General features: G+C 45.7%; 3 protein-coding genes and 1 non-coding gene across 16 annotated transcripts in view; 3 read left to right on the top strand and 1 right to left on the bottom strand.

Moving 5' to 3' along the window:
- Positions 1-1,148: 1,148 nt before the first annotated feature.
- Dhodh (dihydroorotate dehydrogenase (quinone)) lies at positions 1,149-14,782 on the bottom strand. 2 transcript variants are annotated; one of them, XR_007974794.1, is made up of 10 exons: positions 14,678-14,782; positions 12,761-12,973; positions 10,452-10,651; positions 8,499-8,581; positions 3,551-3,738; positions 3,123-3,236; positions 2,367-2,520; positions 2,020-2,179; positions 1,751-1,923; positions 1,149-1,540 (listed from the first exon to the last, which is right to left on the bottom strand). XR_007974794.1 is itself a non-coding variant. In XM_052166845.1 (9 exons), the coding sequence occupies exons 1-9, from the start codon at positions 14,696-14,698 to the stop codon at positions 1,486-1,488; spliced, it is 1,188 nt and encodes a 395-aa protein (XP_052022805.1). In that variant the 5' UTR covers positions 14,699-14,781; the 3' UTR covers positions 1,149-1,485. The 2 variants fall into 2 exon arrangements, 1 of the variants encoding a protein (XP_052022805.1); XM_052166845.1 differs by lacking the exon at positions 1,751-1,923 and having other exon boundaries at positions 14,678-14,781.
- Positions 14,783-22,109: 7,327 nt separating this feature from the next.
- Pkd1l3 (polycystin 1 like 3, transient receptor potential channel interacting) lies at positions 22,110-74,221 on the top strand. The gene is made up of 33 exons (XM_052166357.1): positions 22,110-22,416; positions 24,265-24,387; positions 28,134-28,235; positions 29,569-29,618; positions 30,963-32,153; positions 34,507-34,641; positions 36,100-36,276; positions 38,560-38,687; positions 38,777-38,903; positions 39,522-39,650; positions 40,111-40,342; positions 42,084-42,277; positions 42,886-43,116; positions 44,547-44,648; positions 44,914-45,092; positions 47,017-47,163; positions 49,880-50,076; positions 50,362-50,561; positions 51,024-51,204; positions 51,814-52,006; positions 52,098-52,332; positions 54,141-54,240; positions 56,853-56,990; positions 57,601-57,786; positions 61,943-62,252; positions 63,729-63,862; positions 65,584-65,708; positions 67,225-67,385; positions 68,638-68,848; positions 69,203-69,304; positions 71,056-71,187; positions 72,039-72,142; positions 74,051-74,221. The coding sequence occupies exons 1-33, from the start codon at positions 22,110-22,112 to the stop codon at positions 74,175-74,177; spliced, it is 6,390 nt and encodes a 2,129-aa protein (XP_052022317.1). The 3' UTR covers positions 74,178-74,221.
- Positions 74,222-101,849: 27,628 nt separating this feature from the next.
- On the top strand, positions 101,850-101,956 carry LOC127672218 (U6 spliceosomal RNA). The gene has a single exon (XR_007974876.1). It is a non-coding gene; the product is annotated as a U6 spliceosomal RNA (small nuclear RNA).
- A 5,989-nt stretch (positions 101,957-107,945) lies between these two features.
- The window catches only part of Znf821 (zinc finger protein 821), an 18,797-nt gene continuing 9,399 nt past the window's right edge, over positions 107,946-117,343 (top strand). For 2 of the 12 annotated variants that reach the window (XM_052166480.1, XM_052166469.1), the window contains exons 1-4: positions 108,896-108,991; positions 109,478-109,540; positions 111,059-111,175; positions 112,381-112,497. In XM_052166480.1, coding sequence (XP_052022440.1) covers positions 112,458-112,497 — 40 coding nt within the window. In that variant the 5' untranslated portion in view covers positions 108,896-108,991; positions 109,478-109,540; positions 111,059-111,175; positions 112,381-112,457. Of the gene's footprint in view, positions 108,045-108,470; positions 108,696-108,895; positions 108,992-109,477; positions 109,541-111,058; positions 111,176-112,380; positions 112,498-117,214 lie in introns of those variants that run through there. The other 10 variants (XM_052166471.1, XM_052166474.1, XM_052166470.1 and 7 more) reach the window with 10 other exon arrangements.

Here is a 117,343-nt window from a genome sequence, read left to right as displayed (position 1 = left end):
GCATCTTTTAAAAGTTGCTCAGGTATTTTTAATCCAAAGCAGTACTAATAGAGAAACCGAGCTGCAGTGCCCTGAAGTAACTCTTTCCAGGCTAGCTCATCGCCACTCTCCCCTCCCCCACCTCAGTGACACAGCTGGGTGCCCCCCACCCTGCCACAGCTGGGTGAGCCCTTCAGATGTACCTATTAGTGCCCTCTGGGGTGGACCTAGACTGGAAACCTAAATTTGCATGTGGCCCATAAGCCAGTTCCAGAGATTAGTTCATCAGCTTATATTGTACAAAGTGGAGATGCCACATCAGATGTGAAGATTTCAGCCTTCTCTTACGAAGTCAGACGGCTGGGCGGAAGGCCCAGAGCTAGAGGGCAAGGTCCTCTTCCAGCCGAGCTTCTGGCTGACCAGTCTCTCCACTAAGAGCAGAGCCCAAAGAGCTCACACTTGACAGCCCTGTCACAAGGCTCACAACGTCACCACCAGTGACCTGCTGAGCTCTCCAGACTAGATACCCAAACTGCTACCCACCCTGCCCAGCTCCCACTTTTCTATGAGGATGGCATGTTCTCCTGTTCAGGTCTTCATGGGCAACTGGACAAAGAAGTACTGGGCACAGAGCCCACCCCAGAAGCAGACCATCGGGAAGTCAACAGGTGAGCCAGCTGCCTTTGTCCAAGTGTAACTCACCAGGGCTGGCCAGTCATGACAGCTCTCATCACACATGGGGAAGCCGTGCTGCCACTGCCTCGGAGAGGTTTCGGCCAGTTGCCAGGCATGGTGGCATATGCTGTGGTGAGCTCCAGGTCATCCTGGTCTACAAAGCAAGTTCCGGGACAGCCAAGGTTGTTACATAAAGAAACCCTGTCTCGAAAGAAAAAAAAAATGTTTTAGCAGTAACAGGATATGCTAGCGTTCTATGCGGATGTGTTTATATGCAGAGAAAGAGAGGAATAGAAGCCACTTGACAGACAGTGACCCCTGGTGGATCAGATGAAGAACACACAGACTGCGCTGACTATTCCTAATAGTCTCAAAGTCAGAAACTTAAAATAAGTCAACTGAAAGGCAGAGTTTTGGGGAGCCCCTACAGACCAGGGAGCGGAGGCTTAGGAGGACCTTCTGGGCAGAGACGTAGCCCCCAAGAATGGATGGGATTTAAAACAGGTTTAAATGGTTTTATTTTCTCCATGATTTTTCCTCCCAAGAAACCAATGTCCTTATGATACAGAGCGATTCCCAGGATTTAGACCTAGAGATTTAGGATTAAATTAATCATTTAATCAATGAAATTTAGATCTTGATGAGACAAGTCTCATCAAGTGCCTACAGAAATCCTTCATTGGCTAGTGATGCCCACGACTGGCTTGTGCAGTCCATCCAGGCCACAGGGCAAGGCACATGGCTTGAGACAGCTCTTCCCCTCACGGTGCAGTCACACAGCTTGCTTGAGTTGGTAGGCATGTTCTGCATAGGGCTTCCGGGCAGGTACCATTACCTCCGATGATCCGCTCCAATGGCGTCCGTGACTGTGTTAAAGCCCCGTTCTCTGGAAAGAAAAGCAGCAGTCTGTTACTGCAAGGAGCCCAGCTCACACGAGCACACTGCCTACTACGCTGTCCCACCCACTACACCTGTGACCTCTGCTCTATCCTCATCCACACGGCTGCACAAGTGTCCACCCTGGCCTTCCTGGCAGGAAAGGAAGTAACTTTATACCCTGCAGCTCCGGGACACTGAGTCAATGTAAATTCATTACCTGCTTTGCTCTGCTAGGATTCCTCCATCCCCAGGGGCCCGAGAAAGTGGCAAGCCTTCCTGGTAACCAGCACTGCCTCAGACTCATTCTGAACTCTCTTGGCACTGTTGGTCCTTGGTCAAAGGTGCAGCAAAGAGATCTTCCCACCCTGCCATCAGCGGTTCCCTCCAGCCCTTCAGGGGTGCACAACAGACCAACGACAAGCATCACTTTCTAGTTTAACCTCTCTGTCCAACTTCCCTGCCTCGAGCTGCATCCAACACACTCACTTCAGAAGGGCCTCCAGCTCACGCTTCACCCTGACCACGACTGGCGGCCCCAGGAAGGTGAGGGCCGTGTACAGCTGCACCAGGGAGGCCCCTGCCTGGATCTTCTCCAAGGCATCCTGTCCGCTGCTCACACCTCCAACCCCGATAATGGGGATCCTGCCTGCAGAGAACACATAGCAGCAGCAGGAAGGAAGGAAGGAAGGAAGGAAGGAAGGAAGGAAGGAAGGAAGGAAGGAAGGGAGGGAGGGTAAGGACCCAGGGCTCCATCAGGCTCCAGTCCCCAGTCCCAGCAAACACAGAGGATGCAGGAAGAACCCAGGCTCCACACACGTCCAAAGACGCCTTGCCTTGGGTGAGGGCGTACATCTCCCGGATGGTCTGGGTCGACAGATCTCGGAGTGGCTTCCCACTCAGTCCTCCTGTCTCAGAGCGCAGAGCACCCTGGAGGCCAATAGGGCGACTCACTGTGGTGTTTGTGATAATCAGTCCATCGATGCCCAGCTACAGCGTGAGACAGAGAAACAGCCTTAAGCCATGGACCTGAGGGACTCAAAGAAACCAAGACTCTCACAGGCCTCACCTACATCTTGACTGGAGAAGCTGACAGAACGAGCCTCTCAGTGTGACAGGGCAGCTGTCTCATACTGAGCCCATCACACAGTGCCTAAGGGGGGTTGGCGCCTTAGAGCAAGCTGTCGGGAGAACCAATCGTGTCTGAGCCTCAGGCAGAGCAAAGGAGAACCAGGATTTAAGTCCAGGACTGCTGGGCCCATGTGTTCCCACTTCTCTCCTTAGTCAGAGGCCTGGTGCTCAGAATAGCTAGAGAGGGGGACAGACAATGATCTAGTCCCAGCTGAGACTGGCAGAAAGGCTAGCACATCCTTTCTGGGTGACTGTAGATCAGGAACAAGAAATAGACTCATCAGACATGTTTTCAGACTCACTGTTTGCCACCAAATGAACTACATGATGACAGACAGGCAGGCAGACAGCCTTCCACATCACAGAAAGGAAGTCACCAACCAGGCCACTCTGGGTTATCCCAGCAGGCAACAGACAATGAAGGCTGCCCCTGCCCCGCCCTGCCCCACCCTGACTCAAACCTCTCTCGCCACGCTGGCAATGTCCTCCTTGTCCTGAGCCGTGAGATCAGGGGCGATCTTCACCAGCACTGCTGGCTTCTGTGCTCCCTTCAAGGCGTCCCTCTCGTGCAGCACCTAGGTTGACAAGCCAGAGACAGGGACTTCAGAGCACAGCCCAGCAGTGCAGATCAGGATTTTACATACTGTCAAGTAAAGAACCAACAATTATCCCAAGGAGAGCCGTGCCTGCTCTGGCTGACCTGTGGTTATAGCAGTCAACTGCCTATTGCCTAGGACTGGGGATGCAAGAGATGGGAGAGTGCTTGGGGATGGTGTGGTGAGGGTTCCTAGGCCAGGCGTGGAGAACAGCTTAGCTTCTCCTTAGTGGTCCTGAAAAGGAATGAGGAGGCCAGGCCGGGAAAGGAGCATGCGGTGGTGTAATGACATACCTTGGACAGCAGGCGGCGCAGCTCAGTCTTTCCCTGTAGGCTTCTCAGACCAGCAGTGTTGGGACTGGACACGTTTACCACCAGGTAGTCAGCCAAGGGGCCCAGGATGCGAACACCCTCTACATAGTCTGCAGCAGCATCCACCGAAGTCTTATTCTTGCCCAGGTTTATCCCCAGAGGCAGCCCATCTGTAAATACCAAGTTTGTCCTCACAGGTTAGCAGGAAAAGTCCTCTTGAAGCAGAAGACAGAGATGGCGAACCACTCATGCCTGGTGTAGCTAGCTGCCTGCTGCCTGAGGAGGAGCTTGTCAACGCTGTGTGGTTATCAGGGGTGTGAGCACACTGAGCCTTTTCTCTTGTGAAATTTAAGTGGAGAAAATAGAAGGCCTAAATACTAGAAACAACATAAAAACTATAGGAAGCTAGGCAAAGTGGGCCCTTGTGATCTCAGTTCATAGGAGATATAGGCATGGAAGTCAGGAGTTCAAAGTCATCCTCAGCGACTTAGCAAGTTCAAAGCCAACAGGGGCTACATGAGAGCCAGTCTCAGACAGACGGACAAATGCAGGGTCATGGAGCTATCATCTGTGTTGGAGCACATGCTTGGCTCACACAAGGCCCCTAACATCAATCCCCAAACCAAAAGCAGCTTCAGAAACTCAGTAAAGCCCCACTCCCAGTAGATCCCACAGTCTCCCCCAGGCTCCCTCCCCCACCCCCATCCCCTCAGCTCCAGGAGGCACTGGAAAGCCTCCAAGCCCAAGTGGTCAGGGGATCAGGTAGGCAGTCTTCTCCCTCTTGTCCTCCAGGCTTTGTGGCCTCCCCTTCCTCTCTGTCCCCATCCCCACACGGACCCCAGGCGTGCACCCAGCTCTCCGTCCTCCTGTGGACCTTCTCAGCACCACTTTCTAGGTTAAGCTCACTCCTTAATGTCTGCTCCCAATGCTGGGACTCCCAGCGGCCACACTGGCAGGATCTCAGAAGCATTCCCTACTAGGCAACCAACCCACAGCCAACACACTCTCCTAGGGGGCAAGAAAAGCCAAGGAACAGAACCCCAGCCACACAAAGCAAGATCAGAGATCGGCACCTAGTATTACAGTGTCTCAAACCCAGATGCCTAGATGCCAGCATAAAAACACAGTAACAGCATCTCTTCTAGAGCCCAGCAACCAAACCACAGTAGGCCCTGAGAGCCACAATACAGGGGAGTGCAAGACAAGGCTATCAGAATAGCTGTTCGGAATCGGCTCAAGGTCCTCAATAAAAGCTATGGAACACAAATGGGTGAAATGAAGAAAACAGCTCAAGACACAAAAGAGGAAATGGAGTCACGAAAGAAAACCCAAACTGAGGGAATGTCGGAAATCAAAAACATAGGAACTGGAACTGAAACTTCAGAAGCAAGCCTCACAGATGTAATATAAGAGATGGAAGAGAGAATCTCAAGCATTGAAGACCAGAGAGGAGACAGAAACCTTTAGTCAAACAAAATGTTAAATCTAAAAAAACATACCAGGCACAAAACAGCCAAGAAATCTGGGAAACCACAAAAAGGCCAACTCTATGAATAATAGGGCTAGCAAAAGAAGAAGAAACCCAGGTCAAAGGTATAGAAAATATTCTCAACAGAACCATAGAAGAAAATTTACCTTGCTTGTCATTGTATAAGAAGCAAGTAGACTAGACCAGAAAATAAGTTCCATGCTATCCATAATAATCAAAAAACAAAATGTAAAGAACAAAGAAAGAATAGCAAAAACTGTAAGAGAAAGACTGATAACATATAAAGCAGATAGTCCTACTAGACTAGCACCTGACTTGTCAATAGCGACTCTAAAATCCAGAGGGGCCTGGGTGGATGTTCTATAAACTAGGAGACAACAGATGCAAACCCAGACTACTATACCCTGCAAAACTTTTAATCACAATAGATGGAGAAGCAAAGGTGTTCCGTGTTACGCAGTGGTTATATATAAATCCAGTTCTATAGACACAAGAAGGACAATGGCAACCAGAAGAGGTTAACTACACCTGAGAAAACACGTGAATAAACAATATCAGACCAGCAAATCAAAAGAAGGAGGGGAACTCACACTGCACCAACAAAACAACAGAAGGCAGCAAACACTGACTATTGATACCTCTCAACATCAATGGCCTTAATTTCCTTAGTAAAAAGACACAGACTAGCAGACTGAATTAAGAAACAAGATCCAACCTTCTGCTGCATCCAAGAAATACACTTTAACATCCAGGATAGACATCACCTCAGAGTAAAAGTATGGAAAAAAGGTATTCCAAGCAGATAGGCCAAGGAAGCAAGCAGGTGTAGACATGACAAAATAGACTTTAAAACAAAATAATCAAAACAGGTAGGGAAGGACACCACATATTTACCAAAGGAAAGATTCACCAGGAGAACATGGAAGTTCTTACACCTGTGCACCAAACACAAGGGCACCCAAGTTCATAAAAGAAACTCTGCTACAGCTCTAACCACATATTGACCCCTCACACACTTATAGTGGGAGACATTAATACCCCACTCTTGCCAAGAGGCAGATCATCCAGACCAAAACTAAAAAGAAAAATGTTGGAACTGATAGTGTAAAACCAAATGGACACACCAGATATCTACAGAGCATCTCATCCAAGAGAAAGAACACACCTTCTTCTCAGCAACTCATAGAACTTTCTCTAAAATTGATCACATACTTGGACACAAAGCAAGTCTCTTAACAAGACAATTGAAATAACCCCCTATATCCTATCAGACCACCCTAGATTAAAGTTGATATCAACATCAGAAACAAAAGAAAGCCTACAAAACCATGGGAACTCAAAACAACTCTCTACTAAATGAAAAATGAGTCAAGATAAAAATTTAAAACATCTTAGAATTGAATGGAAAAAAAAAAAAACCACAACAGCCTGGCAGTGGTGGTGCATGCCTTTAATCCCAGCTCTTGGGAAGCAGAGGCAGGCAAATTTCTGAGTTCAAGGCCAGCCTGGTCTACAGAGTGAGTTTTAGGACAGCCAGGGATACACAGAGAAACCCTGTCTCAAAAAAAAGAAAGAAAACCAACATAGTCAAACTTATGGGACACAATGAAGGAGGTTCTAAGAGGCAAGTTAATAGCACAAAGTGCCTACATTAAAAATAAAAAAATGGAGATCTCATACTTAACAGCACACCTGAAAGCTCTAGAACAAAAAGAAGTCACACCCAGAAGCAATAATCAAACTCAGGGCTGAAATCAATGAAATAGAAACAAACAAAAACAATACAAAGACTCAGTGAGACAAAGCGTTGGTTCGTTGAGAAAAATCACAGTACTGACAAACCTTTGCCCAAACTAACTAAAAGAGAGAATATCCAAATTAACAAAATTGAGATGAAAATTGACACCTTCCCACAGCCCTTCACCTTCCTGGTCATCAGCTTCAATGTAAGATTTGTGTAACTCATTTCCTAAGTGGGCTGGGATTAGACTAAGTCATACAGAACAAGGTCTTGAAGTTTCTCAAGTCTAGTAGCCAGCAAGCCAGGATCACTTGTAAGCTTTAGCCTGAGTAAACTGGCTTAAGAGTATGGCTTCGGGCTGGAGAGATAGCTCAGCGGTTAGGAGCACAGACTTCTATTCCAGAGGTCATGAGTTCAATTCCCAGCAACCACATGGTGGCTCACAACCATCTGTAATGCTGTAATGGGATCTGATGCCCTCTTCTGGTGTGTCTGAGGACAGTGAATAAAATCACTTATAGAAAAAAAAAAAAAAAGAGTATACCTCTCATGAGGTAACTAGACCTTTCTCTGGTGGTCACTTGTCCACACTGACAGGATGTCAGGAAAGGCGGAACTACACAGAGCACTGCCTCTTCCCTTCAACCTGTCCTGTTCCCACGCATGATGCTGGTAAAGGCTTCTAGAGGCTGCTAGCTGCCAGCAATGGGCAGGGCAGAGCACGGGCACAGGACTTGGCCTCATTCCAGTGAATATGTGAAGATACAGACTGAGGGTGAAGGGTAGACATGGAGAAATGGACGGTAAAGCTAGCACACGCAGCCCTGGGGGCACGCGCAGCCCTGGGGGCACACACAGCCCTGCAGGCACTGAGAAGAAAAAACAGAAAGCAGGAGGCAGAAGTGGACAGACCATGACGGACATCATGTTAAGACCTCCGAGGTTCTGCGGAGCTGGCAGGATCTGATTTTGTCAGTGCCAGGGGGTTAAACACTGTCATTTCCTGTAACCGGAACTTGGCCAAAGGCTTCAGCCCCTTCTCCCTTGGTTCCTCAAAGAACTGCAGAAGTCCTGGCTTCGTCATCGCGTTACAAGAACATCAACTGATACTAAGATCTCCTGAAAGATTCCAGAGGCAAAGGAGAAAGCCTCCATGGGTTACAGAGGACGCCAGGGGAGCCATGGGCAGGCTGCCGCCACCCAGGACCTTCACCTCAAAATGCACCTCAGGGAACAAAGCAGACCACAAAGAACAAACTAGAGCATCCCCACGAAAAGCCATCAGAAGTGCAGGTTGCCTGGAAAGTGAGTCCTGAGGACGGCTGGTCCCGAGTGGGTGGAGTGTGACAACCTTACATCCCGCTTTAGCTCTCTGGGAATGCACACTGTTAACGTGGTAGACGAAAGGATAGCAGGGTAGGATGTGGGAAGGCGGCGCGTTGGTCCTGCTTACATCTTACCTCACACGTGCTCTCTGCTCACCTAAGACCCCAGGTGAGGACACAACCCAAGTTCTCCTGACCTGTGACATTCACTTTGAGGCTGTGGTGGAAGTTGGACAATCCCCCAAATGGGAGGAGGCTGCATTGCTTTGTGTGGTCTTCCCCCCACCCCACTGCTGAATCAGGTGCCATTCCCATGTTTTCCCCATTTTTCTTTAAATTAAGGAAGAAAGACCCTCCCCCAACCCCTGACCTCACCTGCAGTGAGCTGGGTCTGCTTCTGCTGTCTGGCCCGTAGCCGGTGTGCCACCACTGAGAGCCCATGGCTGTTGAATCCATACCTGGTGCACATAAATCCACAGCGGAAGGGTGGGGTTAGAGGGTGACGATGTAGAAAAGGCATAGAGACCATCCCCTGCTGTCACCACTGGTAATTCTTTTTTTTTTTTGTTTTTTTTTCTTGTTTTGTTTGTTTTTTTGAGACAGGGTTTCTCTGTGTAGCCCTGGCTGTCTGGAACTCACTCTATAGACCAGGCTGGCCTCGAACTCAGAAATCTGACTGCCTCTGCCTCCCAAGTGCTGGGATTACAGGCGTGCGCCACCGCGCCTGGCTACTACTGGTAATTATTTACTGCCAACTGGATGTGATTCAGGATTACCATGGAAACACACCTGGCTTGTCTGAGACCGTTTCCGGAAAGTTTAATGGTGCTGGAAGTCCCACCATGAACGTGGGCACACCACCCCACGGGCTCACATCCCAAACTGAGTAAGGAGAAAGTGACTCAAGAACCAGCGTTCTTCACTCTTCGTCCTCTCCGTTGGTGCAAAGCGACGCGCCGCCTCAGGCTCCCCACCATGAGGCTTGTACCCTCGAACTGTGAGCCACATAAACCCTCACTTCCTTAAGCTCTTCTTATTGGTGTTTTGTCCCAGAAACAAGACTAATTAATAATTAACAGGGTCTCGACACATGCCTTTGTTGCTTACAGCCAGAAAACAGCATAGACAGTGGCATGGTGATCTGCTGACGTAGTAAATACTCCCCCATCCCTTCAGCATGTCCACTCCGATCACATATCACGTACACAAGCAAGATGGTACTGTGTACAAGTGCCTGCGAACACAGGCGCCCACCCCTCGCCAATCCCTGTCCCAAGACTCTACTAAGTACCACTACCCTGAGACCTAAGTCACCTGTAACGGCCAATCAGAAACACATGTATATTGCCCGGCCATTCCCAAAGACATCGGTCCCTGCCTGTAATGCAGCAGTAAGATCGGTCGGTGGCTTGTAGGGAAGCTTCTGAAAATAAGTAGGAAGCACAGCTACAGCCAGCCAAAATCCCCACAAGGAGGCTCTCCAAAATTCACTTAGCGAAAAGTAGAAAGTTCCTCCCTCTGTGATCTTACTAAGTGCACAGAACAGCAGAGGCAAGTTTTTATACAGCTAGCAGGAATCTTCCTCCCAAGAGCAGCTGTACACTCTAAACACTACGACCTGGTTCACTGAAAGCAAGGGAGACCTGTGCAGTACCAGGGCTGCTGACAGCATGTGCCCACCAGACCCAGGTACTGGAGAACCATAAGCCGAAAGAAAAAGAAAAAAGAAAAAAAAAGGAGAATCGTTAACCAATGATTTTTACATTGACTGCATGTTAAAATGACTTTAGAACAAACTGTTTATAATTAAATTGTAATGATTATAAGTATATTACTGAGTTCATTTCCTTTTCCAGTTTTTTAATGTAGTCATTAGATTAGTTTAAATTACATGTGTAATTATTATATTTCTATATGCCAGCACCAGACAGAGTCAACAGAGCAACAGTGCTTTACACACTGTAAAGTCTGCTGGCCTATGTCTTCCCAAGCCATTCTCCCTGAGCAGCACCAACCAACCCTCAGAGCACCTGGGAAAACCATTATCTCTGTTTCCCAAGGTTAGGCTGAGATCTCTGCCTGGTACACAGCAGATGTTCAAAAGACTCCTGAATATTTAGTGACAAAATGACCATCTAGCACAGTTATTCTTAACCTGTGTGTCACAACCCCTTCCACAGTGGTCCCATAACTGTATATCAGATATTCACATTACAATTCACAACAGTAGCAAAACTACAGTTATGAAACAGCAACAAAAATAACTTTATGGTTGGGGGAGAAGGGTCACCAGAACATGAGGAACTGTATTAGAGGGTTGCAACATACCTGTTAATGACAGCTTGGTCCTCAGGGAGACGGAATACTCTGGGCCTGGGGTTTCCTTCCTGAGGCTGGGGAGTCACACTTCCTACCTCCACAAAACCAAAGCCCAGCTTGTAGAGTCCGTCCACAGCTTCCCCATGCTTGTCAAATCCTGCAGCAATCCCTACTGGATTTCGGAATTTACGGCCCAGGACTCTCACTTCCTGGGAAGGAGACAAAGTCAGAGGTATACAAGGCTACACCGAGTGGTCTCACCACAAGGTTCCCAGCATCTGGTACCAGAATTCCCCTGGAGATTGCTAAGCATCGCTGGTCCCCCAGAATAGGGACCTTCTGGAGGAAGGACACCCTGAGGGGCTCTGCAGGTGTTCTGGTACCTGCTGGAGTCTGACACCATGAGGTCTCAAGGCTACGGGAGAGGCAGTGTCCCACCACAAGTAAACAAGAGACAGGAGCTATCTTGTACAATTACAGAGTATCTTCTTATCTGTTCAACCTGGGTTAGGAGAAGGGATCGTTGGTGACAGCCTTTGGGTCAAGTTACTCTGACACCAATGGGTACCACGCAGCAAAGCTATAACCAGCCTTCTATGCAAGCCCCAGTTGACCCTTCCTCCACAAGTGCCAAAAGCCAGCCCATGGGCACCAGAGAGAGTTGGAAAGAAGACATCAGCAGACGCTCGTGCTGGCTCCAGGGAGCTCTTAAAGGTGAGGTAATTGTTTTTAAGGGAGAAGCCACATGGCTCTGGAAGCAGGAGATGAGAACGACCACAAGGAAAAGTAAGTGTGCACACAGCACTTCAGAACCACGAGGCAGGAAGTGCAGCAATAACCGGCCCTCCCTGAGGGTAGCGTTCTCAACCCTAGCTGCGTGACTGAGCCTTTCTGAAACTGGTTAAACTGGTCAAGCAGGAGGTCAGGGCAGCAGAGCGTTTCCAAAGCCCCCGCACCTTCCCAGCAGAGTCTACTCGGGAAAGTGAACTGAGGACTTCTGAAGAAACAAGGAACTAGAGAGGTAGGTAGAGTGGGCTAAGAGGATCAGCCGGCCGTGCTGTGGAAGTGTAACTCAAACTCAGAAATCCGCCTGCCTCTGCCTCCTGAGTGCTGCCTGGATATATATATATAATGTATGTGAGCACACTGTAGCTGTCTTCAGACACACCAAAAGAGGGCATCAGATCTCATCACAGATGGTTGTGAGCCACCATGTGGTTTCTGGGATTTGAACTCAGGGCCTGTAGAAGAGCAGCCAGTGCTCTTAACCACTGAGTCATCTCTCCGGGCCAAGAGATGTTCTTTCTGATCCTACAAAGTCCCCTTAGTGTTTACTGTACAGCTGCAGGAGACTGTCTGCTGTGGGATGAGAAGAACCCTCAGGGATGGAAAGGAAACATGCAGAGCAAAGGGCCCTAGATTCTCAGCAGTAACTCTTCCCCCAGAGAGGTCTGCAGGCATTTGACTGGGTTCCCATGTTCAAATCACTGCCGTCTCCCATTTAGTGAGAAGTGCCTTAGAATTGCCAAATGAATATAGGAAGCAGACACTGGGAGGGGGTGTGCTTTCCCTGAAGTCTCCTGACAGCCTGGGGGGGGGGATATGGGGGGGGGGGGGACAGACACAAGGCAAAAACAGTGCCAGGTGGGCCAGAGGAATGAGTCGTGGCTGAAGGTGGCTGGGGCAGGTGGCTGCCTAGGACTTAAGTCCTCCCCCCCCTCCCCCAACCCCATGATGATACAACATACAGGACCTGACTCTGACCCAGCAGGCCAGGCTCCAGCACCCTCCCTCCCTTCACACACACCTAGGTGGACGACATAATATCTACAAGTGACAAGTGACAGCCCTTCCCTGCTAACACTGTCCCCTGCATCCATTAGCTGTCTAATGACTCCAGAAGATGTCCTGCTCAGCCCTGGGATCTCAGCAAGGCTGGACAGTGGCCAAGGTGGGACACTGCAGTTAGACTCCATGGGTTTGAATCCTGGTCCTGCCACATACTAACTGTGTGACTTCAGGCAAGTCACTTAGTCTGTACAATGGTTTCCTGATCTGTAGATTGAAACTAGAATAGGACCTATCTCAAAGAACAGTTGTGAGGAATAAAGACCTATACGTAAGTGCTGTTTTATACATACAGGATGTCACATAATAGAAGATGCCTTCTCGGTCTAGGCTCCAGATTCTGGCTGCTTTTGAACCTGTAGCTCCGGTTTTCAAAAGCACAGTCGCAGCAGAGATGTATACAAGTGCTGAAGACTGCGACCTCCCCCGGGGCACCTAAATGTAACCCAGGATGACCCAGGGGCACCCACCAGCATGTCGGAGTCCTGAAATGTGGCTCTAGGAAGGAGCCCCAGGGAGGTGACTCGAACAGCCAGCCGGTGGGCTGACTCTGGATCGAGCAGCCTCTGCAGAGCTGGCATCAGGTATTCAGCATAGAAGTGGTCATCCCCCGTGGCTGTCAGGTAAGAGGTGAAGAGAAGTCCTCCACCCCCAAGGATGATGGCTGCATCCAGAGCCCGCTTCTAGTAGGGGAAAAGAAAGGACAGTGGAGACCCCCATCAGGACAGGACGCAGCACCCTTCCTGGCCCTTCACACCTACCCAGAGGACATAACATCTACACGAAATGACAGCCCTTTTCTGCTCACACTGATCCCTTCTCTTCCTATCCACTCACACACCAGTCTTTGTAGAGGCTGTATCTAGCCCTGAATATATTCGAGGGATCAGCCAGGGGATTTTCAAGGCAGGCAGTGCTGCCCCCTAGGGGCCATATGGGGGAAAATTTACTAGTTAACAAGGTGTACAGAAATCAGCGTAAAGTCGACAGACTAATTTCCCTGTGTACTGTACGATGTTTGAACTTTCCTACTGATGTTTATGTAGGCTAAAAAAATCCCTTCCTATTATTTGAGCCAAGGGACAAGCCATAGTTCACCACAAACACCAGCTGCCTCCCACATGATCTTACTTATACACAGAGAGCTTTCCAGGAATACTGGTGCCTTGTAATTGAAGGACATTTGTACAACTTACACAAAACATTGCCAAGAATAAGTCATCACTTCTATAACCTCACCAGAAAGGGTATGATGATCTGCTTGTAAACCAGTGCACACCTGAGGCAATCATTTCTAAGCAGAGGCTTAAACACGTGACCATCCATATTGGTGAGTGGTGTTCTGACCTCTACATTCTAAAATACATGTTCTCCTTTCTCCTTCATATTGTCGAAAGGACATGGTGTTTGTTTATACTTTTTTTTTTGTTTTGTTTTTTGTTTTTTGTTTTTTGAGCCAGGGTTTCTCTGTATAGCCCTGGCTGTCCTAGAACTCACTCTGTAAACCAGGCTGGCCTTGAACTCCACCTGCCTCAGCCTCCCAGAGTGCTGGGATTACAGGCATGCACCACCTCCGGCCGGCATGGAAGGATCTTGAGAAAGCAAATTAAAGCTGACTTTCAAAGGTTAGACCCAAGCTAAAGAGGAGGTAGCAGCTAGCTAGGTGGGTGGAGCCAGTGAGAGGGGCCCAGGGACGGGGACAGGGGGGCAGCGGCTTGGAACTAAAATGGAAGCATTGCTTTAAATGAGGCAGGAGAAATGAGAGAGGTGTCTGGCCAAAATTTGGTTAACAGATTTGGTTAAGTGCACTTGCTGCTCTGCCAGAGGTAGAGTTCGGTTCCAGCTCCCATGTCAGGAGGCTCACAACCCGAGCTTTAGTGGATCCAAAACATCTGGTCTCAGGATGTACCTGCACTCACGTGCACACATGTACGCACGCGCGCGCCTACACTTTTTTTTTTCTAAGTGGGATAAGTAGCGGATATGATCAAATTTGTCTGCAACACAAACCCTCGGGGATTCTGCAGAAATGCCGCAAGAGTCAAGCACCAGTATCTGAGCACTTTTTCCAAAACGGCGACACAACTAAGGGCGCTTCACCCGAAACTCCCATTCTGATCACACTTAATCTAGAAGGGTGGCCTTGGAGCATAGGCGATCGTGTTCTCACAAAGGCCCGATACTAGCTCAACTTAAAAAAATGCCCGCGATCGCTCACGCTCAGCCTAGCCTCTGCCCACACACGCTTGCTTTTTGCATGCCCCTAGCTACGCACGTGCAGGCCACACTTCAAGGGCCCCAGCCTTTCAGTTTCCCGGCCTCATCCCCTCCCCGCCAGTGTGCTCCGTTATCCAGACCACCAGTGAGCTTCCCGGCGCCGGACTCACTCTCAGCTGTCTCCACGCCATGCTCCTTCTGCCACTAGGCCCGCCTCTGCCTGTGTTCCATTGGAGAAGGTGGGTTCGCCTCCACCTATCTCTCAAGCCCCGCCTGTCGGCCTGGCCCCGCCCCTAGATGTTGATTGGACGGATGAACGCGTGCGCTCTGCCGACCCAGGCTCCGTGGCGGGACGTGCTTAAGTTCTGTTTTGCCGCTGTCACGCCTTCCTAAGGAAAGCGGCTCTGAAATCGCACACCCTTCCTTCCGTGCATCAGTGAGAAGGAGGCTTCCGGAAGCGTCGAGTGGTGAGCAGACTCCTCCGAAGTCTGCAGACCAACCCCAGCGCCCGCCACTGCGCACTACCCTAATGCTTCCGCGTCCTTGGGAAGGAAACAAAGAACTATGCCGTCGGAAGGTTCCGCGTGGTTGTCTTTATGCCAGCGCTGCCGTATGGCTTTCACACACCCCTTTCTAAAACAGAAATTATAAGAATTCTGTTTTATCAGGGAAGTGGTAGCGCCGGCCTTTAATCCCAGCACTCGGCAGGCAGAGGCAAACCTGGTCAACAGAACGAGTTCCAGGAGAGCCAGAGCTACACGAAGAAACCCTATCTCTATACTGAGAAGAAAAAACAAAGTACTGTTTTACTGAGCACACTCAGCCATCACATTATAAACTACAAACACACAAAAGTTTACCTTATGATTTAAAAAGTAAGCTCTGCTGTGCTGATACGTTGGATTTTTTGTTTTTGTTTTTCGAGACAGGGTCTTTCTGTGTAGCCCTGGCTGACCTGGAACTCACTCTGTAGACCAGGCTGGCCTCGAACTCAGAAATCCGCCTGCCTCAGCCTCCCAAGTGCTGGGATTAAAGGCGTGCACCACCACTGCCCGGCTGATGGTTTTATTTTTGAGATAATCTTGTGGTGTAAGCCAAGTTTCTCTAAATAAACTTGTCTAATTCTCTAAAATAAACAATCCTCCTGCCTCGGCACCCAAGTGCCTCTGTGTCAAATGTCCACAGAGGCCAGAGGAGGGCATTGAATCCCCTGGAACTGGAATTATGGTCCCAGGTGGTTGGACCCACGCCCTCAGAGAAGTCACTCTCAACTGCTGAGCCCTCTCTCAACCACCACTCTGACCCTTAACCTTATGTTTGTCTCCTATTTGTCCCCCTTCCCACTGGTCCCATTTTCTGAACTAATACTCCCCCACTTTAGGTCATAATTTGGGGGCAGGTTGCAGGAGGCTGGAGAGATAGCTCAACTGTTAATACTTGATGTTCTTGGAGAGGACCCAAGTTCCCTTTCCAGCACCCAAATCAGGTAGCTCACAACTGCCTGTAACTCCAGGATCACATTCTTTTTTACATACCCATAGGCAGAGGCAGGTGTGTGTGTGTGTGTGTGTGTGTGTGTGTGTGTGTGTGTACATAAATTACAAAAATCCTTTTAAGTTCTGTATTCTGCATATGAGAAAAAAACATATTTGGAGGTCTGAGATTGGTTTGCATCATGTAACATGATCTCTGGCCCCATGCATTTTCCTGCAAATTAACTCATTCCTTTTAATGTCTAAATATTATTCTATACTATATATATATAATTATCCTTATCTGTTTGTTACTGATTCCATATGTTGGCTGTTGTGAATAGTGCTCAAAAAAAAAATAGGTGTACAGGTACCTCTGTCATATGCCAACTTGGATTCCTTAGGGACTATATCTAGAAGTTTGGCTTGGTGATTGAATGTTTCTTTTAAATTTGTGTTCTGTGTGAGAGAGGGTTCAGGCAGCAACCTGCTTTGGCAGACACATGTAGGCCAGGCGATTCAATGGCCTCCCCCTGCCTCTGTGGACATTTGACACACAATTCCAGAGTCAGTTTTTGCTTTCTACTTCGTAGAGGCAGGGCCTCTCTTGTTTCCAGACTTCTAGCTTCCAGATATTCTGTCTGTGTCTCCGATCTTCCAGTAGACGTTCTGAGATTGCAGGTGCTTGCCACTGTATCCTGTGAGTTCTGGGGTTCGAACTCAGGTTACCAGGCTTTCGTATGTAATGGCGGTGTCAGTTTATATCCACACAGTGTCTTAGTAATGGTTTCTATAGCTGTGAAAAGGCACAATGCCCACAGCAACTCTTATAAAGGACAACATCCAACTGGGGCTGGCTTACAGTTTGAGAGGTTTAGTCCATTATCATTGACTTAGTCAGGGTTTCTATTCCTGCACAAACATCATGAGTTTATAGGTTATTGGCGTCCCAGTCATAAAGTCTTTGCCTATGTCTATATCTTGAAGGGTTTTTCCCTATATTTTCTTCTATTAGAATCAAAACTGCAGGTCTTTGATCAGTTTTTTCAGTTGTTTTGGGCAGAGTGAGAGGTGGATATAGTTTCATTCTTCTACATGTGGGTATCCAGTTTTCCCAGCGCCATTTGTTAAATGTTTGGGCATCTTTGTCAAGAATCAGGCAGCTGTAGCTGCATGGGTTGATTTCTGGGTTCTCTGCTATGTTGTGTGGGTCTTTGAGTCTGCCTTTATGCCAGAACCATGCAGTTAGTTGCTGTGGCTCTATAATACACCTCAGTCCGAGTTGTGACACTTCCAGCATTGCTCAGGATTCTTTTGTGTCCCCAGTATACATTAGGATTGGTTTTATATTTCTGTAAAGAATGTCAATGGAGTTGTTCTGACAATTGGATTGGGGCAGTAGATCATTTTCAGTAGAGTAGCCATTTCTACAATATCCTGCCAGTCCATGAACATGGGATGTCTGCCTTCTAGCACAGCCTCCAATTTCTTCTTCAGTGGTTTAGAGTTTTCACTAAGGAGGTTCTTTATTGCCACAGTTAGGTTTATTCCTGGGGACGTTTTGTTTGCCTTGTGTTATTTGTTGTTAATGAAATTTTCTCCCAGAAATAGTTCTCTACATGCTATCTACTAAACACACATCAGAAAAAGAAAGAAAGCTAATGGTATTTTGTAGCTGGTTTGGTTTTAAATTTACATTTGTGTGTGTGTGTGTGTGTGTGTGTGTGTGTGTGTGTAGCATGGCACATGTATGGAGATTGGGGCACAACTTGTAGGAATCAGTCCTGTCTTCATCGGGTGCATTCTGGAAATAGCACTCAGAACTCAGGCTGTCAGGCTTGGCCACAAACACCTTTACCCACTGTGCTGTCTCGCTAGGTTTGTTACGTTGTTACATTGGTTTTGTTTTTGATTTTGATTTTGGGTTTGTTTGTTTGTTTGTTTGTTTGTTTGTTTTTGAGACAGGGTATCTCTATATAGCCCTAACTGTACTCCAGGCTGGCCTCAAACTCAGAAATGCCCCTGCCTTTGGCTGCCTAATGTTGGGATCAAAGATGTGTATCACCATGGTATATTTATTTTGTATCATGCTATTTTCCTGAAAGTTTTTTATTGTCCATACGAGTTTTCTGATGGAATTCTCAATGCCTTTCAAGTATAGGCTCATATGGTCTGCAAGTAAGGATAATTTGAGTTTGTAGCTCCTCTATTTCTTTCTCTTGCCTCATTTGCTCTCCAGCGAATAATTCCAGTGCTGTACTGAATAAAGCTGGAGAGCGGGCACCTTTACTCACTGCTGATTTTAGAGGAAATGCTTTCAGTTTTCTCCCTTGGTATAACATAGGATAACCGTTTGTCATAGACAGCCTTGGTTTGTTTGTTTGTGGTTTTTAAAAAGTCACAGACGTTTCTGGAATCCCTTCCATTACCTTCTAGAGTGCTGGTTCTATGGCTGTAAATGGTTTAAGTGCACTTGTCCTACAAGGTCTTCACAGCTCCGTTAGCACCAGCAGATGACATTGTTGGGTCCAGTCATCTTGGCTGGCACACCTTTGCTCTAGGGATTGTATTATATCCCTGCCTTTCTGGTTAATAGGCTCTCTTTGAGTAGTCTGGGAATTGTGACAGGTTTGTTTTTGTAAATGAGATAGCCTTTCACTCCGGGTTCAACTCAAATACATTACTCATCTGAACCGTCTTCCTCTCAAGCTGTCCCTCTATGGTGATAATTTTTCCTCTTATTATTAACAATTTCTTCCCTTTTTTTTGTTTTGTTTTGTTTTGGGTTTTTTGGTTTTTTGTGCCCCCCCCCCCCCCCCCCCCCCGCACTCCTCCCAGACAGGGTTTATCTGTGTAACCCTGGCTGACCTGGAACTCACTCTGTAGATCAGGCTGGCCTCGAACTCAGAAATCTGCCTGCCTCTGCCTCCCAAGTACTGGGATTAAAGGCCTGTGCCACCACACCCAGCTTCATTTCTTCCCTTACTAGACCTTTGCAGAGTATGGGCCATGCTATGCCCTTCAATAGAATTCTGCAATATCTTAAAACTAAGGGGGTATGTCCTCAGATTCTGCTCTTTTGAGGACTTTAATTTTGACAGCTGCTTCTGCATTGGTTTTCAACGGGCACAAAGGCATTAAGAGATGAGAGCGTCACTCAGTAGTAGAGTTCATGCTCAGAGCCCTGAATTCAGTCACCATAACATACTCAGCAAACACAGGTGGAGAGAAAATAGGGATTAATTGTGCTGGTTAGATGACCATCTTAACCCTGAAAGCTGCCAAGCGTTTTCAGTACTACATCTGCTTACATTTATGGTAGAAAAGAAGAGAGCCAGCTGCATAGCCCAGAGAAGGGCACACAACAGGGGAAGACCAGCGGCAAGCTCTCTAAACAAAGGGTTTTCAGCAAAACAATGACCAGAACCAGGGTCGAGAACTGAAGCTTCACAACGCTTGAAGTACTGTGCCTGCCACAGTCAAAGGAGGCTGTGTGGTCAGAGGCCAGAAGCACACGGGTCTGCCGTGAGGTTCAGCCAAGCTTGGGATTTGTTGGTTTCTGGCATTGTCTGTATTTAATTCGTGCCCATTTCTTCATCTCTTGTTTATCTGGGTTTTTTTTGGGGGGGCGGGGGGGGGGGGAGGTTTTTTTTTTTGGTTTTTTTTTTTTTTTTTTTAATGACTGGCTAGGAGCTTCAAGATACAGTTCACATGCAGTTTTGGTATCATGCAGGTAAGAAACAGAATATAGCCATCTGAGCCAACCCCAGTGGCAGCAAATATGGAGGACACACAAGCCTAGAGATTTATCGGCAGTCGTCTTTATGGTCTCATGCAGTAGAATCCTGCTGGGAGCGGGGGTTCCTGCTGCATGAGTAAATCTCAACTGCCCGGTCACAAAGGCATTTTCAGAGGTGACCCTGAGATGACAGACATGTTAATGTACTTCACTACATCATATTAGCTAGTGTGTCCGGAAACACACTATATGCTTTATACAATGTGTATTACAATGTGCATGTTCTTATATAATGTATATTATAATATATATGTTCTTTACATAATGTGTACTGTAACAATACACATTCCTATTCTATCAAAGAGCTTCCCTGTAGTGTTTCCAGACATGAAAGAATCCTGTTTCAGTCGGGTTCATACTCCTGACTAAGCTATCTTACCCTCTCTTTCTCTTCCCTCTCCCTAGTTCCCTGAGCTTCCCATAGTGTTTCCTCTACTCGTTCCAGACTGCCTTTAAATTCTAGCCTCTGCAGATGGGAGAAAACATGACATAATTGTTCGTCTGCATCCGATTTATTTTTGCTTAACACGAAAACTTCCAGTTCCATCCATTTTCTGACAAATGGCATGATCACATTCTCTCTAGCTAAATAAAACCCTGATAACACACACACACACACACACCACACACACATTTCTTTATTTAATCATCTGTCATCTGTTGACAGGCACCTGAGCCTCTGCTGTAGCTTGGCTGTGGTTAACAGTACTGAGATCAATACGGACACGCAGGCTGTCTTCTGTATGCTGGCTTCATTCCCTGCGGGTATACACCTAGTGTTCCTATATCTGAGTCACATAGCAGTTCCTTGTACTTTGTTTTTTAGGAACCTCCCTATAGTTTGCCACAGGTTACACATGTTTACACTCCCGCCAACAATATACAAGGGTAACTTTGCTCAATTTTGATGAGGGCCATTCTGCGGGACATGAAATGAAATCCTGCTGTAGCTTTGGGCTGTATCCTCCTGGTGGCTAAGGATGAAGGGTTAATGGCCTATGAGCACCAGCTGGACAGAGAGACTCTGGGCAGGAAAGCTGATTGACAGATGACACCCCTAGAAGGTCCTGATCAGGAGATCCGCACAAACCCACTGGTAGCTACACTTCCTGACTACAGGGGTACTGACTGACCTGCAAATAGACTGGGCTCTTCTGTCTCCAAAGTCCTATAAAACCCTCAGCCCCTGACTCCACATGTCCATGGTCCCTGTTCCTGTGGAGAGACCATCATCCTTCCTTACGCTAAGGAAAGAAAAAAGCGCTCCCATGGAAGGCCAGGTTACTCTTGTATTTCTGTGGCAACTCATTCAATCCTTATCTAACAAATGGTGTTTAGCGCGCACACACACACCATATTTATCAGCCATTAGCGTCTGAGAAGTGTCAGCTCAGATCACTTGCCAGTTATTGATTGGCTAACTTTTCTGAGTTCCTTATACGTCCTGGATGTAATCCTTTGCCAGAATACTGGGCTGACAAAGATAATATTTGAAAAAAATCTCAATCGTAGGGGGCTAACGAGACGGCTCAGTGGTTAAAAGCACTTGTTCTTGCAGAGGACCCAGGTTCAATTCCCAGCAGTACCCGCGTGCTGGATCCAGCCTTCTTCTGGCCTTGAAGGTATCAGGCCTGTACACGGTATATACAGACATACAGGTAAAACATACATAAAATAAAAATAAATATTTTTTTAACTTTTAAATCAATTACAGGGCTCAGTGAGAATAGTTTTCTCCTCTGGGCATAGTGATGCGTGCTTTTAATACCAACACTCAAGAGGCTGAGGCAAGTCCAGCCTGGTCTATATAGTGAGTTCCAGGACAGCTAGGGATACATAGTGAGACCCTGTCTTGAAAATAACAACGACAACAACAACAGAATAGTTTTCTTTTTCATAAAAAAGTGTTTGTTTTTCTGGACACACGCCCCAGTGCTTGTACAGCGAGCACAAGGTTCTGTGTTGGAGCCTCATGCTGCAAAATCTAAGCTCACCAAGTCTAGTAACAGTGGCTTAGCGATCCACCAACCTCTCCCTGCTTGCAGGTAGCCTTGGCTTCATAACGGATCTTTATTTGCTAAAGATACATCTGGGCTTGTGGACACAGATGGAGACGTTTGTGCCCCGGCTGTAAAGTCCCATTGCTATTCATTTGCAGCCGGCAAGAACTCCATCTGGGCTCTCTAAACAAAACAAAATCTCCTTGGCAGGTTGTTCCCAACCCACAAAAGAACAATTCGAACGATTCTGACAAACTCACTGGGTTCTATTTAAAAGCCCAGACAGCTGCCGAGCCTCCGAATAGCTTCTCTCACTCGGTTCAGAGAGAAAATGCCCTTGCAGAGACGGTCCTGGGTCTGGCTGTACATTAGAATGGGCGCCATTCTGGGTGTCTTGCTGGGACGTGAACCAAGCATCCCGGGGCAACATGGGAGAAACAGCTGCTATCAGCTTAACAGACTTTACTGCAACTTCCAGGAAGCAGAATCGTACTGCCACACCCAGGGAGGACGCCTAGCCTACACTTGGAACCCAAAGCTTCAGGATCTTCTTCAAAGCTCCCCGAAAAAAGAAACAGTGTGGTGGGTCGGGGAAAACCTAAAGCTGCCCAGAAAGCATCCAGGGGTAACCCAGACAGGTAGGGCTCTGGCGTCGTGTGCTGAGGGAAAAGCTTCCTTGTACCGTGTTCTAGGGTGAAAGAAAGTTATCTTTGGTCTTTCCACTTTATTTTATTTTCATTTATTTCAAATTACATTTTAAGATTTTTTTTTCCTTTTTGAGGTTTATTTTATCTATGAGTGCTTTATCTGCACATACACCTGATTGCCAGAAGAGGGCGTCAGATCCATTACGGATGGTTGTGAGTGTCCATGTGGTTGCTGAGAATTGAACTCAGGACCTCTGGAAGAGCAGCCAGAGCTTTTAACTGCTGAGCCATCTCTCCAGCCCCTTTTCAGCTTTTATATCCGAAAGAGGGTTTGCTTGGGCATCATCTCTCTCTGAAGGCGTCCCACTTTTGTGCCTCGGCCAACATTTGTCTCCATAGCAACGGCAATGTGTGTGTGTGTGTGTGTGGTGTGTGTGTGTGTGTGTGTGTGTGTTTCCTAAGACAGGGTCTCTATGTGTAGCCCCGGCTCTCCTAGAATGTACTCTGTAGACCACGGTCCTGGCCTTGAACTCACAGAGATCCTCCTGCCTGTGCCTCCTGAGTGCTGGGATTAAAGGTGTGCACCATCACTGACCAGTGGCAATGGGTTTTTTTTTGTCAGAACCTGTCTAAAATTTAGTTTCTCAGTCTTCATGTATGATGTTATTTTGCTTTATTTGATTTGGGGTATTTGGGACTTTTTGTTCAGTGTTGTTTTACATTTGAGACAGTTTTGCTTTATAGTGCACAGTGTCCTGAAACTTGGTATTCAGCCCAGACTGGTCTCAAACTCTCAATCTCCCCTTCTCAGCCTCTTGAATGTTGGCTTTCCAGGGATATAAATAACTGCTAATATGTAAGATTCTAAAGAGAAAATATCTTTTTACGGTGACTTTCTTTATTATCTTTGCCTTCAGATTTCCTAAAACAGAAGCTAGGAGAGAAATTACTTATTTATTGCCTTTCTTATAAAATCTGGTACCATAATCTTGCAGTTTTAGCAAAAAAGAAATCCAAGAAATTATTATCTCATCATTTCTCATTAATGTCTACATAATTAATTCTAAGATCTATGATTTAAAAATTATCTAAATAGGGTCCTCAATGGAGGAGCTAGAGAAAGGACCCAAGGAGCTGAAGGGGTTTGCAGCCCCAGAGGAGGAACAACAAATATGAACCAACCAGTAACCCCCAGAGCTCCCAGGGACTAAACCACCAACCAAAGAGTACACATGGAGGGACCCATGGCTCCAGCTGCATATGTAGCAGAGGATGGCCTTGTCGGACATCAGTGAGAGGAGAGGCCCTTGGTCCTGAGGAAGCCCCACGCCCCAGTGTAGGGGATGCAAGGGCAGGGAAGTGAGAGTGGGTGGGTTGGTGAGCAGGAGCAGGGGGGATGGGATAGGCGTTTTCAGAGGGGAAACCAGGAAAGGGAATAACATTTGAAATGTAAATAAGGAAAATATCTAATAAAAAAGAAATGAAAAAATATCTAAATATTGAAGAGCAATCTATAATACGCAGGGAGAAGTTGTTAACTTTACATTTGCTGGAAGCCAGAGAAATTGGGCATGTGTGGGCTTTAGTGCCTGAAGGCCAGGTATCAACTCAGCGGTTTCACCTCACCTTCCACCTTGTTTGGGGCAAGGTCTCTTTTGTTGTCTGCCACAGTGCACCCCAGGGCCCACAGGTCTCTGAGAGTCCCCTTCCTCCATACCCCATCTCACCTAAGAGCACTGGGATTACAGACATGGGCTGCCATGCCTGGCCCTACATGGGCTCCAGGGATTTGGGGTCCTCACACTTGCCCAACAAGTGTCTGGCGCCCCTCTCCTCCAGGAGGTGTTGCCGCCTCAAGGAACCAAAAGCCTGAAGAGTGCACTTCCATGGTCACACACGCGGATGCTTTCTTCTCAGGACGGGACCAGTGCGCAAAAAAGCACCATTTTGTTTGCCAGGCTGGTGAGTAACCAAACTACATCAATTTTAGTTTCAAAACTGATTTTACAGAAGGAATGCACAAGAGACGATTTCTTTTAAATAATCTGTAATCCGCCACAGGACAGATATAAGAATTTCTATTTTTAGTTTGTTTTTTTTTTTTACATGTCTTGTTTACCTGTGGGAGATGGGAGTTGGGGGTTGGCGCATGTGCAGCAGGACACATATGGAGGTCAGAGGTCAAGTTGTGGGAATCAGTTCTCTCCTACCTGGTGGGTTCTGGAGTTAAACTCAGGTCATCAGGCTTAGTGGCAGGTAGGTGCCTTTTGCCTCCAAGTCAATCCCTCCAGCCTGCTGTTTCATGACACTGGTTATCCCAAGAAACTGCCCGTTGGAGTGATTGATGTCTTCACCCCTCCTTGCTAGCCGCTAGATGAACTCTCGTGGTCACCTTGGTTGAAGTGCGGGAGAAACTGAACTCGTAGCTTTCGCTCTCCGAATGTGTACCCCTAGTCTGATCAGCACTGGGCTGTAGAGACAGAAAGGGAAAGAAATGAGAATGTGGCATAGGAAAACGATAAGTCCCAAGGCCACGAGCTCTAAGTGTGCATCCCTGCATCTGGGAGATTGGAATGGTCAGTCTGGCGTGCGTGCGTGTGTGTTTGTGTGTTGCATGCATGTTGGCATGACTGATATTTCTATATGTGTCCATAAGAATACATGAATTCATGTTCCTATAGAGGCCAGAGGCATTAGATTCCCACTGGGGCTGGAGTTAGAAGCAGATGTGAGCTCCAGACATGAGGGCCAGGACTCAAACTCAGGTCCTCTGCAAGAGGTGCACACACCCACTAAGCTAACTCTTCACATACCTGCCATGTTTAATTACCCCTGGCAGTGGCATCTGCCTTCATAAAGCATCCAGCCTTGACCCGGTGGATTCTTGAAGTCCTTGCAATATCACACACAATCTAGACAGACATTTCATCTCACATTTTTTTCTTTTTGACAGAGTCTCGCTTTTATAGTTCTAGCTGTCATAGAACTAGCTCTTTAGAACAGGCTGCTCTCAAACCCAAAAATATTTTCCTGTCTCAATGTGTTCTTAACATATTGAAGCTGCTGTAGCTAACAGAAACAGAATTCATTGCATTATTACTCTGTCTCAAATATATAGACTTAGAGTTTCATCACTGTTAAGTGACATCATGACCAAGGCAACTTTTATAAAGGATATCATTTAATTGGGCCTGGCTTACAGGTTCAGAGGTTCAATCCATTATCATCATGGTAGGAAGCATGGCAGCATCCAGGTAGATATGGTGCTGAAGAAACCAAGAGTTGTACATCATGATCCAAAGGCAACCAGGAGGAGACTGGCTTCCCCAAGCAGCCAAGAGGATGCTCTCTCTTCTGCACTAGGTGGAGCTTGAGAATTAGGAGCCCTCAAGGCCCACCTACACAGTGACACACTTCCTGTTCCAACAAGGCCACACTCATAGGCCAAGCATATTCAAACTGCCACAACCACCTTCCTTAAATAAGAGTAGTAAATGCATTCATCTCAGTGTAGTAAAGTCTAGCTTCTAGCCTCTAGTGTTCACTGTTCCCAATGCCTCGTGATATTCACGTCTACTTTACATCACTAGACTTCACATCTGCTGTTCTAAAGAGCTTGCCACTGTTAATGAGGCCAGGGTAGTAAGGATGAAACCCTCCCAGGTCAGCTGCCCTTGTTTCCCCCTCACAAGCCCCCTCCCTAATAGTTCCTAGCTGTATCACAATTGTGAGTCGCCCGTGGTCATTGTAGAAGACTGTTTCACACAGCCCACTCCATCTGACAAAAGCAATTTTTTTGTTTGAGACAGGGTTTCTCTGTGTAGCCATGGCTGTCCTGAAACTTGCTCTGTAGACCAAGATGTCCTTGAATTCAGAGATTCATCTGACTCTGCCTCCCCATTACTGATATTAAAGGCTTGCACCACCACCACCCAGCAAGAAAAAAAAGCAATATTTAGTTAATGTAGCTTACTTGATATGGCCAAGAGTTTTAAATGAGTGTAAAATGTTTGACACTTAAGAATTCCTGGCTTTGGACTCTACGAATACAGTCCTCCTCACCCCTGAGCTGTCCGCAAGGGTGACCTTGAACTTCTGTGTTGGTCATCAAGTACATCACTGAAAATCCAGCTTCTGTTGGTGGAGAATCTAACAAATGAAACCTTTTAGAGGTTCCTAGGCCACCAGGGCCCTGCCCTAGTGACTGTTATTTGGTGATAGTCTCCTCCTCTGTCTTCATGTGAGGCCATTACTGTTTTCTCTGCCACCTACTCTGAGGATGTATCCCCTCACCAAACATCATGATTTTTAACATTTCCAGCTCCTGAATTGAGGAGATTTAACTTCTGTTTTTTCTTTTTCCATTTGTTTCTCTCTTCTCTTCTTTTTCCTTTCCTCTTTTCTTTCTTCCTGTGCTTTACTACAATCCATGGTCTTGTTCACACTAATCAAGTACCCAATACCAAGCTGAACCCCCAGCCCTAAATTCCTGCCCTTTATAAATTACTTTGTGATACTCTATCAGCACAAAACAAACTAAAAAGACAATAACACACTTGGATCAAGAACTTTACAAAGCAATCCCCCAAGTTAAAATGAAGCCTTGAACTGTGTAATAATTTTCTCGACATAATTTTGCTCGAGATCAGAAAAGATTCAGAAGCGTGGTTCCAAAGGTGACAGAAGCTGTTGTCTTCTTGTAATTGTTGTTTTGGTTGTCATGGTGACGGGTGGCTCGAGCAGAAATTGGGAACTCACGTGCAGTACACAAGCACAAGCACAAGGCAGAGAGAGAGCTAACTGGGAATGGTGAGAGCTTTTGAAACTTCAACATCCCCAGTGAAACACTCCCTCCAGCAAGACCACGCCTCCTAATCCTTCTCAAACAGTTCCAGTAACTGGGAACCAAGCATTCAAATATATGTGTCTATGGGGGCCATTTGCATCCAAACAACACACACACACACACACACACACACACAGTAAAATAAAGTAACAGGTAAGTTGTCATCTGCCCTAAGGAGCATATAGAAGGCTCCTGGTTGCTGGAGGTTGAGTAAGGAGGTCACAGAGTGATGCAAGAGTGGTAGCGGCCTGACTAGATACACTGCTGACCGGCAGGAGGTACGGATGCAGGCTGAGGAAGACCGCAGTCCTAACTTTAAGTTGAGATGCCGCCAGTGTGGTATATGATTTTCTCTAGTGTTCTTCAGTTTGCATGTGTGACGAACCTGTGTGTACGTGTGTAGGAAAGGAAGCATTCCAGAACGTCAGTGTTGGGCTAAGAGTATGAGTCAGCAGTGAAGTGCCCAGTGCTTGACCTCACCACGAAAGCCACCCCTGCTGTTTCTGGACCCTGAGTTCTACCCACCAGAGCAACAAAACCACAAAGGAAGATGATTTGCTCAGCATGCCCTTTCACACAAGTAGTCTAACCCTCTGTTGCTCATGTGTTGGCCTAATTAGGCCCAATTTTAGATGCCCAGTAGTATACAGTAAGATTTGGCTATGAGGGCTATTTCAGAATCTCCATGCTGTCATTTAGAGGAAATGATTGATAATCTTTGTGTTTTCCTGATGTGGGGTGTGTGTGTGTATGTGTGTGTGTGTGTGTGTGTGTGTGTGTGTGTGTGTGTGTGTAATGATTATTTTAAGCTTACAGCCAGAGCCATAACCAACAGATAATCCTTTGTGTTGGCTCCACACAGCTGCCTTTCCCACTCAAGGTGCAAGCATTTGGAGAAATGAGCTTGGTGCTCGGATACCCAAGATAAAAAAAGGAGCCGAGACAGAGAGACATATGATCCCAGGTAATGTGTTCATTCTCTAAGTGTGTGATCCAGTCATCCCTGGAGGTTCCCAGAGCAGAGCTAGATCTGAATGAGTTATTGTATCAGAAGCCAAAGAAGTACCTACTTGTGTCTAGGTATCTGATCTCAATGCAAAAGTATGGAGACCTTTTCTTTCTTTGTGGTGCTGGCTATCAAACCTGGGGCTCTGTGTATACTAGGCTAGTACTCTGTAGCAGAGCCACACACTCCAACCTTTTGTTCTCTCTCTCTCTCTCTCTCTCTCTCTCTCACACACACACACACACACACACACACACACACACACACAAGAACAAATGTTAACTGGCGAAGATGCATTTGCCTGAAAACACTTTAGTCTATGTCTTAGTTAGGGTTTTATTGCTGTGAAGAGACACCAGGACTAAGGCAACTCTAATGAAAGAAAACATTTAATTGAAGCTAGCTTAGAGTTTCAGAGGTTTAGTCCATTATCAACATGGCGCAAAGCATGACAGCATGCAGACATGGTGCTGGAGGAGCCAAGAGTTCTACATCTTGATTCAAAGGCAGCAAGGAGGAGACTGTGTTCCAACACTGGGCAAAGCTTGAGAATAGACCTCAAAGCCCACCCCATAGTGATACCCTTTCTCCAAGGCCACACCCACTCCAACAAGGCCATGCCTCCTAATAGTGCCACTTCCCATGGGCTAAGCATTTAAACGCATGAGTCTACAAGGACATAGCTATTCAAACCACCACAGTCTATATCCGCATTGGATGATTAGAGAGAGCACCAGACAGGCTGAAACTAAGACAGATTTAGTGGATCTAGCAATTATTCTGGAGATCACAGACGACCTCACTGAGAGACATGCACATGAACACGAACACACACACACACTACAAAATAAGAGAGACAGGTGAAATGGCTCAGGTGGTAAAGGCACAGCTATGGCAGCTGGGTAACTTGAGTTGAGTTTCTAGATGGCACAGAGCCTCCCACACTAGTAATAAACGGAAGATTTAGAATGGTCACCATACCTCTTCACTCTCATGCCCACAATTTTATTAGTATAATCTGTGGGTTGTTATTTGACTACTACTTTTTCCCCTGGCAGGACTAGAGGTTGACTCTAGGGCCCCACTGATGCTGGGCAAATGTTCTACACCCCGGCTGAAAACCCAGCCCTCTAAAGCAGTGATTTTTTCCCCCATGACTTTTTAAAAGCAATGCTTTCATGAATGCTTTCATGAATTCTTTGAGAATTCCATACAGTGTATTTTTGATCAGATTCCTTTTCCAAATTATTTCAAGTTAATCACACACAGTTTTGCTGTCTTATTTCTCTAGGAGCTGGTCACCCGTCAGCCATGTGTCACCAACCCGCTCCTTCTGAGCTTGTAAGTACTGTAGTCACAAGACACGTGTGACATATTCACCTCTCTGCTGTCTGATGGGTCCTGCCAGGATTTTATTGTCTCTTGGAGTGTGCCAGGCACAGCCTTCTAGAACAGAAAGCACAGGGCAAAGCCAAGCTAGCGGGTACTCTGAAGAAGATCCTAGCCACCGGTCTCTGGGGTCCCATGCAGATGTGATGGTCACCTCCTTACAGCTGTTTGTAATCCCCCTCTGATTCATTCAGAGAACTCGTGGCCGCCTTCAGAAACAGGTAAAATAAGCTCTGAAGGGCTGGAGAGATGGCTCAGGGGTGAAGAGCACTGTCTGCTCTTCCAGAGGTCCTGAGTTCAATCCCAGCAACCACATGGTGGCTCACAACCATCTGTAATGGGGTCCGATGTCCTCTTCTGGAGTGTCTGAAGAGAGTTACAGTGTGTTCAGATACATTTAATTTTAAAAAAAAGATAAGCTCTGAAAAAAGAGGGGAGAGGGACAAAGGGATGGGAAGGCAGCAACCGTCAGGGCAGCTACCAGAGTTTCCGCGCTCCCTTCAGAGTCTACATGGCGACCTGTTGGGACCTATCTAAAATGCTGTGTCTTTGGTTCCATGTCAACTGGAGAAGTGTCTCTAGCAATATATAAAAAGATAAAGATGAAGTGAAGTTCCCTTCTCAGCATTTTCCAAGCTGACAGCCATAGAAACACTGCCCGACGGAGGGACCGTGATGCCTGAACTGCCACATCTGCCCCCTCAGTGCTCCAGTTCTTTGTCCCTTCCTGTCCTGTCTGACCTCAGCACTGGAGTCATCCACTCTGCTCAGTCCATGCCATCCCCCACCGCCTTTCTTTTCTGGCCTCCTACTTCCTCACCCAGCACACACACAGCAAGCTTTGGCCCCTCAGATGCCCTCAGACATGTTGGCAGAGCCCACTTTTTCCCCTGTACTCTCTCTCACATCTGAGAGCTAGTCTGAAGCACAGCCTTCCTCTCCCACCTGTTTGCCTAAATGTTTCCTTCACAGCATATATTAAATACCTGCGCTGTTCATCTCCATTCCCATGAAGGCCCTAGGATGCCTGACACTAGACTGATTTTGCTCAAATTCCCAGTTCTCCAGAACACAGCCTAGCACAGAGAAAGTGTTTGATAAGTTATTAAATGTTGGGCAATAAATCCACTGTCCTCAACGCGTGAAATCATGTTCTCTCAGAGGAGTTCGACAGCAGTATGCAGGCTGTGTCCTAAAGAACACAGGTCCCAAAGGGAAGACAGAATACTGCCCCAGTGCTACTATGCTTGATAAAATAAGATTCAGCCTCTTCATTTAAATGGTTTTATCTTTTAGTCTGAAACTCAGTGCTTTCCCATCGACCCAGTTTCTTCAGTACCTCCAAAAGCCACACACAAGATGGCAATCGCATCGCCAACTAGAAGTTCACAGGTGACATCAGTAATAATTGCATCCAGCAGCAGCACACCACAGGCTACAATAGACACATCCACAACCAGCAGCCCATTGCGGGTGATATCACAGACCCCTACATCCAGAAGCCCACCACGGGTGACAACAGCCACATCTGCATCCAACAGCATTATACCACAGGTGACATCAGACACACCTGCATCCAACAGCAGCCCACCACAGGTGACATCAGACACATCTGCATCCAGCAGTCCACTACAGGTGACATCAGACACACCTGCATCCAACAGCAGCCCACCACAGGTGACATCAGACACACTTGCATCCAACAGCAGCATATCACAGGTGACAACAGACACACCTGCATCCAACAGCAGCATATCACAGGTGACAACAGACACACCTGCATCCAACAGCAGTGTACCACAGGTGACATCAGACACACCTGCATCCAACAGCAGTGTACCACAGGTGACATCAGACACACCTGCATCCAACAGCAGTGTACCACAGGTGACATCAGACACACCTGCATCCAACAGCAGTGTACCACAGGTGACATCAGACACACCTGCATCCAACAGCAGTGTACCACAGGTGACATCAGACACACCTGCATCCAACAGCAGTGTACCACAGGTGACATCAGACACACCTGCATCCAACAGCAGCCCACCACAGGTGACAACAGACACACCTGCATCCAACAGCAGTGTACCACAGGTGACATCAGACACACCTGCATCCAACAGCAGTGTACCACAGGTGACATCAGACACACCTGCATCCAACAGCAGCATATCACAGGTGACAACAGACACTCCTGCATCCATAAGCAGCCCACCACAGGTGACAGCAGACACACCTACATCCAGCAGACCACCACAGGTGACAACAGCCACATCTGCATCCAGCAGCCCACCACAGGTGATGTCAGATACAACAGTACCAAACAGCCCACCGTTGCCTGTGATAACAGCAGTCACCAGGCCTGAATCCACAATACCAGTTGGAAGATCTTTGGCAGACATCACTACAAACACACAGGAAGACTCTTCCCCAGGAGTCACCTCTACCCATTCACAGACGTCATTTCCGAGTTCAACCAGTCAGGTAAGTCTGGAAAGCAGAAGATAACTGGGTAGCTTCATGACACTGAAAAAGCACTTACAGGTCTGAGGATGTGGCTGAGTAGTAAAACACTAGCCTAGCATGTGTATGACCCAGGTTCAGTCATCAGTGTTGAAAAAAAAAAGTCATGAAAAGAGCACGTGTGTCCTATCACGACATCCCCAGGGCTACGACTTTAAACAGAAGATGGTTACCCTCTTACCTCCCAGGAGAACTGTACACTAAATCAAAATGAACTGAGCCCAAGGCACTCTCTCCCAGTGGGCTGAGTGCACACTTCAGATCTTGATGGCTCATTTTGACCTAGGACTCATCTGTTCACCATTGGGTGCTGAAGGACATCTGCTAGCCTGCCCCACTGTACCAGAGGTAAAGCCACTGAGGCAAGGCGACTGGCAAGAATCCCATGCTCACTCCTGGTAAAAGTCCAAACCCTCTTCATATGCAGCCTGGCACATTCTCATTAAACATCCTATTTGCTCTGCAATGGAAGCTACAGATTCGCATTCGTCCCAGCATCGTCTCCCACCAGGGAAGGACCAGCCCGCATTAGCTTAACCTAAGAATGGAGTTTGGTTTGCTTCCTTGAATAAAAAGAAGCTAGAAATGTAGAATGAATGTCCAGCAGGTGTTTATAGATAAATGTCTAGAGCTGTTAAGAGAAAGACACTGATGTTGCCTGACTCAAGATATGTGTGCAACAGTGAAAAAAATTAGACACAGGCAAGTGATGTAGCAGACACCTTTATCCCAGTACTCAGCAGGCTGAGGCAGGAGGATTGTAAATTTAAGGCCAGCCTGGGCTACATAAATATTAAGATATGCCACAGTGTGGCCCAGGTTTCACTCTGGGTTCTAAAATACCAAATGAGGAGTATGTCTCCACAGCTGCCTATAGCTAGGATCAGAAAGCCCAGCTTCTAGTGGACCATGGAGTGGCAGCTACAGCTCACCCCTACATCATCATCTTATTTGCACCTCAGTCAAAGCCACAACACAGTGGGTCTTAGTCTAGGTACTTCTATAAGTGACCTCTCCCAGGAAGTCAGGAATAACCTATTGAACCATGCAACCCATGAGGATGGTGGGCTGAAGAGGTGGTCTAGCTTATGACAGCTTGACACAAGCTAGAGTCGTCTGAAAGGACAGAACCTCAACTGAGAAAATGCCTCCATAAGACCCAGCTATAAGGCATTGATCAGAGATTGATAGGGGAGGGTCCAGCACGTTGTGGGCGGTGCCACCACTGGGCTGACAGTCCCGGGTTCTATGAGAAAGCAGGATGAGCGAGCCATGCTGAACAAGCCAGTATGCTGCGGCATTTAATGGCCTCTGCACCAGCTCCTGCCTCCAGGTTTGAACTCCTGTTTCAGTTCCCATCCTGGCTTCCTTCAGTGATGGACTGCGATGTGGAAGTGTCAGCCTTTCCTCCTCAAATTGTTTGTCTGGCATGTGTGTCACCACAGCGATAGAATCCCTCACTGAGACAGATGGGATTGTGACCCATTGAGTACGCTGTGCTCATCTAACCCAGCACCCACAGAGCACACTGGGGACTTGGTCAATGTCTCCTGAGGACACGTGAGATGTGCAGCTGTACTCCAGAATTCAAACAAGGGACTCACTGAGCTTCCATGGGGATGAGTAAAGGCTTCAGCTCACCCCCACTTCGACTTCAAGTGTCGAAGCCTCAGAAGCTTTGGTCTTGCTTTTTCTGTCCGGGAAGTGTTTGACACTCCGCCTCCTGCTCCAAAGGTTTTCCCCTTTTGAACACAAACTCTTTTCCCATTGTTGAGCCTTGAGCTCAGAGTCTAGTATTTCTAGGTTAGCTCTCTGCGAACTCCTTCCTATAATCCTACCAGCATCCTCATCTGCCTTTATCCTGTTTGTCCCATAAGATTCCTACTCATCTTCCCTATGTATCAAGGCAGGGAAAATCAGTTCCACCCGCCAGCAGGGATTCTGCCTAAAGTAACAGCACTTTTGGAGCCTGTAGTTCATGAAACCTAGAATACTATCCTCGACCAGTGTTCATTAACATGGTATACCAAATTCCAAATGCATGAAAATAATTCTGTATAAATAATTTTTGATAAAGTATTATCTTTTAAGTTTCTATTACCTTCATATGTCTGTGTGTTTGGGAGTGTGGGTATGCCCACGCCATGTCACTCACGTGGAGGTCAGGGAACAACTCTTAGGAATCAGTTCTGCCCTTCCATCCCGTGGGTTCCAGGGATCCAACTGGGGTCCTTCAGTCTTAGCTGTAAGTGCCCTTTACCTACTGAGCCATCTCTCCAGCCTGAAAAAAAAAAAAAAAACCTTTTCTTCCCAGTCGGTCATAGATGAGACATCAGGGAAACTGATCCCAGCAATTCCTGATTTTCAAGCTCACGGTGAATTCCAGAAAGCTTGCGCCATCCTCCAGAGACTGAGAGACTCCCTGCCAGCGTCTCCCACCGCAGCTCAGGTAAGCCGAGAGGAGAAGGTGACACAGCAACAGGAAGGGAAGGGAAAATGTGGAGGTCGTGCGCCCTGTAGAACTGGGCATCATGGAGGTACCTGACAGGAACAGAGCTGAGTATTTTCAAGTCTGAAACGAGTGTGTTGACAGGCAGTAGCGTTCTCAGAGTCACGGTTTGTGACACATAGCTTGCTGTAGATACAGGGGGATGGTCTTGGGACAGGCGTCAAAATCAGTCTGCTCCTGGCTTTTCGGTTTTCTGCATCCGTGCTTGATGATGTCACTTCCTCATAGCCATAAGGCTGCTTCTTATTCATAAAAAGGTGGTAGCGTAAGAAATTCTATGTTCCTTTGTCTATTTTACCACAATAAGCATGTCTATGTGCCAGACCCTCCCACATCAATCGTTAGTCAATAAAATGCCATATAGACTTGCCTACAGACCAATCTTACAAAGGCATTTTCTCAGTTGAGAGCCCCTATTTCTCATTACCTCTAGCTTGTATCGAGTTGACAACCAATCAACCAGCCAGCAGGAAAAGAGGCATTGTACTGATTTCTTAGGAGGCTGGGCCTCCCTCTCTGAGCTTGGGCATTTGTAGCTGTGTTTATGACTTTGTTTCTTGGTCCTGAATGTGTATTCCGCCATTGAGATGCGCCCCTCCCCTTCAGTCCTCCTCTGGACTGCTCTGTGCTCTCCCCCCTCCTTCCACTCCTCCCCTCCCATGTTAGAGACCTTCATTGTTGAGGCTAACTGTTGTTATCCTCCCCCATAGGTGGTACACAATCATATATTTTCCTTGCCTGCCCAATGGTGATGTTGCCTTTCATAAAATACATCTGAACTGTATAACCGATATTGATCGGTTATACAGTTATTGATATACAGTTATTGATATATTGATATACAGTTATTGATATATTGATATTGATATTGTATAACCGATATTGATCAGCCCCTGTGGGGCTGGGGAAATAACTCAGTTGGTGAAGTGCCTGTGCACAAGCTTGAGACTCCGAGGACACATCTGCAGCATCCTTGTAAGAGCCAGGCGTGGCCCTGCCTGGCTGGAAACCTACGGATGGAGAGGTGGAGAGGAGGGGAGCCTTAGAGTCTGCGGGTCAGCTAGTCTAACGAGTTAGTGAGCTCCAGGTTCGATGAGAGGCCCTGTCTCAAAAGAGCGTGGCAGAGAGTAACAGACGAAGAGACGGGACATCAGTCTGGCCTCTACATGCACATACATACACACGAATATGTGCATGCACCACACACACACACACAGTCATACATGGAAGGAGGGAAGGAAGAAGAAAGAAGGGAAGGAAGGAAGGAGGGATGGTGGGAAAGGAGGGAGGGGTAGGAAAGAACGTGCTTTTGTGTGGACTGTGCTGCTTATAAGAAGATACAAATAAATCTGAAAGCGTCGCAAGCAGCCACATGCGTCCCCGTTCTGACATCCCCAGCTCAGCGTGGCCAGTTTCCTCATTGACCTGAGCGAGCAGCTGCTGACGCTCCCGTTTCAGAAGAACAACAGTTGGAGCTTTCAAACTCCGGCAGTCAGCTGCCCCTTCCAGGCTCTTGGAAGTATACTGACAATCAAGAAAAACAGTCACCAGATGGTTCAGCAAGACACTGAGCAGGTGGGTGTGCGGTGTGCAGGTGGCCGGCTCTGCCAGGATCTCTCTCTCTCTCTCTCTCTCTCTCTCTCTCTCTCTCTCACGCACGCACGCACGCACGCACGCACACACACACACACACACACACACATTCAGTCCTACAGCCTCTGCCCAGGCTTCAAAAGAGAATTCAGCTGGTCTCTGGTCTCTTTCTCCAGCCCACCAGTGGGCAGAGAATGCTGAGTGCTTGCTTCACTTTACAATCAGCTGAAACTGACTTAGCAAAGCATGCCATAAACCCTCAGTGGGAGAGTCAACACCCCTAGGTCTTAGGAAAATGCAAAGGTGCCAGATATAGTGGTGCGCACCAGTACTCATGAGGCTGAGACGGGAGGAGAGCAACTTCAAGGCCAGCCTGGGCTGCAGAGCAAGGCATGGTTGGCAGGAAAAGCATGGGAAGGAAGGAAAAAAGAGGGTGATAGCAATTCACACCAAAAAAGATGGGCAAGACAGGTGTGGCCGCTTGTGTCTGTGATATCAACACTCAAAAGGCAGGGCAGGTTCAGGGGCAGAGGCAGAGGCAGGTGAACATGAAGGGTTCAAGGTTATTCTCAGCAGAATACTGAGTTTGAGGCCAGCCTGAGATATGTGAGACTCTTTTTTTTTTAAGTCAACATGAGAGAGAGAGAGAGAGAGAGAGAGAGAGAGAGAGAGAGAGACCCAATAATAGTAAGGAGGCTGAGAAATTGCAACCATTGTAAATTGTGTTGTGAAATAATGTAGCAGTCCCACAAATGTTAGAAATAGACTGGTCCTGTCTCCTAGCAACTCTGCTAAAAGCAAGTCCACACAAAGACACGTTCAAACGTTCAAACGCAGATCTCTCATATAGAAAAAGAGCCCAAAGTGGAAAACAGCGCGACTGTGCATGATCTGGAGAGTGGATAAATTAAACACAGCATGCTCACAAAGACAATTTAGCCACATGAAGGAAATAAGTACAGACACATGCTACAGCATGAGTTACCCTCAGGACGACATGTCACACAAAAGGCTGTTTACTGTAGTTCACCTTGTGAAATGTCCAGAAGCATCAGATCTGTGGAAGGCGGACTCAACCAGTTTATTTTAGGGGATTAAATTTAAAAGCTGAATGTGGTAGTGGTTTCCTATGTAGATGTAAAATGTCTGAGTCTGAGTAGGTGGTTTTTTACCACGTTTGGAAGTTTCCTCTCAATAGGGCTGTTTTCAGATCCTCATCCTCGTGCTGAGGCTGTAGTTCAGCTGGCGAAGCCCTTGCCTATGCTGCAGAGTGCTTCTGTTCCATCCACAGCACCCCACAGCCAGAGCATACACTACATTTGGGATTGGCACAGGGGGATTGGAAATTCAAAGTGATGTTTGGCTATAGAGTGAGTTTGAGGTCAGCCTGGGATACCAGTGACCTCGCCCCCTCCCCCCACACACACACTCCCAAAGAAGCAACTAACTCTAGGGAATTGAGGAAAATGCATATTAAGTCTGAACAAAAGCTCCTCACACTAAACCATCCATGAGGCTGATAAACTGATCAGAACGTCAGTGATTTCGGAGAGTTCAGAATGGTACAAGTTCAGAGACAAATCATCTGGAGCCATCAGCAGTCCTCTAAATAGCCATTTGTTGTCTGTATGTGACCTAGCATCTAGGTGACCATTGGGTAAATCCTTTGAAATGTCCCCGAAAGACACCTAACTCCCACTAACCAAAAAGTCAAGAATGCTATCAAAGAGCATCTGAGACCCATAGACTAGAGTCCTCCAGCTTCTTTAACCCACCCTACCCAATGTTCCCACCCATGTGTTTGAAAACCACCTTGTTTAAGACTTCATTTGTTCTATCACTATTGAAAACCTCAGGAAACTCTTACCGAGATGGAACATGGAATTTGGATAACCTGAGTCTGTGTCCTGGACCCTGATCACTTGTAGTGAGCTCCAAAATAGACTCTCTCATCCTCTTTGAGATAAAAATGGTGTCTCTCACCACCATGGGCCAAGAAAGAAAGGGGGGGGGGAGAAAGAAAGAAAGAAAGAAAGAAAGAAAGAAAGAAAGAAAGAAAGAAAGAAAGAAATTAATTCCTTTGGCTACCCCTCTTAGTTCATGCAAAGATGTTAGACTCTGAATACTTCTATGAGATTTCCAAGTCCACTCCAGTCCTGTCCCCTTTCTTCATGCCACTATCAAAATCCCTGCCCTGCTTGTAGCCCTAACAGAACCGTGTCACTCACAGTCCACAGATCACAAGGACTCTTGCTCCAAATGCAGGTTGAAGACGTGCTGGAGACATCCTTGATGGCCCTGGGGGAGATCCACAGAGCATTTTGCCAACAGAGTTTGTGCCCTCAGTCGGCAGTGACCCTGGCCTCTCCCACTGCTACCCTGGTGTTGAGCAGGTTAACGGGCTAGAGGGCTGGGGATGTTTCATTTTGATTTTGACCTGTAGAGGGCATTCAGAAAGTGATGTGCATTCAAACCCTTTCAGCCAAAATGCGTCGACATTGCCCCTGAGCACCTACACTCTGGGTGAGCCTGCGCCCTTGAGGTTGGCCTTCCCATCCGCAGAAGCGCTGAAGGAGCTCTTGGAAAAACACCCAGGAGTGAACCTTCAAGTGAGTGTGAACCGGACTGAGATGGGAATGAAGTGGTGTGCGATGGCCGTGTGGTGCTGTAGGGGGAGAAAATGCATTGCAGCTGGGCAAGACGAGGAAAGACCATGGGTGTAATTTATCCTTCATTCTGAGAGGAGAACAGCCTCTCAGAAATGATCTGGGGGTGGGGTGGGGCGGGGCAGAGAAATGGCTCGGGGGTTAAGAGCACTACTGACTGCTCTTCCAAATGTTGAGTTCAAATCCCAGCAACCACATGGTGGCTCACAACCATCTGTCATGAGATCTGATGCCCTCTTCTGGAGAGGCTGAAGATAGCTACAGTGTACTTATATATAATAAATACATCTTTAAAAAAAAAATGAACTAGGGGATGGGGAGGTGGCTCAGTGGGTGAGAACACATGTTGTGTCAATAAGAGGACCCGAGTTTGAATCCCCAGCACCCTTATAAGTGTGGGCATGGGAGTGTGTGCATTACAATGTTTGACATCCCTTCACCTAACATGCATTGAGGAATCCCAGCATTTAATTTATAACTGCTACGATGTGATCCATTCGGGTCTCCGTTATGAACAATCTGGCTGGCAGTTGGAGGGACTGGAATGTGCTTCCTCTGCAGGTAACAGGTCTGGCTTTCAACCCTTTCGAGAGCTCAGATGACAGGAATATTGTTGGAAGCATTGGCAATGTGCTGCTGAGCTCTGCTCATCAGGCGATCGGCGTCCACGACTTAATAGAAGACATTGAGGTACAAGCATCTCCATGGAAACAGGACATGCTGGGGTAGAGGATGGGAAGATACAACAACTTAGCGATTTCCATACATGTTGGCGCTAAGAACATGACACATGTGTTAATGCCAGCACTTGGGAGGCAGAGGCAAGCAATTTCTGTGGGTTCAAGGCCAGCTAGGTTGCATAGTGAGCCCTCTATGCCAGAAAGGCTACGCAGTGAGACCCTGTCTTACAAAAAGAGAGATGTGTGGCAGGCCTTGTATTTTGTTACACATCTCAGGAACCTTCACAAAGACACAGACCTAACTCAATCCCAGGAGAAGCCGTTTAAGACTGTGCAGCCTCCACTAATGCTGGCTTTGTCCTGCCTACTAAGGCCCAGTGAAGTAGCCTCAGGAATTCCATTACCTCATCACTGCAAGGAAAACAGAAAGGCCTATCTTAACCTAGAGGGTTTACTGTCTCCCTTTCTAGATTGTGCTCTGGAGAAATGCCAGCATGGAGACCCAGCCCACCAGCCTCAACACAAGTACAGACCGTTTCACAATCTCTGTGAACGTCACTTCCTTGGAGAAAACCCTCATTGTGACTGTCCAGCCCGAAAGTCCCCTCCTAATGACACTCCACCTGGGCTTCCAGGACCAGCCAGATCACACTCATTTCTACCTCAACATCAGCCTGCCGAGGAGTCAGGTGTGGCAGAAAGGTAACTGTTGGCCATCTGATGTCTTCAGGGGTGTAGCTCTGTGGTAGGACATGTGTCTAGTATGACAGGGCCAGTGTACCACTAAGATGGCTGATGATGTTTTTCAAGCTGTGTGTATAACCGGGGCAGGGTGTGTGGAGGAGTCAGGGAGTGTCAAACACCTCCATCAACTACTTTTATACTTTATTCTTTGAAGTGAGGTGTCTCAATCAGACCCAGTGCTTGCCAAGATGTTCTGTCCTGGTAGCCCTCTTCCGTAGGAATCCCGCTTCCTTCCAAGGCTGGGCTTAGGGGCAAGTTGCCATACCCACCCAGCATTTATGCAGCTTCTGGGGATCTGAACTCTGAGCCTCTTGCTTACAAGGGAAGCACTTCACTTCAACTGCTGAGCTAATGCTAAGCCATTTTTTTTAAAGTAAATGTTTTATGTAGCCCAAAATAGCCTCAAACTCACCACATAGCCAAGGCTGATGCTGAACTTCTGATCCTCCTGTCTCCATCTCTCAAGTGCTAGTATTTGTACCACTGTGATGGGTTTATTGTATTTGTACCATTGTGGTGGGTTTATTGGTGCTAAGGATCTAACCCAGGTCTTCATATGTACTACACAAGCACTTTATCACTGAGATGCTTTTCCCACGGTCTTAGCATCCTCTTGCTGTGAACGACCTCAGCAATGCTTATAAAAGAAAGCATTTAGTTGGAGCTGGCTTCCGGTTTCAGACATGTAGTTCATTATCATCATAGCAGGGAGCATGGCAGTTTACAGGCAGACATGGTGCTGGAGAAGTAGCCGAGAGTTCTTCATCCAGATCCACAGACAGCTTGGAGAGAGAGAGACTGGGCCTGGCTTTGGCTTTTAAAACATCAAAGCCCATTCCAGTGACACACCCCCACCAATGATGAAGGCCACACTTCCTAATCCTTCTCAAGTAATGCCAGTCCCTGATGGCCAAGCGTTCAAATATATGAGCCTATATGGGCCATTCTTATTCAAACAACCACACAGCCCGTGTGTGATGGTTTCTTTTTTCTAGAACTCATAGTGCGTTCCAATTCATTAGGCCTAAATGTGCATGTCTCAAAAGAAAATTATTCCTGTGGCAGTCTGAATATGCTGTGGCCCATGGGAAGTGCTATCATTAGGAGACGTGGCCTTGTTGGAGTAGGTGTGGCCTTGCTGGAGTAGGTGTGGCCTTGCTGGAGTAGGTGTGGCTTTGCTGGAGTAGGTGTGGCCTTGCTAGAGTGGGTGTGGCCTTGCTGGAGTAGGTGTGGCCTTGTTGGAGAAAGTCCTTCACTGTCTGAGTAGGCTTTGAGGTCCTATGCTCAAACTCCACCTAGTGGAGAAATCAGTCTCTCCTGGTTGCTTTCAGATCAGGATATAGAACTCTCGGCTATCTCTCCAGCACCATGTCTGCCTGCAGTCTGCCGTGCTTCCTGCCATTATGATAATGGGCTGAACCCCTGCACTGTGAGTCAGCCCCAGTGAAATGTTGTCCTTTATAAGAGTTTCCTTGGTCATGGAGTCTCTTCGCAGCGATAGGAACCCTAACTAGACAATTCCTTTTCTGGATTATGTATGGTGCCGAGTTCAAGATGGGTCACTGGTCCCTTTTGCACATTTCTGGTGCTGGACTCACAGCCTCATTTGTGAGATAATAGTAGTGAGTGATAGTGGTTGTGGGTCTGAGGGGGTCTTAGCCCACTGGGAATATAATGCAGCATTCTTCTTTGTCCTAAGATGAGGAGTACACGTGGGTGCTGACACCGGAGAGCCTGTGGTATGGGACTGGCACCTACTACATAATGGCCGTAGAGAATAAAAGTGCAGAGACCACACAGCGCACACCTGTCCCGGTCTCAGTGGTCACAGCTGTCACCCAGTGCTATTTCTGGGACCGATACAACAGGACATGGAAGAGCGATGGATGCCAAGTAAGGGGCGGGGGCTCTCTGAGACCTCCGCTGCACCCCTCCCCCTTCCATTTTGGGGATAGGCCAGAAACAACACCAATCTGAAGGGTAGCAAATCAGCCTGGGACCACAATGGAAGGTGGCCGGTGGTAGCGGGGCAGGTATATCTCTAGAACAGCTGCCGGGCTGTGCTTTTCTAATTCCCATTGTGACGCAGCTTCAGGCAGTGACAGTGCTGGGCACAGAGTGACAGCTGATAGATAAAAGATAGAAAGCAAATGTGGAAGCTGTGTGCTAAATATCCTGCAGCTCAAAACGAAACAAGCCTCCTGCTACACAAAAGAAAACTCTTTCCAGTTGGGAGTATGTTATAGGCAGGAGGCGGAGAGTTAAGAGCGTCCCCTGCTCTTTCAGAGGATCGAACGTCAGTTCCCTGGACCCACACGGTGGATCTCAGCCACCACCTGTCACTCTAGCTCCAGGAGATCCACCACCTTCTTCTGGCACACACACACACACACACACACACACACACACACACACACACACACGGCTACCTGTGTCTCCATTCTCTGCTTGTCACTCCTTGTCCCTCTAAATTACATTTCGGGTCTTCAATCGACTTCCAGGTGGGTCCGAAGAGCACCATTTTAAAGACACAGTGTCTCTGTGACCACTTGACCTTCTTCAGCAGTGACTTCTTCATCGTGCCCAGGACGGTGGATGTAGAAAACACCATCAAACTGCTTCTTCACGTGACCAACAACCCTGTCGGGGTGGTGTTGCTGGCCAGCCTTCTGGGATTCTATATCCTCTTAGCTCTGTGGGCTTGGAGGAAGGATCAAGCAGATATGCAGAAGGTGAGAAGGCTTGGTCCCCAAAGGCCACAGTGCATTGACGATGTCACGCTAGTTAGGGAGGTAGAGACTGTGGGCCAAGGGCAGAGAAAGCTCAGTGTTACTGTATTAAATCTCTCTGCATGCCTACTCTCTCAAAACAAAGAGGGGGTTTTTAGTTTGTTTGTTTGGTTTGGTTTTGGTTTGCTTTGGTTTTGGTGCTAAGGTAGGATCTTCACAGGAGTCATGCAAATTAGAAATACACCAGAAAATATCTGTCATAGGAGCTTAACTGAAATCAGGCCCATATTTATCTCACCTCGTATACTATACAAAGCTATGCTGAGTCAATTTGTAATTAAATGTAGCTGTGGTATACAGGAAACTAGCAAGAAATTGTTTTCTGGGGCTGACAAGATGGCTCAGGGCAAAAGCACTTGCCACCAAGCCTGCTGACCTGAGTTCAATCCCCAGGAGGCACGTGTTGGAAGGAGAGAGTGACAAGTTGCCCTCTGACCTCCACTTGTGTGTCATGGCACACCTGTGCCCAGATACTGCACACACATAAAGAAATGCTAAAGTTTTTTAAAGTTAAAGACAAGATACTGTCCCCGCACCTGACCCCCAAAATCTGTCCCCCAAAACCACATTGTATAGCTCAGGCTGGCCTTGATATAACGTAATCCTCAAGTGCTAAAACTACACATGGGAGCCACCATACTTGGCTAGGTTAAAAAAAAAAAATTAGACAAGGTCCCATAGTACAATTCCGACTAGCCTGAGACTCAGAACATAGCACAGGCTAGCCTCAAGCCCACAGAGATCCTCCTTACTCTGCCTTTCAGATGCCACCACACCTAGCTAAGACCAAAAAAAAAAAAAAAAAAAAGCAGTAAAATTCTTGGGCAGCTTTTTCCCGATATTTTTTTTTGTTTTATTTTGTGTTATTCTTTTCTTCCAGGCCTTACACATGCTAGGCAAGGGCTCTACCATAGCTACAGGTCCACCTCTTCTTGTTTATACTTGAAGTTTTAGAGGAGGAATATGCATTTCTTATTGTCCTGGATGAAGTGTTGCCAGCTTTAGTAAATAAAAAGCAAGACAGCAATTTAATTTGCATTTTGTAAAAACAGCAGGTGAATCTTTAGCAGGCCCATGGCCTTTAGTGTTTACCTGAACCCCAGTTTCCCTGGGTATCCTCTGCCCTGTGCGCTCCTCCTTCCTGAGTGCAATGGGGGTGGGGCCTGATGGAGTCAGCTGATCCTGGGATGCTTTCATTTAGATACAGAGCCTGGAGTTTCATCCCTCTGCCCTCTGCCCTCTGGTCACTTTGCTGACACCACCTCCCCCTGCTTCCCAGTGGGGTCCCAAAAGTGCCACAGGGAAGCCTCTCCCGGGCTGGGGCTGTCCTGAGGAGAGACCCTGCAGGCTCGTGGCTTCTGCTCTTCCTGCAGGTGAAGGTCACAGTCCTGGCTGACAATGACCCCAGCTCTGCATTCCACTACCTCATCCAGGTCTGCACCGGGTATCGAAGGAGAGCTGCGACAACATCCAAGGTCAGCGGCGCCCGAGCCCATTACTGTGCCCATTACTGTGTCTTCTGCAAAGTGTGTCCAGCATGCACTAACCTGACCTTATCTTGGTGTCCAATAATGCTTTAAAAGGGAACGCCAGGATTGGAACTGCCCAGGCCTACTGTGGTATATGAGGAACCCTCTGGACTTGCCTCACATCTAATGGATGCTTCCTTCCGCTTAAGAACAAAGCCAAAGGCCCCGTGTTTCCGCGCCTCGTATTCCATCTTTCCTCATTGTATCTTAGGTCGCTATCACTCTCTATGGCTCAGAGGGGCACAGCGAACCCCACCACCTTTGTGACCCCGAGAAGACAGTGTTTGAGCGTGGAGCGCTGGATGTTTTCCTTCTTTCCACCGGGTCCTGGCTGGGGGACCTGCATGGCCTTCGGCTGTGGCATGACAATTCTGGCGACAGCCCTTCCTGGTGAGTGCCTGCCCCGGGCTGCCTCACTCATCTTTTTCCTTTATTTTTTTTGTTTTCTTTTTCACATTGATTTATGTTGAATGCACACACTGCTCACACATGTATGGAGGTTAAAGGACAATATGAGAATCAATTCTCCCCTTTCCACCATACTGGTTCTGGAGTTGTTATAATTGGATGTGCGGGCATCCAAGCTTTGCTAAACCATCTATGGAGCAGAGGAAGAACAGATTCAATCCAATTCCTCAGGACCCTAAGATTTTCAGAACAGTAAACTAGCATTTGCCACCACTTCTGGTCACCAGCAGCACCGATGCTGAGAACTGACTTTTCCATTCTGCAATGAAAATCCAAGATGGCTTCTTCTTCTTCCAATACAGCACTGCCCTGAACACCTGTTGAGTGCCACCCTCTTCGTCCAGGGCCTTGGCTAAGTCTTCTGGATCCTCTTCTGCATCTTCTACATTAGTCATGGCCCTTCCCTTTGCACTGCCATGTCAGGAGCAGCTTCTTGCTGTAAACCACAATGCCAGCCTGCCAGCCTTGACCACTCCTGCTACTGTAGGACCTTGGGAAGCCTTCAGAGAACTGAAGAGAGTTACAGTGTTGCTTGGCTCCTGTTTTGGGAACTTTGTAACTTATCTGATGTTGCTCAGAACACAAAAACTTACTCTGTTATCATTTGGTTTTATCATTTGGTTTTTTTCAAGACAGGGTTTCTCTGTGTAGCCCTGGCTGTCCTGAAACTCACTCTGTAGACCAAGCTGGCCTCGAACTCAGAAATCCGCCTGCCTCTGCCTCCCAGAGTGCTGGGATTACAGGTGTGCGCCACTACCTGGCTTAGGGTGGTTGATCTTAATTTCCTTCCAGACCTTTTCCTTCGTCTTCTCAAGTTGGCTGCATGTGGGCCCACGGGCACCAGCGCTCCGCCTGTCTCAGCACTGAATGAATGCCTTCCCCACTGAGCCTTATCATTCCTGGTTCTTGATTTAAAGAAAGAGGCCGAAAGATTCTGACTTGAACATTTAGAAGCCATTGTAGAGTCACTAACTGGCCAAATTTCAATATTTGATCATTGTGCCTCAAAGAATAGAGAGACCCAAAGAGGTGGAGAGAACTGTGAGAGGGGCTAGTCGGTGGAATGGTCAGAATGAACACGATAGTGACTAATTAAGCTCGCCATCTCATACACAAGCTGTGGTTTGCGGCACCCTACAGCACTTACAGACCGAGCATCAGAAGGCCCTAATCTCTGTGCACTGTGACACACCTCTGAGCAGGGCCAAGGGCTCTGTGTGCTGTTCATTTGCTCATCTATATTTTAGAGAAAAAGCTATCTATATTTTAGATTAAAAAGCTACAGCACTGCAGCTGAGGGGTGGGGAAGGTGGCTCCGTGGCTAAAGGACTTGCCATGCAAGTGCAATGACCCCGAGTTTGCGTCCCCCAACCCACATATAGCCAGGTGTATGAGATGGCGTTTGTCTTCCCTGAACTCCTCTAGCATGAAGGGGTGGGGAGAAGGAGAATCCCTAGTGGATGCAGCCATGTGCAAGAGACCCTGTCTCAAAGAAGGTAGGAGAGGTAGGGGTGAGAAGTCATTAGTATAAATGTCAAATACCAATGGTGAAAAATTGAGGTACATGGATACTTTAAGAAGTAATGGGCCATTATCACACGTGGTTAAAAAGAAGTTTAAAGATGCACGTGCGCATCCAAATTCTCAGGGAGTAAAGTTTGCGGTCAGCACCTTGGACAAGAGCTTCCTGAGGGCAGTAGGTGGGCCTGGATCATCTGCCTGTCATTCCTACCCTGCAGAGCATCCATTACTAACGTAGGTGCTCAGTGTAAGTGCGAGGCAACTTCTCACCCAGAGAGCAGTCCCCGAGCACCTTCCTAACGTGGGTGTCTTTATCTGACTGCAGGTATGTAAGCCAGGTGATCGTCAGTGACATGACCATGAAGAAGAAGTGGCATTTCCATTGCAATTGTTGGCTGGCCGTGGACTTGGGCAACTGTGAGCGTGACAGGGTGTTCACCCCAGCCTCCAGAGGCCAGCTTTCTTCCTTCAGGTATAATTGAGACAGCACTGGCAGGGCAAACTTCGGTAGCACACACACACACATTATACACAGAAAGCACACATACATTACAAAAAAAGAAATAGTTGTGAAAAGGATCAAGTCTAAGATCTGAGGAAGAGATCTCAGCTTCCTCCTCCTCGTTGTCTTCCCATCAATCTTTTGATTCACTGTGTTGAACGCTTCTTGGCATTTCCCTCTTCAGACCAGAATGAGTGACTGTAGGAGGCCAAGGATGAGAGCTTACATAAAATGCGTGGGGGGGGGAGGGGCAAGTGTCCCATAACCTTTCCTCGGGAGCCTTTCTCCCCTCTGTGGTAGGAACAAAGCTTCCATTCCATCTTAGGAGCCCCTCCCATTCTGTTGCTACCGAAGAAATCACCCCTCCAAAAAGTTTTCTGCTTTTGCCATCATTTTGAGGGTCAGAAGTTAAGGGAAGGCCATGCCTGCATAGCTGGCTTCCTTTGGGTTGGCTGGGTCAGTAACCACCCGCCACTCCGCGCTGGCACTGTGGTCAGCAGGTGGTGCCGGTTGTCAGACGCACTGCACCTGCACATGATCACCTCTGCGTGGCAGCCTCGGGGTAGCTGGGTGATTTACCTCGTGACCAGTTCTTCCCAGACTGGCATTTTAAGAGAACTAAGTAATTCCTTGCTCTCAATGAGCCACCTCTAAAGATTAGATTCCCAAGGAAGAGACAGAGTCTTCCATTTCATAGGAGAACATAAAAGGAATTTTGAAACCGTATTCAAGTTCTTACATGAACATGAAGTTATAGTTTGCCTTCCCAGCAAAGGCTATGTGGCTTGACTTTGCCTGTGTCCTTAGGTGTCCTCAGTCACATCAGGTATGTGCTAGCTGGTTGCATAGGGTCCCTCTGGGTCACTTTGGCCCGTGCTGAAACTTGTAAACAACGACACAACAAACTGGACAAGAACAGCTTAACAGGCTTTGAATAGTTGTGTTCCATAGCCTGGAAAAAGCGTCTCATGGTTCCCTGTCACTGCAAAGTCAGATGTTACTAGAACAGAGGAAGGAAGGAAGAAATGGCATGGGGTTAAGCGACCAGCGAGATTTGTCACTGTGCAGGGATGGTCTTCAAGCTGCCCCTTGAGCGTCTAGAAGTAGAATTTCCGAGTTGACAGATACTCATGTTGTGAAACAAAAGACAGCAGGGTGCCCAGGCTCTCCAGGGAGCTTCTCCTCACTTGCTCATGGTAAGCTTCAGTTCTCAGTTCTACTTTTTAATTGTAATTTCTAGTCTCCCAGTCTCCTATTCAGTAAGACTAAGATGCCACTTACATTTTTGGTTCTTGGAACCTAAATCTCCATTTGATTTAAAGTAGTTGATTAAAAGTCTTTGTCTAGAAGTCAAGTGTGGTGATGCACACCTGTAACCCCAGCGCTCAGAGGCTGGAGCACGGGGATCGTGAGTTCAAGACCAGGCTGTGCTGCCAGTCTTTGTTTAGTAAGTACAATATCCTGGCCGCCTCACAGGGAATCCATTTACTGTCTCTTCCCTAAAGTTATCAGCCGTGCTCTCTCCTGTCTTTACGCTTGTTTAAAAGCAGGCTTTTTATTGCTGACTGTTCTAGACCCTGGGCCTTTCTCTGCTCTGGCAAGCTTTGCTCTGTTTATAGATGCCTGTGCACTGAGTGACACTTCTGAACTGATTCTCTGAGGTCTGCATTCCTTGTTGCGTCTAGCAACTGAAGTAAATAAAATAAATAAACTTTCAAAGCTGGGCAGTGGTGAAGCACGCCTTTAATCCCAGCACTTGGGAGGCAGAGGCAGGAGGATTTCTAAGTTCGAGGCTAGCCTGGTCTACAGAGTGAGTTCCAGGACAGCCAGGGCTACACAGAGAAAACCTGTCTTTAAAAAAAAAAAAACCTTTAAAATCATTTTAATCTATTATAATACATATTATCTGAGAGCTTCATCAGAGGGCGTTAAGTGGAGGTTGAAAAACTGCTCTGCTCCCCCCTTCAGCTCCGTCAGTCCTTCCCTTAGCTCTTCCATTGGGGTCCCTGGGCTCAGTCCAAGGGTTAGGTGTGAGTATCTGCATCTATATTGGTCAGGTGCAGAAGAACAATATCAACTAAACGAACCACCCAGGGCTCCCAGGGACTAAACCACCAACCAAAGAGTACACATGGAGGGAGCCATGACTCCAGATACATATGTAGCAGAGAGTGGCCTTATCTGACATCAGTGGGAGGGGAGGGAGGCTTGATGCCCCAGCATAGGGGGATGCTAGAGGGATGAGGCGGGAGTGGGTGAGTGGGTGGAGGAGCACCCTCATAGGGTGCAAAGGGGAGGAGGGAGGGGGAATTGGGATGGGGGGACTGTAGAGGGGTAACCAAGAAGGGAGATATCATTTGAAACATAAACAAGTAAAATGATTCAGAAAAGAAAAGAAAAGAAAGAAAAGAAAAGGAAAGAAAAGAAAAGTTGTTCTGCATCTTGTTGCTGGAGAAACCACACCCTAGTCTAGGTTGCTTCAAAGTGAAAGTTCAGGACGGCTCAGTGGGTTAGCTCACATGACAAGAGTTCAGTCCCTGGAGCCCACATAGCATGGGGAGAGGACTGACCCCCCCTCACGAGCTAGCCTGTGACCTTCCCACACTTGATACAACATATGTGCCCCCACACACAGGCAAATCAGATAGGCGATTTCTGTCTTTTCTCATTTAATGTTTCATTTTAGATACCTGTTCTCCTCCACGATCGTAGAAAAGTTCACCCAGGATTATCTGTGGCTCTCAGTTGCAACTCGACATCCCTGGAACCAGTTTAGCAGAGTCCAGCGGCTCTCCTGCTGTATGACACTGCTCCTCTGTGACATGCTCATCAACGTCATGTTCTGGAAGACGGGTGGCACCACTGCCCGGAGGGGCAAACAACGTGCGTGTGAGCCCTGGTGTGTGCTGTCCATGTGGGTGACGCTCTGCCTGTGTCCATCCTTATTTCAAGGCTTAGAAACCGAGTCATGGTGTGCCTTCGTCTCCCCTCCGTTGTCCTAATCTTAGACGTCAGTACCTTCTCCGGGTGCTCTCGTTGATAAATGAACAGTGTTAGGAACCTACCAGGATCTTCACTGCCGCGGAACGATTTCTAACCCCAGATAAATCCCGCCATAAGTAGTCCTGACCCAGGCAAGTGAACATTAAAGCCACGACTTTCCTTCAGTAGGTCCACTTGCTGTGACCTTGTCGGAGCTGCTCACCAGCATCCAGACCTCCCTCATCCTCTTCCCCATCCATCTTATCTTTGGGCGGCTCTTCCAGTTGGTTCACCCACCAGAAGCTCTGCCCCCGCTTCCTCCCATCCAGGCTGCCCACCCCTCAACTCTTGTCCGTGAGTCCCCTTCTCTTACACAGGTGGTCAAGGTAAGCTTGGTATCTATTTTTTTATATGTAAAGCAACCCCCCCCCTTCTGTGCTGTGGGAAAGAGTCATAGGAGATTTCTTGGGACATCCTGGTCCCTTTGATGTCTTTCCCCTAATTCCTGTCCACTGAGATGCGATCAGTTATAGTCTTAGCTTTCTTCCAAGGTTATGAACTGTTCCAGAGACTGAGTGGAGTGGCGTGGACTACTCACACGCTGTTTAGTTTTTTATGTCTGAGCAAACTGTCCCGCTCATTCCATTGTCTCTCATAGATGTAGTTTTGAAGAGGTACAGTGGTAAGGATGAATCGTCTCTGAAAAAAAATTAAAATTGAAGGACTGAGTTTCTTTACACTAAGCACGTGCCCCTGAGTACAAGAAACAGGGTTGCTGTCTGTAACTGTGCCCAGTGCTGGGCTAACACAAGGCAGACTGAAGTCTCTCAACTCGCTTCCATACCCAGGAACTGAAGGAAACTGTGGGATTCCTGCTCAGGAGAGACACACATCTGCTCTCGGAGTGTGAACAGTCCTCGTGGAGTTCTTGTGACATTAACAACCTGGCGAAGCTTTTATCCAGCCTCGTTTACTCTCACTTAGCCGATCAAGGCTCTCACCAGCAGACAGAACCCCGCTGGGAAGACGGTAAAGTCCGGCGATTTCAGTCACTCCGCTAGCACGGCCTCCACTCCCACGTTTACCTCATATTCTTACTCGGCTTTTTGCCTTTCAGTCCAAGGCAACTCACGCTTAGCTGATTGCATTAACCTTTCAACCTTGAGCTGATAGCTTCGGTCCCTAGAGATCTACACAGCCTGGTGAGGAAGCCAGAGTAATAATTGTGAAAACGTAAAAGTAGTCAGGACCCCCACCCACACACACACACACACACACATCCCGTCCACTGAAGCCTGTCTTGTCATCATTTTCTTTCCTCGAGTGGAGAGGTGGCAGGATGTGTGGGTTTCGATTGCGGCTTGGGCCCCTGCTGGTCTAGGCTGTGTGCGCTGCAGCTCTGGTGGGAAAACTCAGTAAGGTTTTGAAAGTATCCAGGTCCAAGTTGAGAATGGTACAACAGTGATGTGCGATTGCACCTTGAGAAGGGAACAGTGCCTTGGGTACAGGAGCTTGTCCCCATGGGTGCTGGGAAATGTTAGCTTTCCTATCACCTAATAAACTGTTCTTCTCCATCACCGATCTCTACTTATTGAAATCTCCCATATGTGGACATGCCGACCTGAAATAAATCCACAGCAGTGTCTGAAAATCATTACCATTTCTGCCGCTACCTTCTCCGAGTTCTGCAGAGACTGAACGCTCACTTAGATGCTCTTGGTACTGTCCAGGATCACCAGCCTTATGACTTCTCAGAAGCAGTCAGCCAACTTCAAACCCTCCAGGGACTCCTGGAGACACAGACTCTTCCCAAGGAGCCAGGGCCATGCAGGTAAGCGCGTGGGCTCGTGTTGCAACCCATCCATTTTCCGACCCTCTCCCGGCGTCAGCAGGAGATAATTTCTTCAACTTGTATTCTCCAGGCATTCAACCAGTTTCTCCATCCTAAGCCCAGAAGAGGGGATGAAGCCCATGTCGTTTTGCCTGTTCAGATGGTTGAAGTACAGCTGCTGGCTCCTTCTCGGTGCCATCAGCCTGGCTTCAGCCTTTTTTATAACGCTCTATAGCTTGGAGTTGAACAAAGACCAAGCCACCAGCTGGGTTATTTCAATGATGCTGTCGGTACTACAAGACATCTTTATCAGCCAGCCGATAAAGGTATGTGACAAATGGAGCCAGTCAGCACAGCTGGAGGAGACTGGAGAGCCCAGGGCCTCCATAAGAGTGTTTTGGCTGTAGGCAGAATGGCGATTATTAGAGATGCATGGGAAGGAAGGGCAGAAGACAACCCAGCAGCAAATAGATTAGCATACATGTGGCAGAGAAAACTGAAGGGGGGGATTTAGAAAAAAAATCAAACACTGGCTGGTGAGATAGCTCGGCAGGTTAGAGCGCTCTCTCTCTGACCCCTCAAGTCTACTTAAGTTTCATCCAACAACCCACATGAAAATAGGAAGCAGGGAGCGATGGCTCAGCAAATAAGAGTCCTGACTGCTCTTCCAGAAGTCCTGAGTTCAAATCCCAGAACCACATGGTGGCGCACAACCATCTGTAACGGGAACCGATGCCCTCTTCTGGTGTGTCTGAAGACAGTGACAGTGTACTCATATAAATAAAAACAAATAAATCTTTCAAAAAAAGAAAAGAAAAAGAAAATAGGAAACAACTCTATGAAGCTGTCCTCTGATTTCCACAACAGGCACCCAACATCCAACACACACACACACACACACACACACACACACACATGTAATGGTAATATTACTACTCATAATAACTAAAAAAGTGACAAAAGCTTTTTGAAAAAATAAACAATGATGAGCCACTTTTTGAGGAACTTAAATGGAGCTAGAAAGATGGCTCGGAAGTTATGAGCAATTGTTGTTTTTGCAAAGGTTCCACGTTCAGTTCCCAGCTCCCCCTGGGTGAGTCACAGACACCCTTAATTCCAGTTCTGAGGGATGTGATACCTTCTTTCTGATCTCTACGGGTACCAGGCATGCAAGTGTTATAGGCAAAACACTCATACATATAAAATAAACAAATAAGTATTTTAAAAAATTAAGGAATGGGGGCTGGAGAGATGGCTCAACAATTAAGAACACTGACTGCTCTTCCGAAGTTCCTGAGTTCAAATCCCAGCAACCACATGGTGGCTCACAACCATCCGTAATGAGATCTGATGCCCGCTTCTGCTGTGTCTGAAGACAGCTACAGCGTACTTAGATGTAATAATAAATAAATCTTTGGGCCAGAGTGAGCAGAGAGTGAGAAAGGTTAACTGGAGCAAGCAGGGCCGACCTGAGTGAGCGGGGTTGACCGGAGCAAGAAGAGGTCCTAAATTCAAATCCTAGCAACCACATGAAGGCTCACAGCCATCTGTACAGTGTACTCATACACATAATTATTTATTTACTAATAAATAAATCTTTTTTTAAAAGTTAAGGAATGTAAAGATTTTTAAATGTTTAGTTAAGGAAAAGTCAAAACACACCAAAGTATAGAAAAATAGTATAATGAATTCTCAAATTCTGTTACCCAGCATCAGAAATCACTAATGATGACTAATATTTCTTCATCTGGTTTGAAAAAAAGAAATTCAAAGTCCACATGAACTTTGCCTGGTTATCTATAAAATGTGTCTGTATGTCTCTAATAATTAAACTTTTCAAGTATAAAATCGTTACGACACCTAAATAAGTTAACAGTTTCTTAACATGGTAATTCCATGCAAGGGCCTGGTCAGGTCAGTCAGCTGCGAAGGGACTGAGTTTGATCCCTGGACCTTACGTGGTAGAAGGAGAGAAGTCACCCCAATTGCCACATAGTTGCTGTGGCCACAAGCTAACAGAGATGTGTAAGTAAATGGCGTGTGCTGTTAGTCCCCACCCCCACCTGCACGTATGATGTCATCTTCTGGTCCCCACAGCACCTGCTCATGGAGTTCCCCTGACTCTTGTCTCCAGGTGATCTTCCTGACTTGTCTGTTCTCCCTGATGGCGAACCGCATGCCATGGCTTAACAAAGACAAGGAACAACACGCCCGGAGAATTGTAGCACTTTGGGGTAATTCAAATAGTTCTAGCTACTGTTTAATTTAACAGAGATAAAAGCAAGAGTTCATGCCGCCTCTGCGATCCGAGAGACGTACCCGGTCGGAGGCTTTGTCACTTGGGCCACTTCTCTTTTTCTCTGCCCAGGAGCCCAGTGTCCCAAACTCATCTGTTCCTCTGAAAGTCAGTGCATCCTCCCCGTGTGTTGGTGCTTGGCTCTGTCTATCCTCCTTCCTGAGCCCTGGATGGTACTTGTCCCGCCTGTCATCTCTGGGACTGAGCTGTCTGCCTGCCCCACAAGCCCACACTTTGTATTTATTCTCATCTCAGTCAGGCGGCGTTGCCCCAACGATCCTCGCACGTTAGCGTGATCCTAAGTGCCCTTATCCCCTACATCCAGTCACCAAGCCTGAGGGGGCCCAGCCTTGAAAAAAAAATACAGACTCAAAATTATTCACACACATGGAGGGATATCGCAAACAACAGTGAGCTACAAGGTGCAGGGTGCGAAAATGTTAGCACAGTGCTGTGCACGTGTTGGCTTGGAGACATAGGTGTGTCCCCTATAACTCTATGTGTAAGATCTGAAGAGATGAATGGGAATAATCTCTAAAGCTCAGGAAAGGGTTACCTCTCTGAGGGAACGAAGGGGGTGCCAACACAGTGGAGGATGTGACAGCCATGAAGCTACCAATCACCCCTTTCAACTGAGCACTGGACATGCCAAGGACTAAGCACTCCAATCTTGGTGAGGTCTTAAAACTCAACAGTCTCACTCAGAAGTGTCTCTCTTGTCCTTATTCAATTTCTTGCACATTTGAACTATTCTCTTTCTTTATGTGAACTGACTTCTTTTTCAAAGTTCTGGAGTTCTATGACCTGCCCTTACAGACAGATGTAGCATGGGGTGTGGTTGAGGGGGAGAGTGTTTGCTGGCGTATGAAAGGCCTTAAGCTGGGACTCGCAAACCTGCAACCCTGCAAAAAAAAGGGGGGGAAAAAGAAAAAAGAAAAAAGAAAGAAGAAAGAAAAGAAAAGCCAAATTCCAATTTCTCTGCAAAGGCATCTCCAACCTTCCTTGGGGAACTTTTGTTTATTCTCCAGTGATTGCGTAGCATTCACACATGCATGCATATGATTTATGTCATTTACCTCTTTTCTCTCCTTCCCTACCCTACCTATCGCCTTCCCTACATCCTTCTGCTCAGTATAGTCTTTAGATCAAACAATTGGCACCTCCTGGATTCTTCAGGAACATTCAGTGTTGGACCATCTGCACTGAATAGAAGCCCAGATGATTTCTACTTGTGTTGAACTTGAGAACAATATCCCCAAAGGAATTCCACTGAGTAGAGTCCCTGATCTCTAGTCTAAGATGCATACAGCAAATTGGTTTATGTCTATTGAATAGAATTCTTTTAAATGAAAAAGCTAGGGACATATTGCGTGGTAGAGCACGTTTCTGGTGTGCCTGAGACACCGCCTGGATTCCCAGCACTGAAAGAATCCTTACCAGTGAGTTGTGCTGGTGCATGTCTGTCATCTCAGCATCTGGAAAGCTGAGGTGGAGATCATAAACTTGAGTCCAGCCTGGGCTATATTTCTGACAACATTGATTGTGCTGGCTGGTTTTGTGTGATAGTTTGACACAAACTAGAGTCATCAGAGAAAAGAATCCTCAGTTGAGGAAGTGCCTGCATGAGATCCAGCTGTAAGCATTTTCTCAATTAGTGATCAATGTGGGAAGGGCCCAGTGCATTGTGGGTGGTGCCATCCCAGGTTGTTGGTCCTGGATTGTATAATAAAGCAGACTGAACAAGTCATGTGAAGCAGGCCAGGAAGCAACACCTCTCCAAGGTCTCTGCATCAGTTCCCGCCTCCAGGTTCCTGTCCTGTGTGAGTTCTTGTCCTGATTTCCTTTGGTGATGAATAGTGATGTGGTAATATAAGCAGAATTAACCCTTTCGTCCCCAACTGGCTCTTTGGAAATGTTTCATTGCAGCAATAAAAACCCGTCCTGATTGCCTCCAATGAGGGACCATGATCTGGAAGTGTAAGCCAAATAAACCTTCTCCTCCCCACCTTGCTTTTTAGTCCTGGTGCTCTCATCACAGCAAGAGAGACCCTAAGGGAGACAGAGACATTGTGAGGAAAAGGAGGGCGGGGAGGCAGAGTGAGAGAGTGCTCTGCGGCCGAGCCGCACGCCTATGCTTACATTTAGCTTTTCTGGAAACTGACTTATATTGTCTTTTATGAGTCTTGTTTCCAGTGGGTTGGAATTTTTCATTGGTGATGTTGTGTTGTTTTCCATGACAGAGATTCTTTGTGTATCTCTGGCTGCCCTGAAACACTCTCTACAGACCAGGCTGGCCTCAAACTCACAGAAGTCTGATTGCCTCTGCCTCCCAAGTGCTGGGAGGAAAGGGAGGCACCGCCACTGCATGGATTGGAATTTTAAGAAGAAAAATCAAATCCAGGCCTTCTTCCATAGACAGAGAGCGGCCGCTTAGAGAGCATCTTATCCGCTCCGGCATTCACCAGGAAATGCCTGGAGGAGGTGCTCAACCGTTAGCAAGCATGTCATGAATTCTAACATTTATTTGGCCTGCATTTCAATATCTGGCAGCCAAGTGTCCTTCATCGGCGCCTGGCTTGAGAGATGAGAACAATCCTGTCTACACTGCCCCAGCAATGAACAACCTAGCCACGTGCACAAAGAAGGCCTGGAAGAAGCAGCTCTTCAAGCTGACTGGTGGCACACTGGGTACGACGGGGAGGGGGGCGTGGCAGCAGGCACCTCCGCAGCACACTGTCTGGAGTGGGAGGGGTGGGAAAGAATAAGACAGAAAACAGGGAAAGGGAAGGGCAGAAAAGTGTCTTTTAAAATGAAATTTGGAATCCCAGCAATTTAGATGATTTTGTGCATGGCGCGCGCACACATATATTGGGTTGAACTATTTGAAATGGCCCATTTCGACTATTTTTTTTTTGGTTGGTTGAGTTTTTGGCTTTTTCAAGACAGTTTTCACTATGTAGCTCAGGCTGTCCTGGAACTCACACTGTAGACCAGGCTAGCCTGCTTCTGCCTCCTGAATGCTGGGACTTAAAGTGTGCACCATCACATCCCAACTTTATTTTTACTGCTATTGACCTGCAAAAGTGAGTAAGTATAAGAAAAATGAAAGGGCACTCTGGGAGGCAGAGGCAGGCGGATTTCTGAGTTCGAGGCCAACCTGGTCTACAGAGTGAGTTCCAGGACAGCCAGGGCTACACAGAGAAACCCTGTCTCGGGGGGAAAAAAAGGAACAATGAAAGGGGTTTAGAGTTCTATGATAATTACTTGAATATGATTTTTTTTCTCTGTTGTAAACTAGTACAAATTCTCTTCCTGGCCCTGCTGATGATGACCGTCTACTCTGCAAAGGACTCTAGTCGGTTTTTCCTCCACCAAGCTGTCCGGAAGAGGTTTTCTCACCGTTTCTCAGAAATCAAAGCTGTAGAAGACTTCTACAGCTGGGCCAACCACACCCTCCTTCCTAACCTGTACGGGGATTACAGAGGTAAGGACAGTTCTTGGGCGAGTTAGTCCTCCTGAGATCTTAAAACAGGATCTTGCCTAGTATCTAGTTAGTCCTCCAGAGATCCCTTCTACAGCCCATGGAAAACAACAGGTCAACCAGCTTCTTGATAAAGCCACACCTCTGTGGACAATGCAAAGTCCCCAGACTCCATCCAAGAAGGTTCAGTTGGGGACTCGTGGTGACGTATGGAGTCTGATTCCTCTGGTCCAGGTCACAGGATGAGCAGTGTGTCACATCCAAGAGTAGCTGCTAGGACCCTGGGACTCAGCCATACACCATGCAGAGAATCAGGCTCTAAAAGAAAACAGTCTTTATGTGACTGCGTATCCAACTTTTCTGTGTGCTGGCCCAGTTTAGTCCCACAAGCATACAGTGAAAATCTGCAGTCCTCAGGGCCTTTCCTAGGAGCTGATTTTTTAAAATGCTCTCAACAAACCTCACTGAAAGGCATTGCCACACTTTGCCCTGCAGCAGGCACGAGTGGTTAGCCTGCTCCCCCCTCAGACACAGGCTCACTGTTTTCTCCCGTCGCCCAGCTTTGCCATGACATATCTCTGTGTTCTGCTGAGAAGCTGAGTTCTGGGAATCCTCACTTCCTTTTACCTCGGGGTTGGTGGTTTCATGGTGAGATTCAGGGCAACATCCATGTTCCTGAAGAGACTGAAGCGTCTGTTCATCTTAGCAAGCACTTCAGCTTCCCCTGAGTGCACTCGGTGTGTGAACACTCTCACAGAAGGCAACTCCTACTCATTGCATGGTGACATTTTGTTTTTAAAGTACAATTTTGGATAACAGTTCTGAGACTCGGAAAACATTCTATTTGTAATACATAACTCTGCACTGAATAAAATATTGACATAATGATTAGAACCTGGGACAGCAAGAGTTGAGGCCATGGGAGGGCCAGTCTCCTCTTGGGCTGCTTGGCTGTAGCATAGCACCACAGCATAGAGCAGAGAGCGCCCGCTCAGATTCACACCCACTTCCCAGCGTGTAATCCTGGGTAGAGTTCTCAGCCTTGGCCGCCTGGTTTCCCCTGTTCAGGGAGAAGCATCCTTGGCCCCGCTCCGTCCTGCAGATCTGAATGCTCAGAACAGTGTGTGACACGGGGCACTGACGAAGTGCTGTCAACAGTGGGGAAATGGGGCTTTGCTATTGAGCTTTTGAACTGGCAGCAGCTACCCAGATGGACAAACTGACAACTGCAACAGACCTCAAGACGATATTAAGAAAGAAGCACACCACGATGGTGTTTATAATCCTGGCACTCAGGAGGTAGAGGCAGGATCTTGAATTCGAGGCCAGCCTGGGATACTAGGCAAGACCTTGTTTTAAGAAAGATAAGGCATGGGGTCAAAAGCAGTTAAAATTGACACTAACAAGCTGGGCATGGTGGTGCATGCCTTTAATCCCAAAACAGAAGGCACAGGTAGGTGGACCTCTGAGTTCAAGGACAGACTGGTCTGCAGAGTGGATTCCAGAACAGCCAGAGTTAGTCCTGTCTGTTACAGACAGACAGACAGACAGGCAGGCAGAGAAACCCTGCCTCAAAAAAAACAGTGTATGTGTGTGTGTGTGTGTATGTGCACATGTACACACCAACATAAATTACATACTCTAAAAATCATTGTTTTCAAAATTGCTACAGCCCAACTCATCATTCGACTCCTGCCCACGCCATTGGATTGGCCTTTGGAGAGGAGCCATAAGTAAGCCTGGGAAGACATTCGTGGACCAGGTCCTTGGGCAGCCCAGAGTTGCCGCCATGTAAAACCCCGCTGACCTTCCTCAATTTCACATGAGTGACAGTAAATGATAGCAAGCTACACGCAGTGTCACGAATTTGGCTTTCCCCTAGTTTACCTGGGAGAGTCCCCATATACGAGGCTGCCCCTGCTCCGTTTTATCTATTTACTATACAGAGGTCTGTTATACAGATGTAGTATAACTTCTATAATCAGCTAAGACTATTAGTACCGCACACATGGCCAAGTGTATTTGAGAAATTCCCTGGAAAGTATTTGCTAGGTCGGAGTATATACACATTGTTTAACTTACTTTCTATTTCATGATTTCATGTGTGTATTTTACCTGCATGAACGCATGTATACTGTGTGTGTGTGTATGTAGTGTGTGTGTGTGTGTGTGTGTGTGTGTGTGTGTGCAGTAGTCTGTGGGTGTCAGAAGAGGGTGATGGAGCCCCTGGAACTGGAGTTACAGGTAGCTGTGAGCTGTGGGTGCTGGGAATTGAACCCAAGTCCTTTGCAAAAGCAGCAACTACTCTTTATCACCGAACCATTTTTCTAGCCCCCATATACAGATTTTTTACATTTATTTTTATGTATGTATATATATATATATATACATATATATATGTGTGTGTAGGTATGTGTGTATATATATATATATATATATATATATATATATATGTATGTATGTCACATGTGTGTAGTAAGTTCACTTAACAGTTGGGCTATCTCTCCAGCTTGTACATTTTAATTATAAAAAGATAATGCCAGGGCTAGAGAGATGGCTAAGCAGTTGAGGGCACTGACTCTTCTTACAGAGGACCTGGGTTCAAATCCTAGCACCCACCCAGCTCACAGCTGTCTGTAATTCCAGGATCTGACACCTTCACACAGACATACAGTCAGGCAAAACACCAATGCACATAAAATGGAAATAATTTTTAAAAAGATATTTCCAGGCCTGGAAAGTTGGCTCCTCAGTTAAGAGCACTCGTTGCTCTTGCAGAGGACTCGCGTTCAATTACCAGCACCAATGTGGTGGCTCACAACTGTCTATAACTCCAGTATCTGTGACCCTCTTCTCAACTTGGGCTCCAGACATGCATGTAATACACATACATACACGCAGGCAAAACACTCAAACATGTAAAATATAGTCTAAAATAAGTATGACCAAGTGGATGTGGCAGTTCATAATGAAATCTAGCAGCTGGGAAGGGGAAGCCAGCTGGGCCACACAGACTGTCTCAAAGAAAGCAGAAAAGAAACAAGGGCTTGGGTTGTCAACCTGTGGCCAGCCACCTGCACTGGATAAAATAAAAATATTTCCAGATTGTTGTTACTGTGTCAGTAATCCTAGTGGCAAAGGACCAGAGTTGTCCACACCCCCAACTACACAGTAGAAGTGTGCCCAACCTGTACAAGGGGCTCTGGAACAGCAGAAGGCTTTGCAGCCACACTTGGGAGACAAATGTAAGAACCAAACCAAGCAGCATTTTCCACTTTCATACAAGCAAACCTCCTCCCATTCTTCATCTTCTCTGTGTTTTTAAGTTATAAAGCTGTAAGTCCCCTGTTTAAAATCCCCTAGTGGAGACATTTAGAATAAAATGTCAAATCTGCCCCCCAAAGCAGACCTGCTCCATGCTGCCCTTAGCTGCGTCAGTCCCCTCATCTCTTCCCCGTCTGACCCTCATCTGCTATATTAGTCACGCAAGCTCCAGTGACATTAAATACATCAATCATGCCATCACCTTGGGGTCTTGGAACCTACTGTCCCTGCCTGGCAACCACATTACACTTCTGACTCTTAGGGTCCCTCAATGCCATTCCATCAGAGATATTTTCCTTAATCACCTACAAAGCACTACTTCCTACCACCCAAGCATTGCTTATCACTGCTCCTTGTTCCTCACGTGTGTGCTCTCCAACAGGACTGCCCCTGTATCTGTCCCTAACGCCTAAGCATGGCTTGGCTCCTGTCAGCACAGAAGGTGTGTTGAATGAATGAAATGAATGAATGAATGGGTAAATGAATGGTTTTTTAATCTTTTGTTAGGTTCTTTGGTGTTGCTCTTTAAATGATATATTTTATTTCTGCACCTATTGTAAGTGGTGTGGTAGATGTACACTATTTTCTGCCTAGTAACCCTAAGTTAGCATTTTTTTAAGTTAATAGTTTTTCACTGGTCCTCTTAATTTATCTAGATAATATATATCATTTACAAATTATCACACAGTTCCATTTGGTTTTACACCTCATTTGCCTGCTTGCCTTAGTTCATGTCTCTAAATGTTTTCAAAATTGCTGATAAAGTGTACCTGAGCTGCCTCATTCAGTTAGCAACAAAACAATTGTTTTATTGTTTGTTTTACTTTCTCACTAGGATTTATTACTGATGGGAACTCCTTTCTTCTGGGCAATGTCTTGCTCCGCCAGATTCGCATTCCTAATGACATACTCTTCCCAGTATCTCTCCATGAACAGATGAAGTCATATGCCCAACATCAGGAGGACAGAGAGAACTATGGGGCTGGCTGGGTCCCCCCTGATACAAACATCACCAAAGCAGACAGTATTTGGCATTATCAGAGCCAGGAGTTGCTGGGAGGCTATCCCATCCAAGGGGAGTTAGCCACTTACTCAGGAGGAGGCTATGCAGTAAGGCTTGGAAGAAACCACAGTGCTGCAACCAGGTGAGTGTGCCCTGTGCAAGAGGCCCGTGACAGGACTGCCAGGAACTTGGGCCCAGCTGAGAAGTTCAACAGCTGTGATGCTTCTATCCCGGTGCTGGTACACGCTTCTACTTTACACTTCTAAGGAAATAAATCCTTTTTTTTTTTTAATTCCTTGGTTCCTGTGGATGGTTTGCTTGCATTTGTGTCTGTTTACATGTGTGAAGTGCCCTCAGAGGTCAGAAGAGGGTGTCAGACCCCCTGAAACAGGAGTTTTAAGATGCCACGAGGGTGCTAAGAATCAAACCCAGGAACTCTGGAAGAGCAGCCAGTATTCTTAACCACTGAGCCATCTCTCCAGCCCCTGGAACTGCATTTTTTTTTTTTTTTTAGATTTATTCATTATTATATGTAAGTACACTGTAGGTGTCTTTAGACACACCAGAAGAGGGCATCAGATCTCATTACAGATGTTTGTGAGCCACCATGTGGTTGCTGGGATTTGAACTCGGGAACTTTGGAAGAGCATTCGGTGCTCTTAACCACTGAGCCATCTCTCCAGTCCCTGGAACTGCATCTTTAAGTTTAAAATTTTCTTGGTCAACTTCAAGTTTCAGATATGTTTTGTTTTGTCAAAAACAGAAGACTTTTTTTAATCTGGAAAGAGAATTTTAGTTTCAGTTATAGGGGTAGTTGATCTTAAATGAATCTTAGACACACTGTAATCTTCAAATATAAATGGAAACATTACCCCTTGTAAACCATGATATGAACATCAACCCAAAGTTCAAATGCCCAAAGTAAGTTGTTAGGCATTTGCAGAGTTGTTTAATACATGAATCCTGATCGTCTTTGTTATTATGGATGACAAGGTCTAAACTGTCTTCTGAGCAGGCAAGACGGCTCCTCAGGTAAAAATCCTTGCCACCATGCCAGAGGCCCTGAGATCACAATGATAACCTGGGATTCTAGGACCCGCATGATACGTAATCCTCCACATACTCCTTTAAGTTGTCCTCTGACCTCCACATACTCACTGTGGTGCGCACGCACATGCGCGCGCACACACACACTCAATAAATACAATAAAAATGTAAAACAAAGATATTTTCAAAGTTATAGCATCAAGGAACTACTCAAAAAAAATGTCAATCAAAAAATGACCTTTACCTTTCATCTCTTGGTACCAGATAGGATACTCTAGTAGTGTGGAGTATTGAATGTTTCAAATAGTAGTGGACAGGGTTTATAAAGTTAGTCCTGACTTACAGAGTAAATGGCAAATGCAGTTTCCTCAGTCTCTGCCCTTGGTGTAAACGCTACTGTGAACATCTCGTTTCTTAGTTAACTGTGCTACCACCATCTGACCTTGCGAGTGACTAGTTGTGAGGTCTTTTATAGGATCACTAGGTCAAGGGATGAGGCTCCCCATGTAACAGTGCCAGGGTGCTGTTCTCCACTATAGTATTACACGGCTTTGTTTCCCTGGGTCTCCAGGGTGCTGCAGCATCTGGAGCAGAAGCGCTGGCTGGACCACTGCACTAAAGCCCTCTTTGTGGAATTCACGGTCTTCAATGCTAATGTGAACCTGCTCTGTGTGGTGACCGTCATCTTGGAGTCCAGTGGTGTGGGTACGTAGGCCTTCTCTCCTTGCTCTGCCACTGGCTATCTCGGGACAAGGCACCTTTACTGATTATATACCATTCATTCAAAGAAATTTAATTCATCACTCAGAAGTATGATTTTTTAATTTTTCTATGTGTATTGGTGTTTTGCACACGTGTGTGTGTGTGTGCGTGTGTGTGTGTGTGTGTGTGTGTGTGTGTGTGTGCGCGCGCGCATGCATGCATGCATGCATGCTAGATTCTGGAACTGGAGTTACAAACCACTGTAATCTGCCATGTGGGGCTAGGAATTGAACCAGCCTCAGGAAGTATGATTTTTTTTTTAAAGTCAAATAGCTCAACAGCCTTTTTACCTCCCACTCCCCAGATGCTACTTTTAGTTTCAACTGATATTAAATTTTTATTACATTTAAAAAAATTTTTTTGACACAGGATCTCTCTGCCTCCTGGCTCTCAAGAACTCGCTACATAGACCAGGCTGGTCTTGACTCGGAGATCACCTGCCACTGCCTCCTGAGTGCCGAGATGAAACTCGTGGATCACCACATCAGACTTTGAAATGTTTTGAATTGTTTATTCATTCATGGATTTTTTAGTGTTACTTTTTTTCTAGAAGGGCACTTAGCTGTGCTCACATGGCCCTAGCATGTGCGCGCGTGCACCTTTCACATGACCCTAGCATGTGCACACCGTCTCCCATTGCTTTGTCTTCATGACTGAACGTTTGCCGTTCACATGGCATTGCCAGGGTACTCGATGACAACTGTCACCTTTGTCATAGGGGCATCTCACAGATGGCTAGACGCTAACTGTTCCTTTTCAGGAAGTCTGCCTTGATCCAACTCCTTTCCTCCTCTTCTCTGCCCTAGAATTGACTGACAGGTATTTTCCCATTAACCACTTCGTTTTGCTATTAATTGAGGAGCATCTCCCTCCCAGACCAGCAGAGCAAGCAGCTTTTACCCTGCTCTCTAAATCAGTGGTTCTCAGCCTTCCTGATGCTGCGACCCTTTAGTACAGTTCTCATGTTGTGGTGACCCCAACCATAAAATTATTCCATCGCTGCTTCATAGCTGTAACTTGCCTACTGTCACGAATCATAATTTAAATATCTGATATGTGACACCCAAAGGGTCTCGACCCGCTGCTCTAAATGCCCCTGAGGGCTTCCTGGGGTTTTTAGGGTCTTAGTTAAATACCAAAGACACAAGTAGAGGAGGGCTTACATCTTGAGAGTTAGCTGTACAAAGTAAGAACATTTTGTTCCTAAATGTTCTATTTCCGGGGTACATCTCTGTTCCAGTATTTCAGGATTAGAATTCACAAGGCTTTTCATAAAATTATGAAAAGCTTATAAGACCATAAATCTAGGGTACATTCTCACAATCCTTTTAGGTTGCATCTGAAACCATGTAGCCCATCCCCATATAAGCTTCCGGCATTCACTGGATATTGGTCCTTTTGTTTTGACGTCTGCATCCGTTCTAAGTTGAAAAGAGGAACACCTGTTACACCTGAGGACTCCTCTGCCCACTTGAGTGAGATGGACATTTCTCCAGTAACTTACCCATGATTCATTTCATGTTCTGGATAGTTCCACAGGGAATACTAAGTAGAACGGGGAGACTGAAATGTTTGAAGTTGAGGACACAGGGGCAGCAGGGTTGTTTTATTCTATGAAAAGGACAACTGCTTAGATTCTTAACTGCAGGTGTTTTCCTCCTCAGGGATTTTCTTCGCCTCCATGCAACAGGACAGTTTAACTTCCCTTCAGTCATCAGAGCGGGGCTTTGCCTGGATTATCTCACAGGTCACCTACTACCTTCTGGTCTGTTACTACGCCTTCATCCAGGTGAGCTGAACATGGCAGATGTGCGCCCAGCCAGCAGACAAACCCTCTCTGGAGGGCTCCATCATGACACGGCACTACACACATAGTTGGCATTTTGGTCCTTTACTCAAGGCCTGGATTTGGAGGCTGACTAATTTCTACTGAGGAGAAGCGCTTACTCAATTCTGGCATGTTCAGAGAACTGAGTTGGCTCTTAATACACAATATTTCACGTAGTCCCCTTTTTTTATGTGTATGAATGTTTTGCCTGCATGTATGTCTGTGTACCACATGCCCATAGAATTCAGGTTTCAATTCCCCTGGAACTAGTTACAAATGGTTGCCAATTGCCATGTGGCTCTAGGGACTTGAACTCAAGCTCTCTGCAAGAACAAGCAGTGCCCTTAACCACTGAGCCATCTCTCTAGCCCTTCCATATGGTTTCTCCTTTTCTTTTAAAATATTTTTCTAGCCGGGCGGTGGTGGCACACACCTGTAATCCCAGCACTCTGGGAGGCAGAGGCAGGCAGATTTCTGAATTCGAGGCCAGCCTGGTCTACAGAGTAAGTTCCAGGATAGCCAGGGCTATACAGAGAAACCCTGTCTCGAAAAAAACCAAATCCAAAAAAACTAAACTATTTTCCTAGACTTTGTACTATTTATTTCATTTCTCAGCTTTTTATGAGCACACTGTAGCTGTTTCCAGACACACCAGAAGAGGGCGTCAGATTCCTTTACAGGTGGTTAAAAATTCAGCCCTTTTATACAGTTTCTTTCTTTTTTTTGTTTGTCTTTTCGAGACAGGGCCTTTTATACAGTTTCTTAACCCTTATATATAGTAATGTCAAAAAAGTATGCTAGGACTGGAAAGATAGCTCAGGGGTTAAGGGCACTGACTGCTCTTCCAGAGGTCCTGAGTTTAATTCCCAGCAATCACATAGTGGCTCACAAACACTATTTGATACCCTGTTCTGGTGAATGTCTGAAGTCAGCTACAGTGTACTCCTCATATAAATAAAATAAATCTTTAAAAAAAAAGAAAGTATGCTAGTCAAAACACACTGGGGGAAAAACAAGAATTATTGTAAACAGTATTTTATTGTCAAGCTTGATAAACAATGAATATTTTATTTTTTTTTAAAGATTTATTTTATATAAATACACTGTAATTGTTTTCAGACACACCAGAAGAGGGCATCAGATCCCATTACAGATGGTGGTGAGCCACCATGTGGTTGCTGGGATTTGAACTCAGGACCTCTGCAAGAGCAGTCAGTGCTCTTAACCACTGAGCCATCTCTCCAGCCCAAACAACAAATATTTTAAAGCTTATAAATTAAGTGTACACGATAGTTTTATAATCTCCAAGAATGATAAAATGTTTACTAGCAACTAACTTTCCTTTTAGCAGTATGAGAGACTGCAGAACAGTCCCATGTCCACAGTCCATGTGCTTGGCCTGGCCAAGTCCCAACAGGGCAGACTGTTTTTCTTAGGGTCATCCAGACAACAGTGGTGACTATGCTGTCTTTGTCAGGGCTGCCGGCTAAAGCGGCAGAGATTGGCGTTCTTCACTAGGAAAAGAAACCTTCTGGACACAAGCATAGTCCTCATTAGCCTCAGCATCTTGGGGCTCAACATGCAGAGCATCTCTCTACTTCACAGAAACATGCAGCAGTACCGCGGTGACCGGGACAGGTGAGGGACCTGAGCTGGAGGCATACCCACCTCATGCCGAGGGCTTCCTGACCCCCCCCCCCCCGTCCTTCCTTCTCTTCCCCTTCCCCACCAGATTTGCTGCATTTGTAACATGCAAGTAAAACTAGAACTTGGACTTGTGACCATGGCAGAGATCAACTGACTAAGGCATTCGCATGAGCCCTGCCAAAAGGCTCTGTGGTGCTCACATATCCATTTAAGTTTCAGAGCAAGGACTTGGAATTTGGGGGCTATACTGTATGCATAAAGCCTGAGACAAGTCAGATTATCCTCCTTTAAAAGGATACAAACCCAATACAAGACGCACTTACCAATATCAAGCTTTCATGCTGTTTTTTTTTTTCTATTACCCATATCAGGCTGCTGAATATTTTAGATCAGGTATTTCCAAAGCTAAGGGCTCGAGATGTAAAACCTTTCAAAGCACAGCCCTAAGTAGCTCTCTGTTGAACTGCCTACACTGGGATCGTGGGTCTGTGTAGCCGACAGCAATGGCAGCTGAGCTCCAGGCCGCTGTGTGGTGCTGCCTAGCTCAGTGGTTCTCATCATTCCCAATGCTGCGACCCTTTAATATAGCTCATGCTGTGCTGACGTCCCCAACCCATACAATTATTCTTGTTGCTACTTCACTACTGTATTAATATTGTTACGAATCATAATATAAATATTTTTGGAGATGGAGGGTTGCCAAAGGTGCCGAGACCCACAGGTTGAGAGCCAATGGCCTAGACCTTTACCAACAGATCAGCGCTCATCGATACAGGAGTCTCCAAGTAAGCTGGTTGCTGTGAAATGAAATGTACTTCACACAACAAAATGGAACTGTGGGACAAATTTCTCACCTCTTTTAACACTCACTATGATTACAACTGCTCACTGTGTCCCTACTGTCAGAGAACACGGGATGCTAGAAGACAATCCATGACAATGACATATCTCCTTCGGGTAACTCCCATTTTGAGAGATTTCGGCTCTAACAACCATGGAGGAGGGTCCCCGTTTCTAGGATATGAGGGAAAGACATCAGCTAGGAGCTGCTTTGAGAGGCTGTTGGGCTGTTTGTGTTTCCATAGCGTTTCTGACCACGTTAGAGCCAGGAAGCAGTTTCACCACAGCGGGTGTCTGACATAGCAGCTCGGCTGCTACCCTGTGGAGAAAGCCCTAGTGAGGCCGCTGGCGAGCGAGGGCCCCTTGTGCTAAATAACAGTCATTCAGCTTTCCTTGGCTACAGGTTCATCAGTTTCTACGAGGCACTGAGAGTGAACTCTGCGGTCACTCACCTCATGGGCTTCCTGCTTCTGTTTGCAACTGTGCGGGTGTGGGACCTACTGCGACATCATGCCCAGTTACAGGTCATCAACAAGACACTGAGCAAGGCCTGGGATGAGGTGCTGGGCTTTCTACTGATCATCGTGATCCTGCTGAACAGCTGTGCCATGACTGTGAGCCCCAAAGCCCAGCATCTTCCCCAAGCAGAGTCCTGTTGTCTGTTCCCTCAGAAAAACCATCAGATTAACACTGTTTTTTTTTTTTTTTTTTTTTTTTTTTCAGAAAAGGTCAGATAAGAAAGCTGGGTTTAGTCACGTTCCATATTTCATGTCTTAAACCTAGATGTGTTATCACGTCTCTAAGACACAGACAAAAAGAGATCAAGGGTAGCACAGTGATCAGATTTTGTAGTCATGGTAACGTGAATAGCCACAAGGAGTTTCCGTTGCTTCTGTTGCCCGTAGCAAGCACTCAGGGCAGGGCAGAAATGAGATTGGTTACCACTGACTGGCCTTTCTCCCGTTCAGTTCAACCTGCTGTTTGGATGGAGCATCTCTGACTACCAGAGTTTCTTCAGATCTATAGTAACTGTTGTTGGCCTCTTAATGGGAGTATCTAAGCACAAGGAGGTAAGTTTGCAGGTGGGTGGAAGCAGCCTCGTTACCTTTCAGATTGATGTTTACCTGTGTGGTGCGGTGGGGTGGGGTAACTTAACATGCAGCCTCCTGCTGCACAGGAGAGCTACATCCCTTACCCTTGTCTCAAAGTAACGCCTGTGCATGGCCCTGCACTGCTCAACTATTGCTTCCTAAACACCTGTGCGCCTCCTCTTCCCCCATATCCTCACTCTGTGGCCAAAGGACACCTGGCCCGAACCCGCGCCAGCCACCGATGCTCTCCATGGTGCTCTGACACTGTGGAAGGGATGCAAGCAAAGGCGTGTCAGGAAGAATTGCATTAGTTCTGTTTACAGTCAACAACCCTCTAAGGAGGTTTACTCCTCCCTCACCCACACAGAGCCCTGTCTGCCCATGTTACATAAAGCGCAAAGAACTTCACATACAAAAAAATAGGTTTGAATTAGATAGACTGGTCGGAACATTAATATTATTTTTAAAAGTCATACAGTACTGTGGGTATAACTTTATGCAAAATTAAATCAAGTGAGGGAAAAACTTCAACTCTGCATTTTGTGAATATTTGGATCCTAACATTGAAAGGGTTGTGCGACCGGGAAATTGATGGAACTGGTAACACTTGTCCAATGAGTCACTTTGATGGCCCATTATCTTAGGGTTTCTACTGCTGTCATCAAACACCATAAACAAAAAGCAAGTAGGAAGGAACGGGTTTATTTGCTTACACATGGAGGCAGGAGCTGATGCAGAGGCCATGGTGAAATGCTGCTTACCAGCTTATTCTCACAGCTTTGCTCAGTCTGCTTGCTTGTAGAACCCAGGACCACCTGCCCAGGGTGGTACCAGCCGCAAACCGGGCCCTCCCACATCACCACTCACTATGAGAACACTGCAGTGCAGGCTTGCCTCCAGCCTAGTATCATGGGGGCATTTTCTCAGTTGAGGTTCCCTCCTCTCAGATAACTACAATGCCTGTCAAAAGGTACCATAAAGCTAGCTAACACACCCATGACTTAAAGGTTACTGATTACATAGGTTAACCACTGGTTTTCTTCCCAAGAAAGGATGCAACAACCATTTGCTATACTGCTATGGTTGTAGCTTTCACAAGGTGGTAAGTCACTGGCTAATAGGCAAGTAGCAACAAGGAATGGGCCAAAATCCAAAGGTGGATGTGTGTGTGAGACCATTTGTTAAAAAGAATACCTCACAAGGCTAAGTATAGAAACAATCCTAGTGAAGATCAGAATTTACAAAGTTCTATATAGACAAGTGAAATAACTACCAGTACTTAAGACCTTACAAGAAAAGTCATGGTGGAAAAACATTCAATTTCCCCATTTCCAAAGCCTTGCTCAAAACCTACCACAGGTACCCCAGCCAAAGTCAGTCTTCCTTAACTTTTACTGACTCTTGTGTCCAGAGCTTCCCAAATGGCAGCCAGGTTTCATGATCCCTTCTGGAATGCATTTATTCTTTCTACATGCTTGTTACCCCAAGCTTTTATGTTTAGACAGATATTTTCAGTTTCCGAAAGTTAGCAGGGATTTGAATCACAATCCTATTACTTACCTGGTTTTCTTGTAAAAGCTGAGAAATCAAATTCTGATATCCTTATTCATGTTATGTCCACTTAAAAGTATTTTCCTTAGGATCTTTCTCACCCTAGTTTTATCAGATTCAAACACGTGCTTAGAAATAAATCCCAGACTTAGCAGTCTGTGACCTTACTGTCTTCCCAGGTCATTGCTCTCTACCCGATCCTGGGCTCCTTTCTGGTTCTCAGCAGCATCCTCGTGATGGGACTTGTGATCATTAATCTTTTTGTTTCTGCCATTCTCATTGTCTTTGGAAAGGAAAGGAAGGCCTGTGAGGTAAGTCACTGAACTGGAAAGTGTAATGATGTTTCCTAACACTGCGACCCTTTAATATAGTTCCTCATGGTATAGTGACCCCAAACCATAAAATTATTTTCATTGCTACTTCGTAACTGTAATTTTGCTACTCCTATGAATCTCAGGTGACCCCAGTGAAGGGGTTGTTTGACACCCCCCAATAGGGGTCTCAACCCCCAGGATGAGAACTGCTGCTTTAAGAAAACAGGCATGAGAGGATGGCCTTGTGGGGCATCAGAAGGCTCAATGCCCCAGTGTAGGGTAATGGTAGGGCAGAGGGGGTGGGGTGGGACTGGGGTAGGTGGGGAAGCACCCTTCTAGAAGCAGGGGAGGGGGGATGGAATGAGGGGTTACCGAAGGGGAAACTGGGAAAGGGGACATTTGAAATGTAAATAATGATAATATTGAAATAGTTGAAATGTAAATAGTGATAATATTCAATAAAAAGGAAAAAAAGAAAACAGGCATGGTGACACACACCTGTAATCCTAGCATATGGAAGTGGAGATAGGACTTAAGAATTCAAGGCCAACCTGGGTTACAAAGTAAGGCCCCAGGACATTACAAACTGACATACTACACAAGGATCAGCACAGTTTTAGTAGTCTCAACTACTTTTCTACCCCCAAAAAAGTTGTCAAGACATGATACTCTGTAACCATAAGTAAATGGCTGGTCTTCAACCATTCCCAACATGTGACAGTAAGCCCTTAAAGACTTAGTATCTTTACTAATTACTATGTGTTTGTGGGGTTGCTTGGAGGGGTATCGTTGGTACTGTCAGCTACAATTTCAGTTCACTTTGTTTCTTTTTGTCTCCAACTGCTCAGAAAGAAGCTACACTGACAGATCTGTTATTACAAAAGCTATCAAGTCTGTTAGGAATCAGCCAGCACCAAAATCCTTCATCTGTGAAACACGCTGACAACACTGGGTATTGATCTTAGCATTTTATGTATATATAAATATATAAATATATATATAATTTAAAAATATTTATTATGACACTAATGAAAGCAAATATCCACTTTAGGAGAGACCAGGCCCCAGACTTTGGGCCGTATTTGTGTTAATTCTATCACTTAATCTTTTGAAGTCTTCTGGAGTAGCTGATCTTAGCATCTTAAGATGCGCTCTCTTGCTTTCGTTACTGCCTAGCATAGCTCCACTTCTCGGTATTATCACACTTTGTATGTGTGTTAGTGGAGAACCAAAGCCCACTTGTCTCCATATTCTTGCTGATGGGTATCAGCGCTAAGGATAATGGTACCGTAGGAACCCAGCACCAACCAGCAGGTAACAGTGCTCACCACTCACAACCCAAAGGGGGAACACACCTGCTGTTTACTAAAAAAGCAGCAGCCAAGCAAATTCATAAATGCCATCTGAACTCAAAGGATGGAAGTGAGTCAGTCCCCAACGGCCCCTGGCCCTAGAGTGAGAGGGAAGTGAGGGCTGGATCTGCCTTGTACACTAACATGGGTCACCTGGGTAACTAATTTCCACTAAAATCCAAATTCATTCATTTGGCCAACACTAGAGAAGCAGGACATTGGATCTTTATTAGCAGCTAGAGCTATGAGATACAAATAAATCAAAAACATTGACGGCCCCTGGCCCTAGAGTGAGAGGGAAGTGAGGGCTGGATCTGCCTTGTACACTAACATGGGTCACCTGGGTAACTAATTTCCACTAAAATCCAAATTCATTCATTTGGCCAACACTAGAGAAGCAGGACATTGGATCTTTATTAGCAGCTAGAGCTATGAGATACAAATAAATCAAAAACATTGACATTGAAGTTTCTGGAGACAGGTATGTACAGAAATATTACAGGTAAGCAAAAATCTCATCTTCCAATCCCAAAGCTAACCTCTTGGGGAAGGACAGCCTGGGGGTGAGGGGCAAAGCAGCACATAAGTTACCATAATAAAGTCTCACCCACCCAGGAAAGCAGTGAACTACAGCTACATGGCACCAAAACTTAGGATACCAGTTTGTAAGGATTCCCTAATCGTAAAAGTTTTCAAATGAAAACACGTGCCCCTCTCTCCTGTAGGCTTCCAGATCTCTACCCAAGAGTCTTGAGTACTTCTATTAAGGCAACTGGAAGCCTACACTAACTCAGATAACAACCTGCACTTCCTTCTAACATGCTATGGGGAAAGCAAATTTCCACAGTGCTGCTCTTTCCTAAAAAGGAAACAGCACTCAAATAAAGGAAAAGGCCACAGAGGGCTCCCTGAGAATCCAGTAAAACTAAGAGAAGTTTCCAAACAGACTTTGCAACTGGATCCAGGTGGAACAGTGCCCTGCAGCAAGGAGTAGTGTACATGCCAATGAGAAGGCCCAGCCTCCAGGAACCGTGACGGTGGCTTCCTGAGCCATCTTCTAACTCATTTGAGAAAACACATGGTAGCCTTGATTCTCTCTACAATCACCCCCATGCAGAGGGAAGTATTTACAAGTCAAGGTTGAAACTCGTCGTAGGGTACTCTTCTATGGTCCAGCCATCTTTGGCAACTCTACCCACAATACTTCTCACTCCCTGGGAACAGAATGGCCCGGAAAGAACCAAGGATCCATGTGACAGGAAGACAGACAGGCAAACAGCCAATAGGAGCCAAGTGCTCCCGCCAGAGTCTCTAGCTGTTAAGTCTCTCAGGATCACTGGAGAAGTGGAAAGCAACACAACTGGTAGAGCAGCAGGAGAGCCCCAAGGAAGAGTGCTCAGTGATGGTTAACAGAGGAAACGGAATTTCATGGAGATTCATTGTTACAAGGAGAACTGTTCAGAATGTGGGCATTGCCTGGTTTAAGAGACCTATGTTTTCTTTTTCAGTTCCTCAAATCTCCGGGAAAGATCATCAAAGTCTATGTCTTCTGACGCTGAGGTACTGGCTCCAGCAGATGCAGTTGGGAGTGTGTCTGGCACCGATGGCAACTCTGGCAGTACAAAGGTGTTGTAATTATCCACGGGTCTGGAAGGGGGCTTTGCAGGAGCTTCTGGCTTGGGACCTAATTAAATCAGGTCAAACAGTACAATGTTACATGTGGCAGAGGATGACTCAGCCAGCCTTTGACAAAACTAGTACCAAACCCACACAATCCTATTTGGCAGAGAACTAAATAACTCTGCAGGGGATGCTGGGATGGGGCTCAGTTAAGAGTGTTTGCCTAGCACACAGAAAGCTTAGTTCGATCCCCAGCACTGCACACAACCGGACAAGGTGGTAAATGCCAGCACTAGGGCGGTAGAAGCCAGGTGGATAAGGAACTCCAAGGTCACTTTAAGACTGGTACCACCTGATTTAACAGGAATAGTCTATTCTGTTTACAGTTCCTCCACTTTGCTTCTCTTCCTTTTCTTTCAATGCTGGAGATCAAGTCCCCTACCACTGAGTTTATGGCCTCAGCCCCCCAGTGTACCTCAATACCCAACTTCTCTAATTTCAAATATGCTGGTAGCCAGGCAGTGGTGGCACATGCCTTTAATCCCAGCACTCGGGAGGCAGAGGCAGGCCAATTTGAGTTCGAGGACAGCCTGGTCTACAGAGTGGGTTCCAGGACAGCCAGGACTACACAGAGAAACCCCGTCTCGAAAAACCAAAATAATAATGATGATGATGCTGGTAGCACTTCATTTTTTTAAAAAAAAATTATTTTCATTTTATGTGCATTGGGGGTTTTCCTGCATATAAGTCTGTGTAAAGGTGTTGAGTCTCCCAGAGCTGTTGTTATGGACAGTTGTGAGCTGCCACGAGAGTGCTGAGAATTGAACCTGGGTCCTCTACAAAAAAAGACAGTGCTCTTAACCACTAAGCCATCTCTCCAGTCCCATCACTACATATTTAACTTACTGAATAACTACAAAAACATGCCTGCTTATGAAAATTCACTCTTATGGTTTGTGCCTATTTTGTCCTCTGTGCTGGTTAGTTTTATGTCAGCTGGATGCAAAGCAGCAGCATTTGGGAAAAGGGAATCTGAATTGAGAAAATGCCCCACCAGATTAACATCAGAGGCCCAGCTCACTGGAGGCAATGCCTGCCCTAGGGAGCTGGTCCTGAGTGGCATAAGAAACCAGGCTGAGCCGGGGGTGGGGGTGGGGGTGGGGGGGGGGTGGTGGTGGGGGGGGTGGCGCATGCCGTTAATCCCAGCACTCTGGGAGGCAGAGGCAGGCGGAGTTCTGAGTTCGAGGCCAGCCTGGTCTACAGAGTGAGTTCCAGGACAGCCAGGGCTACACAGAGAAACTCTGTCTGGGGGGGGTGGGGGGGTAGGACAAGTAAACAAACAACAACAACAAAAAAACCCCAAATCCAAAAGAAACCAGGCTGAAAAATAGAGCTGGCCCTGCTGGCACAGGCATAGGTGAGCCAGTCCCGAGGGCCTGAGAGTGAGGGAGCTGGCTCCACCCCTTGCCAACTGGATAGGGTTAGTGGCGGCAGTGCTGGAGAGCTCCCCTTGGTGGTGCAGATGCAGGAGATCTGACCAACTCACTACCACCCAGGGCTTTGAGTTGGCCCACCCCATCTATGACCTGCTGGAGCATGAAAAGGGACCAGTTCTACAGATCCAAACTTACAGGGTCTCCATGACACAGGGCAACAACAGGAGTCCCAGTGAGGATCCAGTACTGACAGCGTAGAAGCCTTGTACCAGACCGGCGACTCATGGCAAAGTATGGACAAAGGGGTTTACTGTGGGATTCACTGTGACTCTACAGCTTCCACAACAAGATTAGTGGTGGTGGTTGGTGTTTGCAAGGGTGTTATTGGGATGCATGATGTGAAATTCACAAAGAATCAATAAAAAGTTTTAAAAAGCTATGAGTTTAAGCAGGTAATCATTCAGCCCTAGCTTCCGCCTCAAGATTCCAGCCCTGACTTTGACAAAGGACTGTGATATTAAAAATAAGCAAAATAAACCCTTTGTTTTATCACACAGTAGAAACCTAACACCTCACTTCAAAAACCAACGGAGGAAGGGGGAGGGCCTCAAGCAGAGGCTCAGTGGTTAAAGCTTGATCCAGAGGACATGGGTTTGATCCCCAGGACCCACATTGTCTCTCACAACAGTCTTAACTCCAGTTTTGGAGGATCCAGTGTTCTCTCTGGTCTCCAAGCGTACTTACTGCACGCACATGGTGTAAAGACATACACGAAGGTGGGGGGAGGCTAAAGATATGGCTCAGTCATTGAGAACACATGCTACTCTTCCAGAAGACCCAAGTTCAGCCCTACCCATGTCAAAACCACCTGTCAAGCTAACCATGGGGGTTGGGGGGGAGGCACATGCCTTTAATCCCAGCACCCAGGAGGCAGGTGGATCTCTGAGTTCGAAGCCAGCCCAGTCTACAGAGTAAGTTCCAGGACAGCCAGGGCTATACAGAGAAACCCTGTCTTGAAAACAAACCACCCATCACTGCAGCCCCAGGAGGATCCTTCAGCCTGCATAGGAACCTGCACTCATGTATAAACCCACATATAAATAATGAAAAATAACAGAACTTGAAAAACTGGGGCTGAGGAAAGCAAGAAGTCCTGACTTCTTTGTTAGACATATTTGGGAAGAGGATATGGACCATGGGTTGAATGCCACAGACCTGGAGAGAAACTGTAAGAGAATAAGAGGATGCAGCACTGTGAAGCTTTCTGAAACACACTTACCAACGATCTGTGCAGAAGAAACATTTTTATCACCATTAATGTCATCAACCTGCAAAACAAAGATTGTTACCAAAGGAAAAAACAACGAATGGCATCTCTATAGACAAAGAACTAACACCGGCTCCTGTTTTCCAAAGTTAAGCTAGTCACCAAAAGCAACAGAATTTGCTCCTAGGAAAATGCCTCCTCATCTCTCCATGCTTCTCTGAACCACTTAAGACGCCATGCCAACCTCTGCCCTACTAAGCAAAGAAAGAAAAGTCTTACCACAGTAATACTTTTCAGCTTCCAGGCATAGCAAACTAGGAAATCTACAAGAACCAAGGCCTCAAAGACTGAAGTTCCACCTCATTCCACAAACAGTTGGCCATGTTTTGATATATGGAATGCTAAAGTTCGAGAAAGACTCAGTTCCAGAAGAAAACACATCAACTAGAGATGGAAACCAATGGGAAGAATGATAAGCAAACTCAGGATATGGGAGAGCTTCCTAGGTGAGTAATGAACATAGCACATCCCACACCAACTTGTTTTCTAAGCAAACCATAAGCTGGAAATAGCTTCAAAGGCAAGTATGTATGTATGTATGTATGTATGTATGTATGTATGTATATGCAAGACTGGCAGAAAACAAGTAATTCTGAAGCAGAGGCACAGTTCAAGGCACCTTTACCACATGAGCCATTTATGTAAATTTCCATATACCCTCAAGAACTGGGAGCTGCACCGAGGGCACCTCCTGCACAACGGACACGCACCCCACTGCTGAACTACTTCCGTGGTTTTTGTTTTACTTTTCACTTTGAAACAAGGTCTTAGATTGGTGATCTATCAACTTCAGCTCCCAAACTGCCACAGGTTTGCTCTATTTTAAGTTTTAACTTCAAGAATAAAATGTGGACTAAATGCTACATGCCAAAAATGACTAACAGGACACTTTTGGTTAAGTCAATTACCCCATTACTATCCTTTCCCATGAATGTTGTGAACTTAAAAGACAAAGAGCCTGATGCTCTAATAAATATAGTATCAAATTACAGCAGCTCTGTGTGATTCTCAGACTGGTTTAATAAGACAAATATATCTACATTAAGTGCTCTAGAGGTACACTACTTCCCTTTACTGTTTTAGATGGGCTCATGTAGTCCAGGCTGACTTGAACTCCTGAACCTTCAAAGTGCTGAGACTGCAGGCATGTGCCACCATGCCCATGTGAGTACTATAACTTCCTAAGCGCAGCTCCTTCCCAATCCCTGGCTTCAGTGCTGACAGAGCATGCCCACCACAAATGCCACCAACAGCACTCCCCATCTCCAGGGTGGTATGAAAGCCACAAATAATCCAGAAGCAAGACCAAACCCATACTAAGTTGATCAAAAGTTTGCCTTCCCTGTTGTCATTATTTTGCTCTCTTCATGGGATTCACTCTCCTGCGGTTTACCAAAAGGCTCAGGCACTTACAGATTCATAGGATGGGGGAGTTGCTGGTATCTGAGGTGGGTGAATGTTAGGAAAGGCCTGGTAAGTCCCCACTGGCAATCCACTGAAATCCGACTGCAAAAGAAAAGCAGTATCAGAAACATTGCCTCCCAATCTGTAACTTCTAGATTGCCTAGGAAGAAATATGTATAAAAACACATTATGTATATATGTATATATTCAAGATCCTCAAAGGGGAAAAAAAGGCTCAAAAGTATCATATGTGGTCACAAAGACTAATAGTGTTAAGATCTACAAAGGTTATTCTTCAGTTATCACATCAAGTACTTTAATGTCTGCCTCAAGGGAAAAAAACTGAATCACTTGATTGCTACCAATGCCCTACTATGAAACCAACATCCCAGCAACAAAGGCTTCTCAGCCTGGTAATAAAGGGAGGCTCTTGTTTTCAGGAAAAAAACAAAAACAAAAACAGAAAACCTACTAACATTACTACAACAGGTTCCCAGCTGTCCCAGTAACCTTCCCTAAACTGGTTTTCCTAGTGCTAGCTATAGATTTTTCTACCTTCAGTTCTTGCAGCTAAAGCCAAGGACTTTCCTGGATCTGACATTAGTCCTCAAACACTTGCTTGACTAATCAGCTAAAACAAGTATTGTTATTGTTCTGTATTCCTGGCAACCCACAACTTCTCAGTGTGTCCAGAGCCCATCTGGTCTCGTCTGCAATACTTCCTAAAGCTTCTGTCCACTTTCCTTATACACACATACTTACTGGTCCCTTTGGCAGTGGGTATGCGAAGGGAGCATTTGGAGATGGCATGGGCATGGGCATGGGCATGGGCACAATCCCATCAGGTCCCCCAACAGGGGCTGTGAACCCGCCCCCTCCTCCTCTTCCAGGACCACCTTTCTTCACATCATCTGTAAATCCAACATCAATAAGATCCGTCTCCACCCCAACAGGAGCTTCTGCCTAAGAAAAAGACAGAAGCACTGATTAATCCCCAGCCATGGCCAGGTTCCCTAGAAAAATCTAGGGATGCACATATAAGCACAAAAGCTGTTTACTTTGGTCTCATATAGCCCAGGCTAGCCTTGAACTCATCCTCTTGCTTCTACCTCCCTAGTTAATGGGATTAACGGCCTTTTTGCTAACCTGATACAGCTTTTCTTTCAAAATGGCCACACCATGATCAGTTGTAGTGTAAGTGAAGGCTTTCACTCAAGTGAAGGGAGAACACTACACTCTGAAATGCTGCACCACAGCCTCCGACAATTCCACAGGAAACCAGGGGAAAGCAAGGGAGACAAAGGTCTCCAAGGGAGGGAAAGGGCCGAGTATAAGGTTTAACAAGTCCATGCCCTAGGAGATTCAGAAGAAAATGTCCCAGGAAAGAACACTTTCTCCAGCAGAGGGTCAACTCTAAAGAACATGCACACATTGATACTCCTGAGAGCTGAGGAAATGCTGCTGTCTGGGTGTGTCTGTGCTGCAGGTTAGTTAATGTAAGAATCTCTACCACACCCTTCTGACTTGAATTGCTGAATCTTTACTAGAGTCAAGACAGAGACTTTGTTGTCCATGTGTAGCTACACTCAGCTTTCTCACCACCCCTGAATATAGCACAATAAATGAACTATATGGATCCTGGGGTACTGCTATGTACAAGGGGGTTGTCGACTTCTTCAAGCTCACTGAAGGGCAGAAATAAAATGCTTTAGCATTTCTGTCAAGGTTGTGCATTCTCAAACTGCCTTCATTTGCTTAATCTCATGCTTTAAATGCCCTATGAGATTTGCAGTCATAATTACTGTTATTTAAGAAGATACCCAAAGGGCGGCGGTGGCGCCTGCCTTTAATCCCAGCGCTTGGGAGGCAGATGCAGGCAGATTTCTGAGTTCGAGGCCAGCCTGGTCTAGAGTGAGTTCCAGAACAGCCAGGGCTACACAGAGAAACCCTGGGGGTGCTTGGGGGGAAGAGATACCAAAGGCTTACATGCACCAATTCAGCTAGTATAAATGATAGCTCCCTGCTTCCAGAGAAGTCCTACACAGTCTCATTTTCCTTTGTGCTCAGACATATACTTACCATGACCACAGAGTCAGGTTCATAGGGCACATTGTAGTTCTTGGCAATTTCAATCAGGTATCTCTCCACTAGGATCTTGGGCGGGGCTTCTACACTCAGTTTGTGCATTAGCTATGATAAAAGACTGATGTTAAGAAGCATCCACACAGCCAGCCTAGTCCCCACCTGCTGCTTCTAAAATTCAGTTTCTCTCATTTTCCTGGTAAAACCAAGGAAGATAAGAATCAAGATGAACTCCTTCCCAAGCCAAAGGTCCATCCATTCCAGGACGCACGCTTTCCTCACACCTGGTCATTAGACAGTACTCAGCACTCACGCCTTCCCCATTTCATTCCTCCAGTCCTTCTTTCCTCTTTCCTCCTGCCTTCCTAACTCACAGTGGACAGAAAGAGAAAAGCTCAACAATCAGGTTCCAGGCAGCGAAAGGGCTGGACTGCACTGCAGGCCACACAGGCATCCTCTGCCGTTCGCTAGAAAATAGATCCCCAGCTACCTCAACCACGCACCTGTACAACTCAAATACCTACTGGTAAGAAAACTACCAGTCCCAGCAGAGGTTCATTACCCTGTCATTCACAGTCCCAATTTGGTTGGTCCTGCACAACTTGCCATATTCCTTGCTATATTTGGCACAGAGCTGATCGGCAACCTACAAAGAAAAAGAAAAACTATTGACAGAATCCACTCTCATAAACAGCTTCACAATTTCTCCTATCAACATTAAACATATCTTTATTACTAGGTTTTGAAAAAAAGAAAAAACCCAATGTCTACTGTTTTTGTCTTGTTTTTTGAGACAGAGTTTCTCTGTGTAGCCCCAACTGTCCTTGAAGTCACTGGCCTTGAACTCAAGAGATACACCTGCCTCTGCCTCCTGAGTGCTAGAATTAAAGGCACTATGTCCAGCAAAACCAAAACACAATGTCTATAAAACCTTGGTAATGGTTTTACCATTGGTAAATTTTACCAATAATGGTAATACATTATTTTTCATTTACCCAGAAAGCAACAACCTAACACCAAACACTTTCATTAAGCATGATAAATACTGAAAGTACAACTATGAGCTGAACACATGGCATACACCTATAATCCCATTAACTAGGGAGGTAGAAGCAAGACCACAGTTCAAGGCTAGCCAAGGCTACATGTTCCTACCAAAAGCAGTAATATGATAATGAACAAAAAAGACACTACTCGTCTAAGCGGTGGCAGTGCATGCCTTTAATGCCAGCACTAGGTGGCACAGGCAGGCAGATTTCTCTGAGTTTGAGGTCAGCCTGGTCTACAAAGGGAGTTCCAGGACAGCTAGGACTATACGGAAAAACCTTGTCTTATAAAACAAACCACAAGAACAAAAACAAGACACTATTCCTAAGGAGTCATCTATGTGCAAAATAATAATATTAATAGTAATAATAACCTAACAAAGGTCCACCTGAAGCTAGAATAAATGCTACTAAAGGAAGGTACAACATGCAAATAAGACCTCAACAGAAGAAAGAGGTGAGGTTGCCTGTGAAGAAAGCAATGTTTTGTCAATATTTGGAAGATTGTCAGAAGTAAACTAAGCAAAGAGCTGGGTACTACTGTATATCTGAAACCCTAATGAGAGACAGAGGCAGGACCCCCACAAGTGTGAGACCAGCTAGGGCTGCATAGTAAGAAACAAAACAAGTTAACAAGATAGAAAGAAAATTGTTCTAGGAAAATATGTAAAGGTTTGGGGAGGCTAAAACATGACCAGTTCACAAATCGAGACAAAGTCAGTGAGTCAGAGCAGAACCTGTGGCATTAGTGACAACTGAACGTGGGAGCCAGATGCCACATGTATGGAGATGCACAACACCAGAACCACAGAAAGCTACTTCGGGATTCTAAAGACAGGAGTTGCCCTAACATAGGATTTATTACCATAAAATGTTTTAATTTTATGGCTCACAATTGTATAAGAACTGTAAGTTGTAAACTGTCCATAGTAAGGCCTATCATGCCAGAACTTAGGAGTGCAAGGTTACTTTTAACTACTTAACAAATTGGAAACCACTCTGGGTTATGAGACCCTGGGTGGTAGTTGAGTGTAACTGATCCTCACAGGCTCATAAGGAGTGCACTATTAGGAGGTACATAGGATGTGGTCTTGCTGCTGGAAGTATGTCCCTGGGGGAGGGATTTGAGAGGTCTTACATGTTCAAGCTAAACCTAGTGTGTTACACAGTCTCCTTCCGCTGCTTGCAGACCAAGATGTAGAACTCTCAGCTACTTCTCCACCACTATGTCTGCCTGCACACTGCCAAGTCTCCCAACATAATCAACTAAACCTCTGAAACTGTAAGCCAGCCCAAAATTAAACGTTTTCCCTTATAAGAGTTGCCACGGTCATGTTGTCTCTTCATAGCAATAGAAGCCTTAAGGCTCCCTATCTCCAAAAAATTAATTAAAAAATATAAAAATAAAATAAAACAAAAATAGCATTTGCTATGGTGGCTCACAACTGCCTATAACTCCAGTTCTAGGGAACCTGGAACTCTTGTAGCCTCTGCAGAAACCAGGCATGGACATGATGTACATACATACATGTAGGCAGGCAAACACTCATACACATAAAGAGCTTAACAACAACATTCTGGAGATGCACAGAGTTCAGTACCTGCTCAGTGTGTGTGAAGATTGACCCAGCTGTGTGAGGGCCTAGGTTTGACCCCCAGCACCACAAAACCAAGATGACAGAAAGCAAAATGCATAACAAGCAAATGTATCCATGTCTAATAGCCCCCCCCTGTCCCTCCCCGCATTCCTGTCCCTTTCAGACAGTCATGGAGTGAAGTCCGGACTGGCCCTTACTCATGCTCTTGCTGCAGTCTCAAGAGCACACACAGGACTCTATGCACAGACTACCACACCTAACTAAAGACTAATTTAAGGTTCTGAACTGTCTGGTTTTGTAAGGTAGAGTCATCAGACAGAAAGGAGCCTCCCTTGAGGAAATGCCTCCATGAGATCCAGCTGAAAGGCATTTCCTCAGTTTCCTCAGGGGCTGTGGAGCACTGTGAGTGGTGCCGTCCCTGGGCTGGTGTCCTGGGTTCTATAAGAAGGCGATCTGAGCAAGCCGGGGGGAGCAATCCAGTAAGCAGCACCCTCCATGGCTCTGCATCAGCTCCTGCCTCCAGGTTCCTGCCCTGTGTGAGCTCCTGTCCTGACTTTCTTTAGTGATGAACAGCAATGTGGAAGTGTAAGCTGAATAAACCCTTTCCTCCCCAACTTGCTTCTTAGACATGATGTTTTGTGCAACAATAGAAACCCTGACCCGAAACAGGTGGTGGCGCACGCCTTTAATCCCAGCACTTGGGAGGCAGAGGCAGGCGGATTTCTGAGTTTGAGGCCAGCCTGGTCTACAGAGTGAGTTCCAGGACAGCCAGGGCTATATAGAGAAACCCTGTCAAATCCAAATCCAAAAACCAAATCAAAAAGAAAAGAAAAGAAAAGAAAAGAAAAGAAAAGAAAAGAAAAGAAAAGAAAAGAAAAGAAAAGAAAAGAAAAGAAAAGAAAAGAAAGAGAGAGAGAGAGAGAGAGAGAGAAAGAAAGAAAGAAAGAAAGAAAGAAAGAAAGAAAGAAAGAAAGAAAGAAAGAAAGAAAGAGAAAGAAAGAAAGAAAGAAAGAAAGAAAGAAAGAAAGAAAAGAAAGAAAGAAAGAAAGAAAGAAAGGAAGGAAAGAAAGAAGGAAGGAAGAGGAAGGAAGGAAGGAAAGAAAGAAAGAAAGAAAGAAAGAAAGAAAGAAAGAAAGAAAGAAAGAAAGAAAGAAAGAAAGAAAGAAAGAAAGAAAGAAACCCTGACTAAGACAGGCAACAACCTTTAGCACATAAATTTAGTCCTTTAGAAAGTTGTTCAAATTCTCAAAACACTTTCTATGCTATGAAGGTCTGAAAAGAAGCAACTGATAACAATGCCTATTTCAAAGCCAGAAGCTTTTCTACAAGATACCCCGTTAAATAAATAGACAAAAAAACAACAACAAAGGCGGTGCATGATGGCATTTCCTTTAATTCCAGCACCCAGAGGCAGAGGCAGAGGCAGAGGCAGAGGCAGTGAAGAGTAGATTTCTGTGAATTCTAGGTTTAGATAGAAGTTCCAGGCCAGCAAGACTGACCAGTGACACTTTGTCTATAACAAAACCAAAACCCTATAGACATTACAGAAATTGCTTATACTCACTATTTTCAACTCAGCCACTTCTGACTGCAGCCGGGGAGCAGCCCAGATCAGTGTAGACACAGATTCAGCCAGACCAGAATCTAGCTCCCTGATGAAGAAAACAATATGTAATTTAACATCCTTTAGAACAAACCAGCAAAAGCCATAGTCATTGTGTCACCTTCCAGATGACGACCACAGCTACTTCACAAACAACACAGGCTTCTGCTAACTGGCATTCTAGCGATTTCATTTCCCTATTTTGCTTTTCGAGAAACTAAAACTAAGTGACACACCAAAGTGCAGAAACCTCTCACAAGCTGACCCAAGCGAGACTCAAACCTGGGACACTGGACTTCCAAGTCTGCTTTCTTTTCACTAACAGGCAGCAGATCCTTGGGAATGTGAAAGAAGCGCTCAGTGCTCGCCTGCTGCAGATCCATGTAGTCTGAGAAAATACTACTCCATCCTCAAATTCCAGATATGTTTAGCCTCTGAGGCAAGATATCTTACTTCATAGACTGGATAAGGCCGAAGCGAGCCAGCAGCAGGTCACAGTACAGCTCCAGGATCTCCATGGCTTCCACAAGGTAGTCCTCCCGGATTATGTGCTCCACACGGATGCGTGCCCGCTCATCCTTCCCAGCAGCCAGATAGTCCGCAATCTCCTTCCTTGCTTTCTGAGCCAGTTCCGCTGGGACACAAAGCCCACTCCAGTCACACAGCAGTAGTGCACTGGAACCTGGCCAGTAGGCAGACCTCCACCCACCAGAGACGACGGGTGCTGTCATCTACAGTATCCTAGCTCATACCCCCTCAGCACTCTACTCTCATTACTGCTCTAGAATTTGCCATCCTGTACAAATAAGGCTGGACCACTGGCTGACACTCCCAACTCAGGAGCCACCAGTTCCTGGAGGCTCAAGTGCCTAAGACATAGAAAATGGCAAAAAATGTACAATCATTTATGCTCAGCCTCCTGCACACTTTTAACCACATTTACTTACACTGAATTACAGAAATGCTACAAAAATGGTTGTTGTAATGGTTTTTTTTTCTGGAATAACAAGAGAATTCTGTACATACTCAGTACAGATGTATATTTTCTCTGAATACTTCTGATCAGCATTCATCTGAATGCATGGATGTGAACCCAGGGACGCAGAACATACAGATACGGAGGGGTCAACATTATGTCCCTTTCTCTGCAACAAAGTGTCTCAGTTTAACTATATATAAGAGGCAGACATGTATCCTAACCACACAGCCATGAGAAAGACTCCACATACTAGCCTGTGAGATCCAGCTTGGGATGCTGGCAGCCCATAAAAGAAGGCGGGGAGGTAAGGTTGGAACAGTAGCAGTACTCACTTTTTTTTTTCTCCAACAGTTTAAGACGGTTTATAACTAATCTCAAATTGACTCGTAAGCGCTCAGCTTTGAAACCAGATCCCAGCATGTTGTCCTTCTCCTCCTGGAAAAAATAGCAGCACAATAAGAGTCCAAATTAGTTCAGGAACTAGCACTACTTAGAGGCAAACTAGTAACATAGACCAGAGTGGTCTCTCTCCTTTTTTCTTTTTGGTGTTGGGAACTGAACCCAGGGCTATGTAAATGCTGAGCTATCCCCTCAGCCCCTAGGGTTTTTCTAAAACAATGACATGATCTAAACATCTTGTTTACATATTTTACCATTGTCCAAAGAACTGAGTAGGAACAAGTAGATATAAAATCTAAAAGAATGTGGTGAAAGATAAAATTAGGCCATGAGAGGAGGGTAATTAAAAAGACAAGGAGGCCAGGCACCATGGGTGGTACACACCTTTAATCCCAGCACTTAGGAAGCAAAGGCAGGCAGATCTCTTTGAGTTTGAAGCCAGCCTGGTCTACATAATGAGTTCCAGGATAGCCATTGCTACAAAGACAGACTGTCTCAAAAAACAAAACAACAAAAAATAAGTCAGAAAATATTCCATTAAAAAAAAAAAAAAAAAAAAAAAACCAACTTGGGTGGTGGTGGCGCACGCCTTTAATTCCAGCGCTTGGGAGGCAGAGGCAGGCGGGATTTCTGAGTTTGAGGCCAGCAGGTCTACAAAGTGAGTTTCAAAAGCCCTGTCTCGAAAAAACAAACAAACAAACAAACAAAAACCTTTCAAAAATGATGATCTTTTAAAAAAGATTGCCAAAGTTAGAACCAAACTCAAAATCTTCTCATGTTAATTTCTCAAATATTGCTACTAAATCTGAGTCTTTGAGAAAAGCTGTTGTCTGGTACACCTCAGAAATGTCATTAGCATCACTCAGACACAAAGTGTTATATAAGGACATGAAAGCATGAACTCCTGCTTTATGAAGTTGTAGGACTGAGTGCTATTTACCAAAAACTTCGCCAAGCAGCCATTACAGTCAACATAAACACAAGACGTCAGGACACATATTATGCATTGACCACTGTATATTGTCTCATTACAGTACAATTTCTATTTCTCTCATTTATTTCTAGACTCAAAACTTTAAAGCAGGGCTGGAGAGATGGCTCAGCAGTTAAGAGCACTGTTTTTCCAAAGTTCCTGAGTTCAAATCCCAGCAACCACATGGTGGCTCACAACCATCCGTAATGAGATCTGACACCCTCTTCAGGTGTATCCAAAGATATCTACAGTATACTTACATATAATAATAAATAAACCTTTTAAAAAATACTTTAAAGCAATATAATATCCAAGCAGAAGCTAGATGTGACAAAGTAATCAAGGAAAAGACCAAACAAACAGTACAAGCAGTAGGACTAGCATCTGCTTGTGTAAAAAGCACTGTCAGAAGATAACAGGCTGGGCGGTGATGGCGCATGTCTGTAATCCCAGCACTCTGGAAGGCAGAGGCAGATGGATTTCTGAGTTCGAGGCCAGCCTGGTCTACAGAGTTAGTTCCAGGACAGGCAGGACTATACAGAGAAACCCTGTCTCGAAAAAACCAAATCCAAAAAACCAAAAAAAAAAAAAAAGATAACAGGATACTTTCTTTTGTAAAATGGCCCCCAGAAACCTTTCTACTATACTAGATAACTTCTATCCAGAGTCAGAAAGCATGTCTGATCCATTATGCTGAAATACACTCCATCCATTCAACAAGAATTTATTGATTATGTGTCAGAACCTGGAGAGATACTGGAAATTAGGAGAGTAAGTACAGCCTCTGATTCTCATAAGGAAATTCTATTCTACTGAAGAAAAAAATAATTAAAATTCAGGAAGCTATCATAGTGCTTGAAAAAACAAACCTATAATCTTAGAATCTCTCAACTGGGAGTGACTGGAGACATCTGCATTGTCATCACTGGAGAGGAGGCTATCAGCAACTTGTGGGCAAAGGCCTAGGATACCACTAAACATGCAAGAATGAACAAGACAGTGGCCTTACAAAATCTGCCCCAAACCCCAACAGAACTAAGACTGAAAACCCTATTGTAAAGAAATGCCCCAAATGATTAGGACAGTTACCAAGAAAGGGTCCCCCAGAGGGCAAAGCCTACGTAAGCTGCATCTAAAGAACAACCCAGACACTTGCAATGGAGGACTCTGCTCCTGATATGGTAGCACAGGTTGAAACAAGATGCTATCTCAAACCAAAAATCTCCCAAGCACAAGGAGTTGTGTATGTAAAACCCCAGGTTCCAGAAAACAAGAGGCTTTCTGAGAGTTAGACTCTAGCAGGATACTTTAATGCCAATACTTTAGTAGATAAATCCAAACTATCAATATTCTCAGGCACTCATCATAACAGAGCTGAACTGGAAGTAGGAAAAAAGACAATCATTAACAACTATTATACTTTACTTTCTAGTATCCTGCAACAAGTCAGCCAGCAACAGTGGGTAGAACTGAGAATAAAACTTAAAACACAAGCCAGGCATGCCATCTGTAACTCTAAACCCTAAAGGAAGAGGTGGTAAGATTCCTTGAGCCCTAATAGTTCCAGCCTGGGCAATATAGGGTGACACACCAAACTAAAACCTGAATTCACCTGAAACCAAATCCCAAGTAAGGGGTCCATATCATGTACCACTAAGTCCTTTATTGCACTATAAACTATAATAGAGTTCAGATCACATGTACAAGGCCGAGGAGTGTGCCCAGAGAAGAGGGTGAGGAAGGACTGTAGAAGCCAGAGGGGTCAAGGACACCACAAGAACACAGCCACAGAGTGAACTATGCAGGCCTCATAGGAGCTCACAGAAGAGGAAGTGGCAAACACCGACCCTGTACGGGCCTGAGCTAGGCCCTCTGCACAGACCTTATGTTGTACAGCTTGGTGTTCTTGTGGGACTTCCAACTCTGGGGGCTGTTTCTGACTCCACTGCCTATGCTTGGGACCCTTTTCTCCTACTGGGTTGCCATGTCCAGCCATGACATGAGGGTTTGTGGCCAGTCATTGTATCTCATTTAGACCATATCTGGTGGACATCCCTGAGGAAGCCTACCTTTCTTTTTCTTTTAAAGGAAACAAAGGAATTGATCTAGGGAAGAGAGGAAAAGAGAAAAAAAACTCGGAGGACTGGAGGGAGGGAAACCAAGATTAGGATATAATGTATGAGACAATGTTGTCTTAAAAAGAAAAAAAAAATGGGAGCCCGGTGGGGTACTGTAGAGACTGCTTAGTTGGCAAGGTACTTGCTGCTCAGATCTAACAATCTGAGTTCAATTCCTAGCAACTACAAAGAAAGCTGGGCAGGCAGAGACAGGTAGACATGGGGCTCAGAGGAGCCAGCCAGCCTAGCTTACCAGGTGAGCTCCAGATTTTCATTTAAAAACGTGTCTCAAAATACAGAGTTGACAACTCCCGAGGATCAACACTGGAGGTTTACCTCTGGGCTCTACATGTTCAAACAGCCTCTACAACATGTATTGAATGCCTCCTATACTATAACAAGCCCTAGCAATACACTAGTTAGAAGAAAATGGACTGAAGAGGGCTCCTGGCTAAGAGCACTTCTTGCAGCCGGGTGGTAGTGGCGCACACCTGTAATCCCAGCACTCTGGGAGACAGAGGCAGGCGGATTTCTGAGTTCGAGGCCAGCCTGGTCTACAGAATGAGTTCCAGGACAGCCAGGGCTACACAGAGAAACCTTGTCTTGAAAAAACCAAAAAAAGAAAAAAAAAAAAGAGCACTTCTTGCAGGAGACCTGGATTCACCTGTGAGCCCTGACATGACAGAAAGCTCACAACCTAACTCCAGTTCCAGATCCAATGCCTCCCTCTGGCTACCTGGGCACCAGACATGCACAGTGCACAGACCTACATTTGGTCAAAACACTCATATGTATATAATAGCCCTAAACAAACAAAAAAATAGTTATTGCCCTTGTGGAATCTATAAACCAGAGAAATGTATCATATCACTAATAAAAAACACTAATCAGTGACAACCCCCCTTCAAAAAAAAAAGTTGTAGAGTTTTTTTTTTATGACCTTGTCAGCCACCTGTTTGGAAATTGTCATGAAGGCAAAAATAACAAAATTGGACCATAATGCAGAGTTGTAGTGCCAAGATTTCTACAGTTTTTAACTAGGCTATGTTGTGGTCTATGTCAATTCTATAATACATGAAAGAAAAATTTTAGTCACATTTGTATTTTAAAGGTTGGAAAACAAGAAATGGAAAGATGGCTTAGTGGCTAAGAGTACTTGCTACCTTTACAGAAACCTCAGGTTTGGTTCTCAGCACAGGTACAGCAGCTTACAGCTGTTCTAGGGTTGGGTGCCCTCTTCTGGCTTTCACAGTTGTGCTCATGGTGGACTTGCAAAAATTACAAAAACTAAATTTAAAGAAACAAAAATCTTAGAAGAGTAAGAAACTTGATGTGGAGTATCAGTAACAGAATGGAAAATTATAGAAGTCAGTGCACTTAAAGAGACATCAATAAAAGTCTCCAATTTGAAAAGGAGAACTATTAGCCAGGCAGTAGTAGTGGTGGTGACACACAGCTTTAATACCATCACTCGGGAGACAGAGGCAGTCAGATCTCTTTGGGTTCAAGGCTAGCCTGGTCTAAAAAGCAAATTCTAAGACAACCAAGGCTATATAACGAAACTGTCTCAAAAAGCTGAAGGGGGTGGGGTGGGTAAAAGAACTATTAGTTTAAAAAAAATGACAACCCCACCCCTGGGGGAAAAAAAGTTACAATCTAGACAAGAAACCATCCAAGAGCTCCCTTAAAAAGTGTGCTAAGAGGAGTGCTAGAGAGATGGCTCAGTGGTGAAGAGCTCCAATTCCCAACAACCACAAGGTAGCTCACAACCAACTGTAATGGGATCAGATGCCCTCTTCTGGTGTGTCAGAAGACAGCTATAGCCAGGCGGTGGTGGCTCAGGCCTGTAATCCCAGCACTCTGGGAGGCAGAGGCAGGCGGATCTCTGAATTCGAGGCCAGCCTGGTCTACAGAGTGAGTCCCAGGACAGCCAGGGCTACACAGAGAAACCCTGTCTTAAAAAAAAAAAAAGAAGAAGAAGAAGACAGCTACAGTGTACTTACATACATAAAATAAGTAAATCTTAAAGAAAAAAATTGTGATAAGAATGCTAAAGTATATCTCCACAATTGGGAGCTTTTGGAAGCAGGGGTCGAGGTGGGAATGTAGGGATGAGAAAGACTTTTTTAAGGGGCTGGCTACTGGGAATTTGACCATGCTCCAGCTCCAGCGAGTATACAGGCAACACAAAATTGGGGGGGGGGGGGGATTAGAAGCGTGGAGGCAGGCATGGAGGACTGGAGAGTGTGATGAGAAGGGTGATGGTTTGTATATGCTTGGCCCACGAAGTGGCACTATTAGAAGGTGTGGCCTTGTTGGAGTAGATGTGTCACTGTGGGCAAGGGCTTTAAGATCCTCTGAACCTGTAAGCCAGCTCCAACTGAATGTTGTCCTTATAAGAGTTGCCTTGGTCATGGTATCTGTTCATAGCAATAAAACTCTTAACTAAGACAGGGTACATGATGTGAAATTTCCAAATGATCAATAAAGACATTATGAAAAAAAATCTCATAAAAGAAACAAAACCATCATTGGAGATGGCTCAGTGCTTGTTGTACAATCATGAGCATGGGAGTTCTCGTTCCAGCATGCATGTAAAAAGCCAGACACCCCATATATGCCTGTGACGCTAGCACTGATCTAAGTGGAGCCAGGCTCACTGAAGCTTGCTGGCTTCCAGCCTCACTAAGAAAATCAGAATCCCAGGTTCAGACATACCTTGCATCAAAAAAACTAGGCAATGTCCTAGGACACTAGACACCCACTTCAGAACTCCATGCAAGAACACCGAATTACACACCTGCACATACAGGTGCATGAACACTAAACACACATATACCAAACCCATAAACACACAAATAAAAACAAAGTACACCAGGCAGTGGTGACACATACTTTAACCCTAGCACTCAGGAGTGAAGGTAGAGGCAGTCAGATCTCTGAGTTTAATGCTAGCCTGGTCTACAGAATGAGTTCCAGGACAACCAGGGCTACACAGAGAAAACAGGGGTTGGGGACAACGAAGTATGAAAAAGGAGCCCGTTAAATTCGAAGAGCATCAGGGAAGGGTATACAGGAGGGCGTAGAGGGAAGAAAGGAGACATGTAATTATAGTCTCAAAATATTTTTTAATTAACAAAGCCTCGAATAATGTAAAAACAACAGAAGAGTCTTCATGTATCAAATTCCAGAGGGACTGGAAATACAGCTCAATGCTAAAACATTTAAGATGCCCTAGATTTGAGCTTTACACTATGCAAATTAAAAAAAAAAAAGCTACTTGAAAAGATACTAGCTAGAAATTCCCCAAAATTAACACATATAAACACATGGACTGGAAAAACTCCAAAGGTAAAGATTTATGCCTCATCTTATCATAATCAAATTGCTGAAGTCAGAATCAGAAATCTTTATTTTTTCGAGATAGGGTTTCTTTGTGTTTACCTAGGTGTTTTGAAATTCAATCTATAGACCAGACCAGCTTTGAACTCAAGAGATCTACCTGCCTCTGCCTCCCTAAATGCTGGGATTAAAGATGTGTATCACCGCACCCAGACATAGACCATAGATTTTCAAAAAAGCCAGATAAAAGTAGTATATTACCTATTACCTACAGTGTATCTATTCAAATGGCCAAAAGATACTGAGGCATGAACCTACTGCTTTAGTTACTTGGGATGAGGAGAGGATCACCTGAGGCCAGTCCAGCAACATATCCAAAGTCCCAAAAAGCAGAAAAGCATGGCAAGCTATAAATTTTACCTGAGATCATAGAGACCAAAGAAAACAAAGTCATTTTAAAATACTAAAAGAAAAGAACCATCAACCCAGAACCCTTACATCCATCAAAACATCCCTCAGAATTAAAGGGGAAACAGGATGTGATCTCATGAGGGAAAGAGAAGTTTTGGCTTCAGAACTGCTGTAAAAGAACTGCTGAAGAGGGGCTGTGGAGATGGCTCGGCAGTTCAGAGCACTGATTGTTTTTCTAGAGGATCCAGGTTCAATTCCCAGCATCCACATGGCAGCTCACAACTGTCTGTAACTCCAAAGATCTGACACTCTCACACATATATACACATAGGCAAAACACCAATGCATATAAAATAAAAATAAATAAAACATTAAGAAAGGGAAAAAAACTTGCTAAAGAAAAGGCCCATGAGATAGCTCAGTGTAAAAGTGTTTGCTGGCAGGCCTAGCAATCTGGGTTCATTCATGCCCAGAACCCACAAAAAGGTAGAAAAAGAAAATCAATTCTAGAAGTGTCATCCTCTGACCTGAACACACACAGTATCACTCATCCCTTCACACAGCTACAGAAACGACAAATATATCAATAAATGTAATGGGTTGTTTCTCTCAACTCTGTTAAACTTGACAGTTCAGAGTATCACTTTATGGGATTTTCAATGTCATAAGTATAATATTTAGGATAACCATTACCTAAGGGGAAGAAGGTAAAATAACCTATATAATGCTACATTCTACTGTAAGTGGAAAAAGTCTCTAAAAACATAGCCACATCTATCACTTCTAGAGCAATATCATACATACACATATGCAAACACAAAATAACACTTTAAAGATTTTCATTTTTAATTATTTACTTTTATTTTACGTACACTGGTATTTTACCTGCATGTAGGTCTGTGTGAAGGTGTCAGATCTGTTGTGAGCTGCCATTTGGGTGCTGGGAATTGAATCAGGGTCCTCTGGAAGTGCAGTCAGTGCTCTTAACTGCTGAGCTACCTCTCTGGCTCCTAAAGGTTATTTTTATTCATGTGTATGTGTGTGTCTATCTGTGTTAGCCACATGCGGGTGGGAGTCCTCAAGAGGCCAGAAGAGGGCATCAGGATCCCTTGGAGCTAGAGTTACTGGTAAGACACCAGAAGTGGGTGCTAGGAACCAAAACTGGGATCTGGAAAAGCAATAAGCACACTTCACTCCTTAGCTATTTCTACTTTAAAACACATTGGAAAACTAGAAACTGGACAAATAACCTAGAGGAAGAAGTAGTAAGAACAATGAAAAAATGATCAAACAGAAAGTAAGCAGTTGTCCAAATATACAGTGAATATTTAACTAAATGTGAATGGAAAAACACCATTAAAAGACAGATGATTAGCCAGACCTGGTGGCAAAGGAATTTAATACCAGCAGTTGGGAAGCGGAGACTGGAGGATCTGACTTTGAAGCCAGTCCAGTTTCCACGCAAGCTCCATATCGGCCAGAGCTCTCTTAAAAGCAGCAGCAGCAGCAGCAACAGCAACAAAACAGGTGACGTCAAGAATGGCAACATAGGGTTGGAGAGATGGCTCAGTGGTTAAGAGCACTGACTGGTCCTGAGTTCAAATCCCAGCAACCACATAGTGGTTCACAACCATTCGTAAAGAGATCTGATGCCCTCTTCTGGTGTGTCTGAAGACAGCTACAGTGTACTTAGATATATAATAATAAATAAATTTTTATAAAAAAAAAAAAAAAAGAATGGTGACACAACACTAGCAAAACAAGTGAAGTCAACAATGGCGAGCCAGGGCATTAAAGAGAGGGCTCATGATGTCAGTTAAGCGCATCACTGGCTGCTCGCTCTTCCACATGACCCTGGGTTGTATTCCATGCACCTACACGGTGTCTCACGACTGTCATTCCCTGGGGATCTGATGCCTTCTTTTTGGCCTATGAAGGAACCATGCATGGATGTGATATGGACATACATGCAGGAAAAATATGCACAAAAGAAAAGAGTACTGGTACATAAGTGGTTTCCCCATATGAGAGACAGGCAAGATCACAAGTATAACCAGCCTAGACTATACAAGAAACCTGTCCCAAAAAAGAACCCATGGAGCTGGAGAGATGGCTCAGGGGTTAAAGAGCACTGACTGAGCTGGGCGTAGTGGCGCACGCCTGTAGTCCCAGCACTTGGGAGACAGAGGCAGGCAGACTTCTGAGTTCGAGGCCAGCCTGGTCTACAGAGTGCGTTCCAGGACAGCCAGGGCTACACAGAGAAATCCTGCTCGAAAAACAAAAAACAAAAAACAACAACAACAACAACAACAAAAAAACCCAGAGTACTGACTGCTCTTCTGAAGTTCCTGAGTTCAAATCCCAACAACCACATGGTGGCTTACAACCATCCTTAATGAGATCTGACTTCCTCTTCTGGAGTGTCTGAAGACAGCTACAGTGTACTTACATAAATAAATACAACTAATTACTGTTAACAGGAGGAACATTCCATATAAACAGGTGAGCTCACCAAGAAAACACAACTGTAACTCTGAATGCCTCATGAGAAAAGATTCAAAACACATGAAACAAAAATATGGCAATCTAGTTATGGTTAGAAGTCTCTATATACCCCCTTGGTGATTCATCAACCTAGCAGACAGAACATCAGCAAAAATAACTGTTGTATTGACTATTAATGAGTATGAAGCAAACAATTGAGAGTGCCAACTTAAGAAGGATTTTCAAACTTTGTGTGTGTGTGCGCACATGCATTTGCAAGGGCCTCGGTACAAGCATTTGTGTGTGTGTGTGTGTGTGTGTGTGTGTGTGTGTATACACATACATTGGCAAGGGCTTCAGTACAAGCATTTGTGTGTGTGTGTGTGTGTGTGTGTGTACACATACATTTGCAAGGGCCACAGTACAAGTATTTGTGTGTGCACATGCATTTGCAAGGGCCAAGTACAAGTGTGGAACAATTGTGGGTACTCTACCATGTAGGTACTAAGGATCAACTCATATCAGGCTTGGCCACAAGGGCCTCTAAATGCCTGGCCCTCACATGAGCCTTCCTCCTTTATTCAGCCCAGCTCCTGGCCTATATATGATGTTTACTTGTAGAGGACCTGGGTTCAGTTCTCAACACCCACAGAGGCTCACAACTGTCCAACAACTCTAGTTCCAGGGGATCTGAAACCCTCTTTGAACTCCACAGGCACCATGCACACTCGTGATGCTGATATACCTGGGACCCTAGACAAAGGATCTGAGCAAAACACCATACACATAAAATAAGAATAAATACTTAAAGAAGAAAAGGAGACCTCATCAGTAATTTAAGGGTTCCACTTGAAATCATTTGCTTAGACTACACTTTGTTTTACAAAGTGTTTTGCAGTTGTACTTTAAAATACAACAGTTTACATATAATTGGGACTTGATCCTGATTAGAACTGAAATTAAGTGGGCCAGAGTCCACTTAAGGATTTCTAGAGGCTCAGGTCTAACAAGAGGCACAAGAAAACCAGAGGCACAAGAAGAAAAATGGACTACACAAAGTAATCTGGGGAAGAAAACAGTGTTTTCATCAAGTGAAACGTTAAGAAGCTATTAATGTATCAACTAACGTTTTATTAAGCTGGAAAAATACACGCATAAGGAAAAGTATGACTGAAACAATGAAATATAAGTCGATTGTTTGATGGAGCAAGTATACTGTTTTGTTCTCGTAATAATACTAAAAAAACAAACAAACAAACAAACAAACAAAAACCCAGAACCAAACACCATGAAGGCATAACAAAAGAAATGACAATCTCCTCCGGGAGCCATTCAACATCAGACTGAACACAGAAAGCCCCCCCCCCCCCCGGTACCCTCCCTCTGAGATCAGTCTACAGCCCCGGTCCTGTCCGCATCTTAGCTCAAGTTCAAGGTACTGAGTGCCACGCCTGACCCCAGGACCCGGAAGAGGAGCGCTAATTCGGGCTCTCCCTGTCTGACTCACCCCGCAGCGACCGCGGCGGTGGGGTCAAGGCTTTCTTTAGGGTCCCGACCCGAAGACACAACAGAGGGGCGTCTCCTCGGAGCCCAGGTCGTGCCCGGGAACAGCGACGCCAGCACAGGTCTGGCGGCCCCACCTCCTCCCATGGCCGGAGCCGGACCTCAGGCCTGACCCCGACTGCTAGGGCTTCCCAGCTTTCTCCCCCGCTGACACAACGCGGATGGCTTGACCTCACGGTCCTAACACCGGCAGGAGTCCCGTAAAAGCGGGGCGTAGAAGGAAGAGGGAGACAAAGACGCCCAAGTCTAAAGAGGGCACGCTCACCTGGACGGATCCAGACGCGAAAACGGAAGCAGACTTCCGATTAGTTGCTCAGCATCCAAAATGGCGACTCCCTCGACCTCACCACAGCGGACTCGAGCGGAGGAATCTAAGGGGGCGTGTTAACCACGCCCTACCTTGCCGGTATTGGCTGCGCACACCGCACGGGGCGGAGCTGGGGACTATTTCCCACGGCGGAGTCGCGAAACCTGACTCAAGACACCTAACGTCACTCAGTGGGTTGAGTCTCTTGCTAGGGGCGCGTCTTGCAGTTTGCCCCGGGCGCGGCGAGGCAGGTGGAGGCTTCTGGAGTCTGTGCCCAGTACCCTTGGTCCAGATTCTTTCAGCCCCTGGAAAAACCCGCTGCAGACTGCCTCGCAAGCGCTCGCGTTTCCGAGCGGAGGCTGGTTCCCCCGCCTAGCTCACCGATCGGTCGGTCCTGGGGCTCCGACCTCTGAGGGGCAGTTGGGCGGGATTCAGCAATGTGGAGCCGACTTTCCCCCACTGCCTCTCAGCTTCTGTCTACCTACACTGATCCTCCCTTCTCCTACACCTAATCTGAGGTCCGCCCGTACCTTCACTAATGTTCTCTCCGCACAGCCTCCGCTCTCACTTGCTCTTATTTTTGTATCTGTATTCAGAGGAGGCTTTTCTGGGTTTGAAGGTGTGAAAAGAGCCTTCCAGTACTCTTGCTCTTGGCCCTGCTATAGAGGTCACAGCTTTCAAGACCAACATTGTGGCTTGTCTTGGATCAGTGGTAAAACGAGAACTGCGGGTTACCTTGGGAGGATTATATGAATTGAAAGTTACTGGCTTGTATCCATGCGCCGCATTTCAAAGCGCCAGGATTCAAGGACCTTAGAATAGACTATATTTGTTTCCCTAATGTTCAGATCATTCCCCTCAGCAAAATATTTGCATATATAAATTGTAGTTCTGCAATAAGATCATGGCATTTGTTGCTAAAACTTTCTACACACACACACAGTCCCAACAACAAAGTACAATGATAGGAAAATTTCCCCTGAAGCACAAATTAGTTTATTGGGCTCGTTTACAGACCATAGGTGACAAGTCACTTAACAGGCATATGAGTAATCACTCGCCTTCAAATAAGTTTGCACTGGAAAGTTTATCCAGTAGAAGGCATGGATGGAGCCCACTTCCCAGCTGCTCTCCAGTCTACACTCTAACCCTCCCCGGGCACGCAATTAGGGCAGAAGTATGTTCTGACAGCTGGTATAGCTTGCAGGCATACCCAGGTGCCGGTTCCAAGACCCTCTTGACCCCTCCTTCAAAGAAGATGATCTTTGCCTGTGGGCACAGCTAAATTCCTGAAGATGGCTGTTGTTTGGCTCGGATGATAGTAAAGTATCACCGCATTTAAGGGGGCAGATTGTTCAGATTTAGGTGCCTAGAGACACCCTAACCAAAGGTACAAATATGTGCGGACGTTGTTAGATACAGTTTCAAACTAACACATTGCAAATGATTTTTTTCAGATGAATGTCATTAGATAAAGGTCTACATATCAAATATTATTGCTATTTTGAATAAAATCCTTTTTTTTTTTTTTGGTTTTTTTCGAGACAGGGTTTCTCTGTATAGCTCTGACTGTCCTGGAACTCACTCTGTAGACATGGCTAGCCTCGAACTCAGAAATCCACCTGCCTCTGCCTCCCAGAGTGCTGGGATTATAGGCGTGCGCCACCACCGCCCGGCTATAAAATCTTTTAATGTAAGAAATGCTTATGTATATAAAGGTAAAATGGCGGTCATAAAGCTTCAGTTGTTTAATGGGAGGTGATGAGTACTGGAGTGTCCTTACTAGCTTTAGTATGTTTTCAGATACTAATGTCAGGGCTGAAGAAATGACTTGGTGGCTAAGAGTGAACACTGCTCTTCCAGAGGACAAGAGTTTGGTTTCCAGCACCTGTGACAGGTGGCTCACAACCACCTAATTCCAATGCCAGGGGTCTCACACCCTCTTCTGGCCCTTCTTGGCTACCAGCACTCACATGCAGAGACACAATCACATAATTTAAAAAAAAAAAAATTGGGGCTGGTGAGATGGCTCAGCGGGTAAGAGAACTGACTGCTCTTCCAAAGGTCCTGAGTTCAAATCCCAGCAACCACACGGTGGCTCACAACCATCCGTAATGTGATCTGATGACCTCTTCTGGTGTGTCTGAAGACACCTACTGTGTGCTTACATATAAAAATAAATAAAAATCTTAAAAAAATAAAAAAGATAAGACCCTGCCTCAAAAGTAATTGTAAGCTGGAGTGTGGGGATCAGTAGTTCAAGGCCATCCTCCCTGCTTAGCAAGTTTGAAGCCAGCCAGTTAAAAAGATCATTAAGCTCCAGCCTAGCATCTGGATTTATTTAGAAAACTAACTTCCTATTTAAAAGTTTGCTTGGACTCAGTGATCATCGCCTTTACCTTGGCTTTTAGCAAAAGCCAGCTGTCTAATATTAGAGACTCTATAACATCTCAGGTATTACACAAAAAAGCCTGCATGGATAGCCAAAGAAACCTTATATGGTTTTGTTTTTTTTGTTTTTTTTGTTTGTACTACAACCAGCCAAGTAGACCAGACACTATCTGGAGATGGGGGTGGGAGCCATGCCCATCTCTAGCCCAACAGACCACTTTCACTCAGGAGCTAAATACAATCAAAAGACCTACTCTTTTACTTGAACATCTTTTGTTGTAGAGCAGAAATTAACATATAAGGTTTAGAGCCGGGCGGTGGTGGCGCACGCCTGTAATCCCAGCACTCTGGGAGGCAGAGGCAGGCAGATTTCTGAGTTCGAGGCCAGCCTGGTCTACAGAGTGAGTTCCAGGATAGCCAGGGCTGTACAGAGAAACCCTGTCTCGAAAAAAATCAAATCCAAAAAACCAAAAAAAAAAAAAAAACCAAAAAAAAAAAAAAACATATAAGGTTTCTTTGGCTATCCATGCAGGCTTTTTTGTGTAAGTCCTTATAAATGGTGGCTGTAACTAAAATCTGACACAGTGTGAACTCAAAAAAAGTGAGTTTCTCACTAGCAGGCCTGTCAGACCTGTTTTTGACAATCCCCTCCAGCTAGGATTGGCTTTGTACTTTGTTAAACGGTTGGGAAAGGACGGTAGCAGGGCCATGGCGTGGTGACCTTGCCTTTGCCACAAAGCCTAAAATATTTACCACTGGGTCCTTTATAGAAAACATTTGCTAGCTCACGAAATAAAAGTATTGCATGTGCCGGGCGGTGGTAGCACACACCTGTAATCCCAGCACTCTGGGAGGCAGAGGCAGGCTGATTTCTGAGTTCCAGGCTAGCCTAGTCTACAGAGTTGAGTCCCAGGCTATACAGAAAAACCCTGTCTGGAAAAAAACAAATAAAAAAAAAGTATTGCACGGTATATAAAAGAAATATGATGACACAGTTAACCACACTGGGTTTGACTTATATTTTGCTGTTGCTTTAAGACAGTCTCATGTAGCCTAGGCTGATCTCAAACAAAATATGTAACCAAGGATGACCCTGAACTTCCCTTCCTGCTCCCTTCTCCTATGTGCTGGGTTACACTCAGGAGGACCTGCACTCAGACCCCGAGCATCCGCGTAAAATGCTAGTGTCGTCTCCCTCGTCTGGAACACTAGGAAGCAGGAAACAAGACCAGGGCAGATTTGGAGCTGACCGCCCAACCCAGGTTAGCCCATTAGTGGGCACCGTGTCTAGTAGGAGATCCTATCCAAAAAAAAAAAAAAAAAAAAAAAAAGATAAAGGAGGGGACCGGAGAGACGGCTCTGTGTTAAGCACACTGGCTGCTCTTGCAGAGAGCCCAGGTTCTGTTTCCAGCACCCATATGGCAGCTTATAATTTTTCTGTAATTCCAGTTCCACAGGATCGACACTTTCTACCGGCCTCTGTGAGCACCACATACACAGATATAATGCAGGAAAAACACTCATACACATAAATCTGTGAAGAGCAATTAAACATTACATCTGATATAAACCACCATGTGCACACACAGTCTTGTGTACCCATGAGCACATTCACACAACTATATTACATACGTGCACGAGTGTGTCCACATGAATACATTACATACTAAACACATTTGGGTTTTTTTTTTAATGTGAGATTCTTAAGACTATACAAGGCTGTCATAACCATATTGATCAATGCAATAGAACTGAAATAAACCCATGTGTTCTATGGCCAATTGTTGCTAAACAAGGACATGGAGAGAACTCAATGGAGGAAGAAATCTTTTCCAAAAGTCATCCTAGCTGAGGATGGTGACACATGGCTTTAGTCCCAGCACTTGGGAGGCAAAGGCAAGTGGATTTCTATGAGTTCCAGGTCATCCTGATCTACCTATCAAGATCTAGACCCGCCAAGATTATCCTGTATCAAAAAAATAGATAGCAAAATCATTTTGGATTTTAGACACAGAGTCTTGCTTTGTAGCCCAGGCTAGCTCAAATTCAAGATGCTCCCACCTCAGCTTCCGAGTACTGGAGTTACTTCAGGACTGCAGAACTGCACCTAATCACATGGAAGAGAGTGAAGGTGGGTCTTCCTGCCTTACACTATACAAACACCGATTCAGGATGGACTAAGTAACTAAGAGCTATAGTCATAAAATTCTTTACAGACATTACAAGTGCTCACTTCGGCAGCACACATACTAAAATTGGAATGATACAGAGAAGATTAGCATGGCTCCTGCGCAAGGATGACATGCAAATTCGTGAAGTGTTCCATATTTTTTATTTCTTCAATTTTATCAGAAATATTTTCCATGTAAATCTTCAATTTTATCAGAAAATGCTTATAATTGTACTTTTGATCAACTTAGAAATATTTTTAATGCCTATCATTTTAGCTGTGTAATTTTCCATGATAATCTTCAATTTTATCATGTTATTCTATATTTCCTACAATTTTATCAGGAATATTTTCCATGTAAATCTTCAATTCTATCATAAAATGTATTTACTTCCTTCTTCAATAAAAAAAAAAAGAAAAGAACTTGAAAAAAAGTCATTACAGGTATAAATTTTCAGCACTTGGTGACAGTTCCTTATGACAGCCAAATGAGGGTGACTGAAGGAAAGAAACAGGCTTCAGGGAGATAGAACTTTCCTGCTTTGAATGATAGCATTCATTAATTTAGAAAGATAACACACACAGTAGAGGGAAATGTTTGGAAACCACTTAATAAGATAGACATATCCAGAATACATTTTTTAAAAACTACAGCAACACAAGAAAAAAGATGGGGGCTGGAGGGGTGGCTCAGCGTCAAGAGTCCAGACTGCATCCTAGAGAATCTGGGTTGAGTTCTCCACACCACATGATGGCACACACCCATCTGCTACTCCAGTTCAGGGGATCCAGTGCCCCCTTATGGCCTCCTTGGGCACCAAACATGCACACGTTGCACAGATATACATGCAGGCAAAAGACCCATACACACAGAAAATAAGATGACAACTCAGTTAGGCACAGTGACCCACACTTGTAATCCCAGCCCCTAGAAAACTTAGGCAGAATGCATTAGGTTACTTGTAACAGTTAGCTTTAGCTGTTTATGTGACATAACCTAGAAGTATCTTGCCAAGACCAGTGTGGCCCTGGTGGCGACAGTGTCATGGTGACATGGTTCCTGCTCCTGGGACAGGGCCCCAGTGTGAGCCTCCGCAAACGTTGATGGCTTCTGTGGGTGTAAGGCTTGTTTGTGTAATGATGTACATATTTTCACATTCCTCTGAGCAATGTCCTCTCTGTTAATGACCCCATGAGAATTAGAAATAGCAGAGTCTAGGAGTTGAGGGTGTGGCTAATGTCTCAGCAAAATGGTATATGTTGGGACCTTCAGGACAGCCTTTGAAGCTATGAAAAAGAACTCTCAATATATGAGTTCAATATATATATGATTTCTCCACTGTGCAAACTATAACGATGCAATATGAATTATGGGGGCTTCATGAATCTAAAGGAACAAAGACAGCTACACTGTGAGCCAGCTTGTTGGAAAGATAGAAAGACAGGCAGATTCCTGAGTTCACGGTCAGCCTGGGACACAGTAAGGTTAGGCCCAGGTGTGGTAGAAATGGTAGTTTCAGGGTAGGGTCCCCACCCAACTAGCTTATCATTTATGCCTACTGAGGGCTGACAGATCTCTGAATTCTTTTGCAATGTTAAGAAAAAAATGTATACTTGCTGTCTCTTAAGAATCAAAGAGTTGGGGTCTCGTGATGCTGATTCCTAAGAAAATCAGAAGGAAAACCTGGAGTAAATGACTGGACTGATATGTAACTAAAAACTGGGCTTTTGGTCTGCCTGAGATGAGCTCACAAAAACCGATAGCAGTTCTTCTTTAGAATTTTCACTTGTGAGAGCTGAGCTGTCTGGAGATCTCTAGAAAGCAACACAGCTCTTTAAGAATTTTTTTCTTGCCGGGCAGTAGTGGCACATGCCTTTAATCCCAGCCCTTGGGAAGCAGAGGCAGGTGAATTTCTGAGTTCGAGGCTAGCCTGTTCTACAAAGTGAGTTCCAGAACAGCCAGGGCTATACAGAGAAACCCTGTCTTGGAAAAAAACAAAACAAAGCAAAACAAAACAAACCAACCAACCAAAAAACAGGATCTCTGACTTGGTGAGAGGATCCAATAATTTTTTTCTGACTTGGTGAGAAAAGCTATCAACTATCCAGATAGCTTTTAGGTTTTGTTTTTTTGTTTTTTGTTTTGTTTTTTTTTTGTTTTTTGTTTTGTTTTTGTTTTTGGTTTTTGGTTTTTGGTTTTTTGAGACAGGGTTTCTCTGTGTAGCCCTGGCTGTCCTGGAACTCACTCTGTAGACCAGGCTGGCCTCGAACTCAGAAATCTGCCTGCCTCTGCCTCCCAAGTGCTGGGATTAAGGGCATGTGCCACCACTGCCTGGAGCTTTTAGAATTTTTACTACCAGAGCTGTCTCAACCAGAGGGTTTTTAGAATGGCAAGAAAAAGCTGTCTAGAGCAGAGCAGAGCAGCTCTCTCTCCTCTCTCTCTCTCTCTCTCTCTCTCTCTCTCTCTCTCTCTCACACACACACACACACACACACACAGGGGGGTGGGGAGAGAGGGAGGAAGGGAGGGAGGAAGGAAGGGGGGGGAGAGAGAGAGAGAGAGAGAGAGAGAGAGAGAGAGAGAGAGAAAGAGAGAGAGAGAGAGAGAGAGAGAGAGAGAGTCTGGAAAGCCAACTGATCAGAACCTAGGCCGCCAGCTTGGCCCCACGGTTTGACTTTTCTTTTCGACACTCCCAGACACCCCTTCTCTCAGAACCCCTCTCCGTGCAGAGGCTGGTCCTGGGCAGTATCTGGGAAGAGAATCTAAATGAATTGTTTAGAAGACATTGGCTTTGTGGGCTTGTCTGCGGAGGACTGCCTTGTGTTAATAGATGGTGAGACCATTACCTAGGCAGGTGGTTTGAACTGATCAGGAGCCAGCGGAGCACGAGCCTTCTCAGGAGCCTGCAAGCGGCATCTTCCAACTGAACTTCTTTGGTTGTGAAGGGAATTCCTTGGTCTGAAGTAATACTGTGTGATAAGTGTAAGCAAGCCAGCCTTCAAGTGCCTGTCTTGAATGCCTAGAGTGATGGACTGTGGTCTGGAAGTGTAAGGCAATAAACCCTGCATTCCTTAAGTTACTTCTGGTCAAGATGCTTTATCACAGCGCCAGAAATAAAATTAGAAATAAAACTAGCAACTTCTCTGTGGCTGAAACAAAACTCCCGACAAAGTCAATTCAAGGAAGAGTTTATTTTTGCCTCACAGTTCCAGGATACAGGTCCATCTTGTTGGGGAAGGCAAGAGAGGCAGGAACACGAGGGAGTTGGTCACTTTGCATCTGTGGTTAGGAGGCACACAGCAGTGAATGGTCTAGGATTCCATCCCAAGGACTGACAGCACTCACACATAAGGTGGGTTTTCTTACTTTAATTAACCTAATCTTGATAATCCCTAGCAGGCATGCCCAGAATTTTTTTTTTTTTTTTTTTACATCCAGAATGTAAACCCCATTAAACTGGCAAGTTTAGCCATCATCCAGGGTCACTGTGAGTTTGAGGCTGGGTCTTGCTCTATACCCAAGTACCAGGACCAGCTAGGACTACAAGGTTTTTGCTTTGTCTAAAATCAAAACAAAAAAAGATGGGTAAGAGGGGTAAGAGGAGTAAGAAGGGTAAGCCCCGTTGCTAGAGTGCATGTCTAACCTGCATGAAGTCTTGGCTTCAACTCCCAGCATGAGATGGGATAGTTTACTGAACTTGGAGGCTGGTTGGGCAGCTAACAAGCCCTATCAATCCTTCTGTCTCCACACGAGACAGCATTAGGATTGTGGCCTATATATGGCTATGTTCAGTTATTATGTGGGGGTGGGGATTTGAACTCAGGTCCTCATGTTTGCACAGCAAGTGCTCCTACCCCCCCCCCAACCATAACCCAGCCCATTAATTATACCGAGGAGAAAGGCCTGTGTCACCGTGGCTATGTAGAGGCGATTCTGGAGCCAGTTCATACCTTCTACCTTTATGTGGTGGGTTCTGCTGATAAAACCTGGTTTGACAGGCTTTTGAAATAAGTACCCTCAGGACCTTCTGACCAGCTCTCATGAATTATAGTTTACTTTTAAAAAAATTTGGTCTGGGGGCTGAAGAGATGGCTCAGTGGTTACGAGCACCGATTGCTCTTCCGAAGGTCCTGAGTTCAATTCCCAGCAACCACATTGTGGCTTACAACCATCTGTAATGAGATCTGATGCCCTCTTCTGGGGTGTCTGAAGACAGCTACAGTGTACTCATATAACAATAAATAAATCTTTAAAAAATTTTTTTTGGTCTGGAAGATGGCTCAGTAGGGGAAGAGATTGCTACAAAGGCATGAGGACAGAGGTTTGGCTCTCACTAACACCCATGTAACCACTGCAGGCATGCAGTGGGCTGCCTGTAATTCCACAGCCCAGGATATAAAGATGGGGGACTCCAGAGTAAGATGGCTAGCTAGACTAGCTGGATTGCCAAGCTCTGAGTTCAAGTGAGAGACCCTGACTCAGTACGTAAGGTAAAGAGAGGCATATGACATCAACCTCTGGCCTCTACACTCACATGCACACATGAGTACAGGTGAATCTGCACACACATCCCCGCACAAGCATGCAAATGCACGCATGCACACACGCACCAGTACACACACATATCCATGCAAAAAAAAATATGTAACTGGGGTTCTGAAATGTTTCCTGTCATTGCTACTGTAATGTGAAGACTTAATGAGATCATTGTAGAAGCCAATAAATATAAAATGGATTTCAGTACTGGGGAGGTAGCCCAGTAGTCAACTGGACTATGTGCTTAGTTAGCATGGGCTAGCCATAGGTTCAGCCCCAATACAGAAAACAAACAACGGCAAAAGTGTGTGTGTGTGTGTGTGTGTGTGTGAGAGAGAGAGAGAGAGAGAGAAAGAGAGAGAGAGAGAGAGAGAGAGAGAGAGAGAGAGAGAGAATGGATTAGGAAGATATTTCAGTTTTGTAACTTATGGCAGGACAACTATTTCACAAGCACAGTGACAAAGAGGGCAGGGTGAACCTGGGGCTAGGAGATGGCTGTGGGACTATCCAAAAGCCCAAACCTGATGCCCTGAGTTCAAATCACAGAACCAACACAAAAGCTGCGCGTGCTAGCAAACGCATCTCTAATGCTACTACCCCTCGGAGGAGGGCATGGGAGGAAGACACAGGACAGTCTCTGGACGTTCCCAGGGCTAGCTAGCTTGGTTTATAGAGTGCAAAGGGCTGTCTTGTGACCTGCACAAGAATGCTTGTACTCCTACACAAACCCATGCACAGACATAGTAAAACTCAAAAGAAAATCTATTACTAATTAGAAAGCCTTCCAGATCTAGAATCAGTTTAGGTGAGCAGAGGTAAAATAAGTATGTTTTTCATTACTTGATCATGAATCTGAATCACAACACTGTGGAGACATTTTCAGAACACAGGGAACTCACAAGAATAGCATTATTATGATTCCATATTATCATAAACAGCCCAGCACCCCCTACACAACTGCTGCAGAGTGAACCCAGGTCCTGTCTACCCTTGAATCTAAGCTGTCCAACATTACACAATGAGTTAATAACAAACTCAAGACATTTCATTGGAGGCTAACTATCAGTCAGCTATTTTCTTGTTGAAAATGTCTGTCAGGTCAATTTCAAAGTGATCTAACAAGGCTATGCTGCATCTCTAAGTCAAGAATTACTGAGGTCTTAAAGTTGCTGTTATATCAGTTTGTATTCATACACAAAAGTCTAAAAGCTAGTTTGGTGAGAATATTTCATTTCCTAGGTATGTGTACAAATCAAATTCTTGAGTTTGAAATGTTTTCTTGACTGATACTGAATAGTTACTCCTATCTAAACATTCCAGTCATAGAAACTAGCAAGAGCAATTTACCTACAGCATTGTCAAGGACCAGGGCTCTTCAATTCTAGCACATTCTGCAAGATACAGGCAATCTTCATCTCGTTGAAGATTGAGGAAGGAAGAATTTGCAAGAATGCTTTATGCAAATACTCCGACTAGTCATTTTATCAGCAAGTCAGCGCTCTCGTTTGTGCTGCCTTGTGAAGCCGCAAATCATAAGAGAACTTGCACAGGGCTTTCAGAGATTGTTTTACATGACTAGCACAACTCTTGAGAGGGCCAGAACAGGGAAGTAACTAGCCCAAAGAGACTGGTCGGTGGCAGAGCTGGCACTGAAAGTTGGGCCTTCTAAAAACAGGGCTCCTCTTTCTACTTCTCTACGGAGAGACTTCAGAGGTAACTTTGGGTTTTCCGCCCAAGTAAGGGGAAAGAAGGGAGGGCAACAGAGAAATAATGAAACGGACAGTAACAGGAGTTGCGTTAGAACGAAGTGAGTCCAACCACGCTCAGCCTTTCCAAATACCCTTTAGATAGCAACAAGAACCATGGCTACTTAGGTCCTGCGTCTATGACCACCTGACAGCTTAGTCCCTCCCGCAGAAGCTGTGGGCCCTCTTTGGTTACATTAAACGCCTCGGGAGCTGAAGAGCCATGGGACTTGTGGGAGTGACGAGAGCTTGTGACTAAGGGACCGGTGGCTCAGGTTCGGCTACGGAGGGGGGAAGCCTGCGGTGGAGCTGTGGTTGGGGGATGTGGGTTTTGTGGCTGAAGTCGAAGTTGGGAGAGGAAACCAGGGGGGGAGATGACAGCTGAGTGGAGTTCACCCGCTCTAAGGGTGCGCGGAAGCACAAGGATACCTCCGAAAGCCCCTGGATGCTCAGCTACTTGTCGCCAGGACCAGGACGCGGGCGGGGCCCCTCTGGAACGCCGCGATTGGATGCTGCCTAAGTCCCGCCTTCCCGGACCCTTTCCCTGAGGCCCCGCCCACAGCGCCAGGCGCGCGCCTCGAGAGCCGGGAGGGGTCGGGGCGGCAGCGGGAGGAGAGAGGTGAGGTTCCGGCACGCGCCCCACTCGCTGCGAGAGCGCGAGCAGCGCGCTCCCGTCGTCCGCGTCGCCATCTTTTTTTCCCCCCTCCGTCCGTCTGTCTGCCGTTGGCTTTGTCTGTCCGCCGAGCCGTCCCTCGCTTCCCCGCCGCCAGCCCGGCCCGCAGCCATCCTCTGCCCACCGGGTCCGGGTCCCAGGGAGCCCCGGCCCGGCCAGCCCGAGCTGCGGCCGGGGCCCATTGTCCCGCGGTCTGTCCGTCCGGAGGCGGAGCCCAGGGACGTGGAGCGCCGAGGCTGCGGGTAAAGTGCCCCCGCGCCGGGAGCCAGCAGTCCGCGTAGCTCCCGTCGGCCCGCGCCGCCGCCCGCCTTTTGTCTGCTCGCTCCTAGGGAGGGGCGGACTGGGTGCTGCGGCGGCTGGGTGCGGGCCTCGCGGGCCGGCGTCTGACAGGCTGGGGTGGAGCTGGGGGAGGGGAGGATGGGCGTGGGAGAGCAGACGAGGCGGGGGGGCCCCGGCCGTCCTGGCGCGGGCCGGCTGGCGGGCGGGAGGGCGGAGGAGCTACTAAATTTAGATTTCGGAGAAGGCTAAGTGGTCTGAGGGTTGGTCAGAACCGCGTAAGAAGATCTCTGGCTCCAGTCTAATTACCTGGGATTTACCTGTGCCCCTGTTCGGAAAAGCTAGAGACACCCTCTCAACTGATGGCCCACCCGAGCTCCAGCGCCGACCCGAGAGGACCCGGGGACGGTGAAACGGCTGTATGATCATCTTTCTTTTCTCCCTTTGGGCAGATTCACATCCCTCGGATTCGGGCGAGTTTACTTTGCTCCGTGGGAACCTCACCAGAGCTGGAGGTGGGAATGCACCCTCTTTTCTTAAGGCTGGAAAAGGGCACGCGCGCGCGCACACGCACGCGTACACACACACACACACACACACACACACACACACACATAAAGTCTGTAGTGTGCACTGCATCCTAACACCTGTGAGAAAGCAGAGGAAGGATGAAGGGGGTTGGGGGGGAGCAGTGCATCCCTCCCAAGGACTCTTGACTGGCTCTATAGATGACAAAAAACAAAAACAAAAAACCCTGCTCCCTTTAAAAGTCGGATCCCTTGTAGGTCAGAGCCTCAATTTACCGTCCTTCCCAGTTTCCTCCCAGCTGAAGATGCTCAGGCCGCTATCTATCCAATTACATTCCGAGCTTAAGTTTCACATTTGGGCAGTGCTGAAAGCAAAAGGAACCAAGTGACCTTTTGTACCTAAGAGTTTTGTTTTAATAGGGTTGCAACCTATAAAGCTAACCTCAGATATTCTGCTGTTTGGGTCAGGAGTGGCCTTCCGGTGCCATTTGTCTGTTTCCTTACTTATTTTCAATGGTTTCCTCTTCTGGACTTTTTCTTTCTAGTGGGTGTTTCAATTACTGTGGCTTGGCTTTGTTTTGTGGGAAGGGAGGGTGTGTTGATTTTGCCTTGATCCCTCAGGTGTGAAGTCCCTGAGGAACCATCTGGTCAGTTCCCCACTGGGCCACTAGGAGGCTGGTGAGAAGCTGGCTGCTGCCGAGGCTGCAGGTCCAATCTCTTTGCCTTGTAGTTTTACTGTTGAACCTTGTCTTGCCTGGCACTCCTTCAGACAGACCTTATTACCTCAATCTCAAAGCTTCGATTCCTGATCTTTATGGGGTAAATGTAGATGAGGCTTTATTTATTTATTTATTTATTTATTTATTTTGTTACATAATAGAGAAATGTAGAAAAATTGGCAGTCGGCATCTCAACCAGCTTTCTGCTTTGGGAGTCCACAGACAAGAGAAAGACCTAAAGTGTGCTATTCATTTATAGTTTATATTAAAATGACTAGGAAGAATAAACCGGGTGTAGTGTTACCTCTAATCCCATTAGCCTGAAGGCTGAGGTCGGAGAGTCATGGAGTCCAGGCCTTTGAGGTCAAGATACAATCTCTGAAAAAGAGTAGGGACAGGGGAAAGGAGTGATTACCCCCTACAATGGGGGTGGGGGGGGTGGGGGTGGGGGTGTTGGCGTAGTTGGGAGAGTGCCTGCCCATTAAGCACAAAGACCTACCTTGCATTCACAGAGTTGAGGTTAAGACCCCAGCACCATGTAAATCTGGGTACGGAGGCAGGTACAGCACCTGCCTGCATTCTGTTGAGATAGGAATATCAGAAATTGAAGATCAGTTTTGGCTATATATCCAGTTCAAGATGAATAAAGGACGCATGAAACTCTTACCTCCAAGAAAAAGAAAACCAGAGAATGCATCCCCTTTTATTAGATGCCAGTATGCAGCTCTCTAAAATTGTTTTTTTCTGTTGTACATATTAGGAGTTATTTTCCTTTTTTTAATTGAAGGTCTGAAAAGAACTGTATTTGGTATGCAGATATGATAGAAGACTGCCTGCAAGCTGCTTCCTTTGCCACTTCCTGTGGAGGCCTGTCTTTGCCATTTGCGGTTTCTTTCTTCTTTTGGTAAGGGGAGACAGGATCTGATTACAGGTTTGAGGGACTTCTAGATACATAGAGGTGTTAGTTGGCATTATCAAGTGAGCTTCCTTAACTGGAGTGCATAGTAAAACTAGTAGTTTGTCTTAAAGCAGTGAACTATATATTTCTATGTGTGAGTCCAATTTAAGACAGCAGGAACTAAAAGGAAACAGGGAATGACTAAATCCACATCCCTAACTTAAGTAGAAAAAGAAATATTACCTCTTCCATTACATTTGTTCACTCTGTTGTGTTTGTCTTGTTTCGTGGTGTTGAGAATTGAATCCAGGGCCTGATACATGCTAAGCAGGTGCTCTGCCAATATAGCACACCCACAATCTTCACTCTGTCTTGTAAAGAAAAGGTCACAGCTTCTGCAGCTTTCCACTTTAGAGTCTCCTACAGTGCTTATGGCTACAACGGTGGTGTCGTTACTTGCCTGCTCCTCCATTAGAGGGCATGTGCACATCTCTGCTGCTCTTCACTCCTCCCTGGTCTCCTTGTTACCCAGCAGAATGAGAAGAGGCTAGAAAATTATGACTTTTGACTTCTCCAGAACATCTGAGCAGGGCCAGTTGGTGTTCCACATTAGGAGACTGAATTAGTACCCCACCATGGGGAAGGCATCTCCTCTCTGGTGAGAGCTTATCTTGAGTGGTGGAAGTTTGATTTGCTCCTGTGTCATCATGCTAGGGCCTGGTAGTGTGCCTGTATTGCAGAGAAGTGATATCTTGCTACCTCTAAGCATCATTCGTTAGAAAACCAGAGGTACAGACTGCAGGCTTGACTTCCAGCTGCACATGTGACAGGTCAGCTGCTGCCAGTCTTTGTTGTCTTTTTTGCTTTCTTTCACATCTGTGGGAGTCAATCCCTTTATCCCACAGTACTTCTAACCTTGATTGCCTGTTCTATCTTGTGGTCTTGATTGTGACCACTTAGTAGTAGTCTGGATTCCAAAGACAGCTTTATAGAAGAATTCTCATAAGTCCTCTAAAAAGTAGTTGCCTCTCAAGTTTCTTGTTCCTTGACTTTGGGGTTAGATATTTACTTACGTTTTTCATTTCATTATATCTAGTGAGTTTTATATACTCAAGGGGTATTTTTTTAATGCCTTAAATGTTCTCATTTTGTAATTTCTGGGAAGAATAACAGGCTAACAATATCACTTTTTGATATTTTTATTTTTGTAGGTCAGCACCTTACAAGGAGGTAGTGACCTGTCCAGGGGTGAAACTGGGAAAGAACCGAGCTTGTATATCAGGGAAACATGTCCCGTAGGAAACAGACAAATCCAAATAAAGTTCACTGTGAGTACTGGGCTTTGTCTTTTGAAACCTGGGTTGGAATGAAAAAGAATCCTAAGTTTTGGGGAAGAGGCTTACACTCATTTGTGGAGAAGAAAGGGTTAAAGACTTCCAGTTTGGATTTGAAGTATGAAGTTATTGGAGTGATGTCTAACTTGTCCAAGGGGTATGTATATGCATTTGATTCATTCTTAATATTGACAATTACAGGAAACTTACTTTGTGAAAAATATATTAGGTATCAAGGCTATAAAACAATGTAAGATAACTAAACTGTAATACAGCTAGCCATACAGACATAGGAAACATACAAATAGAAGCTAGTATCTGCTATTTGCCCAGTAGGGGCAGTATAGATTATGTACCACAGATGTTAAAAATAGGACAGTTTTGGGGGCTGGTGGTGGTGCACGCCTTTGATCCCAGCACTTGGAAGGCAGAGGCAGGCGGATTTCTGAGTTCCAGGCCAGCCTGGTCTACAGAGTGAATTCCAGGACAGCCAGGGCTTCACAGAGAAACCCTCTCTCCAAAAAACCAAAAAAAAAAAAAGAAGAAGAAAGAAAAGCTTGAGAGGCCTTATAAGGAAGGCTGTTGAGACTCAGTATGTGTCAGCAGTGTCCCTTCTACATAGTGAGAAGCAGCAACAAAAGCAAAATCCAGAACAAGTGCTTGTTGAACAAGCATGAGGACCTGAGTTCAGGTCTCCAGAACCCATATGAATAAAATTAAAATAGTTAAAAATAAAAAACCCTTAGGGGTCAATGAGATGGCTCATCAGGTAACCTGCTTTGGCAGCTGATGATCTGAGTTTGATTTCTGGGACCAACACAGTGGAAGGAAAAAACCGACTCCTGCAAGTTGTCCTTTAGCCTACCACATACATACTCACATACATTTACGAGCATAATACATTTTTTAAAAAAGATAGGTATAATAGTGTGAATTAAGTGTAATAGTGTGAATTTACAACCCTCCCCATCCCCTTCTGCTGGAGGAAAGGGCAGAGTCAGGTAGATTCTGAAGACTTGATGGTCAGATAGTCTAGCTGACACAGCAAGGTTTAGTTTCAGTTAAATACCCTGTCAAAAAAAAGAGCAATAGGTAAAAACATTAACCTCTAGCTTCTACACTCCGTACACACACACACACACACACACAAAGAAATTAATTATTTACTATCAATTTGTGATAATTAGCCATTTTCCTGTATTCAGGTTAGAGAAGCATTCTTGGAATGTTCATAAAATAGACAGGTGGCTAAAGTACGGAACAGCAGCAGAAAATTGAGAGATGTACATGACCTTCCTGTGATGGGCCTTACACATGCTCAGCAGGGGCTCTCCCACCCAGCTCGAGACTCATCCTGTAAGACTGTCTTCTTAAAGCAATAAGTAAGCAAAAATATTGGAGAGGAGTTATTATGTGAGAATAAACATGACTAACATTTATTGAAAACGTTGTGACCAAAGAAGTTATGATAGCTTTGATATCTCATAGTAATGGTACTGGGTAGCAAACGTTCATATATGATCATTTTTTAAGTCCTGAAATATTGAATAAGGTAGAACCAGGTGGGTGCTTCCAGCTGTTAATCTGGGATAGGTAGATTTCCAAGGCTGCTTAATATTAAAGGTGAGTAATTTAGGAAGATTTAGAAGTTGCTTCTAAAACGGATGTATTGTGCCTACATGTAAAGAGACAAGGGAGGTATCTCCTGTATAAGTCACCCACCACAGGGTTCCCCAGAGACTGAGTAAAGTAGCTTGTGGGGTGACAGCATAGTTGTACCAACTTGGCCAGGGGACTAGCAAAGCTTGAGTGGCCTGTGCCTATGTCTACATAGCTTCTGTCCGTCAGCTACATGCCCTTCCACCCTAGACAGCCAAAACAACGACAGACTGGGCTGGTACTAGAGACAGAAAACTTGAGGCCCTGTATTTTATTTTTAATTTTTTATTTGTGTTACATAGCATAAAGTGGGTGTTCTATCTATAAACAGTAGGTGCTCTGATTGAAGAGTAACCCTTTCTCCAACCTTTGAATTACAGAAGGTTGTGAGCCACCATGTGGGTGCTGAGAATCAAATCCTCCAAAAGCAGTGGCAGGCTTCTTTAACACACACTATGTTTTTCTATCTAAATCATCCCAACAGCCCATTCCTGTGTCCTTAGCAAACTCAATACAAAATTAAGAACCCAGAATTACTCATAAAGAAGTTGCCACTGAATTGAAACTTTGTGTTTTAGACCTTCTCCCTTACCTGCTTTCTTCCCTTTCTGAGTACAAGTCTGTGGACTCTGGAGAATTTGAAAATGCAGTCCTTTGTATGCTCACATTTCACATCCTGAAGTTAAGGAAGACACCAAATAAAAAGCTTCCCTCAAGACACTTGGCTCTCAGGTTGCAGGTCCTGAGGCTGGAAAGCTGCAGTGGGAGTCCTGCAGGTCTAAAGGCATCCAGGTTCTTTCCTTTCTGAGAAGCTGGGGGTGGAGGAGTGGGGGTGGGGGGATTGTCTCAGTTCACTCTGCTGGCCTTCCTTGGATGGAACTGCTGTTCCCCACATAGCCAGTACTACTCAGAGTGCCAGCTGGGAAGGATCTGCAGTGTCTCTCCTCACCACGCTCCCCTCCCCCGCTCTCACACTGCTGCTTTTTCTGAAGAGACATCTGCTCACTTACAGAATGTGTTCAACTGGGTAATTTCAGGAAGCCCAGACTTGCATTTATTAAACTATACTAGGGACTCAAAGGAAAAAAAGCAGAATCTTTGTCCTTTGAAGACTTTTAACTTGGTCTTTTCAGCTTTTTTCAATCTGGCTTTCATCACCTTATTCCTCACTGGTCTGTGAATCCCTAGGGAAAAGTAAGTTTAACACTGCATTTCATACCAAATTTAAATAAAAAAGAGTGTCTGGAGTTTTATTGTGGAACCTGCCTATTGACAGGCAGATAAATGCCCACATTTAATAAGAAGCTGACCCGACGTAATATCTGGGAGCTAGAGAATTTTAACTTAATCTAAGAGTCTCAAGATAGAAATAAAATTTATATTATAAAAATAGGTAATTCACTGGGCTAGAGAACTAGCTCAGTGGTTAAGAGCACTGGCTGTTCTTCCAAAGGACCTGGGTTCGGTTCCCAGCACCCACATAGCAGCTCACAACTATCTGTAACTGCAGTTCCAGGGCATATGTCACTCTCACACAGACATACATGAAGGCAAAGCAGAAATACAACTAAAATAAAAATATTTTTTAGGTGATTTGCTTCTTTTTTTAATGTATTTTTTAATTGGATATATTCTTGATTTACATTTCAAATGTAAACCCTTTCCCAGTTTCCCCCCCCTCCTGGAAATCCCCTATCCCATCCTCCCTCTTCCTGCTTCTATGAGGATGTTCCTCTACCCACCCCACTCCCTGGCCTCAATTCCCCTACACTGGGGTATCTATCAAGCATTCATAGGACCAAGAACCTCTCCTCTCCTTGATGCCTGACAAGGCAATCCTCTGCTACATATGCAACTGGAGCCATATGTACCCCTTGGTTGATGTCTTAGTCCCTGGGAGCTCTGGGGGTGGGGGGTCTGGTTGGTTGATAGTTGTTCTATGAGGGTGCAAACCCCTTCAGCTCTGTTAGTCCTTTCTGTAACTCCTCCATTGGGGACCCTGTGCTCAGTCCAATGGTTGGCTGCAAGCATCTGCTTCTGTATTTGTAAGGCTTTGGCAGGGCCTCTCAGGAGACAAGCCATATCAGCCTCCTTTAAGCAAGCATTTCTTGGCATCTACAATAGTGTCTGGGTTTGGTGACTGTATATGGGATGAGTCACCAGGTGGGACAGTCTCTGAAAGACTTTTTCTTCAGTCTCTGCTCAACATTTCATCTACATATTTGCTCCTCTGATTATTTTGTTCCCCTTCTCAGAAGAACCAAAACACCCACACTTTGGTCTTCCTTCTTCTTGAGCATCAGGTGATCTGTGAATTGTATCTTGGGTATTCAGAGCTTTTGGGCTAATATCCACTTAACAGTGAGTGCATACCATGTGTGTTCTTTTGTGATTTGGTTACCTCACTCAGGATGATATTTTCTAGTTCCATACATTTGCCTAAGAATTTCATGAATTCATCGTTTTTAAAAGCTGAATAGTACTCCATTGTGTAAATATACCACATTTTCTGTATCCATCCCTCTGTTGAAGGATATCTGGGTTCTTCCCAGTTTCTGGCTATTATAAATAAGGCTGCTATAACATGGTGGAGGATGTGTCCTTATTACATGTTGGAGCATCTTCTGGGTATATGCCCAGGAGTGGTATAGCTGGGTCCCATAGGTAGTACTATGTCCAATTTTCTGAGAAGCCGCCAAGCTGATTTCCAGGGTGGTTGTACCAGCTTACAATCCCACCAGCAATGGAGGAGTGTTCCTCTTTCTCCACATCCTCGCCAACACCTGCTGTTCCCTGAGTTTTTGATCTTAGCCATGCTGACTGGTGTGATTTGAAGTCTCAGGGTGGTTTTGATCTGCATTTCCCTGATGACTAGGAATGTTGAACATTTCTTTAGGTGCTTCTAGGCTTCTCGGCCATTTGATATTTCTTGGGTGAAAAATCTTTGTTTAGCTCTGTGCCCCCCCCCCCCTTTTTTTTTTGGTTTTTTCGAGACGGGGTTTATCTGTGTAGCCCTGGCTGTCCTGGAACCCACTCTGTAGACCAGTCTGGCCTTGAACTCAGAAATCCGCCTGCCTCTGCCTCCCAAGTGCTGGGATTAAAGGCATGTGCTACCACTGCCCAGCTGAGTACCCCATTTTTTAAATAGTTATTTGATTATCTGGTGTCTAACTTCTTGAGT

The sequence above is a fragment of the Apodemus sylvaticus genome, chromosome 21 (assembly GCF_947179515.1).
Source record: "Apodemus sylvaticus chromosome 21, mApoSyl1.1, whole genome shotgun sequence".
NCBI classification, from domain to species: domain Eukaryota; kingdom Metazoa; phylum Chordata; class Mammalia; order Rodentia; family Muridae; genus Apodemus; species Apodemus sylvaticus.
The sequence above is the reverse complement of the archived record's forward strand: the minus strand, read 5'-3'. Positions and strand labels throughout refer to the sequence as shown.

Bases quoted from the DNA above. Each gene is read 5' to 3' on its own strand.
- Dhodh (XM_052166845.1), bottom strand. From the start codon at position 14,698: ATGGCGTGGAGACAGCTGAGA. The intron at 3,237-3,550 runs GTATGTCATTAC...TTGTCAACCTAG, and splicing joins TGCGCCGCCTGCTGTCCAAG to GTGCTGCACGAGAGGGACGC. The intron at 2,180-2,366 runs GCAAGGCGTCTT...TGTTCTCTGCAG, and splicing joins GATGTACGCCCTCACCCAAG to GCAGGATCCCCATTATCGGG.
- Pkd1l3 (XM_052166357.1), top strand. From the start codon at position 22,110: ATGCCCTTGCAGAGACGGTCCTGGGTCTGGCTGTACATTAGAATGGGC. The intron at 22,417-24,264 runs GTAGGGCTCTGG...CCTCTCCTCCAG, and splicing joins TCCAGGGGTAACCCAGACAG to GAGGTGTTGCCGCCTCAAGG. The intron at 24,388-28,133 runs GTGAGTAACCAA...GGCTCCACACAG, and splicing joins CCATTTTGTTTGCCAGGCTG to CTGCCTTTCCCACTCAAGGT.